We start from the raw sequence: 117,480 nt of genomic DNA, 5'->3' as shown, positions 1-117,480 counted from the left end.
GATGCACTTTGTAACTTTTCTTTCTGTATAACTTGTGGTTGTACAGTCCTGTATTCAACTGTTGGTGGACTTCAGGATGAGCAATGGATCGTCTTTGTTCTCACCCCACTCCAGATGAAAGTATCCAGGTACTCTGCCCTTGTGTCATGAGCCCGCCCCCACCTCTAATTAAACCTGGCGATAAATGTAAATTCTGAAGGCTTTGCCAATTTGATAGCATAAAATAAAAAAATACCATATGGATTTGTAGCTAATATGAGCCCAAAGCTGATGGCCATACAGGCAAGAAATCATGTTATATTGTAGTTGATGATTGCTGTCATTATATAGAAAAATAATGAAAGAAATAGTGGATGATGAGTGTCCTTTCAGTCCCACTCTGTCAAAGTGGACTATCCTGACACAAATAACTACCTTGTTAAATGTCCAGGTAATTGTTCTGCCCTCTTTAATCTCTTCTGTCATTAAGTGACTTTATTTAGCTGTTCAATATCCTGTCCAATGTGATGTTACCATAAACTAATTATATTGCTGTAGTGAAACAGAACCAAAGTCTCTACTAAAACCATTTGTGCCGAGCCGAGAAGACAACAGGTCGGGTTTAGCTCCACTTCCAACGTTACTTTACGTTGTTGCAGGGTTCACTGTGAAAAGGAAGGGCGGCTCAGTTTATGTAAACTACTATCATAAAGTACCCTCTGCTTTCAAGTGGAGAGGCTATTAAACCAATCTCCATTTTAAAAGCAGGTGTTGTAAGGTCGGAACTTATTTTTTCCACAGTAAAAACCGTAGTTACAACTTTAAAAAGGCTCTTTTGGATAAACTCTGATCTGCAGACACAATCGGAACGCGTGTCATTCACTTAGTAACATCATTAAGCGACCTGTGATGAGGTGTTTGCCACAGACGGACACGTATAGACTGGCCGAGTCTCACGGTTTACCATTTCTATCCTCTCTGTTGATGGCCTGAAACCACAGATCTCTTTCCATACTGTCTGTTGGTAGTAAAAGTGAAAAAGAATATCACAACTTCTTTGGGATTTTTGACATGAAACAATGCTATACGGCGGCTTCTAGTCGTCTTGATACTTGGTGTTTTCTGTTTGGTGCTAGCTCTTAGACGCCATTTGTTTTCACTCAAAGAGCGGCATGGTCATTCTAGTGACAGGAAAGTGACGTATGGCTGCTCTCAACTAGAAGTCAGTTGTGTTCTAATGTTTACGAACATAAATGTATTGCTTCCTTCTACCAAGAGCTCTCCCTTTTGTTCATTAGCCTGTTAAAATATGCATAGTATGTCTTTAAAGGCATAAGTTCAAAATATATTAGAATATGTTTCCCTGCCGTAATTATCTACTCTGACGTCTTATCTCCCATCAGATTGCCTAAAATCACATACTGAATGTTGAAGACCATTAAAAAAAATAGTTTTAATCCCACCTTATGTTCACACCAATTTGAATTTGAAGCCCTTGTTGCTCTCATAGCATTGTTTTCAGACTGTATAGTCAAAAATCTCTATAAAACCCACTCTTCAGAAACAACCAGCAGATGGACACAACTGGTGACTAGCTGGTGAAGGTAGTGGAGCGTTGAGCAGCCAAAAGAGCCAGATATTTCCCTCAGGAGATGGCAGAAAACAAAAGAGAGCTTAAAGCAACATTATGTAATAATTGTACATAACACTGACAGTGTCAAATCAGCAGAAGGGTGAATGGTGTCTTTATCAGTCCCACTCTGTTCCTTAATCGCTTGTATTCTATCATCTCTTCTAACTGCTGCCAACTGTAGCTGTCGTTAGCAAGGTAGCTCATCCTTCATCAGATCTGATGATACTGAAACAGAAATCTTTTTTGTAGATTTATATTTTTACAACAGTGGTGTTGAACTCAACTGTGGAGGCGTCAAATTGCACTGAATACCAATTTGTTTGCTTTGAAGGGTGTGACCATAAAGTTGCTCTATAAATGCTGGATGTCAGATAAATGAGCAACTGTTTGTTTATGCAACGTGTTTCCCCTTACTTGGGCAGTCACTGAAGCTTAATCACCATGATTTCAGTTGTTGTGCACAAATACCAATGCCCTAATCTTTTCACTAATACAGTATTTACCTAATGTGGATTTCCTTAAAGAAGTAATCCTAAATATTTACATATATGTCACCTTAAATATATTTACTCCCTACACATTTCTCCATGTTGTGTCCACAGAGCATTGATGATCTCCCCCGAAAGGAAAACATGTAATATGAGCAGATTGCATGTCTCTTAAATCCTTACGTCAGCTGAATTCTAAAGAGCAGTGATGGGTGGCTGAAGAGGCGGAGGTCGAATCCTACCAACAGCCAGTAAAGAGTGACTAAGAAAGTGAATTATGAATGGTCTTGACTCTCAGCCATCATCAACGTGTCCTTGAGCAAAGCTGGCTTGCACAACACTGCATGAATGCGGCTTAAAGGTGTATAACTGTGAGCACAGTAAACATATTATTTACTAAAATCACAAAGCTAGATGCAGGAGAGAGCTCAGAGGTGTGACTTGATATTAAATGTCTCAAAACACATTTACCATGGTAGGTACAAGTGTAGAAAGTTACACCGTTAACCTAGTAAATGTGTTGTTTTTAAAGCAATGTCACTGCACCATACATCTTAATCATTTATAGCTTTAAACGGACTCTACAGATTTGAGTCGACAGTGTTTGATATCCTTTGTCTTTAGATTTAAAACAGTAATCTTGAAACATGTGCTATGACCCCAAATTCCTTTATTTAAACCTACAGAGAGGACATTGTTTCAGGGCCTAATGGATGCAGAACTTCACTAGTTTTACAGAAGAGACGGATCCTAACTGCATGTCTCTCCAATTTAATATTTAAAAGTCTCCTCCTGCATCCAGATGAATGAAGCTTTGTTCAAACTGTGTTCCAGTTTTAATCCAACTATTCATAAAAATTTAGATTTCATGAAGGCCCTAATTTCCATTTTTACAAACTCAACTCTTTTTTTGATGTCTTAATACCAAGACAGCCGCCATGGCTCTAGGTCATACACTTACTTCAGTGTTGGTTAAAAAAAAAGGAGGATGAGATCATGGCAGATGTGAGAAGGAAGTGCTCCTCCGGGCTATGTCTAGAAACAGGCTAAAGGATACTGTGTCATCCGCAGGTGCACAAATATGCAATGTAGGCAACATTATGACGGTATGGTTTCTAGTGATGTGGTTGGAAACAGCCTGTAGGCAGGAACACGATCTGATGAGCACGGTGGAGAGTGTGGGAAGTTCTGGCATTCATTTCAATGATGTGCGAAAGAGGGAGAACTTAAAACTCTGTGGTAATTACAACGACGAGGAAAATGTGTTCTTTTTTATTCTGCATAATTAAAGATACAATATTTAAACATTTTTGCAATAAGAAAAAAACAACTAGACCTTCAGTTTGTTGTGTCGTTCCCTGAGCTGTCCATCCATCCACTGTCTGTAACAGGTTATCCTTTGCAAAGGATTTATTGGGGCGAGCAGCGGGGTACACCCTGGACAGATTCATCACAGGGCTGACATATAGGGATAAACAACCATTCACACTCACACCTACGGGCAATTTAGACAGTCTTCGGATTGTGGGAGGGAGCCGGAGTGCCTGGAGAGAACCCATGTATCACAGGCAGAACATAGAAAAGAAAGGCCCTGCCCCAGCCTTTACATTTCTGTTTGTTGCAACTTTACATTTCTTTAAGTTCAATTTTTTCTTGTGATAATGCTGTGCTGTTGCTCTGGTTGGGTTTAGGCACAAAAAACACCTAGCTATGGTAAGAAATACCTGTTTGCGTCACCAAAAACAAGGCTGGAGATGTCCCGACTTCCTGTCAAAAAATATGTCATTTGTCGCCACAAACACAGCTGAAATTGTCCCAACGTCTCCTTAAACTATCCAGTTTATAAATGTCGTGCTTATAAATGTCGTGGTCCCTCATCAAAACTACTGAGTGGTTTCAAGCTTACAAATGAAACGCAGTCTCAAACTGTCGCTCCACCACCATCCCTTCAACCTGCCAACATGAAGGTCAGGTCATAAACATGTCATGTGGACGTGATATGACACATTTTGTAGATACATTGCCTATGATCTATACAAATGTGAACGTTTAACTGGTTTGCAGAACCATTTACTGCGAACATTCAATCATGGCAACTGTTTTAAGCCGCGACAAAGAACTTGTTCTGTTGATTCGAGAAGCCCGTGTGGACAAAAGCAGTAAAGCACCACTGCTTTTTGAATCCTGATTTTGATCTGAATGGTGCTGAATTTGTTTTGGAAGTAAGTGAAGGAAAGACACAACATATTTTTTGTTGTGTTTTTCTTCAAACACAGCTGTTGGGATTCATGACAATGAGATAATATCTGTAAAATGTTGATGGTAAATGTTGTTTTAGTGCCCTACTTTATCACCAGACAACACAGCGGCTTTGCTCCTCTGGCCATGAGACCCTGAATTCATTCTCAACAGCACAGCATGACAAATAGTTATAATTCTATGACTTAATTAAACCTCAGTAAGCAGGAATATGACCTGGTGACAGGCATTAAGAATAACTAACTTACTGTGCCAGCTAATCTTCTCGCTTATAGTTTCGTTTGCTTACGTAGGTCAAATTCAGGCATCAGTAATAAACTGAGACTGTCTTATAACCAGTTTAAAACTCCTTGCAGTACCTTCAGTAACAATGAAGAAACACTTGTTGTGATCCCATGCTCCTCAAGTCTTATGTTATGTTCAGACTGAAAAAAACGTAATACTGTTTGTTTAAAGTCTTGCAAATAATCAGATTGATGTGACAAAATGAAGAGCAGATTTGACAATGTAACCTATATTGTCACTGTGCATTTTAAATACACACAAAAAAGGGGATGAAATAATCCTTTCACATAACTCACTAATAACTTCCTATCCCAGGACCCCATCAAAGCCCCCGACTGTAACTTCAGAGACGGAGCTATCTGCTGAGTCTCATGTATCAGGTATGATGAGCACCTTCAAACAGCTTTTGATCTTGAAAGTGCACTGAGGAGGGGGAGCAGGTAATGAGATCTGTGCTGGAGCACAATATGGTAGTTTTAACCGCAACAGTGTGGCAACACCAACTATTATTATGAAATTCCTTTGTAACTTTGAAAGTACTGAAAGTTATGAACCAAAAAGGAGCCTGCGTATCAATATTTAAGTATGAATACATTAGCAACTTTGTATAACTTAAGATCCACACTCGAGGAACTGCATAATGAAGCTCTCACATACTTGTTTGTCTTGCAATTATTGAGAGCAAAGGATAAGCATTTTTTTTCCAAAGTCGGGCCTTCATCGGCGCAGATGATTAGCAGTGAAAAAAGCCTGACCTAAAGGATAAAGAATGTTTGTAACTACGCAGCCAACAAAAGGACAAAACAATTACCAAGAGAGACTCAGTTAGAGAGCTGGTTAGCGTGCCAGTTTGTGCCTGTTTCTGCACCCTGGGCTTTAATCATTGAAACCATTGTTTATTCATCAGTTTTTAACCCTTTGAAGATTTTGCTGGGCACATGCTCGGGAGTGCATTGACCTAGAAGCTAACTAGCATAGCCACAATATGCTTCTGCTGGCAATTGTGTCCTTGGGCAAAAGATACTGAACCCCAAACAGCTCTTGATGTGCTGGTCGGCACCTTGCATTGCAGCCACCGCCATCGGTGTATGAATGTAAGTATGAACTACTGTAAATTGCTTTGGACAAAAATGTTAATGCAACATTGTTGTTGGGGAAGCAGATGTAAACAAAATGAAGATTACCATGGTGGATCACCGACTTCCAGTATTGGCGTGTTGCAGTGAGAAAAAAAACACAAGCAGAGAGTTAAAGGTGTCACAGGTTTTCTAATTCTTCAGTGACAACTGAAAGTGAGATATAAATTTTGTCAACAGTAGTATGTTAGCTAACGGGCTACAATGTTGACCGTTGCTTGGCAGCATCTTCAGCTGCTCCAAGATTCCACTCTTTTTGCTTGTTTACATTGTAAATATCAAACATGCTTGATATTATCATGGTGTTCCCTTTGAGTTTGTGAGCAGTTCAGGAGGCTTAAGACTTGATATGAAAAACCTCTCACATTACCAGATAATCTGTGCCAAACTGCATATTATAAACTGGTACTGCACTAATAATTTTTAAAGTCAAGTGTTTGTTAAAGTATTGTTTGCTACTGAGAATCATGATTTTGCAGCTGCACTTGTATCAAATTTTATCAAAACAACACTGGGGGAGTCATCAATTCACTGTATCAATTCAGTTTGCATTCACCCATAATCTAAATACTCAGAATTCTGGTTGAAGTACTACAAATGTGTTTCAGAATGGGCACTGATCATTCATACAAATACAAAAATTATTTGCACCATCACTGCTGCACTGCTCTAAATCTCTGCTTGGTATTACTCTGCAGAGCAAAAAAAAGGAAGCAGCGGTGTCATTTACATCCACAAGAATATAATCAATTCAGGCAGATGAATAGAACAAATACATTATGATTTATATTCCATAGCACACATCTGAGTCCGGGGGGATAAAGGCAAAAAAAAAAAGTTTCTCAAGGTTTTGTTTGTCTGCACATGCCTATACACATTCCAGGAATGTGGAGAATGGCGAGCGGGCGACAACAGAGGCCTTGTATTTGTGGGTCTATCTCCTGCCCACCCTGTAGATTAGCCTCTTATCTGTTAAATGAGACAGTGCCGACAGATTTGGACAACAGGACTTTGGCATCGGCCCCCGGGCTCCCTGCACTGAGAGCTTTGCTGTATCACAGAGAGTCCCTGTGCCAGAGCTAAGCAGCACAGACAGCCTTGGACCAGGCAGTGGGTGGATACGGGGAGCCACATAATAGGCAGCTACAGATGCTGCTATTCCTTCTCCTTGAACACAGCTGATGATTTCTTTTCTCCTGGTCGTCTCTTATCATAGATATGACGATAACATGGGATTATGAGTGATACACCCAAGAATCTCGATTTAATTCACACTTTTCCCCCATATCACCTGGATGGATGTGTGGCTTTGATTTCCGTTGCGGTTGCCTCATTCAATCTCACTCTGCGCTGTTGCCATGTGACCGGCCAGGTAATAAGGCAGGCTGAAATGCATCCTGCAGTTCTGACTCGTGATTTGATCTGGCTTGTAGTCTCCCTCACCCTGGGCCAGAATTGATAGGTAGCATTAAGTATACACCTGGGACCCGAAGTGGGGTCTCTGTGCTTTCTCCCTACTTCCATCGTCCCCGAGCCCAGGGCGACATTAGGCAGGAGCGCTGTTCCACACACTTGGCAGCCCACGCAGACTTATTGAGACAGAGCTGCCTGCATCATTAGGCGTGAGTGCCAGTCACCGTCAGGTTCAATGGACAAACTTGGAGCACATTCCTGAGACCTTACACGTTGTTTGCTAGTTAATAAATCTCAGGCCACCGAGGACGGAAAACACAGGAAGGTGATGATTATCTCGACCGGAGGTAACAGGAGAGGACACGGAGTCAGGTTACACTGAACAGGCTTGTCACTCTGTGCAGAGACATGACTCCCAGGATATCCCAGATATGTAGGCCACACTGAAGGTAAGTCTGACAGGTACAGTTACCTGTTAGGACTGAATTAAGTAAGAAGATTTAAGAAGTAGTGGGAAGTGAGAGATCCTTTACTTACACATAAGTACTAATAACATACCCTGCACGCAAAAACGTCTCTGAGTAAAGTATTATCAGCTAGATTTACGTAAGGTATCAAAAGTAAAAGTATTTATTATGCAGTACAACGAAAGTAGAAACAAAAGTAAGTAATTCTTATTAATATATCATAGGCAACTGGGAGTGTTTCAGTTTTTTGAAGATGTTGAACCCCTCTTAAGTTCTGATGACCCCTTTTGGATGAATTGTAAAGTGATTGAGTAAAGTAAGTATTAACTAAAGCTGTCAGACCAATGTAGTGGAGAGAAAGATAGCTTATTTTCCTCTGAAATGTAGTGAAGTTGAAAGTATACACACTCAAGTATAGTACAAGTACCTTCAATTTGTATTCAAGTACAGGACTTGACAAAATGTACTTGGTTACTTTCCACCCCTGGAGTCTATGCTGGCAGGTCTGTGAGGCTCTAACTGCCTCCAGTGATGTCACTCAGTGGCTAAGCTGTACTGTGGGTAATGTAGGCGCCAGATTTTGAAATGTAAGAAGGAAGCATGGAATAAGTAAGGTGATATCTCTGTTTCGGCTGTATTGATTTTGATCAAACTGCCCATGATGAGTCCAACAATTTTATAGTGCAACACCTCTGGAGACACAAAGGGCTTCATAATACTTTTATGCAGTGATACTCCCCGAGACATGTTAACACACTTCAGTGTGTAAAAGTTATGGCAGTCCATCAAATACTTGTTGAGATACTTTAGTCTGGACCAAATGGTGCTCATGCATGCAGATTCGTTTTGTTCACCCACCATGTCACAGTCCTGTCATTGTTATCCTGCCAACACTCCATTCAAATGATTCCTTTCTCATAGAGGATGAGTCATAACTGAACTTAACTAGGTCATAGCTATTAAACTGATGACTTTGCTCCAAGTAGGGAATTGCGTAGAACTGGTATCATAGTTAATATGTGTAAAGGGTTTCCAAGGACTAAAACTCAGGGCTGTGTAATCACATTACTGCTGATGAATTGGTTTAAGGGTATTTGACACAACTGGTAAAGAGACACAGTACACATTAAGCGGTTATTGAGAAGGTTTTGATTTGATTTCTGCTCTTCATTGGGGTCATCCTGTGGCCAATGCCGATTTGCCAATTTCTATATTTGCTGATGTGTCTGAGAATCATTAGGCCTGTTTGTCTCTGATAACAAAACTATTACCCAAGTCACAGAGGCCATTAGGCGCTTTCCTCAGACTTCCATTTAGCACGAGGAGCTGCATGTTTACCCTATAATGGAGTGGCCTGATTCGCCACTGGTCAAACTTACAGACCTGCTAATGACCAATCCCCTGTAATTGCCTTCTGGGCCTCTGATGGTGGAGTAATTATGCAGTCTCATTTTGCGAATTACCAGCTAACTTGCCTCAGCAGAATGGATTTAATTTAAAGAAATACATGTTAATATGACAAGATGAAACCACAAGCCCCAATTCTTATTGTCAATAAGACATATTTAGTAATTTATCAGGGTTTTTTTTAAACACAAAGAAACTGTTTCACAGAGCACTGTCTAGGCAACGCACCTTATCAATAAAATCCCACAACCGGCAGGTTTGTTTCCTCTGAAGTTTGATTTTTCGCACATGGCATAATGAGTATTGATACTAAAATCAATAATCCTATTGACAAAGAAACCTGAATTTGAAAGATGTGATTTGGAGGGGAATGAAGAAATGTTGTGAAGATAAAATGTAACACCGACATCACTTTTCACCTGCACAAACAGAAAATGAGTCACAGAGTTGTTAACCATTAAAGGGGCTCTGTGGAACTTCTGCGTTGTGCTGGAAGCCAGTCATTAGCTCACATTAGCGGACTCCATTACTACCCTTAAGTTAGCTCCTGTTCCTCTCTGTTCACGGAGCAGAGAGAGGCACTGAGATGAGGCACTTAAGAACGTGAAGATGTGGATCGCTGCGGACAATCTTTCCTGAGTCATTCACAAAGAAAGTTCAGGTTTTTGCAAACCACAGAAACATCCAATGTTGACATTGGTACCAATCATGGCATCTCACATTCACATATGCTTATTAGCTGACTTTCACATTTGGAGGTGGAGGGGAAGGTGGAGGTTTGGAAAGCCAACCAAAGACAATGATTTTACACAGGAAGGAGGACCATCTCCAGCCGTTGTTGTGGCGACAAACCCAGGTTTTTCTAAGGAGACAGTGGGACATTTCCAGCTATTTTTGTGGCAACCAAAACAGATTATAACAGACTATTACAGACTATTTTAAGGCAAACCATGATATTTTCCTAACCCTAACCAAGTGGTTTTTGTGCCTTAACCTAACCAGACCATAAGAAAAGCGTTGTGACAAGAGATAAATAGAAAACTTAACCCAAACAAACCACGCTGGAATTGGTAGCTTCCCCTGGTTGGCCATTACTGGTGTTGTGCCTGAACAGGAGGATCCTGCTCTCATGTCTTCTTCGGGGAGACAGGACTGCCTGTTTATGTAGTTCTCTGTCTGACTGGATAAAGTGAGCAGACATTGGTTAATGACCAAAGACTCTATAACATTGATTACACAATAAAATTATATTACAATAAGAATATGTCACTCACAGCAGCTTGAACACGATGGCAGACACTACAAAGCACAGATAAAGTATTGGAAATTTCTTCAGGGGTGTGTTAAATATTGTCACTTATAGGAGTACAGCCACTACAGGACAATATTGTAGTTGGAAGAACCATCATCACAGAGCAGCGGCGTGCTAATGGTAATGGCTAATTTGAGTGTAAACATGCACAAGTGATGATGGTACCTCTTGGATGATCTTATTTGTGCAGAACAGAATGAACAGATAACTGTGGGCAGGCACAAACAGGAACAGTGCTCTGATAGGAAATCCTCCGTGTTCCCGTTCTATTATGAGCTCCACATAACAAGAGACAGACTGAGCAGACATCCACTGCAGACCGAAAACAAAGGTTTTATCAGGTAAATAATGTGTTCCCGGTACATTCTTTGAAGCTTTTCAATGCTCCTGCAAATGACTGGAGCCCAGTGCCTTTTCATGTGAGGACTATACTTCAGGGCGGCTGAGTTATGACTGTGACAAAAATTGTTTGTGAAAAGGAAAAAGGATCTGTGAGCACAACGTATTAAAAGCAGAAAGGGTCTTTCCATTCCTTATTGAGCAAAGCCGAGGAGGCTTGTCCAAAGTAATCTACCATTGTGAGGAAGGGGAGATTGGCTCCATTGAGGGCCTCACTACTCAGCCAACCCCCCTCAGCGGTCCAACGGTCCGCTCACACTAACCCTTCTAATAAGTCACTTGGAAGAAAATGTGGGGAGTCAGCTGATTCGTAATCCGCTCTCTTTCTCGGTCTGTGCTCACACATCAAGAGTCAGATTGATATGTGCAATCACATGAAAGCCCACTCTGCGGTGGGGCTATCATGGTCTAGCAGAGCTGCAGGTGTTTTTTTTTTTTGTTTTGTTTTGCGTACAGTATGTGTGATTTGGCAAATTGAGAGCTGGGTGATGCATTTGCAAATGAAATCCCTCATCCATAATAAGCCTCAAGTGTTAAAAAACAGGCTGGGAGGACATGGCTAGGAAATGCACGTATTCTCAGCCTGTGTTGATACAATTTTCATATGATGTCCATGTCAGTGGTGTTTCCATTAGATTTGGACACAATTAATTAGAATTATACAATTACAAAGTGCTCCTCATTACTCTCAGTGGTTTTATGATTATTTTATAAATGAAAATTATTATTTGCACGTATCTTGAAACAAATTCTGAAGTAATTTTATCACCTGCGCATGCTCACTTTAAATAAAACATTTATTTGTACTCTATTTCAAATCTACTCCCCGAAGTCTACACGCAGATTCTACATACATGCTCCTTTTTTATCATACAGTCGCCTTGCAGGGGTGAACATAGAGTCACTGCGCTTCAGATGATTGACGGGTCTGTGAACTATTACAGACAGGCTCCATTCCTCTATCTTAAAATCCTAATCATGCTTGCCAAGGGGGTTTATTAGTCCACAAAGGCCCTTTTCTTTGTCACCATGAACAGAGTCAATTTCGCTCCGAGATATTCACGCAGCTTATAGTTTATGATAATGTATGATGATGGGATCGTATAAATGACAACACATATTTCACGCAAATCTTTTCCGCGGAGTAAAAGACATCAAATCGTTTGTAGGAAAAAGCGAATTATATGAATGCCCATTTCCACCGTGTTATTTGGGAGTATAATGACATCATGATTATTGTTTCATTTTAAGTTTTTTTTTATCTTATTTTTTTACTGTGCCTCCTCTTCAATGCTGGCTGTCAGTCTGGGAGATGTTCCTCTTTCACTAAACTTTTCCCTCCTCTTCAATTCCTGTTCCCAGTAGAGCTCATGCCCCATTTAAAACCACAATAATGCAGACGAATATAAGCCGAAGGAGATTTCAGTAAAGAAATGTCACCATCTCTGTATGCATCCGTCCCACCTTAAAAGGGAAAAGGAACTAATCTCAAAAAACCTTTCGCAGATCATTTTCTTGATTGTTTTAACATGAATTAATTAAAGTATAAGTTCACCCAAAAAATGTTGAATAGGTCATTATCTACCAGCCCCATGTCGATGTAAAGTTGGGTGATGTCAACAAAACATTTCTACACAGCAGAACAGCGTTGCACTGGACCAGAAGTATGTCTACATTTTATGTTTTTAATCTGTTAGACCTCATCTACTTCAACCAATTAGGAAAAACCTTCTACACTGTTCTGCTGTGAAGCTCCAGAAATGTTTTGAGAACTACGAAACTTCCATCGCCATAGGGCTGAGTAGAATAATAGCTGGATTTTCATTTTTGAGTCTACGGTTCCTTTGAGTACTAGTTAAGTTTTTTGCAGGGGAGTTCATACGCAGACTCGACCCTGCCTAAACTGAACTAAAATGTAATATATAATCATTTCACCTGACTGACAACAGCCCATCCTTGACCTTCTGACCACTTCAACCACCACATGCTTGCACCTTGTGACTAATATCACAGTTGCCTTCACTCAGCAATCAAGTGTTTCTGTTAGGTTGAATGCACTGATGCAAACGCACACGACTGCAAAGTCTGTGCAACACGGTTGTATGATGATAAGCCTTCTTTGCTAAGGTACCCTACACATCTTGTCAATAAAACCCCACAATATCGGCCTGGCGGTCGCTTACTCTGGAGTTTGATTTTCACACGTGTCGTTATGTGTATTGATCCCCAGAATTGACATTTTTGTATTGACAAAGAAGGCTCTGGATTTACATTTGAGAAAATGTTTTGAAGATGAGATTAAAACCCTGACACCATTTTTTCCCCTGCACAAACAAAATGAGTCACTCTGTTGTTAATCATTTCAGCGCAGAACAAATATAACCTTTAGAACATGACCGGCCTTCATCTCAGCTGTGACTAGAGTTTTTGTTGTTAGAAAACAAGAGCAGCACTTGACCTCTGTTCCTATAAACGCACTTGAAGACGGCATAAAGCACAGACGCAGATCAGAAAGATCTTTTCAAGGGGTGTATTTTAAATGAAATGCAACTTTATTAGAAGACTGTCTTTCCACAACATGTCCACATACACCTACATCAGAGAATATAGCAACCACAGATTCTTTCTTGACTTGTAGTTTTCTTATTTCTGTCCAGACATAATTCTGGATCACTACTTTCTTATTTTCTAAATAATAATAAGCCACCGTACCTTTTACTTCCAAATGGACCCAAATAACCTACGTATGTACTCTTCCAGGCTCTCTTAACGACACAATGACAGTTTCCCTCCACTTTTTTTGGTCTCCGGCCTGCTTCCTGTACACTTAATTGTACAGCCTCAATAGCATCTGGAGTCCTTTTTCACTCAAATTCTTTAACGTTATATAACATACAGCATTTGATCTGTTCCTGCATTCTTTAGCTCCCCCAAGATAAATGGGACATTGTATTTGTCGCTGTGTTATGTTTCCTTTGTAAAGCCTCAGCATTTTGTTCTCTCTCGTCTTCCTTTTTTCTGACAAGAACCATATTTCGGGGACTGCAGTTTGATCTCCATTTGTTAGGATTGGATAGCCCCTGTCCCTTCTATCACCTCCCATCCCCCCTACAGATGGAGTTGCAATACTTCCTCAAATATATTACTTCCCTTCATTACTCTGAATGCACCTTTTTTCTTCACCACTTGGCTTTGGCGATATCCAAAAGGTTATTGTCCCACACCAAACATTGTGATGTTGCCACTTGTTGTGATGGAATCAGGTGAGACTGCAGATTTGCGGAATTGCTCTAGTAAGTTAACAGTTAACATGGGCGGCTGTGGCTCAAGGGTAGAGCAAGCGTCTTGTTATCGGAAGGCAGCTGGTTTGATTCCCCTGGTCTGCATATCGAAGTGTCCTAGGGCAAGACACTGAACCCCAAACAGCTCCTGATGTGCAGGTCGGCACCTTGCATGGCAGCCACCGCCATCAGTGTATGAATGTATGTATGAATTACTGTAAGTCGCTTTGGACAAAAGCGTGTGCTTAATGCCTTAAATGTAAATATTAACACATGCTTATGGCAAATATGACCTTTAGCCTCATTCAAATCCCTGGCTCGCCATTTTCTCACTCTCTAAACCTGAAACACTGCAAAATCGGCAAGCTGGCATTCTTCTTTGAAACTCAGTCTGTATGTTGAAGTTCCGCGTACATTCCGCTTCGTGACGCCAAATAACCTGTAGTTACTACCCAGATATCGCAACGCTCTGCCTCTGCTGCCACTACAGCTCCGCGTGCATCTTGTTTTCAAAACATGAAAGATGCTGTAACAGCTGTTCCATATACTCAGTTTCATTGTACTCTCCTGTACAATGACAATAAAGACTATTCTATATTCGATATTTTGAAATACATTGCATATGATGGAAATTATCACAATATTCGATCATATCTAGTACCTACCTGGACTTTTCAGTCATTCATCTCATTCTCGATGGTTCTCTTTCTTTTAATTTATCCTTACCTGTACTAACATCCACACCAAATTACCTACATTAAATAGCTCCTCTGCTCATTCATTGCAGTCTAACTTTTTTATTTTCCCATCAGGTGTAATTAAGTCCCCACAACAAATAAAATGAGTTTCTCTTTCTAATACACTCTGCTACAACACATTCCTGAACCTCAGTTGTCCCAGTACCCTGCATGGTATTCCTTTTCTTGTCTGAGTGCATCATAATCACATATATAACACAATTAAAATGTGTTTTCTGGACATGTAAGATATCTGGCTTCTCTCTCCTGCTGTCGAAGAATTATTTAAAGTCATCCCCATTGCGTTCCACTGTCACTACCATCATCAGTAGTATTATCCCCACACGTGACGACTCTTGGCTTGACTGGACACTGAGACCATTTCACATTTCTGCCCTGTCATGCCTAAGTGGTTCACTGCTACCTCTCCAATGATTTGAATCCTTTTCCGTGTTGGATTTCACATCCACCTTCCACCACATTTTCTACTCTTGCTGTAAAAGTAAACCTCACCCTCTCCTTTGACCTTTGTTATCTCCTCTGCATCTCATTCCCTCCTGGCGCTCCTTTCCCTCATCAGCTTTTTTTTTTTTTTGGACAAGCTCTCTTTACTGCCTCTGCATATGACACCGTTTCTATCACTCTTTGGATTCCAACTTCACATTTCATTACTTAGTTATGCCACACTGTGCTCCCATCTGCAACTACAGCACTTTGGTCCTACCCTCTCTCAACAATGGCCATCATAATCACCCGCCCCCCCCTCTGCACATTAGCAATATGCCAGCATTTCTGACATTTTTAGCACTTTCTTCTTGTACGCTATACTGCATGAATCCAAAATGGAGCTGAGAAAAAGGGGGGAGTATGTGGGCTTTTGGCACACTCACACAGAGCAAAGAATGTAGTTAAAAGGCCTTGATTAGTTAGGGACATATCTGAGTTAAAAAAAACTAAAAAAACTAAAAGGAAAATACTCTGAAGTGTTTTAACCCATACTGGGTCTTACTCGTGGATTTTCTTCTGTTTTTCTGCACCCTTGGTCATTCTTTTGGCACTCCAAATTCAGTCAAACCTCTTTCTTTGGGGACTTTGAGAAATTTCATAAATGACCCACCTACAGTGAACCCTGCCGTCCCCAGACTTGCTAACCCTCATGATTTTCCCAGGAGACTCTTGTTTTTTCATCCCTTCCCCTCTCCCTGTTTCCTCCCAGGTTCAGATTCACTAATTTCTCCCAATTCTTGGCAATTTTCACACCTTTTTGTCCCTTTGAGTTGTCACAACTTGTTTCTGGCGCTGTCAACTATCTGTGATAGCCTTCCTGGTCTTGTTATATGTGATTACAAAATTCGTTAAAACGATGCTCAGGGAGATTTAAAAACATAACATTTCGAGTTGAGTTTATTTCAGTTCACTGTCACTTAGTAGAATGATGTTGATTGTTAAACTTTAAAATATCATTACATACCTTCGATCATACCTACATGTGTTTGATACCCAAATTTGGCAGATCACTGCAAAAAAAGGTGTGTGTTTATTGGCCGATATATCAATATCAGAATTTTTCAAATTCCGATATATATATAACATTGATATCAGCCCCGAAAACTGCATATTAGGTTGGTTTTATAGTCTATGGTAATGTTGTGTCTTGTTGTCCTCAATAGTTGGAGCCAGACAAAGAAATGGAGAAGAACGAAACGCTCCTGAGAGGAAGAGTTGTTGTTTCTTGCTCACATTTTTTAAAGGAAAGTGGCATGCATGTTGTATGAATGAAAACTGATGAATATTAGTTCAAGCCAGAGATGCTTGCAAGTTTTTTTGCCAGAGGGGCCAATTATTCTGAGCCCTTTCCTGAGAATGGAAAAGCAAAATAAAAATGTACCTCTGATTTTGTTATTTTTCATTCCTAAAAGAGGCAACATGTAATGTTGGAGAAGAAATACAAACATCCTTACATTTTCCAAGTTGTCACTTTTGCCTTTGGACCCTCTGTCTACTCTCCCACCAGCCATAATCTTTTTCTTCTCTCTCAATGAGACACTGCCCGGCCTGGCCCCCTTCTCCCACCACTACTTCTCCCCAAAACCCCAAAAGTTTTATCCATCCCTGTAGCTGACTCCGTTGTAAAAGCAGATACAAGCTAACCTTCACCCACAGCTCCTCCGCCGTTGATCTTTTCACCTGCCTGTCTCCAAAATAAAAGGGAGGCGGAGTCATGCTGGTACACACGATTGGCCTCAACCTGTAGACCTGTCTGCGAGGAGGACAGAGGCAGCCAGGGAGGGGTTGCCATCGACATAATTACAACACAGAGCAGTGAACTATATGCCGACTAACTCAACCACAGCGATACATCTTTTCCCCCCGACTGTGCTCCGATACTCCGCTCACCAAATCCTAGATATGTGTCTGCGGGGCTGAAGGGGAAAGCGCATGTTTAATGGCATTTTGGAAGTCTCCGCGGCGCTCTCCGGGTAGAAGAGGAGACGTTACGGCGCGAGTTAGCTAACGTTAGCTCGCTAACAAGGTCAGTTTGAATTTTGGGTTATGTCGATGTTTAAGCGCTAGCGGCGTGAAAAACGCCAGCCTCGTCATGTTTGCTAACCCGGCTCGTTTGCAGAATTAACCCGGGACTCCTGTGCCGCTGACAGGACAGGTAACGCGCTATTTCTTTTTTTGGTCATCGGCACACTCTCCTGACGTTAGCTTGTTAGTTAGCCTCACTCGGTGGCTATTATCGCTCCGATCCACTTCGCTCTCACTCGACTTTGCTGCTCGACGTTTGCAAAGTGATGGGAGCTGGGTCACGTTAACACGCTCACGGGGGGTTAATGCATAGAAGCAAAAGGTTTTTCATAGTAACAGCAGCCGGACAGAGTTAATGTTAGCTGCATAATTTTGGAGCGAGGCAGGCATTTGTTTTGTGGCTGCCCCAGCGGCGGCGGCTCGTTCCGCCTAGAATAAAACAGGTGCATCTCTGCGCTAGCGACGAGCAGATGTAGGATAGCACTGAACGCAGCCTGTTACCGGATCTGCTGGGTTTTTTTTTTTCGTTTTGTGGCAGGTTTAACGATTAATATTCCCGCAAAGACAGAGTTCACACAGCTTGGGCTGATGCATGATTAATCAAGGTTGAACGTCGTAGGTGGCGTTATCATCTATAAAGGCCTCGTCCGCCGACTCCAGTAAAGCTAAACAGGGGCAGAAACGGGCCCGGTAGCTAACATTTAGTTAGTTAGCTAACGTTAGCGTTAGCTATGAGACAGTCACTGGATACCAATCTGGGCACTGATTTTCTTTAAATCCTGAATAGATTTGATCATGATGTCGGTGTTTTGTTTAATTCCACGTCATTTACGACATCAACCAAAGTGTTTTTAATGGTGTTTATGTTAAATTTGGCAGGGTTGGTTTAGCCTAACTTACTATTGTGTTAGCGTTGATTTCCCAACGTGTCTAACGTTACAGCAGCACCCTGTGGCTTTGATTTAACGTTAACATCACGGTGTCACACAATATATCGACTCGGTACGTTTGTGGTCAGTAACCTCACAATTATAATTAGCGATTTAGCCTGCATATGAGGATACCCGGATTAAGATAATCAACCTTTTAACTACACCGAAACAATTGCTAATTTGGCGAGATTTGGCGTTGCTCTCATTTTTTTAACACCTCAGACTTTACATTTCCTTCATGCTTTTTGCTGCTTCTGAATTCCCAGAAATACACACAAAAAAGTTATTTGTTGACCCCCCCCAACACTTTGGTTTTGTCAGCATACAGTAGTTTTCTTGTAGCGTTAAACGAGTTGCTCTCGGGTCATCATGCCAGGTTAGACTTTCACTCAACCAAGGCCGATTTTTGTGTTTTTTCTCTCTCCTCCACACATTTCATCACTTTGTCGAGCGGTGTAGAGGGCAACACAAGGGAAAAATCCAGTTGCAAAAAGCAAGCTTGTGTTGTTGGATATATTTGTTATTCAGCTCATGCACTATCTAGAGGCTGCTGGATGTGGTACGTCAATTCAATTGGCCCTGAGTGCCACTGTGCATCGGAGCCCTAATTATTTTTGAGTTTTTAGTTTTAACTACTGTTGAACTGCAGACAGCATGGATCACATGCTTGTAAACAGTTTGGTCCCCCCCCAAGTAGTGTAGGCCTCAGTGTGAATTGGGCAGAAATCAGCCTGTGTCATTGCACTCAGCTTGTCACAGAAAAATTAAGTTTTAATAAGTGTTGAGTGGAAAATTAAAGTTTTTTTTATTACATGGGACAAATTTAATTACCTTTTTTTTGTTTTAGCACTTTTGCTTTTCAAACTGCATTTGTTGAATATTTTAACAAGAGTGGCATACAGCTCAGCCCCAACGCTGGTGTAAAGAAATGGGTATGATGATAACAGTGAGGTGTAATTATCCTTTTTATTGGCAATGAGAAACATGATTATTGCACATGATTTGTTTTACCAAAACAAAAAAAAAGAAAGAGAGGCTTTGAGGTGTGCCCAATTCTTAGACTACCCTAAAAGCAGAGTGATTGTTTTGAAGTAAAAGGCTTTTAAGGACAATCCTCTCTACAACAGGCTGTATGGCGTCATGCATGCTCTCTTGTTAAGCCATGTTTTGATTTCCTCAAATGACATTCCCCCCTACCATTGAGGTTTACTCATCTCAAAGAGACTCTGTTATGCAGATGTTTGATTTCAATATTTGTTTTGTTTATCATTCCGACGGCATGTTAGAGCGCCGCAAATCGCCATATTAAAACGTTTCATATTTCTTAATGAGCTGTTGTTTTAATTGGATTCTGAATTACTCGCACTGTGAAATGAGAACGTGATAGAATCTAGGACACGTTGTGGAGAACGTACTTAGATGCTCAGATGTTGCTTTTTTATCTCCGTGTGTGGCAACAGCCTGAGGTAGGGTGTAGCGGCGTAGTGCTCATTCTGAATTAAACTAAGCATATGGGCAAAACCTATTCTCATGTTAATGTTTGGTTTACATATAAACAGAAAACGGATGGATGAGTCAAGCAATATGTTTAGTCTACACTCAGTTGGCAAATTGTCGCTCATTGAAGATTCAACATTAAGTAACTTTGTATAATTGTGTGTCTTGAAGAGATTGCTCAGTATTTGGGGTTTTTATGTCAAAGATTGTCACGCTCACAAGAGGGCTGTAGATTAGGCGCCGGGCATGAGGTAAAAAATTCCCTGGAACTGACTCTGCAGATAAAGATGTGAGATAAGGGGCATGTCTCAGCCTGGTTAATGGGTTAGGTGAGACATGACTCAGTACTCTGTATTTGTTTTAGTCTGCAAAATGTCTGATTAACAGAACAGATAAATGGTGTGTCACTCTTTTTTTCCTGTTTGAGTGACTTGTCGTGTTTTATTGTCTTAAGTTTGAAATCGCTGAACTGAGCGCTGACTACACGCTACTGCCAAAGTTATATCTCTCTCTCTCCAAAGCGCACAGCACAAGACAAATATAGGGTGTTCTTATCTGAAGGAACACATTAAACTCTATCAACAGAGGATGCATAATATTTCTTTCTTGCAGTGTTACAATGTGAACAACATATCTGGTTTGAAGTCGGCAGGTGGCGAGCTGGTTAGCTGTTCACTAGGAGCAGGCAGCCAGCAGAGCCCTGTTTTGTGTTTGGCTAACAAAACTAACAGCTAATTGGGCTAAAACACACAGCAGGACTGAGCAGTTCAACTCAGAGAAACATGAAGCGTTACAACGTGAACCGCAGTTTGATGTGACGACATAACAAGTTGACTTTTTCTGAGTTGTAATGGCGGTTGACAAACCAGCTTCAAGGTGCATGGTGGACTTGAAGTGTAGCCGTAGATTGGAAGAATAAACAAAACTAACTTGTCTTTTTTATTTCGGTTACTCTTAAGTAATTAATAAGATTGCATTCCTTCCTTGATGTCTTTTCTAGCAGATTCTCCAGTGTAATATTGTGTTTTCCATAAACTAGTACTGAAATTAAATCCTTTTTTCTTCACACCCGTCGCAGTCTATAATTACATGTTTTACAGTTTCTGGTTTATTACAGTGTGTGAATAGTCCAGTAGGATGGTTGCCGATTGAGTTTGTTGATTGGAGGTAAAAGTAAATGTTAATGCTTTTAAACAACAATTACAGATTAAGATACCTTCTTTTGGAACTGTTTAACGCTTTTTTTTTTTTTTTTTTGGGACAGTTCAGTGACGGTGATGGAAAAAGTTAGTCCGAAGCCTTGCCATGCATCATTTCAAAGTACGTGTATAATGGGGGAGGGAATAGGAGCCCTGTGCATTTGAATTGATTGTATGTAGTAATTTTCCCAGCTGGCAGTCAAGTCATAAATGCCCACTTCTTTGCCAGAAAAATCCCCTCCATACCTGCAGTAGATAATAATAACTTCCAACATATGTAACATAATAGGGTTTCAGCTGTTTTGTCGTGCATTACATTTGCCTACATGTTTTTATTAGTCTTACATGAGCTACTAATACAATTGTTTTTCCAAACAAATAACTGCAGCTGCCTTTATTTTATTTATTTATTTTTTTTGGTCTAGTGATGAATCATAAATTTTGAAATGAAAAATCAGTGGGCTGGCCTGTCTCAGTAGCGCTGGCTGAGCTGTACACCACTGTAGAGATGCTGGCTCCTTACAATTCTATGACTAGATCAGAACAATGTGGGTAGGTATTGTAAAAGGGAGTGAAGGGGTGGGAGTGTACTTGCATCCACAGAAACCAAAGTTGCAAAAGAATCAGTTGTGTGAATTTAGCAGGTTAACAGCAGGCTAAATATTGATGTGTTAGGTCAGGGATAATGTGAACTAGACAATACTTGATATAGTAAACAAATGAGAAAACGTTAATTTTCACAAATATTGCATTTGCAATATAATTCATCTTATTTTTTTTATCTTACTTTCCTTCAAAGTGCGATTTATCACCACTGGTTCCGTTATCGCAACTGCAGTGTAAATGAATTGAGATAAAAACCAATGTAGCACTGAAGGACATTGCAACAACTAGCTGCTCTTACAAGCTTGTTCCAAGAGGGCATTAGAACAGCAACATTAAATAGGAGAGGTGGCTTCACCATCTGCATTCACAGGAGGGGATGTATTACCAAAGAACATCTCTCTCTGTCGGTGTTCTTCTGCAAAGCATGTGTGAAAGTCCGTAGACGGGATGTGTAGTGCAAGGGCAGATTGTCCACTTGTTAATCAATGTGGGTTGGCCTCGTTCTCTTGGACAAATAACAAAATATGAAGAAGAGAAAAATAAATAAAATTTATACACACGCACACAGTAAGGTCTGTGTGTTAGAAACATGGTCTGTACCACACAAACATGGTTTGTTCTATCTGGAGAAAAACAATTGTAGGCCAGCGCATCTCTGCAGCTCTACACTACCTCATTTTAATATTGTTTTGTCACACATTTTACCTTTATCAAATAATCATAGCTTCTGCAGTTCGGACCAGTTTGCTGACGATTCCCGCAGAGATCTTGATCACGCCAACCTGCAACAATGTTTTCCATTGGCAATCTTTCTGCCCCATTCAGCAGGGAAAATACAGTCACTCAACTATTTGATAAGCTGCCTTTGGAATACATGACTTTCAAACGAGGCTTATTATGTGAGATGTAAAGGTTAAAAAGAAATGGCTTCCGACAGCGGGAACTAAAACTCAATGAAAAGGTTATGGATTTGGCCATTGTATTTTTTTAGATACCTGATGTCATACCTGAGTTAAAAACCAGATGTTTGAACACCAGAGCAGCAATGCAAATGTTATTGCTGGGATTAGAATTGTAGTGGTTATTTTAGTATTGAGTTGGTTTAAAAATTTGATTAAATTGTCTGACTAGGGAGAGGGAGAGACAAAGAAAGTGAGTGGGTGAAGGAGAAAAACAAAGTAATCTTCTGAAACTTGGCTGTATTTGTTGGTGCATTTGGAGTTTATTGGAAGTCCATGCATTTGCCTGCATGGTAGATTTGAATAATGACTGCTGTCAATTTGTTCATTAAATTTTGTAGCTTATCCCCAAAGAATGAAACTGATTTCCCATATATGTATATTTTCTGATTGCAATGTTAATGTTTGGTTCCCTTGAGATCCGTATCCCATTGTATCGCCACCCTCTGTTATTGGCCATTTCTTCCATGAATCATCCAAATATTGCATGGGGCAAGTTCAAGCATTGTATAAAATAGCTGTTTTCATGACACAGATTCTCACCCAAACTGTTTCCCTGTGAGTGACAAGTATTTCACAAGATCCTCTTTAAGAAAAATCTTCCTGCTGGGTTTGGAGCGGTTTAGAGCAGGCGGTATTTTGTTTGGTGTATAAGCTGACGTCAAAGCCTTGTGCCAGTCAGGCATTAGGATTCCAGGCAACTGGATGACCCCCCTCTGCCTGTTTCTGAGTGCTACAGGATTGGGGTTGGCTGGGTCAGCACAACGGAGACTCTTATTCCAACCCCCAGGGCACCTAATTAAAACTTACACCCAAGACAAACAACCTTTGACACTCGTGCGTCCCGTGAGAATCGCTATTACTGAAAATGTCATGACAGAGAAGTGAAGATCAGTGGGAGATCAGCGTGTCCTTTTCCATAATAATGTTTATGACTTTGAAACTACAAGTGTGTAATCTAAATAGAAATATATTTTACACTATTGGCAAAAACAACCCTGTGATTTGGGTATATTTAATTTCAGTAGATTTAGATAATTGTATTCATCCTAACATTTATAAATTACATGTTTTGAGCTTAGTGTTTTTACAAAGTCTTCAAATATTGCCACGGTTATAAATTATACTTTTAAATGATAACATACTAGGGTTGTCAAAATTTCTGCAAAATGACGTTCAAGTATTCCCTCTAAAATAAACACATGGGTTCAAACCATTCAAATATCTATATTTGCCATCATGTCAATAACAGGAGGACAAACTAATACGAGACATAACTACTTGTATAGGTATTTTTATTTCAGTTTTAATATGTCTTTGAAAACATACCTACACATTACAAAATAAGCAAATTAACTTATTGCCTGTACCGTAAAACTTTTAAGACCATAGACCTCTCACTCGCTCGCCTTCTTGCACACCTCTTGTCGTGCTGCAGTCAAAGAGCTTGTGGCGGGCGGTGAAAAATATGATTTGAGACGTGGCTGTTTAGTTGGAGTTCCAGACATCATGGCATGCTCATTTGGTTGCACATTTTCGAGATGTGCCCTAATGTTGCTAGTGGTGGAATGGTAAGCTAACTGTAGCTTACACAGCTTGCATTCAACTTTATCCCGAGGCTCCGCATCTTTGCCGTATGCTGACTAAAGTCTGAAGTATTTCCGAATGGGGCTTTTTAGGTTGCTTGGAGTCCAAACAACTCTCTGTGCTGCTGAGTTGGAATCTGAACTTTCTGCCATTTCGATTTTCTCTCTGCCATCTGCATCTGCCATGGTTTTTGTTACGCTCACTTTCAGCAGTGAGTGACGCAGTGCAAGTGCGCCCAATCGCAAAGCAGCCGCTGATGTGCTTTTTTCCACAGTCGAATATTTTTCACAATGTATGAATGAATGCTTTGTTTCAAACATGTGAATAATATATTACACTTGAAGCACAAGTCGTTAAAGCCCTTTGTATGTTTGAAAAGGAGTAGGAAGAAGCATGAGCTTATTAATTCCTACCCCTTCTCCACTTAGTACCTAGTACTATAAGTTATCTTACTTCCTGTGTATCATGTTTTTTTTGTTTTTTTTTTATACTCTCAACAAAAACAAACGATCACCAACAAACAACAACACCATAACTGCTTGTTTCAAAATAAATAACATAAATCGAATCTCCATTTTTTTTTTTGTTTTATATTTGAATATATATTCAAATTTAGAATATTCGTTGACAGCCCTATAACATACTGTGTCCAAAATCACACCTACTTTATATACTTGAACTGAGACTTCAATCTGAGATTAAGATTGGTATTATCACTGACAAGTATAGTGTTGTACTTAATGTCTGTAGTTCATTGTTTTGTGCAATTGTTGGCAGACAGTGCTGTACATGCCATGGACTAGGCCTGCATCAGTATTCAGTGTTAAAGGCACACAACTATTACATTACTTGCCATTCAGCTAGTCACACAACGCTTCAATTATAAACTAGCACTAGGTAGCAGGAGTCACATTTCACTTATCGCAAGACAGTAAGAGCAGTTGACTGACTAGACGAAGGCAGGCAGTTTGTCAGATTTCATATTTTAAAGTGATCCACTATCAAAAAATTGTTCTAAGATGTCCAATGTCAATAGGCAATGTGATCCCAAATATAGTGCACTAGATGATAAATGGGGATTTTGGACACAGCACAAGTATGTTGCAGTGTTGGTATCAAGTCTTTTAAAATAATGGAACCATATTCTGTGGCACCATACACCATTTTCAAAGTAGAGTGCTTTTCCATTTGTCACTTTGTCACACTAATGTTTGTTTTTGTATTTTTTGTGCTTTCTCACTCAGCTGGCTGACATGGCTGTCTAACAGGCTACCAAAGATCTCTTCATGGATCACAGAGGACAGCAAAGGGAAACAACTGCATCTGTGAGCAACGCCAATAACTAGGGGTTTTTGACCCACAAGCATATCATCAGACTGACTTCAGTGCATGTGGCCTCTTAAGTTGTTCACAGACATCTGTTGGGCAGCCCAAAGGCCTATTGCTATGCACTATAAACGGAGAGACATGAACTGTGGGGATGTTGGGAGGAGCAGGCCTCTTTCGTGCAGGACTATCCCTCTGGTACTAGGGCTTCTGGTGACCATGGCCCACGGCACCATGCCCGAACAGCACGAGACACTGGTGGAGATTTTATCTGTGGAACTCGAGGCTTCTATGCAGTCCTCTGTACTCTCTGAGCTAAAGGCTGCAGCATCTTCGGTTGGTGAAGGGCCGCCTACAGCTATCCCAGATTGCTCTGCAAAGAATGGGGGAGTGCACACTGGCATACCTGATTCCTCTGCAATTGTAGGCCAGGTATTCCAGTTGAAGGTTCCACCAGGACCTGTCAATGCAACCTGTAGTGTCCATGTAAGTACACTGAAGATTAGACATAACGGGAGAAATTCAATGTTGAAATAAATGTGCTGCTGATTTTGTGTTTATAAATATTTGGCTTGCAGTATTGAATCCTCATATTAATGTGTTGGTATTTACAAATAATAGCATGTGAATTATTTAACATGAATTAAATGAGGTCAAATTTAATTGGTGCATAATCAGAACAGCATTTGTGCTGGAAAAAAGACTCGGAATAGCAAAATGGAAAGTATGGGAGGACTTTGTAGTACTGATGGGTTGATTTATTTTAAGTAGATTTTTCGTTTAAATGCATAATGTATAGTATTTATCTCTTCAGTTTTGTTCACTGTATCACTGCTGATTGAAGCAGACTGTGTTGCAATTTGCTCCAGTCAGACCTATGAATTGGATGAGATTATTATTGGCCTGAGTGGTGATGCAGAATGATATCCTGTCACACTGTAATAACTAAAAATGAATAGTGATGACTCACATAGTTATTATGAATAGAAGCTCACTTTGCTTCCTGTTCATATTTGGTGAGATTTGATTAGCTGAATGGAATATGGAAGGCTGGTTGGGAAGATGGTGAAAGCATTTCTTCTCCAGATATTAAGATTTGCATTAATCTTTATTTTGTATATGTTTTCTTTTATCTGGTTGCTATTTCACTGACAACTCAACCATTACCAGAAAGAGAAGTTAATTCAACAAAAGGTCACCACCATTTTAAGACACCACTTGGGTCCTGGTAACTTTTAATAGCAATTAGCAATTTTTGGAAATGAATTATCACTTTAATGAAACAAGTAATGAGTTTTCCTTTTCAGACTTAACTTACATCTCAGAAGTATCCCTATAGTATAAAAAAGTGAAAGTGTTTCTCTTTTCCTCCCATAGCTCACAGAGATGGGAAAGGAGACTTTACCCTCCTGGCTATATTGGGACAAAGAAAGCTGCATTCTGAGAGGCTTAGCCCTGGACCAGGATAAAGGTGTGTATCATATCTTGGTGTCTGGAGAGGAGATAATTGAAAAGACTGGCAACCAAGTGTTCCCCAGTACAGTCTTCTCCATTGAAGTATACCCAGAAGAACGGGCTGACTCGGAGCCAGCCCTGCTCACTCTACAGTCTGATATCAGTGGCATCCAGCCTTTCACCTGTGGCTCCGAAGAGCCCGTCACTGTCCTAACTGTTATCTTGGATGCTGACTTGACGAAGATGGGTGCTGAACAGAGAGTGAACTTACTGGGCATTATGAGAAAATTCTCACATGTGCCCTTGGAGCACATGAGGGTGGTCCCTGTTGTCAACAACCGCTTATTTGACATGTCTGCTTTCATGGCTGGACCAGGGAATGCCAAGAAGGTGGTGGAGAATGGGGCCCTACTGTCATGGAAACTCGGATGTGCCCTTGACCAGGGCAGTATCCCTGACATTAGCAGTGTCCAATCCTCGGCAAAGGATGGGACCATGTCGGCCAGGCTGGGATACCCGGTGGTTGGCTGGCACATTGTCAACAAAAAGCCCCATGGAGTGAAACGGGTCAGACGGCAGTTGTACAATACTCCTACTCCAGTGCCCTCCCTGCTTCCTCCGACTACTCATCCAGAGCCCCCTGTGCGTGTTGTTCCCACACCAACATCGCCCTCTATTGCCCCAGCAACAGACCACTCTGCTCCCCCTGTCCGAGGCCCTTTGCCTCTTCCAGTGAAGCCCACTATGAGGGTCAGAGATCAGATAGCCCACACACCTGTCTTTGGACCTCCCCAACCTACAAGAGTAATAGGAACTACAAGCACGATCCCTATTCAGCCTACCATGACCCGGCCTACATTTGTGGAGGCCACTGCTTTGCCAACACCACCAAGCACTACCAAAAGACCTAAACCGTCTGCCACAAGGAAACCCAAGAAACCGAAAACCTCCACTCCAGCTCCCCGTGAACCCAAGTCCACCACACCCAAACCGCCCAAACGCACCACTGTTAGTACCACACTGTCTGTGGTTCCAGACTTGAATCGAAGCCCAGAGATTCGCAATGCCATTGATCAGGTGAACGCATGGGTCGGTACATACTTTGAGGTTAAGATTCCTCCTGATACATTCTTTGACAGGGAGGATGGTACTACTGATAAGCTGCGTTTGACTTTGAAGAAAACCCCCAAAGAAGCAGTGAGTGAAACTTCGTGGATCCAATTCAACAGCACTATTCAACTGTTGTATGGCCTTCCAGAGGAGCAGCATGAGGGGAAACATGAGTACTTCATGTTGGCCACTGACAAGGGTGGGAAGAGCATCATGGATGCATTTGAGGTCCAAGTCAACCGTTGGTCTGCTAATGACAAACCGTCAGTTGTGTTTGCTGCTCGTTTCCATGGTGACCCCAAAACTTTAAGCAATGATGTCCATAAGAAAATTCTTTTGACCAAAAAGTTGGCATATGCACTCGGTGATCGCAACAGCAGCACAGTAACCCTGAGAAACATCACTAGTGGCTCCATTGTGGTGGAATGGACCAACAACAGTCTCCAGCAGAGTCCTTGTCCAAAAGACCAGATCACAGTTCTCAGCAACAGGATCTCTGATCCCCGAGGAACACCTAAACTGGCCTTCGTCAAAGCCATGGAGCCTGAATTCAAACCCATTAACATTTCTATTCGTGGCACCAATAAATGTCAGAGCTACACTTTCATCCCACCAGGAGAGGTGCCGATGCCAGCTCTTCCTACAGCTACACCTTCTCCTGGGACAGGTCGTAGGAGCACTGATGATGTTTACCTGCACACTGTCATTCCAGCTGTAGTGGTGGCAGCCCTGCTGCTCATAGCCGGGATCATTGCTATGGTGTGCTACCGCAAGAAGCGCAAAGGGAAGATGACCATCGAGGAGCAGGCCACTTTTATCAAGAAAGGAGTCCCTATAATATTTGCAGATGAGTTGGATGATTCCAAGTCGCCCCCCTCTTCCAGCATCCCTCTTATACTTCAGGAGGAAAAGCCCCCACTTCCCCCTCCAGAGTACCCCAACATGGCTGGCCCCCACAGTACCCTGCTAAACCAGGATCTGCTGGAGGAGTATTCTGTTTATCAAGATGATGATCCTAATGCCCCTCCTTACCAGCCCCCACCACCATTCACTGTCCCCATAGAGGGCAAAGGCTCTCGCCCCAAGAACATGACCTCATACAGGTCACCACCCCCCTATGTGCCTCCCTAACGCACACTCAAGCTTTCAGTTTGGAAAGCAGGAGCAATGTAGGGATGCTTGTTGAAAACTACTACAGGAGTAATTTTACATGTGTTGAATGAAATGGCTTTGACTTTGTAGAGGAGCAGGCAACCATACCCATATATTTGACCATCATGGCTAAGAAACGGTATCGTAAAATTCTTCTACTGGCACAGGGCAAACGGACGGGGAACAGTTTGTTATTCCAGCACTTTTTTTTTTTTGTTGTCCTTCAGATCTGCTTTTCACTTCTTGCATATTCTTCTTTGTCTGTTTTTGCCAAGAAGAGTCAATTTTATCTTCAACAATGTTCTATTTCTATTGTATAGAAAATAATAAAGACGCAGGAAAGACTGAAGCCCACGGGGCCTCTGAGCAGATGTCACCATGACAACAGACTTGAGGCTCTTCCTCACAATGTTAATCTTTATGAGTTCAATATCACTCTTATCTGTCCTTCAGCTAGGTTTACTAAGATTTTGCACCTGTTATTTCTAGAGGGGAATGAAATACAAAAAGCCAAACTGAAAGCATGAAACACTTTATTTACACAAAATCTGTTTGTTTCTTAGACTTTGATCTTTCCGTGTTCTCTCCTATGCTTTGCTCCCTCTTGACAATAACATGCAAACCTTGCACTTATGCAAATTCTTGTTAAACCTTGCACTATGTGTCATGCGCAGAATTGAACGCAGTAAGTGGTAGTTCATTAAAGAGGAAAAAAAAAATATTCTTTTGGTATCCTTGAACTCGCCACATGACTGAGATTCCTCTGGTACTTGATCACTAAGGACATTACACTGATCACGCCTGTTGTACATGTAGCCTCATTAAGTTGCAAAACAAATAATGACTTTTTTTTTATTTTGTTTTATTTTTTAAATGTGTGTGCCACTGAACCTGCCTGTGAGATGACAAGGCAAACCTTGTGGGTTTGCTAAAACAATAATGAAGGGGCCAATGGTATGCTGTGGTTCACAGCAGGGTGAGACTGGCATCATAGTTGATGAGGTGGATCCACTCTCTTATATTCAGTTGGTTTTGTTGGTATGAGGGGCAGGCGGGCGGGCTTAGAGTACTGTATTATCACTGCTCTGCCTCTAGGTTTTGCACTTATCGGTGCAGTGCCTGTGTCAGTCCAGACGGGGCATGGGGACGAGGGGGATGTACATAATTGTGTGCCTGTGAAATTAAACAACTCCATAATGTTAGTGTTTTATCAGTAAACCTAGTTGGGATCGGGAGGGCCTGAGTGGGAAATAATTTTATTTTTTAATTGTATGTCTAGATTTATGATCACAATCATTGGAGAGAAAAAAAAGACTTTATAGTTTGTGAGGGTGCAAAAGAAAGTTTTCGTGCCCATCACAAAAAAATAATGCATTCTCAATATGATGGGGAACAAAGAAAAACCACAACATGTGAATTATGTACATTTCATATCTGATATCACCATAAGAAAAAATGGTTACAAATCTAATGTTTTTACTGAGTTTTTGATACAGTCTTAAACTTGTTTTATGAAAATATATTAATAAAATGTAATACTATTTGTAAAGCCTCAAAGATGGTGTAGAGTCCTTTTTTTTATTTGAGAAAATGCAGCTTGATTAAACGGTACGTTTCAGGATATACGTCTGTTTACAGGTGTATGAGGGGCTGACAAACACTACCCTTCCTGTGTGATCAGGATGTACGGCTGCTCAATATGGTCAAACAATCCTATTGCAATTATTTAGACAGCCATTGCGATATGATTGATTGGTGGGAATGATTGTGTGTGTCACAATTTTTACTGAAACGATACCATGATTGTGTGACATTTGCTGGCGTCTGTATTAAACATGTTGGCTTACATCTGTAGAACAAGATCCCCAGACCAGCACTACAGTACTTTTATTGTAATGCTGTTTTGTCACACGTTGTATCTGTATTATCAAACAATTGCTTTGTGGATATTGCACTTGGCCATATTGTGATTTCAATTATATTTGATTAATTGTGCAGCCCTAATAGACAGAAACATATATGAAATTGCAAAAGTAGTAATAGGCTTTGTTATGATTATAATTAATTGCGAACTATGAGAGATGTCCAGTGTTTGTACTTTTTGAAAGTTGAATAAGTTTGAAATATGTCACGCCTCACTTTGCCTTCCAGATTTTCCCTTCTACAGTACATAATGGCAAAGACCTTTTGCCTTTTTGTAGCCTTATTTTAAAATATGTCACCACATTCTTGACAGTTTATAAAAGAAGCCACCGACGGGGTCCAACGCTTGGCTGGATTTGGCTATAACATGAGCTATACGCTCTTTGTTGTAATAAAACAAATACGCAGCAGGCAGTCCCCGTGAGACAGCGTGATATTTTAGGAGAAGAGCTCTCGTTCTGTGGCATTTAGGTGGGCAGTTTTTCTTTCTTTTTTGGGCTCTGTGCTCCTACATCTCTTGAAGAAATATCAATAACGATGAGTAATCTCTGCTCTCAGATTCTTTTTAGTATAGTAGAAAGTGTGTGTGTGTGTGTGTGTGTGTGTGTGTGTGTGTGTGTGTGTGTGTGTGTGTGTGTGTGTGTGTGTGTGTGTGTGTGTGTGTGTGTGTGTGTGTGTGTGTGTGTGTGTGTGTGTGTGTGTGTGTGTGTGTGTGTGTGTAATGATGGCTTATTCAGGAGGGGTCAAAAATTGTTCCATTGGTTGGTGACAAGTTGCCGACCCATGCAGCCTTGACAAATGTACATTTTCACTATGAATTGCAATACATCTGTTCTTGCGTAGGCGTAGAAAGAAATCACTGAACTGCTTAATCTTATTTTATCAGTAATGTGTTTTTTGGTGAAAAGTCAGTCGAGGACTCGGCGAGGGACTAAATATTTTTCTTTTGTACCTTTTTTATAAAGAGCATTCAAGCCCTGAAACTCCAGTGTGGTGAGGTTAAGTTACTCTCTAAGCTCACACAGAATCACTGATGATAATAGACCCTGACTTATTACAAAGAAGGGAAGGTCTGTCTTATTAAGGTGCACGCAGTACGAGTACCGCTGTGACTTTGAATCAGACGGACTAAATGTTTTTTTTCATTCTGTCATCAGTGCTGTAATTATGTCCTCTGCCCTGTTTTCCTTTGCTCAGTCTTGCTTATTATAACACATAATTGGTAATTATGAGTGGTTTTATATTGCAAATTGAATGTATCATTTATCAATTAGCTGACATCCATCCAACTGTGGGCGACTGACTTATTTACCAGCAACGCTGGACTTAAAAGGCTCTGCCTCCCACAAACGCTGACTGTGTGATTAAATCAGCTCACACTGTTTATAAACAGACTGAAATACTGACATTTTCACCGCTCGTTGTATAAATAACAGACATGACTTCAGGATTTTATTGACACGGTTGTGGAGTACAATCGATATATACGGTACATTACAGTAACGGCACCTGAGGAGAATGAAGTGCAGCATAAATCACTTCAAGCTGCATACAACTTTTCAACAATAATTCAATAAAATCATATGTTTACAGATGTATAATCTGCAACTATTTTTTTTTTTTTAAATAATTGATTTATTGTTAAAGCAACATTATGTAGACATCGGCATTTTGTGCCACACGGCGCCACTGTCGTAAATCCAAATCGAAGGTCTGTAACAATTTGTCAGATGTAACGTAGGTGCTAACTAAGAACAAAAGTCATTACGTCATAACAGTGTTACGTGATGAAAACTTACATGTTGAAGTAAATGTGTGTAACGCTGTGATCCAACCCTCTCGCTGAAGTAACATAGTGCAGAGACAAGTGACGGAGACAGAGGCACAATTCACCCTGTTACAAGACACTGAGCTGTCAACACGAGTCTGAAGCTGTTCTTACATAATGTTGCTATAATGGTATTTTCTCAAGCACAGATCACAAACATTTGATGGTTTTAGGCCCTCAAATGCAAGACGTTGCAGTTTTTCTTCATCCCATATTTGTTAATGTCGCCTTAGGTTTTTGGAAATTGGTCAATAAAACATAAAAAAAAAAAAAACAATCAAATAATTGAGACCAAATTCAGCAGAAAAATAAATAGGTTGCAGTCCCAAAACAAAGATGGTGGTAAATTTCCGTTATTCATGACGCTTTGCAGCATTATATAGGCTGTGACTTTGAAAACATGCAGTGTAATATATCAAGTCCTTTACGACTGCAGAAATGATCGCTGCTAATCTTTCTCTGTTCGACGCCTCCGGCACAAAGTGAATATTCAGTTATAGGATGATATTTTAGTCTGGCAACACTTGGAGGAGTTGCTGACCACTGACAGGTGTGAGCCTCATCCTCCGATGTAGCATTTTAGGCGACAGCAGGTACATGAGGTTGAGTCTGAGAGGGGGCACAATAATAAGCACAGCTATTACCAAGTACAGTTGTGATTACAAGCACCATGTGTGCCTGGTTCTTGCAGCGAACTATTGTGAGCTTTGAAAAAAAAGAATTGTTTAAAGAATTGTTCAAACTGGATTCTGTCAGATAAAATGCATCTTATTACGAGTTTTTAATGCACCACAGCAAAGGTTTTATAGCGCTTTAAACCTCCAACCTATTGTAGTTTTTGAAAGCGTTTCGGCTGTATCAATGCATGACTGCGCCTTCTATTAATACTTTCCACAAAGGATGATCTAACTGCTTCAACGGAATCTACAAATGGAGTCGAGCGAATCGATAACGGCTGTATCAGAATGTAGAGTTGTGGCTATTTTATGCCCTGCCAATCTCTCACTTCATCACCCCCCCCCCCCCCCAGCACTCATTAATAATCTATCAGGAATGAAAGTTAATGTATGTAATGAAAAATGTATAACCTCGTGAAAACCTATAGGAAGAACTGACCTTTCAGTTCTTGGTGTGTCTGATGCTCTTGGAAAACCTGCTGCTGTGGAAGCTCTGCATGTAAAATACGCCAGGCTCGTCCGTTTTACATCTTTTAATTTCTGAAATACTGGTAAACTAGATGAACTGCAGATGAACACAAGTGCTTTCCTTTGTAATTGTTTGAAATTGCCTCACAGATTTTTCTGCATATCCACATCCGGTGTTTACGGAACACCTGCTGTACCTTTTTGTAATTTCAGACCCTGGCTGAGCACTAATCAAAACCGGTGTTTTGTAAGCATGTTTATAATTCCTGGGGTCATAACAAATTCTAATTAGGCTTGTAGCCATGCCAGACCGGCTTCTCATTGCAAACGGGAGAGTAATTATTTCCACTGCACAGCATTATTGACGCAAACTTTTTCTTTTGATTAAAAATGGAAAACTAATCAGTCTTTGTGTGTGCTCGAGGAGGCGGTAAGATGATCTCCTACTCAGCTGTGGAAAAAGCAGAAAGGGTCTGATGGTGGGCAGCACCACATGATGTGGACAACCCAGTAATAGGCCTCATTAGATGCCTGGAGCCCAAGAAATGTGGCACTCTGTTTCCCATTAGGCTGAAAGCACAGTGATAAAAAAAACCAACACTTAATGATGAGGGATAATTGTCAAGGAGACTAGGTGGGGTATATATTTCATTTTTTATTATAACAATCCATAAAAATGTTTTGCATATTACACCATTTTAGATTATTCAGAATGTCCTCACAGAGTCCATCCATATTAATACAGAAAGACAGACTTGACTGGTAAGCTGGAGACATATTGATATAGTAGAAAATTAAAGAAAGCTTTACCTTATTAATTTTAAAATATTAATTCAGTTCAAGCCCAAACCAAGCACTAAAATGTGCCAATTTTAGGCAAAAATGTGTGACACTGTTCTGTTCATAACCCACATTAAGCCAACGGGGGAAATGTCTGCTATTTCTAACAAACATCCCCAATTTCAAAGAACACTGCCCAACTTAAATGGCATCTCAGCATTAGCTAATCGATACGCCGCTGTTGCACTTGTAGGGAACGAAAAAAAAAAGAACTGCTCCATTAACTCCGCACTCTTGTGTTTCGTTAAATATTTAGAACAGACAAAACATTATCAACTCTCTAAAACAGGAGCAGGGACGATAAGTAACCGTCTGCATCCTGCTAGCTAACCCACCCACTCAGAAGTTAGCAACAAAGCTAACAGGAGTTTTGATTATGAACCGATTGCCTCGATGTATCTTATTGTGGAACTGTTCCATTAGTTCTGCAGTTTTGGGATAAATTTTAATCAGAGGCGAAAAGAAAAAAGTTATTTGACTGAATTTTTTGATACCTAAACAAACTAAATAAACAAACTCCCTTTTTTATGTCTGAACACACAAACTGATGTTAAAGGACAACACAATTTAATACTTTTTAAAAAATGTGTCCGTATGTGGCGGACCCTGCCACCGTTCTCGCTTTTAACAGCATTCTAATTTCCTCTGAGAAACAGCTTGTTTATTTAGTTATGGAATAAAAAAACCTACATATTGTAGTTCCCCTTTAAATATCATCTTAGTATAAGCTAATCGATTAGCCGTTGTTAAACTTATAAAGAGAAAAAAAAAAAACAACCTGCGCAATTAACTCCACACTCTTGTGTTTCGTTCAATATTTATAACAAACAAAAACATTATCAGTTCTCCAGAACAGGAGCAGGGGCGTTTTTTTAATTTAAATTTTGGAAGCTAAGTTAGCTAACTACAATTTGCCTCTTGCTAGGTACCTGCTAATTAGCAGCTTATTGGCTAGCTACTTAGAAAAACCCTGGTGCTAGATTTTAATTAATCATCAACTGAGCCGCATTCGATGAACCCAGTGCTTCAGTCTTTCTTCAGTGGGGAGGTGAGTAACAACAACACGTTAGCAGATATTAATTAATAGACTAAACTAGGATTACCTCTCTGTTGTAGGTTTTACAAGTGTACACAAGAGGGTTCAGTGGTAAAATGTGCTAGTTAACTACAGTCTGTGTGTAGATCTCTGTTCAACATGCTGTGTGTTTACTTGTGTATGCTTTTACTAATCACACCGTTAGGACAACAATCTGTTTATAAAAGATGACTCCTACAAGGTAATTCAGGTCATAGTAAGATTACAGTTAGTTATGTAGAGTTTATTGGTGAATGTAGGTTCAGTATCTAGTGAATTAATTAATATAATTCACTGTATTGCTCTCCCAGGTGATAAAAACAAGTGTGTGTGTGTGTGTGTGTTTATCTTATTCTCCCGCAGTTCCTGTGAATTCTCATGATGATGAAGTGAAGCCTTCCTCTAATCTCAGGATGAATCTTCTCCCTCCCTCCTCCCACCACCAACCACGACAGCAGCGCCATCTTGTGAACAGACGCAGTAAGTCCATTTGAATTCTTTGTGAGGGCTGACATGATGTGCCAGCTTTGCCCTGAGCGCTGAACAGGAAGTCTTTTCAGAAGTACATATTGTCATCTGTCAGTACCGGTTGTACAGATCTAAAATTTCTTTTTAGAGATGAGGCAGTGAGGATGCAGGGATGTGAGGCAGGAAGGAAAAATGGTAGAGAGAAATATAAGAGGTCGCTGCGGTATCAGCAGATGGCAGTAGCATCACACCATGGGCAACAAAAGGTACTGATTAATATCCTCTGCAAGGGATCACAATATCTTTTGTAGACAAATAACAAGTAGCCTTAAGCTGTGGTAAACAAAACACAAACTGCAATTATCATTTATCAGATGCGCCGTGTATAGGCAACAAGAGCCTATTATAAGATGTTTGAGTTTGTTTAAATTCATTACCTTCCAGGGGGGATATGGCAACGCCTGCATGTGGATCAGGGAGTCTATCACTGATCGCTTTGCTATTTATTATGAAAAGAAGTTAAATCCCTCTCCCGATAATAAAAACGCGTCGTCTCTCTCTCAAGTCACGCTCGTAATTAGAGAGTGAGATAACTTGCAACAACCGCACAGACGCCACAACTCAGTCACAGATTTTCAGAAAGCGTGGACTAAATGCATTTCGCTTCTTATCTCTTAAATCGGATCCGTCTCAGAGGTGGATCTGGAGATCCCCGTCTTCAGTCGTGGAGGGCAAAGCGTTTCCGTGGATGCTGTCGATTTTCAGAAGCCCGACTTTTGGTGTGAGCGGCGTTCGAAAGCTCAGGTGCGGCGTGGCAAGACGCTTAATGTATGAGAGGTTATCAGGAAACATTTACATGACTGATCATTTGAGGGTGGAGGAGAAAGAAACGGCAGCTCCGAGGTCAGGTAAAAAAAAAAAAAAGCCCCTCTCACTGCTCCGTAATGACATGTCGTAGCAACCCTCCTCCCGACGTGCAGAGATCACAGCTGAATCAACATGTTGTGTTTTTTTGTTGTTGCTCTAGATTATACACAACGCAGCAAGTGGCGTGCAACCACACACCGTGTTCCTCTCTGTGCAGCATGTATGCATTAAGCTGGAAAACCCTTTGCCCTCTGACAACACACAACATCTCAAAATAACACAAGGGGTGTTTTTGCTCTGTATGTGGTGGCTGTGCACCATTTCTACCTTTTTTTTTATTTTTTATTTTTTCCAGGCATTTTGTCTGATCTGCCAGTTTCATGTTAGCACAGGATGTTTGTGCAGAGCTTTTGGTCTCTTGCATCATCCTGCGAGCTCCCTGCTGGCCCCCCGATGACCAGATGGGTCAGTGACTGTGTGGTCGCGGGCTTTGGCGGGGACCCCTTCTGTTATCTGTGTGGGTCCACTCATGGGATCAAAACCCCAGAGACCAGAACGATAGGAAGCCGGATCATAAGGTAGATGGGGCTGCAAGCTGAGCTGAGACGTACACACACACACACACACACACATATGCATTCAGCCCACACACACACACATAAACCCCCACCACCACCACCACACTGGTACATTGAGGAATATGTGCATTTCACACCCCTGATCTGTCAGAGGACGTAATGTTCTTTTTTCTTTCTTTTTTTTTTTTTTTTTTTACTGATTAGCGGAGGAATGAATAAAAGGAAAGTGTGATTTTATTTAATAAGCCAGGAGCAGGACCGGATCTTTTATCACGTCTGACAAGCTGTTCAGGAGGGTTACATTACACGAAGTGAGATTTTTCTTGCCGTGTCATGTGGAAATTTAGTCAAGTCATCTTCAACTGTTATTGCAGTCCATTAACTCCATTGTGAAGATACATAATTGATGCAGCCTTTGGGTAGAGTTTAATCAAATGGAGAGTGCTCCACACTCCACCGCTGACTGAAAAATGAGACGCGCGATCCTCGGCGATGTAGTTTGCGTGGCGAGACTATAATTCACGCTCTGAATTGATTTATAATCATTCGACTGCACACTTTCCCCCTGCATGATGCCCAAAAGCAAAAAAAACAAAACAAAACAAAACCCATAGCTTTCTGGTTGAAAGGTGGATTCATGTAAAGGATTTATGTGGCTGTATTATGATCAAAAAGAAAGGCTGAACAAAAAGCAGAACACCAAAACAGCTGTTTTTTTGTTTTTTTTACTAATCTACTCCCAAACAGGCCAACGAGTGTGGTACATCATTTATTTACTGTACCTTTTTTGGGTTTTCATCTTTGATTTGATGTGGATTTCTGTCACTCACCCTCAACTATCCATTTACATTCCTGTTTTTTTTTCTTTCTTCTTTTTAGGCATTTACTTTTTTCATTTTGGAAAAAACAGTAATCTGCGTGGGATATGGAAACGCATTGTTTACGCCGTGCTCCTTGAAAAATCAAGGGCTTAAGCTCTCTAGTTAAATTTCACAGCCAGCCAGCCACTTATCTCTGTCAACTCCTGTTGGAGCCACAGATGATCTGCCGTGGTTTAAATGCTATTGGCTTCTGTGTCGTGCCTTGTACCTGAAGTGTGATTCAATGCTGAGGACGAGAATGCGACTGCTTTCTAAAAAGTGAAGTTGTGTCTTCCGTGCAGCCGAAGCATAACAAACGTGCGACATGTTTTCTTTTGCGAGATGTAACGCCAGCACACTTTTCTTTTTTTTCTCCATGAATGCATTTTTTTTGTTTTTTTTTTTCCTGACAGGGGGAAATTGGGGAGAAAGCAGCAGATTAACGCACCTACTCAGCTGCGAATTCTGAAGAGCATTCGTCTCACTCAGCCGTCTTAATAACAGCAGTCAATTAAAACCCATGAAGTCGAGATATGTAATTTTCAAATAATCATTAACTTGGGGGGGGGGGGGGGGAGATGGAATTAGAAGTTTGGAAAGTGGATAAGATGAGGAGAGGAGGGGAGGACAGAGAGAGGGGGAGAGAGACAGAGAGACAGAGAGAGAGAGAGAGAGGCTTCGCAGTCGTTACAGTGGAGGCTCCACGCCGCCGAATCCCCCAGCCAGAGATGAGTGAAGATAAAGGAGGTGACTGAGCTAATTGTGTACTGTCAGAATCCATATCTCTAACGACTGTCAAATGAGCAAATTTCAAAATGTATTCTCTCCACCCACCCAGCTCTCTAACCCCCCACCCCCACCCCCCAGGAGTAAAAATGGTGAGAGACGGGAGGGAGAGGGAGAGGGAGAGAGAGAGGAATAAATACCAGGAGACACTAATGTGATGAGAATGATGCCTGGTCTCTTCCGCTGATTAAAAATGCAATAACGCTGTGGCAAACACACACACACACACACACACATACATAGACACACTTATTGTGCGAGCCTAAGCAAGGCTAGGTCTGTGGACCCATAGATATCAAACAGCAGCCGGTGACCCCCCCAACCCCCCCAGACTAATTTGTTTCACTCAGAAAAATGAGGCACTGTATCTTTTTTTCCTGGATCGCTGGTAGTAAAACAAACATCTCAGCTCGCAGAGTCTGTTTCATAAAATTTTACTCATGAGCTTCCTTTAGATGATAATTAGTGCCTACAGTATTAGTAGATGTGGATGTTATGATTCATGTCTAACCAGTGGCTATTTTACTGTAACACTAATTATGAGTCCTAGTGTCAGTGCGCGCTGGTAACAGTAAGCCGGCCTGGTTTTTCTGGAGAGCGGGAGCGAACACAAAGGAGAAGAGGAAGGATGCTGGTAAACACAAAGCATCATAAGAGGCTTTTGAGTGCAAGGTGCAGTGGGGAGGGAATAAGAATAGTGAAGAGTGTCTTTATCCAGCCGGCGTTTATATCGGGCCTCAGTTGGTTACTGACGGGAAGCAGATACGGGCTTCACTCCGGCTGGAGTTGGATAATTGGACATTTATGGAGAGATAGGAGAGCCCAGGGCCCAGGAGCCATGAAACAGAGCTAATCTAGACTCAGCATCAGTAAATTGTCTGTGAAAGAGCGCATCAGGAGTTCTGACAAGATAAGGAAGGCTTTCTTCAAAGGCGAAGCCGGACCAAAGTGACAACGAAAACTCTGGTAGAAGAAAAAAAGCTTTTTTTGGGAGGGGTGCTGGGACTTGTGCATGTCACAAAGTGGAAATGTATATGACATGCAGCAGCTGTGTCACCACGTCACCCAAACTGGGTCATGGAGACTTGTGATTCTTCAGTCTTCGGGACAGTTTTGACAACCTTGGCCAGCCCCGCCGCCGTGTTCATTTTCTAAAGAGTCTATAAATTCTATTTATCAGCTTGAAATGTTCCACGCGTAAGAGCCTGCGACTGGAAGAGAGAGAGAGAGAGAGAGTTTGCAACATTTAAGTCCTGGTGGAGTGCGGCGTGCTTTCAGTCCACCATGATTAGTTTCCTCCCTTTGATGTTCTCCCGGTTTGATTCTCACAGGAAACTGCTGCCTACAGAACAGGTGCACACTGAGCAGGTGGGCTCTTACGTAGGAACCCCGAGAGTTTGAAGCTGCGGCAAACCATCCCTCACAGCATCCGAGGCAGGTAGAAACACCGCTTCCGAACACGACACGTTTTCCTTTTTTATTTTTTTCCAGCATCTGATGCATATGAAAGAGCTTGTCCGGATCCAGAATTTGCCGCTTTAATAAATCTTCGCTCTCTTTTGCTGAGCTGCGTATCTAAACTCTGTGCAGCCCCCTACTGATCACTTGCACACAGACACTGACACACGCAATTAATTTGGTGGGGGAGAGGCTAGTCTTAATTGGGCATAAGTGGGATTTTTCTTGGCCGTGCGCAACAGAAAATGACAGACTGTGCGTATGAGAAGTAAAGACCATCTGGTCCCACAGGAGCTGAGTGAGATGCCAGACGAACAGAAAGAGAAACAACAGAAAAACCTGTGTGGGTAAGTTATCTCATCCCCTCTTTTTCCCTCCCTCTCTCTTTGCCTCACACACACACACTCACACACACACAGGCCAGAAAAAAGAGGAATCAGCATCTCTTGGTCATATATCATTTGCCCATGTAACAGCCTAGAGGGAGATGCTTATCGCACGAAGGAACAGAAGTCACTCATGCGTGGCCTATTTATGTTTTTATATAATAATCAATATTGAAAATAGTAACATTATGCTTGCAGGCAGGCGCCGGGAATAAAGAGCGGTTAGCTCGTAAAGGCCCGGTCATCAGCAGGACAAATTGATCTGACATGTTAGATTATTCATGTAGGGGGATCGGTGGGGGAGACTTGGAAGGAGCAGCGGGCGAGAGAGAAACAACGGATGAGACAGAGAGGGCACAAAGGGCGAGTTAAGGAGTCAGCCAGTGGACATCCTCCCCTCTCGCCAGGGTCTCATCTCCTCTGCATGACAGCGCTGCTCAGCGAGCTCGCTAATGTGCCCTGTCACGGGGGGGCGAGACAGTAAACGAGCACATGACATTTCCATCAGTTTACAGAAAAACCCCCAAAACAACAACGACGCGGTGATTAATTGTACTTATTCTGCACTCGCGCTACGAAAGACAAACACACACACACTCACAAACACTGCACAGAAAGAACTTGTGATCTGCTGCCTGGTTTAATTGTAGAAAAGATAACAAAATGATTTTTATTACATGTTCATAATTTGACAGACATCACAACATACTTGCATGATTTGCTCTGATATTAATGCTTCCTACACCATAAGTAGGCAATATAGACCCATTACGAAAACTATATAAAACAAACATGCTTGCGGGAACAGCGGGTGGGGGTCAAGTCAACAACAGATTAAAGCCATATTCTGTCATTCAATGAAGTTCAGTTCTGGTAAAGAAAAACAAACTGCAGAAGGATGCTGAAGCTCATTATCATTTTTCAGAATTTATTTCTCTTTTTTTTTTGTTTGTTTGTTTACATCAAATAGAACAGACATACATTGGCACATGCAAAGTGAACACTTTGTGGTGCTTTTCATTACCATCCAAACCCCAAATCAACAAAGACTGGATATCTATTTTTTTTTTTTTTTTTGTACTCCAAACATGAAAATACTCTCAAATATTTACAAAAAAAATATACTTACAATGCCCATCACTCTAACATAGTAATCATCTGGGACTGATTCGAGTCGGTAAAACAAAAATACTGTGTGTGGCAGAGCTTGCTGTTCAAGGTAATTAAATCAACTGCAAGAGAAAAAGAGGCACAGAAGAAAAAAAATCACTTAAAAACAATACAAAACAGAAAATCAGATAATGGGAACCCCAAGAGAATATGGCTTTAATGACATTTCAAAAGAAAAAATCTTGAAAGCAGATCCACCGTCCCTTTTTTTTTTTTTTTTTGTGTTTGCGGTCGTCCTTGTTCACAGTGACCCCTTTTTAGCAGGCAAGTCGTTCTCTGTTTGGAGAGAAAGGGGGGCCACAACACAAGTTTTGAAAACCTACAGTTCGGTCTGTGAGGCCGACCCAGCCACACTGACCTACAGCTGTGCTAGTCTCTGTCAGGATTCATGTATCATGTCTGGATGAAGGTCGGATGCAATCCACAGTCCTGGAGTGCATAGGTACTGCAGGTGGTGCTGGGATGCCTGTGCTCGCTCGCCTGTCTCTCTCTGTGCCACTCGAGCTTCCCGTTTCAATCACAGATAAAGGACAAGCCACACTCATTTTCAAGCAGATCAGATCCTGAGGTTGTTGTAACTCACGTATGTTTTCTTGGTCGCCTGGCCTGAGAACAGAGCAGAAGAAAGGCGAGATTAAGATTTACTTTGAGGATTACTCAAACAAAACAAAAGAAGGAGGAATCTCGCACAGGAAAATAAAAATCATCCGCTTTTTAAAAATTCATCCTACTGTGCCGTGCATTCTTATCACCAGCTGTGTGCAATCAGTAGCAATATTTTCTGGCGTAGCTTATCATTTCGACTCACTATCCCCCCCCCCCGTGTAAAGCCTTAGTTTCTATTTTCAGATGTTAACTAGAAACACACACACAAAAAAAAAACACAAACACCACACAAGTGAGCACCGAACAAATGCTAGGGCATGCAATGTGATCCCAGTCTGGATTGCCATGGAAACGTATCAGAATGTGGCTGAGTGCCTGGGCGCCGTGTGTGTGTGTGTGTGTGTGTGTGTGTGTGTGTGTGTCCTTGTGTAATATCTGCCGTTATGAGAACCAATTTGAGTTTCAAATCCACAGAGTGACGGCGTCTTTTTGTGAGCGGAGGTCATCCTGGCTCGCCGTGACTTTTAGTTAAAAAAAAAAAAAAGGCTGTTTTTTGTGTCTGGAGATAAAATGAGTCTTTGGTTAAGGTTGATTTTAGCAGAGTAATTAAGTTGAGAGTGCAACATAAAGTGTGATGTGCAGACAGCAGGAGTCTGATGGTACACAAAAGCAACACAAAATAAATCCCTAATGCATTACGGTTAGGTTTCTTTTTTTAAGTGTTTTAGTTTGTTCCGCCTGGTGCTCACCTACATCCAGCTGAGATAGTTGGTACATCCTGTGATGCATTAAGCAGTTAAGCGTGAACTCACTCTCGCATGGGTCATATTTTTTATGAAGGGCTGATGAAAAACAAACGTAAAAAATGTGAATTAAATGCCAGCTGCTTTGGTATTGTCTGGCCCTGACTGTTTTTCACATTTAGAGGCTGCTTAAAAACACAGCGGGGATATAAGTTGTTCGCGTCAACCCCGGTGATTGACTCGTGTGGGGGAAACTTCTAATAGTCATGTTCAACGTGCCACGTGTAACACCATTATTATCTCTTAGCCCACTTAGCCTATGCTTCTAAAGCCTTGAAAGTGCCGCCGATACATCAATTATTATAATATTTTGTTGCTTTCGCTCATTCTGCCGAGAACCGGAAGTATCAGCTGTAATTGTTTCCTCAGCGATCCAGTAGATATTAGATATTGACTGTCATAAGCAATATTATACACACACATATATTTTGATTGATTGATTGATTGATTTCTGGATCAAAAAGACATAAAACAGTAATCCAAAAGGATGACATGCAAAAGTGTACAACTTATTTATACATCATTCTCTGTGATTGGCTTGTTAGATCCTGGCTGATTAGCTGATTGGTTGTTTGAGTAAGACCTCACAGGGACTCAGAAAGCCGTCAAGCAGAATTTATTCAATTTAAACAGGAGCTCTTACATGAAATTCATTTTTTATTTAAACTAAATAAATAATTAATGACTCTTGCCTCCTGCAGCTTCAACATTAGTCTCACGTTTATGGTGCTTTCAGGGCAGGTGTTTGCCGCTGTGGTGGTAAAGACGGGGATGTGTGCGTCTGCAGGTGCGTCGTCCTCTTTGTACGGCGGAGAAAGTCGATGCGTGCTTTTCTTCATCTCAGACATTGCTATAAATTCTCACCCTACTGCTTTAATGTTGCTATGGCGACCAACTCCCATGGGCTACGTAATTAAAGTCGGACCATCTCTTTACAGCTGCATTTTGTAGTCTCGGCCGATGAATAAAACATTAGTAAATGTACAACAGATTCTGCCTGTTAACCGTAAATAGTCTTCAGGAAGCTCTGTCTGTTTTTTGAGGCAGGATGCTGTGTGTGTGTGTGTGTTTCTGACTAAGCCTAGTTTTGAGCACACAATTCATTAAAGACGAGTGAACTGGGGACATCTTCCCCAATCGGGGACAAAAAACTGTGCCTCGGATTGGATAAAGCAGATTTTTGGGTCGGTGGTTGTGTTAAGGGGTTACGCAATTAGTTGTTCTGGTTAGGAGGTCTCAAGGGAAATGTCCCCACATAAACGTTTGTGTGGGTGTGTGTTTGTTTACTTGTGTGGGTTCCAGAGATCGACCTACGCTGTAATCTTAATTTGGAATGTAAACAGCCAATAATTAATCTCACCCCCTAACTTTTCTTATCTTTTCTTCCTTTTTTTTTTTTTAAGGTTGGAATGAAATCGATCTGGAAGGCATTGACTCGTCCACACATGCCTGTTCTGGTGAAAAGACAAAAAACTACTGTGACACAACAGGACAGTGAAGAACTTTTAGCATCTGTGATTTGCAATTCACATCCTCCTGTCTGTTAGGGGCCTAATCATAAAGACATTATACAATATCAATACCAATGCAAATCTGCAGAACTGTTAATAATCCTAATCCTATAAATCACTCCGAGCCATCTCATACAGAGCTGATGGGCCCTGAAAGGGAGGTATTTGGCGCTCTGACGGTTACAGGAATTGACGGACAGTCTCCGGGGATGGTCGAGGCACAGTTCAGGTTTCGGGGCGGTCATGCACATAAATTCGCCATTAATAAATGTCACTTCTCCTGCCGCTAAAAAAGAAGGGCAAGGGGAAGAGAGGGTGTGCGGTGGAGGGGAGACGTGGCGAGAAGACACTTGTGTAGGAGAGACAGAAGGTGAGAGACACACAAAGCAGATGACACGGTGCGTGTTTGGGAGGGCCTCCCGACGACCACGTGCCTACCTTGGGGACTTTTTGATGTGCTGCTGCGACAGATGTTAAGGTTTCACCCTCAATGCAGAGTATTTTGCTCATTGAGCCACACGTGTGACTGGCAAGGATACTGTAGGCTCCTCATCCCCCGATACACTTGCCTCGGCTCACTGACTTATACGTGCGTAGCTCACACGTTCAGTCACACACAGATACACACACTGAAAACGGCACGCACAGTTGCACATTCTCGGTGGCGCGCTCACACACACACATGCGCCAGCTCATTCGGCTCATGACAGATGAGTGTGACAACTGTTCGGGTGTTTGGAGAAATTCCCGGGAAAATCTGTCATTTCACAGGCGTAATTCAAAGAGGGGTTGAGGGGCTGGCGCACCTGTGGGTGCCATGATCGCTCTGTGTGATTAGCAGCATTGCGGGAGAGGAGGCCTTTGGAGCCTGTGATGTGTGATTTGCATGAGCTGTCAATCATCTCTGTCTTCGTACAGACAACTAGAGAGGAGCAAAGAGCTTCCATGGCAACACTGGTCTAAAGCCTCTAAAAACATTTATAGTGCTGGCGTTTTCTCACCCAAAACAAACACTGTATCACCTAACTATGGAAGTACGCAGGCTTCCCCACTCACATACTAATATCCAGCATCATCTTCACTAACAGGATCACGCTTACTGTTTCGGATGAAGGGTGGTATGAGTAACACGCAGCTACAGGGACAGATTATCTCCTACCCTTCCCGGCAACAAAGCCCTTCTTCTTCAAGTCTCCTCACAGAGCAAGTCCCCGATCTTCTTTCATGCTCACCGCCGTGCTCTTAGGGTAAAGGTCTAACCATTTATCAGGAAACGAGATAACTGGGTCCATTCTATGGTACATTATACATACTTTATACCCACTGAGCCGTCCAATTAAACTGCTGGAATAGAACTTTATACTTCAAGAAAGGGAATATGAGAAAGATATGAGAGAGTACAAAAGCCATCATTCATGTTCTTGGGAAAATAATATTTGAAGCCAATTGAAAAGTCCACAGCAGATATATATATTATATGCACATCTGTACATCTTAACTCCTGGTTCTTTGTGGTCGGATTAAAACCTTGATATCTATACGTACAAGCCGTATCACTTCATTGTAGACCAAATGGAAAATCACTGTGCAAAATCTGAATGTTTTACTTACTTGGTGACAAATCCATTTAAGGTAACAAAGAGTCGTTTTGAGCCAAAATACTCAAAGTTAATACATTCAACAACCTAAAATTACCTCCAGCAGGCTGACATAAATATTAAGTTGATTTTAATCGAACCTTTAAACTCGAGATTTTATTTCAACGTGAGCTCTAGTGCTGTCTCTGCCTCTTCGGGTAGCCCACCAAGTGCTGGCACACTTTACAAAAACAACACTCCTCCGTCCACATAAACGTCATCTTTGAATTCATTCGCCCGATCTTTGCAGTTATCCATGTTGACAAATAGCCCCTCCCTTAGTCCCTCAGTAGTAAATCGAATTTTTGACATATTGTCACGCTGCACCGCTAACTTTGATTTTAACGCTAACTGAAAAACAAAGCGCGACTGTCTCTCACAAAGCACAATGGGGGAGGAGATGTATTAATGTTGTTAGTTTTACCAGCAGCGTCTCTATCACAAATCATTGAAAACATATGCAGAGGCGTTGTAAGAATTCTGTGGGCGCAGATTCTGTGTGGGCCAGGTTTGTTGCTAACTACAGACCGATCACAATGTTTGTTTACAATAACTTCCGGGAAGAAACCCCCCGCATCAGGCATTAGCTGACATACAATTCAACTGGCTTTCTTTACAATGTTATTTCAAAATGTATACTAAAAATCACCTAAAGCGGATGTTTGATGCTTTAATATATTGTTTATAACAACACTTTCACTAACACATACTAACATTGGAGACTGTCAGGCCACAGATTAAAGATAATGACAACGTGATTTTACCCCAAACTAGCAGTCTGAGATGTCACTGTTGTGTAGATATCAAAGACGCTAGCAAAGCAACACAGTCCATTAAATATGCAGAAACCTCAGATAGGTCGGACCAACTTGGTTGACTTTATAGTTTTACACGTTACAGTTCTGGCTGAAAATGACAACAGAAATAAGCAAGTCTGCTGTTTCATGTATCTCCACAGTGAAAATCAACAAGTGACTGTCGTTGTTAGCGCAGCATCCAGGCGATTCAGTCTACTGCATTGTGGGCGTTAAACTAGTGGATCACATACTCAGAATGAGCATGAAATGTGGTCCGATGTAAACTTAAACGAGCTGGGTTCTTGGTGTATACGTATGTGGCTCCGAGGCTTTGTGACTCTCTCGCTACGTTACTTACTCATGGGGTCAGCAGCGGGGTTCTCGCACAGCTCAGTCTTGGCCTCTCCGTTGGGCCTCTCATTGGGCTTCTGGGACAGACGCGATGACATTGTGGCAGCTGTGACAACCGCCTTGAAGCTACGCTTCCTCTTCTGTACGTTGAGCTCAGGGTGGAAGATAATGATGTACACCTTGGGCATGTAGAGCATGCCCAGTGCTACTGAGGCACTGAGGTTCATGGAGATGGTCAGGGTTGTTGTCTGAATGTACAGCTGAAAGGAAGCACAGACAGGTGAAAAGTGATTTTAATGCAGACTGAAAAATGTAAATGGACAATTGCTATGTACTTTGATTTGACAGCTTTATGAGGCAGTTATATCAGGAGCAGCATTTAAACCCTTATCGAGAAAAATGAGAGACAAGACAGCTATGATGGCTAAACATCTGTAGCCAATTACAGAACAGTCACACTGTTGTGCACAGTGATGAGGCAAAACCTTATAATATCCATCGCCCGATAACAAAATATGAGCGCAGAGCGAAAAAAGTTCATTGGCTGTGTGGTCCTCCTGGAGTGTAGAATGTAGACGTGTTCTGATCTGCATTATTAGATGATATATTTGTTATATTTGTAGTAATATAATCCAAAAACCTCCTGACAATAACATCTATTTTTCAATAATCTAACATTGTTATCAGATATGTAGGTGGCTCACATATTTGCTATGTGTAGCTGTGGGAAAAGGAGCAGCCATGCGCACAGTAACATAATCCAGCAGCATTTATTAAAGCCTGACCTACAGCTACCCAGTCAAGTCAAAGACAGTTCAAGCGTATTAATGACAATTGCAGACGCATCACCATGACTTTATCAAAATGTCCTCATATGGCCTCCTTTCTACTTCCACCCGGACCCTTGACTAGATTGATGGACCGCGCTGTCGGGCTGAGGCTTCTGTCCGTGACACGCCGCCGTCACCTCTCCTTCCCTTTCACATCAGATGTTTTATCTCACCGCTCAAGCATTCATCAGACCAATCTACAGCCTCTGAGCTACCTCTTCCTTCACTAACAATTTGTGTAGCCGGCTGCATTTTAATGTAAATTTCTCTTCGAGTACAATAAACTCTTCTCCGAGGACTAAGAAGACTGCAGTATACAGCAGGTTTGTTTTCCTGCAGCTCTGCACGCAGTGGAGTGCTGCCTGTGAAAGGCTCTCGGGGTGTCAAGTGGTAAGATCATTCAGAAGATTGCCATTCATGTGAGCCCTACACAGGTAATGTCTCTCAAATGCTCCGTCCGCGACACTCCTTTTCAGGGGGTTACATAACACCTTTCACATTGTCAGGCTGTAATGGCGGGCTTACATAACACAAATTTTATATAGTGACTCAATTTAAAAGGCAGTGATTTCACTCAGAGGTGATGAAGTTAGTTATTCTGACACGCAAGAGTCTCTTGTTTCATTTAAGGGTCTTGGAGGAGAAAGAATCACTCCAAGAGAGGTTTCAAGAGTGGTTCATCGAAGCCTCCTCGCTAATCTTCCGCACTCGAAAGCATCAGATGTCACTTGCACAGCCTTCCCTTCCAGTCAGCCGCTGGTGATGCGGATGGTGGAGAGGAAACGATTGTAAACACATTAGCCACCACAGTGTATCCGCAGAGCAGTGAAATGCTCACTGATTCAGTGAGAGGAGGAAATGTCACCATTTGCATACAGTTTTTCTTGGTAAATAGCACGACTAATGGTAATTTCTTTCATACAAGATTCCTCATTTACATGCCAGCCATGCCTTTTGTCTTCCAATCTCCGCCAATAATTCAGACGCCTGATATCATCAACATGCCAATACACTCAACTGCCTGTTTCTCCCCTCCCGCTCCTCTGTAGAGCAGCATCAGAGGCAGTGATCTGGCTGGCGCACCATGCATTAATAATTATATGAATATCACAATGCTCCTTGTGCACTTTGTGTCGCTCGGGGTGAGAGGAAGTGTTTGCGCTTCCTCCCGCGCTCGAGCTGCGAATTAGCCTGTTTATGATTGGATATCGGTGCGACCGTTCAAAGCATTTTGCGAGGGGTGCGCATAGCGTCAGATATAATCACCAGAGAGTCTCAGCCCGCCGCTGTGTGTTTCCATGTTTGGTAGTTGTTAACCTGTCTGGTATCCATAGCAACACAACAGAGTTTGGTGCGAGCAGCTAAACACGGCTTGGAATAAGCTTTTAATGAGATTCTGATACCAGAGACGCTGCAATGCTGACCCTATCAGAACTGATTTATTGACCATGCAGGGGAGTTGGTTCGGGTGCAGGAGCACAAATAAGCATTAGGTGCTTACTCATACTCATCACACACGAGCAAAAACGCACACACACACGAGAAAATACAACAACATGGAGATGTGAGCATTCAGCTACACATGCATGCGCTCACACACACACACACACACACGAAACCAAATCCTTTTTCTTACTGCCTCTAATCAGCGAGACAGCGTTTTTAAAATTTTTTACTGTCTCTCTATGAGCTTGACCCAAATTCGTAGCCCCTCTCACCCACCACTCGAATGTTTAGCTTGTCACAGAACATTCATAATTAATTCCTGTTGCTTTAACATAAATAAATACATGAAGTCATTTTCCCAACTGCGTGGCAACTCTCTATTTATAGCCGCGGTAATGATTTATTAACGTTCTCATCAGGAATCAAACACTCGCATTTGAATTTTACATCTCATTGACAAGCCAAATGCCAACATCCAGCCACAACAAACGACATGTCTTCCATTTAGACAGAAAGCTGTTGAGAGTAATTCTGATAATTATACCCACCAGGGATATACTTACTGCAAAGGCAATTTAGTTGGGTATGGCTGAGCACCATAAATGCACACAGCCGTAAGGACTTGATTCACTAACTGACAATTGGGATGCTCTCTGCCCCGTTAGAGCATGCCTTCAATAATGGATCCAGGGGATTTGCAGTCTGTTCTCGACTACCTGGATGTCTCTCGTTGTTTTGGGTGGCCTACTTTCTAGCCCGGCTCACATCATGAATAACAGCCTGGCTTTGTGCTGCAAAGCCCAATTCCATATTGGAGACTCTGCTCTCTGTGTGGATGGTCTTCCCTTCGTTTTGGCTCTGCACAGGGGGCCCCCCATTACCACGCTTCACGGCTGATAGATAAAGAGGTTGTGACACATACAATAAAACCAGCTCTGCATGTGTAAGAGCAGGTTATTCATAGTCTGAAAAAATCTGAGGATGTCACTTTAGAAGTTTGTTGACATTTATGTTTATATCTTTGCTGCTGTCTCAAAATTGGAAACCAGCATTGACCAGGAAGATATTAGAAGATACTATTATTGACAAAATACCCTTCTCTGACTGACTTTATGCTGTTGCAGAAACCACTGTCTTTACTAGGGTTGACCTGGTATATTTCATGGTACGATAACTGTCTTAGAAAATATAAAAATTTCATGGCATCACGTACTGAACTATTATCAATATTATATAAATATCAGTAGCAATGGCCCCTAAAGGAATGAGAAGAGAAGGGTTATTTATAAATGATAAATTCACAAAATATTATGTCCAAACGTGGAACTTGATATCAATGTCAAATATATATTGTTTGTTAACAACAATACAGAATAGATTCAATACCTTCATGGTGTACCTTACATCCGGTGTATCACTGCAACACTTATCCTAACAACCTTAGTTTTTTGCAACAAGGAAAATGCAGCTTTACATTTGTGAAAATTCTGTCAGAATCAACAACATACGCAGTAATAAATCTAATTTGATTCCATTATCTTTATATGGTGAGATCATTGCGATAAATGGCAAGATGACAGCACTTGTCTATCAATGCAATTCTCTAGATGGAGAAAAAATTAAAGATTTTTATCGCGGATAGCAAATAAAAAACACAATTTCCATCATCAATATACTGGTAAATTGGGAAAATCCTTAATATCCTTTAAAAAAAAAAGGTGAATTAGTCAACAGCTCCAATTTGCACTCCGATCTCCGTGACCACCATTTGGTTCTGTTCGCCAAATGGTTTGTTTGATTTTCTCGTAAAAAGATGTTGACTAAAAAAGTCTTACTTGTGATGGAATGAAAAACTATTTTGTAAAGGAATAACAGTATGTTTTAGTGCCATCTGAAAAAATACTGTGAAACGCAATTATTCATACCCGGAGTTGTCGTGAGATGAAATTTTACACCGTCCCATGCCTTCACAATTCTGAAGCCACTTAATTGTCTTGAAGGATCTCGATGTAATGACAGCGGGTAAAATCTATCTTGTATTTCAAATTATAGCCGAGCTACAGTAACCAAGAGATGTGTTCATATTGTGACAGTATTTCCTGAGACTGGGTGACATTACAGAAATAGATTTCCTCCCCTCCTACAGGGAACCTGAAGAAGAAGATTTCATGTTCTCCGTGGAGAGGCGTGACACAGCCCACTGCAGCGGGTTACCAACATCATTACAGTGTGTGCAACACTGAACAATACATGCAGAATGTGGCATGTTTTGTCAAACGATGTGGTTGGATTGGGCTGATATGATAATTTCACGCAGCTGAGTCAAATTAACTGCTATTCTAATTTGCATACAGTTTTGTGGGACAGACGAGTGGCTTGTCTGTGTTTACTTAAAGTCTGCACTGTAACTGGCATATTGGTAAATAGTATAAGATTTAAGCTATTTACTGGGTTATTCGTCCACACTCATTAAGAAGTGTATTTTCTGCTTTTTGTTACTCCGAGCTCGAATGATCAGAACAAGAATAAAACATCATCATAGTTTCTACTTTGTGTCTGTGAGTGTTGTAAAACAGCGACGTTAGACTCCCTCAGGCTCAGGTGATCATACCCTCTTCATCCTGAGGGATATTCAACAACTATCTTCAAAATAAAAACTCCAGTCTTCCCTTTCTTTCCACTGCTTGTGACCAGTTTTAGCCTTTTGCCTCCAGTCTGCCTCTGGTGCGATCTGTTCAAGGTTTCAAGGATAAAACAAGTGATAGGCGGGGGAATTTCACACCGAATTTTCAGAAGACTGCACATCTCCGAAATAAGTGTCAAGTCCAACTCACATCAACTATTGTTTTTTTTAACAGAGTGACAGGAGGATTAGAGGCTGCAATTTTCATTGTACCTGCTCAAGGCTGGAATATAAAAGTTCTTGTAAAGAAAAGTTAGAGGTAGTTAGTCACCACTAATGATACTTGGCAGGATGGTCTCTGTTTAAGAGAGCTTGTGGGTGCAGGAGACATCTTACAAGAGCCTAAGTGGTTTCCAGACGTGTATTGAGCAATGTAAGTTTTCATGACATGAAGTTCTCCTTTAAGCGTGACTCAGTCTTGTGGGTGTTCTGCTAGAAGGTCTCCGTGCCTCCAGGACATTTTTCCTGGTATCTTCATTATTTATTCAACATTTATTAACTGCGAAGAAAAGCTCAGTTGTGGTCAAAGATGCTGAAGAATAAGAGAGTCCTCGATTTCAGAGATGGCATCCTTTACATCTATCTGCTAGTTCCTTGTTTTTGTGACTTTATTAACACTGTTCTGCACATCTCTGAGTTGCCTGGCGGGCGTGGGGTCTGTTTCAAAAGTCTCCAGGCCGGAGGACAGCAGGATTTGAATGCTGGTGACTCTCACACTAATTAACTTCAGAGTGTCGAGCAGCTGAACGAGCACATGCAGGTGCACGGGAGGCTGTGTGATCTTTTGTTACTGTTTTTGCATGACTTCCCTTAACATGAGTTTGAATGGGAAAAAAAAACAGAAGGGTGGGGGTGGAGAGTCACAGGTGTGGAAAATAAGGGGGCATCGAAACAGCGTCGAGTTAAAGAAATTTCATTCAGTGCAGTTACAACTTCCGCTACAGTACCACACAGCGAAACAGCGTCGGGGTCAAAGAGCCACTTGAATTGTTTTGGATTATCGCCGGCAGCTGGCATCATATCATCTCAGTGTTTTCATAAATCTTTTGATATTGGACGACTTGGGGGTGAGGGAGATTATTCAAACCTGTGTGGGTGTTTCGCCACATCTGCACTTAGCTTCTGAGGTGCTTTTTAAAGTGTGGATACAGTGGGACTCATTACATTTAGCCCCAAACTGTTTATTCACATGCAGATCCATGCACATTATTGTTGTATTTTTGCATCCGAGTAGGGATCTTGTGAGCCAGTAAATACATCTTAGCGGAAACAGATGGGAAGGGATGTGTGTTTATACTGAAAACTTAAGTATAAGTAGGCTGAAACACTGGATATAATTGCCTCATCTCACCTTAACTAGAGTGCAGAAGCATGTTATCGAGACATGCAAAAGCACTTCTCACCAGCAGCGGCCAGGGAATAGGTCGTAATGCACCCACGGAGGCCATTACGCCAGGATGCTGTGGTTTGAACTTTTAGGTGAGCGTTAGTCAGGAGCTGGTGTGATGAAAGAGTTAACTGCATAAAGGGGAAAGATAAACACATTACTGCCTCGCTAGTCGCCGCGAGTAGCATAATGAACTCCTAATCACTGCTGAGGGTGTAATTCATCTATGAAATCAGCAGCAAATTGAGATGGGGAAAATCAGTTTCTGATCCATCTCATGCCGTAGCTTAGCAGGAAGGATATTGAACGGCGTGCCTCTCAAAAGGTTAGGAGTAACACTTTCCTGTCAGCATCGATATTCTGTCAGTGGAAAACTTCCCCCTCCGCGCCGTCTTGTAACCGCGTCCTGGCCAGCAGCACGCGTGGCTCGTGAGCCCGACAGATGAATGCATCTGTATTCTGCCCGCCGCTGCCCAGATAAGCAATGACTAGCACATCAGGTCAAAATGTCAGATTCTCAATCAACTCCAGTAGCACCCAGTGTCAAATGCTTTGTTGAGTAGAGCGCAGCTGTCAAGAGATGGAATGTGTTGAATCAAACTTCTATTTACCCCCTATTTCTCTCCGCCTTCCTCCTTCTCTAGCTCCTCATCCTCATCTTCCTCCACCTCCTCAACACACTTGTCTCACTCTCCAGAATAAAGCACAATAGTATGTATTGAGCCCAAGGCAGGAAAGCTGAGATAATGGCTTCTGGAGCTGCTGGCACCTCCACCCGTATCACTCTTCAGGCATTCTGGTGCTTAACATCAACCCCTTCCTCTGCCTTTATGTGCCTATTTCTGTCTGTGGTGGTCCTAGTGTGGGTTTCCATGCACATTGAAGCCATGTGAATATAAAATCAAAAGAAAATGAACCCATAACTTATACAGTCTCGAAATGGGTGTGTGTGTGTGTGTGTGTGTGTGCTGCCTTTATGTACGGTTTGTGTTTGTACAAATGTGCATGTGCGCATGTGTTTGGACCAGATAAAAACACGGCCGAAGGAATGAAAGGGACATTTGTGAGAGGAGGGAGAGAGACAGACAAAGAAAGAAGGGTGGTGACGGAGAGAGAGAGAGAGGAATGACTCACCTTCTCTGCCGACTGGGCCGTGCCAAAGAAGATCGGGATGAAGGCCAGCCAGACTATGCAAGTGGTGTACATAGTGAAGCCAATGGGTTTGGCTTCATTGAAGTCTTCTGGTACATCCCGTGTCTTGATGGCGTAGATGGTGCAGGTCACCATCAACAGGATGCTGTAGCCCAGTGAGCAGATTATCTGCAGGTCTGTGATGTCACACTTCAGCACGCCACGGGCCAGCATGGGGTTGATCGTTTTCTGCTCATCGTAGTCGACGATGGTGTTTGGAGGGTCCACTGCGAACCACACCAGCACGCCCAGCAGCTGCACGCAGATCAGACTGGAAGTGATGGCGATCTGGGAGGTGGGGCTGATGAAGCGCGGGGCCGTGACCGTCTGCTTCCCCTGCTCGAAGATCCGATAGATGCGGTTGGTCTTGGTCAGCAGTGCAGCGTAGCTGATGCACATGCCCAGGCCCAGGAAGATCCTCCTGAAGGCACACACGGCTACGTCAGGCTTGGCGATCATGAGGAAGGTGATGATGTAACACAGGAAGATGCCAGTTAGCAGCACGTAGCTCAGCTCTCGGCCGGACGCCCGCACGATGGGCGTGTCGTTGTAGCGTACGAAGGTCGCCATTACGAAGATGGTGGCGATGATGCCAAGCATTGCCAAGAAGACAGGGATAATTGCCCACGGTGAGTGCCACTCCAGCTTGACTATGGGGATGGGCTGGCAGGCGGTCCTGTTGGGGTTGGGCCTCATGTTGTAGGCACACAGTCTACAGGAGGTCTCGTCGTACTGGTATTGGTAGCCATCACACAGCTCGCAGTGCCAGCAGCACGGCATGCCCTTTACCCTCTTCTTCCTCTCTCCTGTTTTGCAGGGCAGGCTGCACACAGAGATAGGCACCTCCTGCTCCCCATCTGGCCACTGAAGCTCCTCCAGCTGGGAAAGAGATGACACACAGCACAGGGAGAGAGGGTTAGCAAACGATAAGCAAGAGCTACCACTGAACATGAGAGATAATACATATGTTCCAATAAAACCCTATTAAACCAGCCACTAATTACTATATTAGTTTGTGATGAAGTTACATCCATAGCAAAAAACAAAGTGCAATGAAATCTTCAAAAAAAAAACCTGATTAACCTAACACACTAAAACAGCTTCCTTACCAATTTCTTACAGGGATTTTCTAATACTTGAAAGTAATTGAAATCACCATGGCAACAGAGCATACCTTTGTTCTGAGAAATAAAAATAAAGGAATGTGAAATGCAGAAGACATTATGTTTTAATACAAGAGCCAGTGAGGTATGAAATATGTGATGATAAGGAGGGAGAATGGGATTTGGGATTGCAAAGTGCCTCTTTTAGACTGTGCAGAGCTTTTTCTATTTATGATCTTGTCATCAGAATGAAAAGTGCAGTATACAGACACACTAAAGTAGTATTGAAAATTTCACTCCAAAGATGGCCCAGAGGTGTTCAATGATTTAAGCCCAAACTATAGTCTTAACATACAAGTCGGCTTTTAAAAGGCCATGAAGAAATGGAATATTTTAGGAATATAACATATTCTGTTAGGCCAGTCAAAAAGCTATGATAATGCTCTGGGCTGCTCTTTTCGATTTAATGTGAAAGTGTACTGATCCATGACTTTAAAGGGCTGCAGAAGATTAAAGATACTCCAACATGGTTTAGGCAGTTAGACAACAAATCAGCCGAGAAACCAAAATAAATCACTTGGAGTCCAACAAACAAAAAGAAACGAGAGAAAGCTACACAATCTATTGCTTTGATTATTAAACTGATTTTATCGTCTTATAAAACTGTGCGGGTGTGACAGATTTAAAGGTGCTTTGAGACAGTGAGTGTATAACAGCCTGCATTAAAGTCAAAATGGCATAGCGTAAAACTAAATTATATTGGAAATGAACAGGAATTCATTTTGGTGATACATTTTTAGTGTGCATTATGCCTTGATGTGGAGTTAATTAGTGACTCGAAGGCACCCTGTGGAGCTTGTGGCGTCTAGTAGCACCATGGAGTATTTTTTTTTGTTTTTTTTTTCTCTCGTGTGTCTGCTTTGTTTGTCTCATGCATGTTCACATGATGTTCACAAGGCTGCACATGCAACATGACACGACACACAGTCCTGGCAAGAGTTTCACACTGTAATATGCGTAGAAGCACAGCAAGGTGCCAGCAAAGCCAGGGAGGAAGAAGACTGCATGCTAGAAGTCACCAATACAAACAAAGCACAATTTAAAAAAACATCTTTGCAAATGAGAAGTGTGATTACGCGTTACACACATTTGTAGGGGGAATGTGGTTTGATGTTGGACATTAGCCATTACCACAGCAACCAGACTGCCGTTATAGCAAGATCGACATCATTAACATGGTTTAGCATGAATATTTGCAGGGATAGCGACAGAGTTCACTTTAACACAAGTTCTTCTTGGGTATTGAGGAGCTGTGGAGTTTATTCATGGGAAGACTCCATGTACATTTACTGCCACTGGACAACTTCGCAGCCAAACTTGAGGGCACAGCCACCATTACTGCCTTGTTCCCTACAGGAACCACTCTACTCGTATAAGCCATACGCTGGAGCCAATGGCTTTGCATTTTGGGAGACACTGCTTCTACGGCTTCTTAAGGTAGGAACACACCGGCCCAACCGTTGGACGTCTGAAGCGTTTGGAGAGGCTTGGACAAGGTCGGGAACACATATGTTTGGTGTGTTCAGCTGCGTCAGAAGCTTTCGGAGCCGTGCGGACGTTGTCGGATCCGACTGGGCATGCGAAGTCTGAGGAGGAGGGCCGTCGGACGTCTGAGCCATTGGATTCTCTGATTGGTTGTGTGCCAGCTGAATGGCCGTTCTGATTGGCGTTGTGCTGGCGAATCAGCGCGGTGTGTGGGAGGGGCGGAATACTGTGTGCGCTTTGTCTTTCTATGTACTCTGTTCCGTCATTCCCCGTTTTCATGTTTTGCAGTAGTGGCACGAGACTAGTTGTTATGTCCGTTCAGCACGAATTAATTCTTTTTCGTCTGGTAATGCCTCGCTGCATGTTTAGTATGCAGCTGTTTTTATCGGAAATAGTTAAGTTTCGTTTTGATCAAAGTAAAGAGAGTTGCGTGCACAAGCCTCTCGTTTACAACTCACAACACAAGCGCCACCCGCTTATTGCATCTCGCGCAAGCGCAGAACGTACACGCTACTGTGGAGTAGGCAGTACGTCGAAGCGGTGTTTTCAATGCAACTTTTCTGCCGAACGGGTCAGACAAGAGGCAACGGAGTGGTCGGAGAGTGGTCGGATAAGGCAGTTGGACGTCTGGGCGGTGTGTGGGGGCCTTTAAACTCTCTTGACGAAGGACTCGCAGATTCTGCTATAGTCAAAAGTCATTTGTCCCAATTTAGCAACAGCGTAACTTATTTTTACGTTTGAGCACATAGTTAAATAATGTGTCCAAAACATTTGGCGAACAGTGTGACTAACCAGCAATGTCAGGAATTACTCATAAGAATTTGAAATATAAAAATACCAAAGTACACTTGAGTTGGGCTTAAAACAGAACTTTGTTAACAATAAATTCCACAGGTTATTAATGGGATAGTTTGACATTATGGAATATCAGTGATTTGTTTTCTTGTGAAGAATTAGATGGTAAGAATGACACTAATTTAATGGTTCTCCATTAAATATTTAAAGCTAGAGTCATCAGCTGGTTAGCTTAGCTAAGCATCGAGACTAGCAGCAGGAGGAAACAGCTAGCTTGGCACCAAAAGCAAACAAATCCCCCTACCAAGGTGTCTCCGCATTACTCACTAATTAGTCTTTGTTGTCTGTTCGGAAACAGCCTGCTGGCTACCTAGTGACGTCACGGTGACTGCTAGGCTCAAGAAATAGTCTGACAGATAAAGCCCAAGTCAGTTATTGTAACAGGATGCTGTGGGTTAAACAAACAAGATATATTTGCTTATCAGTGAACTGTAGAGCAGCTGGTTGGCCTTTTTTTTTGTCGACTTGTTAAGCTATGCTATTTGTGTAACTTCATATTTAGCATTGAAAAAAAACGCAACTCAGTAATAAAGTAAATAAGCATTTTCCCTAAAATGCCAAATTATTCAAAAATGTATTGTTGCTCTTCACTGCTCATCTCAATGTATAAATATCCAGTTGGTAGAAATATCACCATATACAGTGTGAGTGCAGCTACGGACACAAACAGCAGAGCTTCACCTTTGCAGCACATGTGCGCGCGCACACACATCCACACCTACAGTGTGTTGTTTGTGTTGTGTGTACCTGTATGACAAATGTGTTGTTTCTGTGGTGTCTGGACCGATTATCATCTGCCATTTATCTGGGGGCATGAAGGTGCCATTTGTTATTTGGACAATGAATGGTGCTCTCTGGAAAACCTCCCGATTACACACAGTGAGGAAACACTAATGAGACCAACAGCTCTGTTGCCATGGAGACAAGAAGCAAGATTTTTGACACCTTGGACACATACCATAGTTTTCATTTTGTTTTCTGCTTTGGTTGTTAATTTTACACATAATTTGAGCTTTGGTGAGCTGGAACAGCGTTATATTGTACTTCTCTGTCGATGATCGCAATGCACATCCCAATGCTCGGTTTAGGTTAACCTTTAAATGAAACTGCTCTTTATGTGTTACTGAACAAAATAGCAATTGCATTGGAATATAACTGCACTGTAACAGCATTTGGTTTGTAATCACACTAAAACAGAATGAAACACAAATCCCCAGCAACAGACTTTGTTGCACCTGTGCTATCAAATCCACTGGGATGAGTTTAATTCTTGTGATCCAGAGAGCCATTATGCAAATGTTAACTCATCTGTATGTAAATATCATGTTTTGTTTTTTTTTGTAATCTGAGTTACAGAAAAAAACCTAGAAATCTCAGCTCAGGTTTCATGCTATCACGCAGCATGCGCAATTTCAAACTATGTTTGCCTTGAAATGAAATCAGTCTCTTTATTGTCCACATGAATCACCCAAGCCCATTCTTGCGTTGTGACAGCGAGATCTATCACTGTGGCTACAAACCAACACCTTGCTCTTAAAAAAAGCAGCTCGGCAGCTGTCCCCACCTCTACATCAAACACTCACATTAGATGGTATTTTTCTGTATGTGGATTAAAGTTATCTAAATGAAGAATCCATGTTCTCATCCCATGGGTTCTTCTATCTTTTGCATATGCAAAAAAAAAAAAACAACAACATTTTTGCACATTTTAGTTTCCTGCAAATCAACCAGAGCTTTCATATTATTCATCTTGCAACCGTGGGTGCACCTTGAATTACATCTGACAAAAATTGTGATCATAGATTTAGAGTTTCATCGTGTACACTAAAACCCGCAGGAAAGCTACAAAGCACCCAGAGCAACATGGGAGGTGTGTATTTAGGTGTCAGTTTCCGACAACATCAACATCTTCCGCAGCTCTTCGGCTGCCAAATACTGAACATATACGGTCTGACACTTGGGTTAAAAACATGTTCTTCCTCTTCCTCCCACTCTCTTTCACCATCAGCCCTCCAACCTATGCAGTGGGAGGAGAGCCATCTCCAACAACGGAGAAACGTCGTTGTCTTACTTATCTTACTCCTTTTAAGTCTTGAACTCTCAGAGCTCTTGCTGGTGTTTTTAATCCTGCCTCGACATCCTTTTACAGGTGGAAACACTTCAAACTTCTTTTTTAATAGCATATGAATTGTGACAGACTAAAATTATTGCATTTCAGCCCCCCTTTACACGCTGGTTTTTAAAAAATCCTCTGTCAGCTTAATTGCACGTTTTCTTCAAGCAAGCCGTTGGGACATTTGATAACCTTTGATAAACCATGTTTCAATTATGGATAGAAATAATTGTCTTATTAAATGAAATCTAAAAGTCTCTGGGACTTACATTTGTAGGCAACTCATTGACCGACTGCGTGTGTGTGAACGGGTTCCTCGAAGAAAATATTAAACTTGAACAATTGCGAACATTCACCTTCTGAGTGAAAGATTAGCACTTCCTTTTCTTGCTAAATTGCACAAACAGAATCATTTTTTGCATCTAAAGTACATCAATTATACAGAAAGTAAAACACATCTGCACCTGAGCTCTCTCTGTATTTGAGATGCAAATAATGTGCACCCCCGAGTTGCATAAGAGATTTAAATCTTTGAAAACACAAGAAGTATTCATGCTCATAAATGTTAAGCATCCCTCAGTCTAGACACCCTGTTTTGATGCGAGCATTTAAACATTTGACATTCTGTGTCTGTATTCTGTATTGTCATACCCTGAGCTGAAGGGTCTCCACCCACTGTCCTACCGCCTTGTACTCTGGGGTGGAGGAGTTGGTCATCTGGAACTGGAACAGGTCATAGCGTCCTGGAGCATCGCCATTCTTGTTAAACACAACAGAGGTGCCGGCACTGCCTGTACAGAGCGAGACAGAGAGGGAGAGAAAATGTAGCAAAAGGACAGCAGGGTAGAAAAATGTTAGACGCTGCTGTGACAAGGTACAGCATCCCTTCTAACAAGAGAAAAATATGTTCTCCCCTAACCTCTTGCCACGTACTGTGCGGTGGCCCACATGGACAAAAGCACAGCAGCTTGTTTGTAAAAAACCTCCAAACACAATGACCTATATCTTGAACCTTAATGATAATCATGGCAGAGGGGCATGCTCCTAACTGACATGAATAGCACTTCCTCACCTGCTTCCTATGCATCACTGCAGCTGCACACTGGCCCCTGAAGGAATGTATTTTAACATGCAAAACATAATCAGCTATGTGGACTCTGAGCTGTGCTCTAATATTAGAAATTCACAGCGATTCTCGAATGCACGCCTCCTCGGTAGAGCATCTCCGTCATTCAGTGGACAACAACGGGAGATATAGGGAGGAGACACAGGTCAGCCAAATCATCATACGGTCCCCATCTGCTCTCAGTGTGCAGCAGCCTGCCTCAAGCAGAGCCCTGAAGAGTTCACTAATTAGTTCAGAGAGGACTGCAGACACCTGAAACGTTAGGTATGAGAAAAAGAGTTGTTTAAATATGTATTTGTCAGAGCTCTTGAGCCTGTCAATTGTGTTTACACCATTATATGTTGTGGATGTGCGCTCAGTTATCTGGGCCTGATGGCTGCAAAGTGTCTGCAAGGCAGTGTGTTAATGCAGATGTCAGTCAACATCAGATCTCCTGCGCAGCAGTGAATGCTGAATGGCATTAATGGGAGAATCGGTTGTCCTTTATTTTATACATGAGGTCTGCATTGTTGATGAGGTCATTTTTGTCATCCCACAATGCTGGAAGAGAATGAGAAACTGCTGCATTACACGTCCATTCACCTTGGCACCGCATACAGTGGCTCACGAGCACGAGTGGAGATACCATTTTTGAAATGGGACGGGGGGAGTCTGATGACACTTGGCATGGGAATTAAGTACCTTAATAGCTCTGGCTATAAAAAGTGTACGGAAAGGACCAGCAGCATATGTCCAAAACACTTTTGGGAACATGTTGTCTTTTGTATCTAGAACAGAGCTTGTGGCTTTTGGATGGAAGGCCGTTGCACCCTTTCCTTAGTTTTCAGCCAGAAGGGAATTTCATCTCCCTCCAGTTTTTTTTTTTCCAAGGACATTTGTCATTGAACATTCTACAAAAGTTTCAGGCTGAAATACTCTTGTAAAACAAGAAAGGCAGAGGGAGCAGGAGAAAAAGCCCATTTCAGGCGACAGACTAGGGGGCCATTTTCATAAAATACTGTAGACAAGCACCCAAATTTTCCTTTTTGACTTTGCGACACTGCTGTGCAGTACAAATGTCAGCTCATAAGACTTTAAGTAGCAATTTCCATGTTGATGCTGAGCCACAAATCCCTCACTATATGCTGTTATGCAAAGCGATGGCACATATATTCCACATTAACCGTACAGAAATGGCACCACTAGACTCATCTGACCCATCGCTCTGTTCCATTTTAAAAGTGGAACACTAATTCGTAGGTATCCATGTGTGTCGGCAGAGAAAATGAAGCAGGAGGGGTGTTGGGATTCTATTCAAGCGTGCTTGTGAAGCCTGTAGTGAAAACTGTCTTTATATGAAAACCAAACCAGAACTCGGTGGGTGGCAGTTGCCGTCCTGTCACTTCTGCTTCCTCCAAACAGACAGTAGACTTGTTGACACAGTGTATAAAGATGTTGACAAGGTATTGACTCCTGTGAGCGAATGCTGTGACGGGGTTACCATTCTTTCTCCACGCCCCGGCAAAAAACATCCGCAAATAAACAAACACTCAGAGTCATTCAGCAAAGCGACATGACTGATTGGGCACTTGGCGCTCTTCAGCTTTAGAGCAAATAATTAAGTGGCATATCTGTGTGCGCAGATAAAAAGGCATTCGAAATTCCTTTATATTTTCTATTGACTGATATTTTCAGGGGAACAAAATGGTCTGTGTAGACTCCTTAGCGAGAGCACTGTCTAAGATGAAAGATTTATGCATTTGCATGTGGCTCTGAACTAAGACATGACAAAAGTGCACTGCTGCTGAGCTGTGCCGAGCAGTGTGGGTGGACTGGGGATCCACTGCTGTGTTTCTCTCGCATCATTATTCTCTCCTTTTTTATTTTTTTTTTCCCACTGCCTCTCACTCTTCAGCTCTGTGACTCCGGCGCAGTGGGGAGATCAACAAAGGAGGCTTACACTCCTTCGCTCTCAAACATACATTAGCAGTGGCACATACACAGGATAATGTGCGTGGCTGCGGTCTAAATGCAATAAGGGGCAGTGAGATATGCCTGAGCCACAGCACAACATCCTTTGCCTGCCGGTAGTGAGGTTTGAGAGTATAATAGCAAGACAAGGCGAGGTAGAGGAGATGGAGCAGGTAAGGATCGTATTTTTGGCTCAGGTGAAATGAACCTATTTCTCTGCTGCTGCCTCACTGAAGTGAATGTTTTTCGGCAGCTGCGAAAAGCCATCTCAAACCCAGACGGTCATAGAGATTGGACAGCAGATTCTCAATCCCATGAAAGAGTCTACACTCACTTAAGGTCTCCTTCGAATCTCAGAACTGCTCAGGAAATTGCATATATTCTGCTTCTTTAGTTCTACCTTAAAATCCCAGGGCTTCTCGCCTGCTGGAACTCTGCACTGCTGCCATAGCGACAGAGTTATAGAAAGACACGAAGCTCTTTAGCCTTTAGATCACTGACTGAAGTCTGTTTTCACACATTTTTGTATAAGGAATTTGTTTATTCGCCCTGTTGAACATGATTAATGTGTTGCTTGCACCAATCAACAACACACAAAATGTGCATAGGGACTAACTTTGAATGGATCAGTACGATTTTACAGTATTCATCGGTGTAATTTATGGTCTGTTTAAGGATAATCAGCGCATCCCGACAGACCAAAGCCAACACCGACTTTATCATTAATCGTCCATGTTTGATTCATAGCCTAATAACCTCCACTGTTAAAACATATCATCATCGTCAAACTAGTACACTTTTGGCACTGGAATGGCACTCAGTAGAGTGCACGCCTCCACAAGGCCAAGCAGTTTCCTTTAATTCCATCAAGCCTAATCCAATATCAAATCAATCTGCAACAAATTGTACTCACTTATAGATATCAGCCACTTAAATATGCCGGATTTTCCAACACGAATGTTGAAAAGAAAACCTGCACCAAAAATTAATGGAGTCTACTCCGAGCTGAAAAACATGTTCCATCAAAGTTTAGTGGAAATCTGTTCAGTAGATTTTGTGTAATTCTGTGGACAAATGAACAGACGAGTGAAAACATACATTGCAACGGTTGTAAAAACATATTCCCTCAATATTACGACTGTAGTTCATTTTGAACTGATACCGCACAGCCGATGTATTTGTAATCCCCAGTTGAAAATAGTCCCAAACAAATGAGCTATTGGCTCCTGTTTGAGTTAGGTTTGCTGAAAACTATAGTCCTTTACTGTTTTAGAAAATTACTGAGCCTCTTTAAAAGACTGCATTTTGACCTGTTTCAAAACATCCCCCTGTTCAGTGGGAGGTAATGGGCTTAGGGAAGCTACAGATGGTGGTAGGAGAGTCAGAATGTATCGGCAATAACAAAAATATAGATATATCCTCAGCCTTGCTGGAAATTTTAGAGGCCGGTTCCAGACCTCTGAATCACTGCCCACATCTTTGGTTTTTCAAATAGGTCGGTGTCGTTGGCTGGAAACTGACCAAGCCAGTCATAGCTTAGTTGGCAGGATTTCTAATGGGGAATGGAGTCATCTTAGTTTGCTGGAGTCAGACAAACAGCTATGCCCATGAAAAAGTGACTGAAATAATGGCCACAGTACAAGCACGGATGGAATTAATGCGGCTGTACAGCTGTCGTAAGTAGGAGTCAGTAACTCTTAACGTTGTTATTTAACTTCTGCACTGCTCAGAGGGCAAAAAGAAAAACATTTGCAGATTGTTGTTTTGGGTGTGCCGGGTGGAGGACGGAGACATTGCTACTATCGCTGTTCAGTGTTGACCCGAGAGTCGGGTGCAGAGCAATCCCTACAGGAGGAGTAAACACCTGTCGTCAAAAAGGATTCTGTTTCGATCTGGAGGAGAGAGCTCAGAGATTATTTACGACTTCCTCAGTTAAAAAGTAGATTTATCTTCAGTCCTGTTTATCAACCAGACGGCAGCAGAGTTCCATGGAGATGACCTCCATTGCCGGGTCTTTATATCCTGTAGTGTTGACTGCTGACTGGAGCTGGAGGGGAAATGTACTTTTTCTCCATCAACTTTCTTGTGAGTGCTGAATTCACTGAGAATTGACCTAAATTTAAATACAAAGACACACACAGCCTCGATGGGTGCAGTTGCCCGCTTACGTTAGCTTGCGGCTAGTATACAGTAAAGTTATCTTGATGTTTGGGGAGAATAAACAAGAATGATCCTGCAGTCAAACAGGCTTTGCTCGTTGTGAACAGAATATTAAACAACCTCCATCGCTGATGAAAGTCGATCTGACATGTCAGACCTTCTGTCATGAAGCTGACATGACTCTAGAGAGTATATAGGTTATAACATACTATAAAATTGGGTATTTATAGTCCATAGTTTTGAGTTTATTGTAGAACTGAGACCACATCGACAGAAGGGCGGGATTGAAAGATAAAAGCGCAATCACACATCTGTCTAATCTTGTCAGAGCCGTGGTTGAGGCCAAAAACGTCTAACTGCACAAACCTCACTCAGCTCAAGGATCAATGAGTCAGGCCGACTAACTTATATATTCAACTAAACAACCCCTTCCCCCTACACTCTCTCTGCTACAACGCAATGGAGAAGGGGGATTGCATCTCCTTCTCAAGTCACCTACTGCATCTATCCCAGTAAAGTACATTTAAATAAATAAACACACCCAACGGAGAGTTATTTTAATGCATCAGAAAATGACAATGAGCCAGGTCCACCCCTGAAGGTAGGCCACTTTTGTGAGCAGTTTACGCTGATCCTTTACTTTTAACGGCTGAATCTTATCTAGAACATTTTGTGAAGACACACTGTACTTCAGAGGAGCCTGTAATGATCAGAGGCTGACATACATGCCGCCACATTTGTAATGACAAGGGCCTCTCTTGTTCTAAGCTCATCTCCCATTTGGCTCTCTTCCTCCACTCACTTTCCAGGGCAGTTGTCATTAATAGCTATTTCCATTAATTGTTAAGTATCTTCCACATCACTTTTCTGCACGGGACTGAATAATGTAGAGGTTCAAGTATGGGCAGACTCATAATATATCACTTTGGCTTAAAATATTTCACAGATCCAGAAAGTGTTGTGACGCTTTAAGCTACGAATGAAACTGAATGTAGATTTCAAAATTGTAGCCAGTGCACAAACTGCATGTGATGAATAAAACACAGCAGTACCCACAGTATCAGCTTCTTGCCTACTTTTTAGTATGAACCTAAGATGACTCTGGCTCCTACGTCCTACTACAATTGTGTTTATCAGATTAAGTTTTAAATTCTTCACACATATGTTATATACACTCATGTATCACATATGTTGTCATTGTGGTCTTTGGTCCACTCTGTACATGTCGCATCTACTGCACGTCTGTCCGTCCCAGGAGAAAATAAACCCTCGTCTGTGGCTCTCCTTTGTTTTCTTTCTTTACCTGCTACAAGGTTTTTTTTTTTCCTTACTTGAATTTAGGGTCAATCACAGATGCACAATATACACATTGTTAAGCTCACTGAGTCAATGTGATTGTAATTCTGGGCTATACACAAAAGAATGACTTCACTTGAAATTGACTGCAAATTAGACTAAAGTACTTGAGTATAAAGTAGTGGTTCAGTAGTAGTTAGGGTTACACAAAGACTGAATGGTAAATGGCATTTATCTACCGACTGCTGAAAACGCATTACAACACTTGTCACATTTACACACACACTCTTACATTGATGGCAGCCGCTACCATGCAAGGTGCTGACCTGCTAATCAGGAGCGATACAGTGCTTCCTATCCAAAGCACCGCACGACATTTCTCTGCTCAGCCATTCTCTCTCCCTCACACACACAGTCAAACACATACATCAACTGGTGAATAGCCATCGGGAGCAATTTGGGGTTCAGTATCTTGCCCAAGGATACTTTGACGTAAGCCAGGGAATCCAGGGATAAAGTCACTGACTTTCAGATTAGTGGCGACCTGCTCTACATCCTGAGCCACAGTTGCGAGACAGCCCTTATCACTAGCTCTCCTGATGTTTAATGAGCTCACACCAGACACTCAAGCATGTCAGAGTTCGCTATATTTTGAGCTTAATGCCAACATTAATATGCTATAGTTAGCTCGCTAAGATGTGATTATTTGGGGCAATCTTTGCGTAGAGCTTGATGAGAAGATTGATGCCACTCTCTCATGCCTGTGGAGAAAATCATTTACTGGCACCAGGAAACAGTAAGTTTAGCTCACCATACAAGCTACAAACACCTAAACTTACTTGGTCCAATAATTAAAATATCTGCCAGCAACTCTCAAGCTAATTAACACATTGCGTTTTGTTTGTTCAATCTTCACGAAAATGACAATTTACCATTTTACTGTACAGGAGGTTATGTCCTTAACTACGTCTCGAATGCCAAGAATGACCTCAGTACATAACCCTTTTGTAAAAACCACTCCAACTCCTTTTCACACAAAATATAACATGTTACTCAGTGAGCTTTCAAGGTGAGCCACGCTTCTTCAAGTGTTTCCCCCTGTTTTCAGTTTTTATGATAAGCTAAGCTAACCAGCTGCTCGCTGTAGCTTCATATGCAACACACACAAGAGTGGTATCGATCTTCTCATCTAACTCCCAGCAGGAAAACCAATATATTTTCCCAGAATGTAGAATTTTAACTTTAACTAATGTAGTCAGAATCCGAAATTAACTAAATCACTGAGAGAAATTAGATTTTTTTTCCCCCTCATGTTTATAGGTGGTTCCTTCATAAGTTCATGGATGTTGTATTGCTCTTATCGAGAATCTCCACAATACGTTTTGAAACACAGATTTTCAAAACTCTGCCTAAAGTGATAACATAACTCATTTAACTATACTTATCAACAACACATCCTGTCACTTACCGTTGAAGCTGGTGTTGCGTATGTACTTGAGCAGCGTCTTTCCTTCGGCAGTCTCCATTTGTGGACAAACGCCAGGATGATCGGGACATAAGTCCCTCTGCATGTTGTGGAGAGCATGGGCCATGGCGTACACGGCGTCAATCACAAACTGCACTTTCCCTTCCTGCTCGTACTTGGAGTCGATCCCGATGCGCTCCTGGCCTGAGGGGAAGAGAAGGAAGAGGAAGAGATTTACGGCCAAATGCACCATAAACTATAAGACATTACATCCTCTCAGTGCTGCCTATCATCCCCGGCTTCATTTTTATTCCTCCGTTTACTATTCGCTGCCAGTTAGTTTAGTTTGGATTTTGAGGGAATTACACCCAAAGGTACAATGTGGCACAGGAAATAAGAAGACACATTTAGTTCCCACGTGGAAAATATCAAGCTGAGCTGTGAGACAACGTGTTTGTGTCAAATAGAGCAGACTCAGATTGAATTACTGCGGTGCATTTTAGAGTAATAGGCTGCAAAGAAAGGACCTCACTTGTCCCATCTTTAAGGTGATGAAGATTACCGTGAACTTTAGTAACATACTCTTCTACCGTGGCTTTCTGCTCTTTTATATCCTCTTCCCACTATACTGCCCTTTCACTGCTTTCACTGGGCTGCAGTAAAGGTTTTGCCTCACGCTGTTGATGACACTGCCTGAATGCGTAATGTACAACCTCTGCCGGGTTTTTTGTTTTTGTTCAAATTTGAATGAGCTATTTTCCGAAATGTGGCACTTCCCGGAGTGAATGGAAATTAAAACAGCAAAAATCCTAGTATTATTTTAATAATAATCATCATCATCATCGTGATCACCATAATTATCATTGTGATTTTAATATTTCAAGCTACCAGTAAACAAAGAAGCATCAGTGAGGAAATAACAGAGAATCCAAGAAGACAATTTTCCCCTCAGTGATGGCTATTCATGGTTCACGTGGAGGTCTCAGCGGAGGAGCGCATGGTGTTAATAGGAAACATACAGAATGTGGGAGACTTGCATAAACTGAAGGAGGTCAAAAGCAATCTGCGCTGGCATTTCAGCCCATTTCTCAGAACTTAACATACATTTACAGCACACATGTAACCTTTTTACCTGCCTTTCAGTGCTCACCATATGGTGCTAAACGGACAGTCTTTGAATTCAAAAGCCTCCCGTTTGTATTTAACATTCATAAATATCAGCTCAGCTTGTGTTATAAAAGACAGAAAAAAAAAAGAACATAAAGGCAGTGGTGCAGCCTTTGCCAGTTGAATCGCCGAGAGGATAAAAGACATTTACAGTCGTTTTATAGAGTGTTTGTGGGGCTCACGGAGTGGACGAGCATCTTCTGTCTTTGATACACGATAAAAGACGGCAAACAGGAGATTATAAAGGAAAAGAAATCCTTTAGCAAACAGTAATTTGTGTCACGCTGCCATTACCTTCATTACGTATGCAAGCAAGATTAATACAGCATCCCACATCAGAGGCATCATCCTTGCAGATAATACATGCAGTGCAATGCCTGTCACACCGTTGGCAGTCAAGAGTTTAGGTAATACGAACATGCATCACTGTTAGCAACCACGCTATCATCAGTGTTACCGCAGAAATGCAAATAAGGAACGGGGGCATAAGCAGTATTCACTTAGCTGTCTGTCATTTTCCCAACCTAAATAAAGTCTACTCTGCCTCTGCTCAGTTAGTACACACTGCACGACTGTGCTGAGCTGTCAAGGTGACTGGGTTAAGGGGGAAAAGAGGGAATATGGGATTGAAGAGTTACAGGACATTAGCCACAGGAGCAGACAGTCTGTAACTGTAGCATGACTAAGAACGTGGTGCATTATTATTCTAATAATAAACTCTGCCTGTCCTGCACCCGCTGGGTAGAAACACCTGGTGTTAGACTTTCTGGCTGTGCTGCAGACATGAGGGCTTGAATTAAATCCCCAATAGCCTATCTGCAGCTTCTAATGTGAGCAAAGGGTTCAGTTCACATTGATTTGAAAATATGCACCGTCTATTAGTGTAAAACAAAAGGGTCCCCACTTTGTTCTGGTCTGAAATTGTGTACCTGTGCATTTGCGGCTGGTGTCCTCTCTCTTCGAGGCACTGAGGAGCCTGCAGTCAAAGTTTTCCTCCCAGAACTCTGCAAACCACACGTTCCTGCGATTGTTCTCCAGGGTGAGCGCAGTAAAGTATTCATCAAACCCTGGGAATAGAGGAAAGAGGAGAATGGCTCAGTTCCGGACCAATTACCAACCAATTCAAACCTGGAGGAAATGAAGCGAAACTTCTGTAGCAGTGATGTGGTGGAGGTGGAGGTGGTGTGGCGGAGGTGGCCGCTAGGTGTTGGAAGCGCACCAGCAAGCACTACTTCATCAAAATTTGACCACGGTGGTTCCTCTTCCTCTCAAACCCCGTGGTACTTTAATCACTTCTTTCATCCAGGAAATTACATTAATTAAAAAACAGGATGCATAATAAATAACGATGGGATGTAAGTGGTGCCGCAGCTTGGCGCCTGAGGCTGCGAGGTCTGGTAGGTGCTGAACAGGTTTTCTTCACTTCATAAAATCCATTACAATAGAGATGATTGAAAGCATGATGTATTAGCTCGACGTTAATTTCGACAGGGGCTTAGGTGTCTGTGTGAAGCAGTGGTTCTAGGAGAGTGGCAACAAACGGAAAAAGAAAAAGCCTGCGTGCCGAATTTGTTCTTTTGTTTGTGCAACTTTCCCACCCAATGTGGGTCAGGAAACTGAGCTGGGACAAAACTCCACTGCAAAATTCATTACGCAGTGTTTTTTTTTTTTTTTTTTTACCATTTGTTACAGAAAGACACTTTTAAAAAAGTCTGCGTCCGTCTGTGTCTCCACACTCTCTGTTATCCAGTCATATCAGCTGAGCCGTGGGTAGAGGTGATAATGGCTAATCAGAGCTGTGTGACTCAGCTGCTTTTTCTTTTCAAAAGACCATCAATGATGCATGGAGGATTAATGATATTCTCACAGTCTCCGGAGTGTACATTCGTCCTGGCCAAACCCTCCCTAATTAAGGAAAGCTTCATAAAACTCCGACTCTCAGATTTCCTCGATTGTGATGATGAGCGGCTATTAGGATTGTGACACTGGATGGAACGTAATAGATGGTATACGCAGAGAATATTCTATTTCTGCTGTGAATTTGTAAATGTCTTTCCGGGCACTAGAAATCCCTCGTTAGCCTCCCTTTTGTGTTGTGGGTGGATTTATTTAAACTCGAGTTTTCGAGAGAAATCCACCCCTAAGCACTTAAAAAACAACTCAAAATGGTATTTCTTTTTGGAGTGTAATTACAGAAAATGTTAAAACGATGAAAAAAACTCCAATGCTTAATAATAAAAATTTAATTAAAGCGTTCTCTCAGACATATAATTCTGTGTCCCTTTCAACAATGGTACAGCAGAGACCAGAAATAACAATTTCTCCACAGACAGCAGGCAGAGAATTGGTATTCTCAGCCTAAACAAGGAAAGACACTCTGATGACTATATCTGCGCTGAGTGCAAAAGGTGACACAGTTTACATCTAAAGCAGCCAATTTGTCCACACTGACTCTAGTCTGGTCATGTGTAACCCAAGGCCAAACGCGACAAGGTCACACTTGTTCTCTGAGGAGTAAAGTCATTCTGAGAAAGGTAGAAAATTGCCGGCTGGAGTAGAAATAGATGAGGCAGGTGGAAATGTGGGTACATGAAAAAGTAAGATGGGAATATGCCATCATAAAATATCACATTAAATGCATTCATTGTCACTGATGTTTGTTCATTACCTCGACCAAGGAGGTCAGATTCATCCTTGTCCATTTGTTGGTTGAATTGTCAGCTGGGTTACATAAAAACTACTGAACAGATTTCCACTAAACTTGGATGGAAGATGGGTCGCAGCGCAGGACAGACCCCATTAACCTTTGGTGTGGATCAGGATAAAGAGACACATCCAGGATTTTTTCTCATTTTCTTTAACACTAAAAGACAGGGTTTTTTCCCTCAGGGAATAATGCATGGTCTTGATGAAAAGAATCTATGACGTATGAGTGAGTACAATTTGAAGCAGATGGAAATAAAAATCCAGATCTGGCCACCACTCAGAATGTCTTAATTGAAACTGGATTAAGCTTGACTGAATTAAAGGGGACTGTTGGCCTTGGTGAAGGTATGTGCTCTAATTCTAATTTGTTTGTTGGTTTGTTGGCAGGATTTCACAAAAGCCATGGAACAGATTTTCATGTAACTTGGATGGAGGTTGCGCCTCAGCCCAGAATAGACCTGCTTAACGTTTGGCGCTGATCCAGATACAGGGAGGAATCCATACAGTTTTGTTTCAATTCCTTAACATTGCAAGTTTTTCAACATTTTCATTAAGTTCTCAGGGAATAATGCCTGATGAAAAGAATCAGGTGGAGGTGGAGGTGGAAAGTATTTACAAATACTTTGTTACTGTACTTCAGTTATCTGTATTTATCCTACTTTTACTCCCTACATTTTAACACAATATCTGTACTCCTTAGATCAGAGGAGTAACAGGCATTTTTATTCAATGCATTAGAGGGGAATCTTCAATTATTTTCAACGCTTTACCTACCACAAATGTCAGTATTCGACATCCTGGGAATGAGACTCAACAATCAACTATCCTCCCAGTGCGTTTATTAACAGCTCGGACAAATCCCACTGATTTTACTGTTTAATAGTCTTTGAATCATATTGATATGACTTCAGGTTCAGTTATTAGCACAGAAATGGCTTGTAGAAATGTCCTTCAGAGGGATATTTATTACTTTTATACTTTGAGTACATTTTAGAGCCTATGCAACTAGAAATTGAATCAGTACTTCTACTTTTACAAGTCTTTTTTTTTTTTACACAAGTATCTGTACTTCTACTTCAGGAAAGAATGTGCGACTTCTGCTGGTATCTATGAGTGAGTACAGAAGGGGACAGTTTGCCGTTTGCAGAGGTTTCATAATATATAAATATATTTTCAATATTTTAGGCTTCTGTACATTGTACAGACAGTGCACGTTTGAGTCAATTATGTATGTTAATACTAAAAAGAAAGAGAAAAGTTTTACCAGTTTTGAATTATTAAATACTGCTAAATCACTTATTTATATGATTTAATCTTAATGCTTCAGATAAATGAATCTTTATATCATCATTCTCTTTAAGGTACTTAACTGTTTTCTAAGGTGTCAATTGTGACCAAAAAATTGTCTATTTATTTATTGATGTTTCGGGTTTTTTTGTAGTCTGCAATGATCACACACACAAACACGCAAACACACTTTTAGTAAAAAAAACAAAAAACTTATAAAAAGCAATTACACCAAAAAAAAAAACAGCAGAGTAGAATACAATACGGTAACACAGCATGTGGTGAAGCGTGCAGAGTGCATCTGTTTGTGTGTACCGGTGTGTGCGTACCTTCAATGGAGGAGCGTTTGGGCAGTATGGTGACTGCCCCCACTGCTACATCTTCGAGCTGGTGGATCGGGCTGCTCTTGGCCCCCCAGCTGTCAGATCCAATCCACAGGAAATGGCCTACCTGATTGGCCCTCTTGGTTGCATTGAGAACTCCCCTGCAAGGACATTCATGTGTGAATTTGGAGAGAACACGGGAGGTGTGTGCAATCTAATATCTATTACACAGAGGCACAGCTAGCTTTAAGCGTTTCTTTTGGACATTACAGCTCATGGTCAAGTATTGTTCTCCGGTTTATCTCATTAAAGGTGAGAGGCAACCGCAGAGAAACTATAGATATTGTGTTTCAACTGGTACATGTTTTGTGTTATTTTTATCTTTTGTTCGACGATAACAGCCCCGTTTTCTCACTCATATACTTTTTTTTCCTTTACATTTCACTCATATACTTTTTTTTCCTTTACATTTCACTCATACGTCCACCTTTGTATTATTCATTCTGAATTTACAGGCACTAAATGTTTTATTCTGTGTTTCTTCGCAACAGTTCCCTAGGGCCACTGTAAATGAAACAATACCTCTGTTGTTTTTGTTCTGATCTGTATCCCCGCTTCTCCTCTGAGGCCTGCTTGTATTTGTGTTTTTTGGAGGTATGTTTGTGTAGTACACATGGTAAATCTGTGCCTCGAGCTTGTCTTCAGGAGCTGCTACTCAGAGATTAAAGACCTCAACATGGCATGCCATCAGCGTGCTTGAGCAACATGGTTGAAACCAGAATGCGAAGCGCTCCTCACCGTATGTCTTCCTCACTGGCGAAGATGATGACTGCCCGTGAGTGCTGCGTTTCCAGCAGCTGTTGGATGGCTTTGTCATAATCCTCCAGCTTGGGGTTGTGGGGAATCTTCAAAGACTGGGCGATGCAGATTCCACCTTTTTAATGGGAAAGGAGTAAGAAACGATCAGGCCTCTGGGTTGATCTGACACGTTCACTCACGCGTATACAAAGATATATGCACGTACACAAAAGCCTCGGGTCACAATAGCTGCTTTTCTTCCAATGGAAATGGAAAACACATGTACACAATAGCAGGTCTTTGATGATGCTGTCATGTGCGCTACAGTGTCTAAATGATAGTCTTACAGTGTATACATTTACATTTTGGCAATGATCTGAAAACCACAGCAGCGTGCAATATAACACTCAGACTGCGCCCTCCGACTGAACACCAGAATCATTCCGCAGAGTGGGAGAGTTATGAACAGATCGGCAGTAACAGATTCAATGGTCCACTTCAACAGGGACATAAAGCTACAGATTTCACATTATGGATTCCAGAAAATCCAACAGCGTGCCATCGACTTTTCATTTAAAGTCATTATCAAACATCTCTTGTTGGACCCAGAACCAATCAGATAGTACAGCCGGCGATAACAAACAAAGAGGATATTAATACTGACAATAAATCATTCTCAGACAGGTCACTGCTAATGAGTTTGTACACGATGAAGGGGACTGATTGCTTCCGTGCTTTACTAAATACTTGCTAGACATTTGGCACAGTATATTATTACAATTGGCTTTTAGCAGTTTCCCAGGTATTGTTGTGTTCAGGGTTACATTCAACAGCTCATTATCGGGTAGAGGAGCTAAATTATATCTTGCAAAAAAGAATAATAGAGTTTTGCTTCACTCTGGTGTGGTAATGATAGGTGTGGAGGACAAGCTAACCTCTGAGCCACTTTGGATAAACAGATGATATGATCACCTGTGCAATAGAACATCTTCACTACTGTAGGCCTAGACTTGAGGCAGTAGCCCGTGTCAACAGCAAAGCTCTACCCAAACCAATTAAAATTTCTCCCACTCAAGCGTTTTAATAGCCTACCCAATAACCTTTCAGTTCAAGTTTCCCTGAGTAGACGGAGAAATGGAGGGAAAAAGAATCTCCTAATTGCCAGTCTCCTCAGGCTCATTACTTTGATATAAACAGCTTTTAGCTGGCAGATCACACATCTCCAGTCGCGGTTTACTGTGGCATTTCTAAAGGCAGAAGATAGCGAAATGACAACTGCTGAACCTCCTCTAAACCATCCATTTTTCAAGTATCAGCAGGCAGAATTAGAAATGTTTCATAATGCTAGAAAACATCCTGGATGAGCCAAAAAGACCTCTGGGATGGCTGCTGTTATCCTCCCTAAGTGGACTAAACATAAAAATGGAGATCCCACAAATGGCCTATCTGTTGCTTAAGGGTTTGTGGTATCCTGTTAAAATGAAACGTGCTCGCTGTCATTTGTGCAGAACAGCCAGCATTGTAGGTCTCCTAGGGACGACACTAAAGCTTCAGTTTCAGCACAGATTTTGGTTGATTTCATCCAGAAAGCCTCTGGTACGACACACTTTAAGGTTTCTGTTTCTAGGAAACACTAGCACTGTATAATATATGATTCTGGCGTATTAGCAGCATGTTTCAGTTCCAGGTATCACACAGATTAATTCTAGAAAGGGAAAAAAAAAAGGGAAAAACTTTTTTTGTTGAGAATTTAAATCTCATGAAAATGCATTAACTCAACTATGGAAAAAAACAAAAACTGCAGGCTTGTGTGAAGAGTTATATTATGGACAGAGATATATTATAGGTCACAACAGTCGATAATACAGAGACCACAGGAACCACTGATGAAGATAAGAAGCATTTGGAGCAGATCCCATCTTAAGAGAGAGAGAAAGAGCACCAGAACTGAGCACGCTGCAGTTTTAAGACTGCTCTACAGGCTGTGGACCAGCAGCTAAATTATTGAATGCCCGCAGAATACCTCATCTGTCTTCAGTCAGGTGGTCAGTCAGTCAGTTTGTCAGGGAGGCAGGTATGATGGAAATGTAAGTATTGTATCTGTGCTTCCAGAGTGCTGCGTTGTGGGTTGGACCGCCCTCACCTGTCACTAGAAGGCACCGTGTGGACTTGAAAGAGTCCTTGACTCAGACAGTGGGTTTATAGAAGAGCTGCATGTCTGTCTTGGCTATAGATATTTGATGTGAAGAAGATGAATGTCAGGCTCTGAGAAAAGAGAGTGTTTCACTCCAGTTCATTGAAGTCTTATCCAAGAAATGGGATTGTATAGAACTACAGCTCTGGCTGCCACTTAAGTCACCATTATGCTTGATCACAACTGCTTTGTCAAATGGTGGAACAGCACTGAAAACCCACCACCACCTATCTGATAGAGGCAATTTAAATGGGAACAACTAAGTGCAACACTGTGAAAGCCTTTCGGGAGAGGCTATCAGAAAATGTGCTCCATTATCCTCATGTTTAAACGATTCTGAATAGCAAGACACTCTTCTTGCCTTCCAATGTGGTCGGTAGGGTTGGGCTTATGACAAATGTTTCAAACCAGGATGTTATTAAGCCATATACCGAACCAGTAGTACCACACATCACCACTTGGTGTTGTATGTGACTCGCTCTGGAGCCTGTCTACAATCCATCAGGACAACTGTGACACATTGTGTTTTTTAATCCTCACAACCATTCAAATAACTTTTCTTTTTGTAGTTTAAGATCAACAACATAAAACAAGACTTTAGCCTAGATCACATTAAGAAAAGATGGCAAAGCTATATTTCAAGCGTTAATGTTACCCTTGCAACTCAATGAGTAGAGAGCCTTCTCAAGAAATTAAGAGTTTCTGTACAGTTGATTGGCATAGAACATATTCACACAGTGGCCACTTTCCCATGTTGTCAAGCTAAACAAACAAATTGTTGTCATTTTACAGCATCCAGATTGATCAGTAACTGAAAAGATGATGGACAGTGAAAATCTGGAGGGGCATCGTGCCACATTTCAGGGTAAAAGAACATTTTTGATAACCCACTTGTTCCTGCTGGAGCTAAAATTGGCGTATAACCACTTCCAAATGAGCATGACCATTTGACAGCATTGCACAATATGACAGCAGAGGCAAATTAATTCTGAAGTATCAATGCTCATCCTTAGCAGGCATCTCTTGCCAGTCTCCTCATGCCACACAAAACACTCACTGTTGAAGCGCTCAGAACACTCTTTTGTGTTGGATGTAATCTGTATGAGCGTTACACAGAAAGATGTGATCCGCTGAATGTCACTTAACTCTACTGACTAAAGCAGAACATTTCTGAGGTCTGGTGAAGAAATGGCAAGACAGCTAACACATATAGGTTATCAAATATGTTGTTTTACCTTGAAATATGGCCCTACATGCTTACAGAATTTCACTATATTATGTCTTGACAGATGGTGATCAATCAGAAGGCACTGAAATGGTAACGGTTTTTCAGATTCCTTATATTTATGACTTTTAACCTAGAACACTGCAGTAAGACTTTATATCCCCTGAATAACTGCATTTGAGCTTTCGACCTTGAGTGTGACCAGAGGAAGATGGGCACTGTTTGGATATGTTCTATAGGGCTTGTGTTTGCATTAACAGCGTTAAAGTAAAGTAACTGGAACGGATCAAAATGAGCTTTCATGCTTAAGTATTGTAGTGTGTAACATTTAATCACTCAGGATCAATTCATTACTGAGGTTGTTAGCAGCCTTGTGTGCACAATTTCAACTCTGTTACATTACATCATAAAACAAGGTTAGCATTAGGCTAATCCGCTACCTCCTGCTAAGCATCAAATTAACACTGGACCTGACTGGGAAAACCATGTCGTACAAAAAAGGTGTTTTGACTCCTGACAGTCAGGAGCGTGAAAAGGAAACGTCTTGAATATAAATACTAAAAGTGGAAATATTTGCTCACATTGGAAAATGTGCCAGTGTGTGACACTGAAAGTTTAAGCTGCACTTAATTCATTTAACCTCTAATCCTACAACATAATATCAAACCTATATGCACCGTGAACCCCCTACCCCCTGCCCCACATTTGATTAATATATCAAAGACAGCTTAATGATCATGATGGCCAAATTCATCAGGCTCTTGGAAGTTCCCTGCTTATCTGTCTGAGTGCCATAGGTCATGCACTGCATTAACTGCTTCAATTATTCATCTTCTATGCCCTCGATTCTGAAAATGCACTCCAGGGTGAGGAATCCTACTTCCCCATCTTGCTTAGTAAAATACAAATCCTTTTAAATTAGAGGCTCTTGATGGATTCGACCCCCAAACCGAAACCTCCAGGGGATCCATAATGCTGCAATTATATTTATCACCTCAGCAGTCACAAGGCAGACCTGCTCTCCCTAGAGTCTCCACACATGAACATGTGGGCGCACATCAAAATGGGCTGACATGCAGCTGACATTTATATTGTACTTTTGTGTGCCCTTCCTTATACTCTGTGTCTTTCAATGTCAAAATGCCATGAGCAAGTAACATGGAAGATTTTACAGTGTTTGCAGATATATCAGGCTTCCTCCCCCAATCCTCTCCTACTGCTGAATATGAGTGCTATGTTTTACTGGTACATTTATTTCCCCCCCTCACAGTGTCAGACTGAATCCAAGAACGCATTGTGTTGGCAACTCGCTGCAATCAATTCCACAGTGATACTTTGTGGGTGGTTTTCCTCAAATGCGAGCCTTTTTATCAAATGGGAAAACTGAACTCCATCGCTCTGGCCTGAGTCCAGACAGACACAGAAAAATACAAACAAGATTAATCTCTGCCAGCTTCACCTGGAGCCAGGATGAAGGTGCACAATGGAGCAGTGCCTAAACAGGCGAGAGAGAAAGCAGAGCAACAAATTGCAATATATCTGTGTGTGTGTGTGTATATATATATATATATATATATATATATATATATATATATATATATATATATATAGATAGATATAGATATAGATATAGATATGGATATAGAGATAGATATAGATCTATGTATGTATATATAGATATAGATGTATGTATGTATGTATATATGTGTGTGTGTGTGTGTGTGAGTGTGTGTAGAAGAAAAAGAGAAGAGATCAATACAGGCTGGCCATCACTCCAGTCTCAGCTTGGGGTAATGGGCAGCCATATTGCATTAGTCCGCTAGATGGTTCTCCTTGAAGTGGTGAAGTGAGAATCCTCGTAATGCATCTGACATTTCACTGCAACCAAACAGAGCAGCCATAGAAAAAAAAACAAAAAAAAAACAAGTCATGGCCTCGAGGATCAACTTGCATCGAGACTAAAACATCCACCAAACAATGTAGTTGTCGTTCCACAGCTTAGCAATTTCTTAAAAAGGATGTGTGTTTAATACATCTTACGGTATTTTCCAAATATTCTCTATTTCTATATTCAGTAAGATGTTTGCTTTTTATGCCGTGTTCAAATGTATTCCAGGCAGTTCTGCTGCAGAACTACTGCCTTTGAATGAGACCTGTGAATATACAGTTATGCTATTACATAAATAATGTGTTTATTAAAGATAAGATGCCTTGGGTACGGGAGGCTTTCCTTCAGAGGAAATAATTCCCATTTGTATACAAATACAGAATATTGCGAAGTGACTGCAGCTCGGTAGCAGCAAGATGAGTCAACAACAATAATGGCTTATAATTTCATACTCTTCGTGTAGCCGTTCAAAAGTCATAATAATATCAGTGTTTACTGCTCTTTGCATAAGAAAAAAAAAAAGATATATCGGAGTAAAAAAATGCATCTGAGAAAAACCAGCTGGAAGACACTGTGTTAATCACAGGAGAGAAGATGAATTAAAACTTTCAAAATAAGCCTTAAATCAGGATTTTTCCGTATTCGCTCCTGCACAGGCTACTTTCTCTTCCTCTCTCTGTCGAGAGAAATTTCACAGCTACAAACAGCCTCTTAAAGTTTTAATGAGTGATTACACTGGACACAAATGCACACGGATCAAATATTAATGCTTGCTGGACTTATGATCGGTGCCTGTGGGATATCATTAGCCTTCTTCATTTTCAAGGTTTCCGCACATTAGTCTGTTAGAAGAGACAGCGATCACTCCCTGCAGATTCTTGGGAAATGGACTGGGATCCAATGAGGTTCAGGTGAAAGTCGCAAAAGACTTGTCGAGAGTTTCATGGATGTGCTGTCATGAATCATGGAGTGGGTAGTTTTTGCATCCCAGCCCAACATTCCGCTGAAAGTGATTCTTTCACAAAGGTGCAAAAGTGATTGGGGTCCTGAACACACAGCTACTGTCACCTCTTGTGCATGGAAAAGGTTCTTGTATTCATAGTCAGTCATTTCAAACTGATTGCAATAAACTGTAGAAATGTATACCTTTCCTCATCTTGCAGACAAACTGGAAAGTCTCAGCTCAAAAGCAGCGCACAACAAACCACATGATGTGACAAAGATGGTCGACACAGTGTGTCGGATAGCAACTGAGTGTCTCCAGGTGACAGTGATGGCTGCTGATACTCATGTACCACCAAATGCCATCAGCATGCAAGTGGAAAATACAGGTGAGTCAAGCAAGTGCCCAATTTTCAGCCCAGTTAGAGGCAAAACCACAACAACTTGTCTGAATGCAAATTTTGGTTGTAAGCACTCTTCAAAATCCTTATTCTAACCTCTCAAAGCCCAAATGTAAACTTAATAATGTAGCTGTTAAGCCTGAGAAAAGGATCATTGCCACTTTAAACAATCACCATTATTGTTACATTACAGGACCAAACAGGCAAACAGGACTGGTTCTAATAGCTTGTCTTCTAGACCATTCAGCGGTTCGTCTCTCTCTGTTTAATCATTTGGTGTCTGAGAGAAATGTCTGGAGACATTCACTGAAGAAGGCCAGCTCCTTTTCAAAAAAGGCTAAATATTTAAAAACCCTGCTGTCTCTTGCACACCATCAGACCAGAGCAGTTTGAACTGACTGACCACAAAACTGACTGACCATCATTATCAGCCCTGTACTTTCACTATCGGGGATAAAAAAAAATGAGGCAGACTGAAACTGAAAAGGCAGAGTGTAAAACAAAACTCGTGTCTCCCAAATGACCAGTTGGCAGACCGATCTCCCTCCTCTCTGTTGACTAAAGAGAAGACATCAGACATTTCCAAACAATCCTCATTTTAAGTGTGCATGCAGCAAAAGAATCTAAAATGGTTACATTTAAATAGAGTGGGTATATGCAACGCTCATTATTGTGACATGGAATCCTCTCTACAAGCTGTTTCTCTACATTTCCAGTAACACTCAACAACTCACAGGGGGACTGAGGCTGAAGTTGCCAAACAGATCAATAATTCATTCACCCAAAACAGATTTGCAAATACAAATGCAAAACTGATCTTCCTCTGGTGAAAAAAATGCCAGTATATGTTTACATCAGACAAACAAATACAAGATTAAGATCTTGCTCTGTGCCCATCACTGGTCACCTTTCTTTACCTGCTTCTTTGGAGAGTTGTGTGAAGGCCTCCACTCCCTTTTCTCCATAACTGCCCTCCGAGGCGATGGTGGAGACATAAGACCAGCCAAGGGCTCGAATAATGTCCACCATGGCCTGGGCCTGGAAGGAGTCTGGAGGAACCACCCGTGAGAAGAAGTCGTAGCGCCTGTCGTCACTCAACTCTGGGGCTGTGGACGCGTAGCTGATCTGCGGGATCTGGAAGAGAAGAAGGGAAGGGAATGTTTAACTCAGTTGTTGGTAACTATCCTGGTGCAGCATCGTAGGCGGTTGCCCAAGTAAGTGCTCTAAAAACATTGTGCAGATGTGTCAGAAATCAGGTCCACAATATGCCCTTATTTTAGTGCAAACAATGGAATAAAAAAAGTGGTGTCAACTTTTGTATGCTACATTTTTGCTAGCGATCCAAGAATATTTGTCTCAGGTGACAGATGTAAAAATTTCCGCACCTGCCAGGGTCAGCTGTATGTTCAGCTCAGAGGAAAGACATATGCTTATTCACTTTCCTGCTGCGAGGTTGAAGAGACGAATGAAAACACTTCTCATTTCTGCTCCTGGCGAAGAAACGGTCCAGAATATGACCCGATTTTAAACTGCTACTTAGCGTTTTTACACTTAAACAAACGAGATACCAAGTGTTAATTAATGAGCTCTAGTGCTGCTGACAGGCAGATTATTTTACCTTTGGGCAGTCCCAGGCTAGCTGTTATTTCCAGGCTTTGTGTTAAGCTAAGCTAATTGCTGCAGGCTGTAACTTTATATTGAACGAACAGACGGTAGTATCAAACTTTTAGCTCTTGGCAAGAAAGCTACTGTATGTCCCAAAATATCACACTACTCCTTTAATACCAACATTAATTTTACTTCACAGCTTTGCTATTTTTTTTTTTTACCGAACAACTTTCCCATGGTTCTCACTCATATAAACAAAGCAACAAATGAGGGATACACTGTTCATATGTTTCACATTATCTCTTCAATTATTCATCTAAGAATTTATTCATATTATGTAACGCCATATTTCACATATCCTTTATTAGGTCTGTTACCCGAGCAACCTGCTCTGCTGTCACTTTCTTCTTTCTTAACATATCACTGAAGACTTATTACAGAAATGTCTTTGCAATACTTTTTGAACTAGCAGCACAGCCTTGTATAAGCACTCTCTCAGACGTCCCTCCTGGTGAGACCCACTCTGTTTTCATCGCCACACAGCATATCCAAATATAAAAGAATTCAGTGTCTGCGCTACTTTTTGTCTCTTCCATTTCATCCTGTAAGATCTACAGAGGTAAAGAGCAAAGCTAAGCTCACATGAAACTGACTCTGTAGTCTGTGTAGCTCTGGCCTTTTATGAAACTTTCAACCACATCTCAAGGTTGTTTTTAGGAGTGCTCAAAAGACTAAAGTCACATGGCCACATTTGCAAGTTGTATAAACATATGAACACTGACAAATGTTTTGACATTTCACTACTTGATTGATCGACATCTGAAAAGACAATAGTGAAGATTAGGAGCATCAGTAAGATCGAGAAGGTGGTTAAATGCTAACATTTGCTAAAGGGTGATCAAATATGTTGTTTTAACTCAAAATATATTTACATTTAGGCGCTTTTATCCAAAGTGACTTACAATAGGTGCATTTGTCACAAGAGAGAAACCACAACATAACACAGCCAATAGAGTAAAAAGAAAAATAGAAATAACTGTCAAGCCCTCGTCTGAGGATCGTAGCTGCTATTTATCAAATATGGACCAATGTCCTTCCAGATTATCATTATCCATTCTCTTTTAAATTGCTGATCAATCACGTAGAATTAAAATAATCAAGATTTGTCAGATTCCTCACGTTTTCCACGACTACTAACCTGGTACACAGCAACATAAGATTTCAGTGAATTCCCAAGCTGTAGCATGACCTCGTAGGTAAATGCTGCGTGTGAACCTATGTGAGACCCAAGTATGAAATTTCTTGTCACAAATATAATCTATTAAAAAAAATTTAACTTATGATCCATTTACAAGCCTTTCGAGATTTTTTTTGTCAAACTTCTGTTGCCAAGCTCAAGAATGAACCTTCATGCTCAATGAATTGATATTTTTGTGGGAAATTTGTGAACTTAAGTTGCATGTGTTGACTAATTTCTGCAGCATAACCAGACTTAATTATCGCTACAATCTCACAACTTACACATACTCTACTATCAACTTAACGGTGGACAGGTAGATAACAGAGTACTTCATATGGACAAACAACAGACTACATCCATCAGACTCTTCAGAAAGATGCAACATAGTCACTCTTTTTAATATTCAGGAAACTCCTTAATAGCCTGCAGGTGTTCTTCTTGCCCCCGAACACCTCTTTAAATTGCTCAGGATTCTTGGGCAAAGTAAGCGGTATTTGTGATGGAAACGCTAATCAGTGAGTTGGCTGTCTGTTCCCTAATGTTACTAGGGGGTTAACATTTACGCCTCTGAACAAACTTTGGTGACTCTTCTAGAGGCCTCATCAGTTTGTTTTTATGTGCTAATTAGAAAAGGTTAGCATGCTAAGACACCTCATACCTGCTTTGCATTAGTATATTGTTACTGTGAGCATTTTAGCAAAGCACCACTTTAACCAAATGATTACTGCATCTTCAGACAGAACTCTAAGCAAACTTTAGAGGGTTGACTGCTTACAAAGTTAGTGGAAAAATCACACAGGATGGTGCGAGTTGTGAGTTAGTAGTAAATGTTGAATATGTTTCTACAAGAGTCAAATGAATCTGTTTTATACAGACATGGGATGACAAAGGAGGCAGACTGGAGAGAAATAGAACAAAGAACCAAAGTCTCTGGTGAGAGGCTAGCCTGAACGAAAACAGTAATGTTCCACTCCCACAGACACAATCGGTATGCCAGTTGTTAGCTAACTAGCTTACTAGTTAACGTCTGAACAACTGGTACGACACATTGGCCATTTAGGGCAGGAAAATAAATGGTTCAGTGGTCACTGGCCACTTTTAGGCCCAATTGCAATACACCACTTGCCCCTACTACTAATCTCTAGTTGTATCAATGTATACAAGCATAAAGCAATGCTTAGCCTATAAATCATCGCTAATGGCCAGTAGTCAATGAAGTAGAGTTCTTTTTTGACTGAAAGTGTGAAGTTGTGAACACATTGCAGTGTCCACCTCCATCAGATAAATGGCAAATGGCACTGTGATAATATCAGGATTGAACCACAGACGAAACCGCTGCTGAAGTTTAATAAATGGCATCAGTGACAACTGATGGAGTAAGAGGGTCTTGAAGGGTTGCCCCATTTGATAGTTGGAGATTTTAACTGTTAAAATTTGAAATGGGATTGAGCCTTATTTTTGTTTCATACAAGCTAAAAGAAAAGTAGGAGGCAGGATCAATCTGACTGATTGCATTCAGGAGCACTAAAACTAATAAATCAAACACACAGTATAAACTAAATCAGTTGATAAAGGGATTCAGTTTTAGTTTGTTCACAAGGCTGCATGATAAAGGCCTTAACATCCCAGCAAAGTGTATTTAAGGCTTTGTAACTGCAATCCCAAATGGTTGCGTGTCTGGGATCAAAATGGCTACCTCCCAGACAGGTGGATGCGCAAGCAAGGTCAGACATCATTTGCTCTTGAACCCTGTGCAGAACCTCATCACGCAGTCTAATCTAAGCACTGTATGAGTGCCATCCATTTCTGTTAGAGTGATCAAAAGGAGCCGGACACTGGGGAAACACAGGAATGAGGACACAGCAGCTCGCTGATGGGATTGCTTCAACTCACGGAGTGTGAGTTATAGCTTTGACCCACAACTCAAAGGGAGTCAACCGCACAAAGCAGACAAATTGAGGAGCAGAGGAAGAGGTCAAGCTCAAGATGACTCAATATGTTTCAAGTTACCAAAAAAGAAACCAACTACAAAAAAAAAACAAACAAAAGAAAAATCACAAAATCGTTGATGCAATTAAACAAATTCACAGGCAGAAACGGTGCTGCGACGTCACAGGTAAATATCTTCAGGGCTGCCTAAATTGAGTGTACTGGGTCAAAGAGAGAATACAGCACAGTGATGGAAAAGCAAAAGCAAGAGGGAATTGCATTTAAAAAGACTCCACTTTCCAAAAAGTGAAGCCTCTATTTTTGAACATTTCAAATGGGATGTATCTTAACAGAGCTGCTGTAGTAATACTACAGAGTCAAAAGGTGTTATAGGTTTGTTCAATCGCGTTCTATCTTCGCCCCAGCTGGGAACCAAAAGCTGCCTGAACATTTGTCTCTCTGGAGCTCATTGCTGCAGGGAACCATTTACGATGGCGGTGTCTTTTGACTTTATACCAGGCTTGTACCCTGTTGATATAATTTCTCCACTTCTTATTCCCCAGGAATCTACACCTCCTTGAAGTACACACATTAACGTTTTCAGCCGGTGCTTTTTTAATTACCATTTTGACCTCCAGGTAACAAACGTGCTAAATCTTGATTGAGAAAACGCTGAGGTGTGAGGATTAAACTAGCTGGAGCTGCGATACAAGGAGATGCTGACTAACTTATGATTAGAATCTAAGACACCTTTGTAATTTTCCTCTTTGGTCGCTCATGGGCTTTAAAAATAAAGTGAAACGCAAGTTAGAAATGTAACCATCTCTATGAAATAATTGACTTGAAATCTTTTGAACTTGATGTCTTCCTCTGTAAAAGTACAAGTGACAAAGTTTAGCTTTTCCACTTGACTTGCATGATTGATTCCCAAAATGATTTCAGCCAAATAATCTCTTGTTGCAACAAATTGCAGCAGAGTTGATAGTGCAGAGATAATAAGGTGGGGAGAATGGGTATTTCATCAACATTTTTTAATCATTTTTCTGTAAATAATTAGTTTGGAATGAGTGGAGGATTAATTTGTCATAATCCTTCATCTATATTTGGAAATTGCACGTCTCACAGTTGCACTTGACACTGCTTGTAAAAATCCATCAATTTTCTTTCACCTATCCGGGGGTGGGGTCGTGTCGGTATTCCAGATCTTCCAGCAATGTTTTTCTAGCTTCTCCTAGGGATTCCTGAGGCATTCCAAGGCCATATAAGATGTAAAACTTGAAATACATAACATGTCATGGCATTGCAAATGACAAGATGCTCCATGCTCCAGTGGCAAAAAAGTTAAAAGGTGATGGGGACGCCTGCAAGCAGTAAACATCCACTACAGTGGTCATGAACCGATTATGAGCAACAGAATTTCAGCCAAGTAAGAATGATTAATGATGCCCCCTTTCAGTATCACAATTACCCAGAGCTGATGTCTGGCACCTGTCATCTGTAGTATAGATCAAAGTTAGGATTGCTGAGGGTAATCGCCTCGCTTGCTCTTGAATGTATCTGAGCTGACAGGATCGATGGAAGGAAAACACAGAGGTCTGTTATAGGGGACACTGTTTTATTGATTTACCACCACAAAGTGCTACGGCCGCCCTGAATAAAAATCTGTTGCTGAAGTCTAAAGAAGGTTAAGAAAAAAGAAAGGATGGGGTGGGAGGTGGCTGGTACAGGGAGGAGGGTGGCAATCTGCTTATTGACATTAAATGAGACTTTCAACCTGGGTGTTTAAGAGGAAAGTTGACTTAGCGAGGTTGTGCAAAGGTTAGACACGTTCACAGTAAGCGAGAATGCCAGGTGAAGTTAATTAGAGCGCCCTGGCCTTTCCGTTGTTTTCACATACAGCAGCAGCCCACAAGCACCATGGGCAGCTCTAAAGGAAGGTGAGAGACTGTAATGTCGGTGCTTTAACCGTCCTGCTCCGCTAATGTGGAGGTGATGGTTCTGACTAGCTGAGAGCAATACTTGTGATACAGCTTGCTGTGCCGCTCTGCCCTGTATTTTCTCTCATACGCTTGATGCAAAAAGAAATGTTATTTGAAGAGAAAAAGGCAGCATATGGCGCACCGCGACTCTCAGTTGGGGTAATGGCGACCATCTATCCTTGCCATCTGAGAGGAGGAGAATCCGCAGATATGACACGACAGGTTGTCTCCACAGAAAACAGAGAGCTATGACAGTCGCTGGGTTTTTTTTAAACAGAAACGAAGGCCATCTTTCAAACACAGGGCAGGCAGCACTGAGTCCACACCATCAGTGTCAAAAAATTAGGCACAGAAAACTAGAGTGTGGTCCGGACTGGGTTTGGTACCCATTAATCCAAAAGGCGACACTCAAAAACATTGCTGCAAATGAACTGTGAGTGGCAGAGCTGAAATGTTTCCCATGAATGGCTTTAACTGTAGCGCGGGGAACCAGCCAGTTTCTGTTGCAGGGATCCCTGTGCCTCGATTTGCTGCATGATTGGCTTCTAAGTATATCTTGACATCAGTCAGCTCCACTCGGCTGTTTGCAACAATCTCCACAGTGATGGCGGAAATGACAGCGGGTTCTGACAGACCAGAATCAAACCCCACGCAGTCTGTGGCCGGACGCCAATGCACAGATTGTCCTGGTGACACCAGCACAATGACATGCACACACAAACTCTATGTATGTTCCTGTGAACTAGCCAAGAGGCCATTTTGAGCACAATTCAGAAACTACACACCCCCACCCATAATGGGATAAATATTTGCTCACAAAAAATATCCCCAGTCAGAAGATTTATTTGTGGCTCCACTGCTCAGCGTTGTAAACCAGCAACGGTCGATATCCTATAAACAAAATAATACAGTACGATAAACGGGCCTATAAAGATATTGAGCAGTTATCAAATTTTACATCTTCCCTGCTAAATCAAGGCTCAGAAGCTCCTCGATGAGAGGCGGATCAGACAGCCATTGGTTTGTATTCAGACAGCAGTGCCATTTGTTAGCAGGGCAGAGGTAATGACTGTGTCCATACATGCAACCCCGGGCTGGGCTTTGGTAATCTCTCTTCACCAGAGCATGGCGCTGCCAACACAGCCGAGGAGGCAGGGAGGGAAGGTGGGGGAAAGCCGACAGCTTTCCCTCCCTCGCTCTGTCACTCTCTCCCCCTTTCTTCCTGCCCATCTGTGTCTCTCACTCATTCAAACTCTCCCCTTTGTGGAGGCTGCGTTTCCTCATTGTGCCCTTGCACAACCTGTGACTTTCCGCCTCGCTCCATTGTTCTCCGCCCCTCTGTGAGTTCCATCGGATTGGAGGGAGACAAGTGAGTCTCATCTTCATGTACGTCTCCCCCTCCCTTCCTCATCTGTCTGCATTCAGACACACCCACGCAGATGATCAGCAGACACTTCCTGCCCAGAGAGGTCCTCTGGCTGCCAGTTTCCCCCCAAACCGAGACAATCTGCCCTCAGTCATTTTGGTCACATGCCACCAAAATTTCCTCTACCTGCTGGTCTGACTTTCTCTTGTCTCCGGCAATTTCGGAATTTGTTTCATTTAAATCCTTACTCCTAAAGAGTACGCACGGATATGACTAATTTGCATCAGCATATACTTTTCTTCCGAAATGTAATGCCGGCGAGATTATGTTAAAAGTTTTTTCAATCAGTGTTTTATCTGCAAACTGTTTACTGCCAACGCGAAATCACATCTGTTGAAGGTTTAGTGTCAGCGCATTTAATAGATTTCCCTACAATATCCGCTTGGGCAACTCAAGCCTTATTATCAATTTTATTATAGTCATGTTTAAGAAACTCAAAGCGTGTGATCTAACCAGCGTTAATAGATTTTTTTTTTGCCGACATGGGAGGAGCACAACAACCAGTAAACGCAACACTCGTGCTATCACCTCATTAAGTTTATTTTCAAAAAATGTGTCAGGAACGACTTGCTTATTTACAGACACAGAGCAACGCTTACATTATTTTCCAGCAATATTGGATCATGGGGATGTAATTTGCAGACGTGCTGCTCCCTCCGCACTCCTTAGATTGTGTTTATCACTCAGCCCTGAGTTGATTACCGGTGATAGCTACGATACACAAAACTGTTTCTTCCATAATAAGGTCAAGAGACATAATAATCACTGGTATCTGTTTGTGTTTAAAACCCTGAGGGGAAAATCATCATCGTATATTATATCTATGTTGCACTGGTCCACTTTAAACTCACTCCAGTAACTGGCTGGTTCCTCAGGTGCCTTGTAGCAGGCTTGATTCTTGATGGGGCTGCTTATAGTGAGACTGCCTATCGGAATTTCTAACTTTCGTAGGGGAGGGTAAGATGAGGGGTGTTCAGTTGTGCTCACCAATCTGCAACCAAACCCACTAGATCATCCACACTACAGATGTAATAATCATCCACTATTGGCTGGTAACTGTTTTAGCTAATACTCTTGGTTGTTTTCTAGGCTTGTATCTCGACTTTGACTGGTTTGCTTTGATTGTTTTGTTCATGCTTGGTATCCTTGCAAACAAGGGTCTCCCCTCAATTGATTGTCTTAGATGTTTGAACAAGTTATTTAATGCATTTGGAGTCTTGTTTCAGTTTTGGTCCCAAACAGCCAACTAAGAAAAAAATATCTTGCTCTTGATAAATAGTTCACTTTGCTCACAAGCCCTTCATTAACTGTGTCTGTCTGCTGTTTGGTGTTGGTCTATAAAGGGAGGGGACACATTTGTTCTTGTCTTAGTCCAAGATAATAGCAACTGAGCCCAAAAGGAACTCGCCAGGCCAGCTGGCTTATGACATCTGAACCGGACTTGAGCCTGACACAATTAATGCAAGCTGAAGCACTGATTTTGGGCTACCTTTTCACGAGGGGTGCCACAAGTAATAGTCTCTGTGCTGCAATTAACATGACATTTAGCCCCAACACAGTCACTAGAACCATCACTTATCAATATCACTTGATATCACATATTACTTACATATTACAATATATTTTCACCCGCAGAACTTAAAAGCACCTTGTCATAATTGTCTTTTGGTTGGGTATTGATGCTTTTGATGCAGGGAAAAAACAAGGGTCATGGTTAAATATTAAGAAAGCCTTTACTTAGTCACTTACCAACATCATCTCTAAGACTTGCAGTATAGGAATGTCACACTCCCTGGATTGGAAAAGCATTACCAATGAAAATGTGTGTCACAATTTCCCAAATCCTTTTTTTTCCTGTACCAGACTTAGGCCATATGGGAAAATGTAATTTATTCAAAATGTAATCCTATTTCACAAGTCAACTGGAAACCAACTGTTAAAAACAAACAAAAACTAAAATTAGAGTCCTAAGAAAGCTACTTTAAAACAACAGCTTGGATTTCCACCCCTGCAAAACCCATGTTTTACACAGTATGTGCTGTTGTAGTTTTCTTCAGACACATGCCGGACACATGCAAGTGGGCGAGCAAGGTGAGAAAAAGATGCTCGTGGGAGAATTGCTGATCCTGCTCCGGATTTAGAAAACTGAAACCCAGGTCTTATTTGGATTGATTTTCCATTTAGAATTAAAATCGTGACGCCCCAACTAATAAATACGTAACCCGGACTGTAATTCTGTCTCTCCAGTCGTAATTGGTAAACAGAATAAGGCATAAATAGATGTTTGTGCAGTAGAAACTTCCTTTTTCACTCCCTCTCCTTGAAGCTCTTTTCCAAGACCAGCCTCTCATATCACACTCCTACTCCATCGCTCCTCCATTTAACTGCGAGTTATTCTACAAGACCTTACCTGATAGTGTTGAACCAGCCTGAATGTTTACCACATTTTGCAGCTTTTTGCTACAGGAAACACAAACACCACCCTTTCAGAGTTGCCCACACCACTGAACTAGCCTCCGTGTTACATGACAGAAAGTTAGGCTTTCATAATCCTTTATCTAACACGACCTTCCACCGTCTCCTTCTTTCCGCCCACTTCTCCTCTCCCAGTCGATTCCCTCACCCTCCGTCTCTCCCCCTCGCTCCATGCCAGTCCCCTGGGCAACTGTGGTGCTTGGTGCCGGGCCTGAGCTCTTGCATGGCTGCCCTGCCAGAGTGTATTTTAAGACAACCAGCATGTTCCTCCATGGGTATAGAGGCTAGGTATGACTCACAAATCCGATATTTGACCAGGAGAGCCACACAGTAGAGTAGAGCCGGAGCGTGGGAGGAAAGTGTGGATAGCTCATAAAGGGAACCTGACCGACCTCCATCTTTCCATCTGGTAAACAGACTGCTATTTCAACTCTATTGGTGTTTCAAAGAAATAATGGTTTCCAAACACCAAAAAGCTCTCAGAGCCTCATCTAAGAAGAGTCTGTAGACTAGGAGAGGCTCAACATCTGCCCGGTTCAGTGTAAAGGAAGATGTTGCTGTTACAACACGTGTCATAAACCAAACCTACTGACTTCAAGATCTCGCCTTTGGAGGTGGCATGACAGTTGAGCTTTTATGCTGTCGCTCACAAGGGTTATTTTGTACAAATACAGAATACCTTCAAGTCATTTTGGAAGAGTCCTTTTGACTTAATCTTCACACAAAGCGAGGCCCTGCAGAGAACAACGGCGTACAGCAGCACAGCCTTGATCATCGCGGCTGTGCTGTGTGCTCTCTCCAGGTGCGACGGAAACTCACGGAGTCACGGCAAGAATAAAACATAGCCTGCAGGGTTATGACTAAGTGTTATCAAATGTATTCCTTTGTATCCACAGGGTCTCACATTACAGATGGCTGTATTGATTTTTCCTGACTGCAAAGTGCACTGGACTCAGCTCTGTTATCTCGACTGTGTTCTTCACAGCCTGCATTATAACTTTCTCTCTCGAAAAAATATGAGATATCAATAAACCAATACAAGCCATCATGCCTTAAGTAAGAGAAATACAAGAACGCTCTTTCAGGAGAGGCATACAAAAAACAAACACCCGCGTTTTGGGAATTGTTGGTGTGTGCAACATCTCTGCCTCACTGCTCTATCCAGTCCGAATGTGGTTCTGACATATTATTCACCACAAAGCGACGGTCTGTGCCTCTTCCCTCCCCCCCCTCCACCTACACCTGGAGCATGCAGGGTCTGACACATTTCATTGTCAGTCGAGCACCTGCAACACTCTGACCTGCATCCCAATGAATCCCTCTGTACCACCCCCCCCATCTCTCCCTGTATAGCTCTCTCTTCAGACTCGACGGAGCGTCATCACCGGGCCCATTTCTCTCCTAATAGTGCAGACAATGCGGGTGAGCCTCCTCGATCTTATCTTTCCTCTCCGTCTGCTCCTCACAAAGAATTCTTGAGCAGGGCCATGTAATTACGCACTGATCACAGCAGTGGAAAATATCACAGAGATTCCTATTCCTTCTGTTAGGGCGACTGAGCCCCTTCTCGATACTATGCACTTGAGATATACAGTATATGCGCTGGTTTAGAACAGAACATTTTATCAGCCAGTTATCTGCTCATTTGGCGTTGCCCGCAGTGCTGCCTTGAACCTCTCCCACGGCTGAGATTTCAGTATTTCATCAGCAACACCTGCATTCACAACACACCAAATCCACTGTCGGTCCAGATTCATCCACGTGTCAGAGAGGTTGCAAATGTGAACAAGAATGCACAGATGAATTCAGTCTTTTTTAATAGTCTAAAAGGCACATTTGAATAGCTAAATCTGATGTAATGCATGCTGTGTTGTTAAATCCAAAATACTATGCCTCATCACGGGAGGTGTTTGGAGATGAACAGAGGCGGCCATAGTGTAATTTACACAGAGCTGCGATTCTCGTGTTGAGGGAGATATGCAGAATTAGCTGCTGAAGATATTCACACTCATCGACCTGGGCTTCACAAAACAAAGAGCATTAAACTCTATAAAAAGGCAATAAAAGAAAAAAAAGAGTAGTAGTTAATATGAAATGAATAAACAGATAAAAATATAGTAGCATAAAACTGCGAGTGGGCGAAAACAAAAACAGTTTAAAGCCAGTGATAAAAGTGATTTGAAACAAAAACCTTGAGTGTGCTTTAAAAAAAACAAAATAAAATTCAAGGTAGGGCACATCACAGTCTCAAGCTGCACAGGAAAGACCTTCCTCCAAGGCTTTGTACAAATCTCGCCTCCTTCACCGGGATTGGAAAAGTCTAACTGGCCCTCACATTAACCATCGATAACCCGAAGCACCTGATTGTAAAGTACACAGACACAGCCTGGGAGGCTTAGGTCAGGGAATTAAATCCCCCCCTTAGTGTTCGGATCCTAACGGCAAAAGCACTGTCACTTTTCCTTTTCTGTCGAGATGGGGCACTGTCAGGTCGAGGGTGAGTAATGAGGAAATAAAAGCACTGCGTGGAGTTGATGTGATCTGAAATTCAAAAGAAGATTAACTTTAAAACTTGTAGCCACTGAGCTGATGATAAAATAAAGGATGTATGGCCTCTTAATGGTTAAAACTCTGACTGTTGTATTTTAATGACTTGGATGCTTGAGGCTAGAGCAGAATGAAAAAGTTCTATAAATGTAGAAGCTAACTGTCTGTGAAGATATGGTCCTGGTTATTCTGGCTAATTATAGTTTTACTTTTAGCCACTTTTGTAGTCGTGCTCAGTCCATCACTTTGGTCCTCGCAGAAATATCTCAACTGCCCGATTAAATGCCGTGAAATTTTGTACAGACATCCTCAAGATACCAAGATAATAAATCCCACTGATTTAGTGATAACCTGACATTTCCTCTGGTGCTATCAGCAGGTCAGAGTTATCACTTATCCAGTGAAATATCCCAAAACCCTACTTGATGGCTTGCCAGGAAATTTTGTGCAGGCATTCATGGTCCACAGAGAATGAATCCAAATCATTTATTTTGGTCCCCTGACATTTGCTATGACGTTGACATATGAGATTTAGGATCAACAAACTCTCTGGTAGAAATTGCTATGAAATTTGCTATATTCATGTTCCAATCAGGATTATTTGTAACCAACTGTCCCCTGACTTCTCATCTGCAGCCACCTTAGGTGAAACCTTTGCTGAAGTATGTCTGATTAATTAGTGGATATTAGCATGCTAACATGCTAAACCAAGATGGGGAACTTGGTAAATTACGTTCATTCTTGGGAGATACGCATCTGCCTTTTGAGTAGGGATGGGAAGCCTACCCAAACCCAGTTTTAAAAAGGACCTGGGGATAAATTATTTAATACCATGGTATTGATAAGCTGGTTCATCTATCAGGACTTTTCTCATTTCCTATCACGCTGTTGTGACCTCTTATCTGCTGAGCTCCGTAGCATATGCATGGATCGATGTCAGCAGATAAAATCTTAACGATACCCATCCCTATTTTTGAGACTTGATTTCAAGCTTAATTTAACAACTCCAGTAGTTGACTGAAGGGATTTAGACTTCTCATTTTGTTTATTTACTGCACTTTGAAGGAGCATACCAATTATTTTGCAAGCACATTCACTAAAAAATATGTGTATTTTTTAATCACAGCTAACCATCAGGCAAACCCAAATTTAGCTGCTGTGTTTCTTTTTCAAAACAGAAACAAAACAGAAAAACAGTTTTTACAAAAATGCCTGATGAAGGTCTCGTACCAAATCCTGGTAAATAAATGCATTTTTTGCAAGTTACTGTGCAGGAGTTTGCTCGAAACTCAAAGTATTTATTTTTTTTTTTTTACCATTACCGACATCCATCTCTTCTATCTATTTCAATCAGAAAGTTTCTTGAGTTGTGTAATCCATCACAGTGAACATCAGGTCTGCACTGATTCTCGTCAAAGTCATATTATGGTTATGTGCTAACACACTGCAGACTCTACAAACTAATCTGCACTAAACCTTTGAAGGATTTTGTTAGACCTTTACTACTTTACAACAGCAGTGAGGTATAAAGTACACCAAAGTAGCTGTTTTCTCACTTGAAGTAAAGCTTATTAAAGTCTCTGTATGTCTGGTTTCTTCCCACCCCGCGGCTCATGCTGACTAATAAAAAATGATCCTTTGTCCTGCCGTGACCTGGCCACCCATGGACTCTCCGTTCCTCTCTGTGCTGCTGGTCTGGTGCATCACATAGGTCATCTGACCTGGTATTCCTCTCAGCAACACACTGCTTCTGCTGCAGAGCCAGAACAATGGACAATTGTCCACTGAGCAAAAGAAGCTTTTTCCAGTGATGCACTGAATAATGTGCCAAGTCTGAAAGAACTGGACACAATCCTTCAGATAGAGCTATTTCCTGTAAACAGACTCTCATTCTCAGATCATGATCATGATTCATCAGAGCGAGTGTCTCGACTAATGGATCGGGGAGATTTATGTGGAATGTGTTTTTGTGACACGCACATTTCACATAACTTCCACTCACAGTGAGACAAAGTGTCAGAAGGCTGCACGCTGACATGTATTTCAGAGCCAGAACCAGAGATGCACAACAGACGCCAGATCAGACAATTACCCTCAGACAAGTTAACCAGCCGAAACAGGAACGGGCCCGGTCGAATACAATGTAACTGTCACACACGGCTGCTGAAGGGTTATTTTTATTTTCAACCTGAGCATGCATCTTTCTCAAATCAACTCATGTGTATCTCAAGCATGCCAAAGACACAATCTGTCAAACGAGCTGAAATAAGACAAATACCGTGGAGACTTTTAAATTTGTTGGTTCATCGATCATCCACAATATAGAATATAAGAAATGTTCTCATCTATTTAATATAAGTATTTCATAGTTGAGTTATACTGAGTGGATATTTTCTATAGGCATTGTGTCTTTCAAGAACTACAGCATCAGCAATGTGATTCAAGTGCCAATATAAATAAATGATTGCGCGGTTCATAGAAACAAAACCCTTTAACGGTGGTATTATTGAAGCTAGACCTCTGAGCACAATAGCAAGAGCGCATTATGTGAACCGCATACAGCCTGAATAGATAAAAGTTGAACATCATCATCGTAGTGTGTGTTGGTACCTCAAAGTCTGAGGCTGCTCCAAGCCACAGAGTGAGTGCATTTAAGTGCCTCGTGTTTATTTATTTCTTTATTTCATTTCCAGAGAGCATTCAAAATCATCACCTCTGTGTGGATGAAATAAAAAAGGTGCGATGACTTTCCAACCGTGCACGGGGACCGGGAAATTGCTCGAGCACTGAGAGTGTAGGATTATTGCCACCCTAAAACACACATATACCAGTACACACGTTGTTGTTTTTTTTATCCCTTAGGAGAAATTGCGCGCATGTTCATTCATACCCTGGAGGCTCCAGCCTCACTTCAACCTTTACCCCAACCGTAACCTGATCCAAGGAGGACCCATAACCAAATATTAAACCTAGTGGTTAACCCCTGTGGGGACCAGCTTTTCTTCCTACAGCAGGCATCTTTAGCTTTAGCTGATAGATAAATGGATCCGGGACCCCCGACTACATATACAATATGAAATTCTGTTACATATTAAACTAGGCCGACACAAACGTGAGAGCGGCCTATAGTGCCATGTATAAACAAGTTGTCAGCAGCTGCAATGTAGCTGATGTTTACTCGAAGAAACACATGTATTTTTGTATCTATTTCATTCTTTAGTAACTATTTATTATATATTGTTTGACTACTTTTTTCTATATTCTGTAGTACGCAGCTCAGGTAGATGCTTTGCTTTTGCTTTGTTAATTTCATAATGTCAAAGACTTTTAGACTTTTAGTCTTGAATCTAAACTTAGGTGTGTTGGCCTCCGGTGGTTTTTGAGCTAAAGGGTCTCTTGCTTCATAAGGTATAAACCAAGAATTTGCGCACACTTGGGATAAAAGATAACCAGCCAATATGTTTCAATAGCAGCTATTAATATGTAAGCTAAAAAATCACTATTGGAAAGGTGCTGCACAGTGATTTAGTGTATGGTTAACTTACGTTGCTCACATGATTGCACAAGGAATTATAGGTCGACATGTAATAAAGAAATGTGCTAATTATATGCAGAGGTTGGTACAGATACTTTGTTATTGTACTTAAGTAGATTTTCCAGATACCTATTAGCTATTCTGTTTACTTTACTCCTTTTTATTTTCACTCCCTAAATTTTAGCATAATTATCTGTACATTTTCAAAACAGGCTCAATACTTCAGTTTCAATTATTTTTTTGCCTTTTTTTTGCATCTTTCCTTTCCAACGTCACAAGTCTGATTTCTCCCCATCAATGCATATCACGCATGGCTGACGTAGCGAGATGAAATGACGAAAAAGATGTTACGAGGCAAAAACAGACAGAGACAGGGAGCGACGGCGTGTTAGTGTGTTGTATCTGCAGAGACCCTGCAGCCCACTGCCTGGATTTTCTTATTTTCTCCTTTCTTTGCACTGCTCGGGACACTTAACCAACCAAAAATGTCAGTAATTTGACATGCATACTCTACCTTGAAGTTTAATCCTATACAATGATATTAATGTGACATGAGATTCTATCCGTCCTATCCAAGTATCTGTACTTCGACTAGTAAAGACTGGCTTTACTTTTGCCACCTCTGATAATATGTTGGATTCTTGTTCATGTGCGTTTTTAGAAACATTTGAATTGAAAGCAAAAGAAACACTGTCAAAATACGATCAAATAATAATTTGGTGTCCCCCCTTGCAGTTACTCAGAGAACAACCCAGGGGTCGGGTACCCCCTGTTGAAGACCCAGGACCTGAACAAATAATGCCTGTAGTGATCAATACGAGTATGTACTGTATATAAGCACACACACGGACACACACACTTGGTTTTCTTACATGCCCTTCTCTGATCTTGATTTATAGTTTTACATTAAGGGGTTAACAGCATGTAGCCGCAGAAGCTCTGCTGTAGGCGATGCCAAAGGCTATCTGATGCGTGCCTCTTCCACAACGGTGGGACTATAGAGATATCATGTGGGGACTGCAAGAACAGCAGTGTGTCGATTCGAGGTGCTTTTGTTTTTTTTATGCTAACGGAGATAGTGAAGGCAGAGTTAAGCAAGTTAAAGACTCTGTAGCGTTCCTCAGTAACAAACATCTAGCTGAAGACATCTCCGATACAGACCCATTCACCTCGACCCTGCTGTGTATCACACTGAATAAATAAATGTAAACGTGGAGCAGCAAGGAGTCTGCTGTACAGTAATGAGACAAGACAAAATAGGCATTTAATCCCAATGTAACCCCACCTCCACTGTACAAGTATTTGCTTAGCCCACCGTCGCTCTATACCACAGTGAGATTGGAGGAATGCGAACAGCAGTTACTGAAGGGAATACAAATAAATCAATGTGCAGCCTGAACTAATACAGTACCATCCATGTTCTGTTGCCGTGGGGACATAAACAAATGAATCTGACACTGATATATAAATAAAAAACCTTCACCACAGGTATCTACAGCAGGTCGTTAACCCCTTGTGTCAACCATTAATCTGGCTTGCCAACAATTCTCCTGAGACTTGTCCTAACCCTAACCATAACCACTCCAAGGCCAAACCCGACCCTAACTGTCACCTGAACCAGAAACCGGATCGCAGCTCTAAAATTTACTGGTTAATCTTGTGAGGTGCAAATTTATGTCCATATAATGTGAATATTTTAACAGCTTTTGGTCCATGACCACCAACCTTCAGTATGAAAAAAGAGAGTATTTGATCAGAACTGTACAATCTGTACAGTTAAAACTATAGAACTGTACAATCTGTACACACACACACAATCTGTACAATCTGTACAGTTCTGTACAAAAATATCAAAATAAAGCTTGTGTTCTCCTTCACCCTCCTTCTTAAACTGAAGCTGCAACTAACAACTATTTTTTTCACCCTCGCTTCATCTGCCAATTAATTTGCATTATTTATCGATTAATTCAGTGTATAAAATGTCATAAAAATGTCAAATAAAAGCTCATCACAATTTCCCACAGCCTGAAGTGATGCCTGAAGACTTTTCATTCATCATAAATCACAAAGAAAGCAGAAAATCCTTACATTCAAGTGTTTTCTGCTTGAAAAATGACTGAAATGATCTTGTTTATATCCCACTGCTGTATGTAGCATTTATGTAGCATTAATTTCTTCTATTTACAAAATTGCATATTACTCAGTATTGCAGTGGTCAGGGCTTATATCATTGCATCTCTATTTGTAGTACTATTTCTATATGTATTTATATACATAAACACAAAGTCATCACATTTTATAGTTTTAACACTCATATGTTGACAGTTATTTTTATATTTTAATACTTAGTTATTATTACTAGAGTTATTATACTCGATTAATCGATTAGTCCTGTGCCAAGGAGATTATGTTTTCACCCAAGTTCGTTTGTTGGTTTGTTTGTCAGCAGGATTACACAAAAATGACTAAACGGTTTACAACAAAACTAGGAAAGAGGACGGGGAAATAGAACCATACAACTTATGGTGCGGATCAGAATAAAGGCACTGATCCGGTAACATTTTTCTCACTTTCTTTAACATTGCGAGATGGTAAGGTGTCAAAATTTTGGTAATTTCTCGGAGAGTAATGTATGGAGTGGTGGTAGTGCAAGGACAATGATATTTGACTGGCTGATGCAACACACACACAAATGTTTTTTTAATGTCTCAGTACCTTAGCAAATATCACATTTGATTGGCCTTCGACCTCCAGGTAGAGAGCACATGACAGCTCAATGCATTATCCATTGATAAATGACACGCTATTGATCCTCCTAGCCTCAGTGTCGACCGCACGTGACTGCTCGAACTCAGATAAGGCAGTTAAAAAACACTCTTGTCATCGATAGCTCCTGTCCGACAGTCAATTGTAGTTTAAGCAACCCCATCTGAAGGAAAGGAGCTTCCCTAATTTGGAGAATGTCAATGGTGATTGAGGTCTTCCACAAAATCAATGTAACTGTCAGATGCAGGCGTTTCAGAGAGCACTTGAAATCCTACGGGATTTGCATCTGAAAACAGTTATCCCCGTCAACTGATTTTTTATGTATGCTCCCACTGCTGCAGCACAGTATACATTTCAAGCTCAAAAGAGCAGAGACACACAAAACTTGTTCAAACAGCATTCACACACCACTACACAGCCAGTCAGAGAAAAGAGAAGAAAAAAAAAACACACATACACACTCGGCGAAGATTATCTCGAGGGAAATACCCACAAAATGAAATTCAAGCTAATGAAACTGCACTGAAGTCCCACTTTTTCATTTTCACATGTAAAATCAACACGTATTTCTACATAACTACCCGAGGCTCATGCTGCACTCTAATAATTTAGTCTTCATGTAAAGGTCCAGACTGTGTTGGCTGATATAATGGTTATATATTACTATCTGTTGTTAGCAACCGATGCACCCCGAGGCCCTGCTGTAATAACACGACCGAAGGACAAGGAATGAATCCCGATGACAGCTTATTATGTATACTGTGAGAGAGCCCACGGGGCCCTGACATCTAAGACACAAACAACACAAACATACAAACACCACACAAACACACATAGTGAAACACACAAGAAAAAGCAAACACAAATGTTGAATTCTACATATTTTACATGGATCAGTTCACTGACTTCGAGCCATGAGGATGATATTCTACTAAGATTTATCATTACTATGACTACTGTATGCGGGTTCGAGCTTCTCCTTCCGTCCATGCTACTTATTAGTCCAACTTCACTACATTTCAAATTGAAATATCGTACTTAACTACATTTGTTCAATAATTGTATTCTCCAGTTGCGAAGGTTTTCACACTTTCCCAACTCCGATAGGCCCTCCAAGTTCATGTCGTGGCTTTTCTTGAAGGAAATCGTATAAAAACTTCTATTAAATCCACTGGACCTTGCAAAATCCCGAAGCAGTACAATTACTTTTGAAGTCATGAATTTTTCAAACTCGACCCTCTGAGCTAAATTTAATAATTTTTGTGATTCTTTGTGTGTGTTTTCTAAGCCTCACCAGCCACTTACTTTTCACTGGACTGGGTTGGAATTTGCCTTGAATATCCAAGAGACCCTCAGGATATTTGGGAAGAACAAACAATGGTTACAATAATGAAATTAATAAACAAGAAATAATTTTTTACCCAAATGAAGAATCTTTTATGTTCATGTCTCCTCCAGTTTTCACTTCTTTGCAAACAAACTGTGATTCTATGTAGTCATGTCTAATTTATTTACTTAAAGGATTCATCACCTGGTTTTTTACATATCCAGTCCCTCTTGGATCGCTTTGGATCAATTCTTAAAACTTATTATAAAAAAAAAATAATAACAAAAAATCAAACATAGAGCTTGTTCTGACACTTTTTCATACCGCGACTTTCTCACGCGAGATTATGCGCGAGGTTTTGACTGGTCCGGATGTGCATTGGATTAATATGTAATGAGGCACGCGTTGATTGGCCGCAGGAAGGACAGAGCCGGAATCGGAGGCTAGTCTGCATGCACACAGACTCCAAAACATAAACAGCCCCCTGTCATGGCGCACACACTAAATGACGAACCTTACGGAATTCAGGCATTTATGTACGAGGGGGAGTGAAGAGGCAGAGATGGTGGAGAGACACGTTTACAGCAGGATGTCTCTGAATGATAAATTCTTTTTTTTTTCCTTCTTAGTTTTCACACTCGTGTTTTACATGTAAGAACTGAGTTTTAATGCTGGCGGTCACGATGTATGGCGTGAAAATGACAGAGAAATAGGCAGAAAAGTCTGGCTGAGGATGGCTGTGAGCCGATGCTTATGCGAGCTTATGCAAGTAGCCTCCTGTGGTAACGTCACCACAGGAGCAGAGTCAAAATCTCGTGCTTTAGGAATGCGCACTATTGTGCGCTATTCTTGTTCGGAAAAAGAGCCAAAGCAAAAAAAATGAGCCACTTTCAAACTCCAGCTTTTCAGGCAAGTTTCAACTGAGGTCCAACACCAATATGCATGATTTAACAAGAGAAATTGAGATTTCCGGGTGATGACTCCTTTAAACATGTTACATCAGTCCATTCACTCAGTGGTTTAATTTCATAGGTAAATATTTGTATTGTACAGCTATACGACTTTGCATGGTCCTATTAACCTAATAGCACTTTCTGCATATTCATTTTTCATCATATATATCATTTGAACTTGGTAATATTCTGAATTCATGACTCGTAAAACATACAATCAGCTTATTATTCATATTATTCTCTTTCTCATAGATTAAACTACCAAGCAAAACACAAAGTAGCTAGAAACTAGAAGTTTGTTAATGCAGTATTTCAACTTATCAACTATTTTCTGCATTGCGGTATTGCTCCTTTTTCTTTAAATGCTGCTTAGACAATGCTTGTGCACACTTCTTCTGCCACTAACATTTCTGCCCCCACCCCAAAACAATGGATGTGAACAGGATTTTCGATTGTGGTGCTGACTGAATTAAACAATCACTTACTTTAAAAACAAACAACAAATACCTGTTACCAGAACAGTGGAGAAGCTGGAGCACATAAAAGGGAAACGACCCTACCTGCATCGCTCAATACTACTCGAGGTAACTGAGAAAATAACAAACACTGCAGAAGAAGGACCGTTGTGGTTTCTCTTCCCTCTCATGCAGCTCGAGCTGCCGTGTGGTGACTCCCTGTCTATTTCTTGCTGCTCTTCAGTGGCATGCCTATCTACATTAGAGACCTCACATGGACATGCAGTCCAAACACAGCCTCGTGCCACCAGCCTCGAGGGACAGCGGGGAAGCCATGTGAGCAGTGCTCCTCCTGTCCCTTTAAAGTTGGCAGCGCACAACAAAAAGTTGACTGTGCCTTTAAGTTCATTGTTGCATAAGTCTTCTTTTTTGCATATATCTGGCTGGTACCCTGAACTGTGACGCTACTAATGTGCGGAGCTTGAATATGAATTTGCTGTTTATTAGTCTGTTAGGGATGAGACTAACTGTCAATCACTGACATATATGTCAGTGATTGACCACTGACATATATGTCAGCAACAATCAGATTTTCATTAAATTGTTTACAAATATCTGTGATCCCCATTTGACTGAATCCTCCTGATGTTTTATCTGGTGCCATCATGGAGTTGACATTTGTGGTTTTCAGTGAAATTTCTCAACAGCAATTGGGCAAATGGTAAATAGATGATGATGGATGATTTGCATTTCTATAGTGCCTTTCCAGTATACTGACTGCTCAAGCGATTAACAACTTACAACACATTCACACACTGATTGCAGAGACAGGCCATAACCTGCTCATCAGGAGCAATTTGAGGTTTCAGTATCTTCCTTGAGGATACTTTGACCTACGATTACTGGACAACCCACTCTACCCCTACCTCCTGAGCTACAGGTTGATTATCAGGACATTTGTAACACACACTGGTGTCCACCAGTGATTGGTGGATGATTAATAACCTTGGTGATCTCCTCTAACACCATCATCCAGTCAGCACTGTTAATTTGTCCAATTTGCGTTGTAATCAAATTCCTGCAATGCTGATGACATTCCCATCAACATCTGCTGTAGATTATACTCCCATGGCAGCCATTTCCCTCTGATGTCGCGCTCTGGGTGGGAAGCTCAAAGGCTCGGATAATATAATGCGGCTGTGCACCAACCTTTAAGTCATTTCAAGGTAAAGAATCTGACAAATAGTTATCATTTTACCACTTCCTGAATGTGAAAATAAATATGTCAAACACGTGCGCTGATATTTTCGAAAAAATTTGAACCTCACTTATGGTATAATGTAATATCATCAAATGTTAATGTCAGCTAGGAAGTGGTTGAATGCTAACTTTAGCTAACATGTTATCAAATACGTTGTTTTACCTTAAAATATGTCCCGATGTCCATCCTGATTTGCACTAATCCCTATCTTTTCTGTTGCTAATCAATCAGGAAGCGATGAAATTTGTCAGATTCCCCATGTTTATAAGACCTGTAACCTAAAACACAGCAGTACGACATGAGCTTCCCACCCTGAGCAGGGTGTCAGAGGAAAATGGCTGCAAACATTAGCATGCTCACATGCTAAACTAAGATGACGCATTAACATTATACCCTCTAAATATTGCATGACAATGCACGACATGGGCATTTAGCTATAAATAACACTGTGCTTAAGCACAGCTTCACAGAGCCACTAGCATGGCTGTGGATTGTGTTAATGTGTCTAACTGCCACATGTTGTAGGCTAACTGTGGTCACTGATTCTTGTCTTTTGTGCCAATTAGAAAATGTTAGCATAAGAACCCAACTGACAGCTGCTGTTATTGGCTGATGTTGGCCTATCACAGATACAGGTATATTGCATGGGTGTATATGTCCAATTTGCACCCCACTCCCTATTATCGGTAATACTAGGTATTGGTTTGGCTCTAGTTAGCATGCTAATATGCTAAACTATGTTGATGAATGTGAAATAAAATCACATCATATATCCAATTAGCATTTTTGACGTGAAACCCTTTAATGCCCACACTAACAGCCAACCCTACACTTCCTTGGATCCCAACTATTCTAGCACATGGCTGTAGAATCAGTTTGCTCCCATTTTCCTTAAAATACAACACCGTTTATCTGCTGAGAGGGGATTCTCCCTGACAAGTAGATCCACAGGATTAGTCTTAAGTGCAACATAATTTCTAAGGTGCCATGTGATTTCAGAGCCAGATGGGGAAACTGTTGAGAAAGCGATAAAACCGAGGAGAAGAAAAAAAAAAAAAAAGCACAGGATCCAGGTCTGAGAGGAACCACAACACATGCCTCCTTTTGAAGCAGCAGGCACTCTCACTGGCAGGCTCAAAGCAGCCTTTTAACAAATTCACTTAACTCATTTAGCAGGATTTGAGGAACTGTGAGAAGAGAGGGAGTTTGCCTGATGAAAAAAACAGATCATATTTAAAAGGCAAATTTTCTTATTGATCTATGCAGACATTTCGTGCGAGGGTTTCTACTGCAGAAAACAGACTTAGATGTTATTTAATCATATAGCGCAGAGGTCTACTAAGGCTGAGTGACTTTGTAATTCAATCTTTGTCCAGAACGTTGCATGGATCACAGATCGCTGCATTGAAACAAAGAACAATGAGCCCTGTGATAATGCTTTTCAGCCGACACTAGAGCGTTTTTCTGCTGAAGCAATGGGGACATTTTTTCCTTTTGGAGGGATGAGTGAGAGGAGACCAGCAGCCAGCACAGACCTTCTCATGCTTCTGCACTCATCCCCATAAGAGGATCGGACATAATGGGGTTTCCTCTTCTCTGGCTCCTTCTGCTCGCCAGATCAACTGCAGAAAACTTCCAACAAAGTCTCAGAGTGCTATTCTGGTCACATTTTATAGTCATACCAATGACCAGATTTTGAAGGAACACTGGTGTGACCTCATGTGAGCACAGCTAAGCTTTTAAGCAGGTGCCCTCTTCCCTCCTCTGATGCCCTGTGAGGAAATGGGCCTGACTCGGGAGTGTCAAGTCGAATCTTCTTCGCTTGACGACTGCAGCAGGGATGACACCTCATTTAGGAGACCGTATCAATATTTACAAGCTGTAAGTGGACTTAAAACAAGCTAGGAAAATGTCTGAGAGCAAATAAAGAACGGAATAAGAATGTGCTAGCTGCATTTTCATTGAGAACATTTAGTTGCATGACATGCTACCATGATAGGGAATAATAAAGTGCACCACGCCCCCCAGGCCTGTGGGAATAGCCGAGACATTATTATCAGGCGTGCACGGTTTCTCATATTCTCCCCCGTGGCAGGCTGCTGACCCAATGACCTCGTGTCAGCAGCAATGACAACGTGTCTAACACGGGGATATTTTATTCATTCTATTAATTTTGCATTAGTTGCCCACACTGAAGTGTGTTGGTATACCTGCTCCACTGAACATAAGCTCTCTCACAAACACAGCCTCTGCCGAAACGACCAAAAGGATGAACATTTTAAAAAATCAAGCTCACAGTCAACGTTTCTCTGCGGGATTATTTAATTTTCGCCTCTGCAGGTCTGAATTTTACTCTTAAAACAGTTCACAGTTTCTTTATCTCATACAATGCCAACATCAAATCTATGCGCCTTATCGCTCAATCCTGGTGTTCAGACTTGCACCACTGGCGCCATTCTGTCTGACTAGATAACTTCAGTTAAACGCATCAGTATGCATCTCCAGGTCCTCACTGCCACGTTCGCACCCAAAAATAACTCCCCCCTAATTTTACCAACACATGTGAAATTCATTTGCCTCTTGTCACGAATTGATCTTCCTTGTTCAAAGTTCAATCTGACTGAACTCTGACCTTCGAAATGGCGAGACTCACTGGTGTCCATCTGATTGGAAAGGGCAGCTGGGATTGACCTCTTCTTGAGTAGATATTGATTGTTTGCATCCTTGTTTGCATAACTGCATGCTTAAAAGAACCCGAGCAGCAGCAGGAGGTTCATGTGGAGAGGTTCGCCGTGAGGGTAAGGAGAGCGGAAAAAACAAATTATAAAGCAACTTGCGGAATGCTATTCTGAGCCCGCTAGTCGTGCTAACACCTGCAGCGTACACTTGTAACCCTGCCCGCATTATTTCCTGTCCCACCTGCTTCTTGCCACAGCGTGTGAGTAAACTTCACCTCGCCAGTTATGGTCGGAGCACGCCATAAGTCAGCATCAGATTAAATGGCTGGAATGAAAAACTAGCGGGGCGCTCTGACTCAAGGACCAGAAGTGAGAATCACTGAACTATGAATAATATATTCAGTATTTCCACACAGGAGTAAGAAAAGGCAAAACATGTTTGTTTTTAAAGGCCCTTAATCCTCTCAGCCTCCATTTATCTTATTATCTTTTTTTCTGGAAGCAGTAAAACGTTTATTGGCACAACAACACTTTGCAAGTATTGTTTTAAAAAAGCAAAAGTTTTACAGGTTTGGGTAGTTATTCCTTAAATTAACTTTTAATGTGTGTGCAAAAAGGCAGAAATGCTCATGATCAAGATCAATTGTACTATCAGTTGATGTTGTTGTTGTATCAGTTGTTCTTCAAAACCAGTACAAATATGTGTAACTGGTGACTCATCAACCCTTTAAAGCCTGTCGGCCATTTCTGTTATTTGTGGGTGTTAGTAGAGTGTATTATTGTTCATTTTGAAGATAAGTGTTTCTTATGCACAGTGCTAGCATGTTTTTTTCCCAAGGACATGGCAACATTTCAACCACATCTGTCTCCTTCAAGGACAGAGTTGCTGCTACTAATTGGACACATGGTCCGCACTTGTATTTTTTTCAAGGACCAAATTCAAAGATAAATGTGTGACATGTCATCAGAGCTCATCTATAGACGCCAGTGGGTTTAACAGCTTGAATTCAATCACGTGGAAGACCACTGGTTGTCATAATAATAGCGCGTGTGTTCTTCTTTCGTCGTGTGAGCAGGTTATTGTTACACAGGCACCGCCAAAAAAAATAAATAGTAGGAAATTGTACATTTGAGTATAAGTGCAAAATCAAACTCAAAACCCATTTGGAAAACCAGACAGGTAGAACATTTTGATTCATATGGTAATTTTCACTAAATCTTTTGTTCTATTGTGAATATTTCAATAGCGCAGGTTGGAGATCTGTCCTTTTTTGTTAATTAACATTCAGTTAAGTCTTGAATTTCAGTCCATAAGGTGAGTCCCACTGAGCTTCTCTCAATATGTGAACATTTGAAAAACGCTGCTTTTTCTTGTATGCTGCATATTGTACTAGGTGATGCTGACAGAAACCTTTTGTCCAACTTCTGCCCTTGCTGATTTTCCTCCTAACTACATACAGTAAGATCTGAATACCTAGATTGTCGTAGCTTTAGAGCCCCCCCATGACTTATTGCTCACTTCTGTTTGACAATCTTCTTATATCCGTACTTTTTTCAATCAAAATCTGCATCAATTCTGACATTTCCTCTGCTAATTATCATGTGTGGCTTGTCCTGTTTCAGGTCACCATGTTGGTGGGGACATTGTGCGGTCCATCACCACTTAGGACCTCTGAGGGTGTACTCTGAGGCCTCCATGGATCAGACCTGCACAGCACGTCTTACAGATGCTCGATCACCTGTCAGTGGTTTTAATGTTGTGGCTGATCGGTGTATAATCCACTTGTAATCCAATATTTGGACATTAAAATCTGTATACTCTGATTTCGTTGGTCTGTTTTGAACACGCAACTTCTATTATACGTCTGTCTGTCCTGGGAGAGGGATCCCTCCTCTGTGGCTCTTCCTGAGATTTCTTCCATTTTAAGTCTTTCCTTAATCGAATCGAGGTTCTAAGGACAGAGGATGCTGTTCACTCTACATATCTTGAAGCCAACTGAGGCGATGTGATTGTGATTTTTTTCTGGCTATATAAATAATTATAACTTTACGTCTCCATGTCTCGCCTATCAGCTTAGCTTCCTCAGTGTAGCTAGCTGGCCAACTTCATTTCAACTTTCTGAGCCTTCTGAGAACACTGTTAAAGGAGTCATCACCCGGAAATCGCAATTTCTCTCGTTAAATCATGCATATTGGTGTTGGACCTCTGTTGAAACTTGCCTGAAAAGCTGGAGTTTGAAAGTGGCTTATTTTTTTCGCTTTGGCTCTTTTTCCGAACAGGAATAGCGCACAGTAGTGCGCGTTCCTAAAGCACGAGATTTTGACTCTGCTCCTGTGGTGACGTTACCACAGGAGGCTACTTGCATACGCATCGGCTCACAGCCGTCCTCAGCCAGAGTGAGCACGCCGAATCTGCTTATTTCTCTGTCATTTTCACGCCATACATCGTGACCGCCAGCATTAAAACTCAGGTCTTACATGTAAAACACGAGTGTGAAAAGTAAGATGGAAAAAAAAAGAATTTACCATTCAGAGACATCCTGCTGTAAACGTGTCTCTTCCACCGTCTCTGCCTCTTCACTCTCCCGTTCGGTTTCCGACTCCGGCTCGTACATAAATGCCTGAATTCCGTAAGGTTCGTCATTTAGTGTGTGCGCCATGACAGGGGGCTGTTTATGTTTTGGAGTCTGTGCGTGCATGCAGGCTCGCCCCCCATTCCGGCTCTGTCCTTCCTGCAGCCAATCAACGCGTGCCTCATTACATATTAATACAATGCACATCCGGACCGGTCAAAACCTCGCGCATAATCTCGCGTTGAAAAAGTGTCAGAACAAGCTCTATGTTTGATTTTTTTTAATTATTTTTTTTCTAATACGTTTTGAGAATTGATCCAAAGCGATCTAAGAGGGACTGGATATGTAAAAAACCAGGTGATGACTCCTTTAAGTTACGGACATCAGACATCTCTCAGTCTTATCATATAATACACATGTGCAAACACAAGTTTCAAGTGTGAACACAATGTGTGACGTCAACATAGTCAGTTATATATCCACATAAAGTAGGATGCGCAACAGTAGCCTGGAGAGAAGTGTCATGTGGGTTGAGGAAGTGGAATCCATGTTTCAGATACTTGTTATTTATAATTCACCGACTGGGGTCTCTGTGTCACACTGAATACAAGCCAATTAGCAAATCATGGAGACAAAATGCAAGAGCTGAAAGTGGTGTGGATCATGAAATATCCTCAAGATAGCTGCGTCTTTCCCTCCTTCAAGAATAAATGGTAATGAACCTCTCGGTGCATACAGTATGCAAGTGTGCATGTTTTCATATGCTGCACACTTAACATACCAGCCGTGCCTCCTACGGCTGAAGGCAAAACTCTACTGTGACTAATTGACCTGCGCTGTTGCCTGCATCAATGTACCAAATGACAGCCGTGTTTGGGAAAAAAGAAAAGGGCATACTTAACCTCTGCCATTTTGTGTCACTTTGAGAGCTTGTTATGTAACACGCAAATGCACACAGCCCTCATATTCCTCTGGTGTCCGTCTTTCCTACCGTCAGCTGAATAGATCACACTGCGAGGCTTCAATCTCCTTCAAATCAATCACAGTGATGATTCTGTGAAAAGGGAGAGATAAAAAGCCGACCGGAGCCTGTCAGGGCTCTGAGAGCAGAGGACGTCAATGCCTCACTTAGACAGCTAGTCTGAAGGGGCTGCTTCCCCCGACAGGAGGACAAGACGGAGTTCACCTGCATTCAATACAAAGTTTTGACCCGGTCTTTGGGAGAGGAGGTGCGACAGAGAATGGGGACCTGCTCTCCCTGATGTAAATGTCATCTGGAGAGAAAAATCAATTTCATGATTCATTCAACAGGCCAGGACTTACAAATGGACAAAGTCCCCCCCGTCTTTTACAACCCCAGCGTCATCCTGCTGGCTTAAGGACTGGATGATTTTTCTTCAAAAAGGTGCACAACATCGCAGCTCCCGGCAACGACTCAAAACTTTAGCTAATTGATTTTTTCTTTCTTCTTCTGGCATTGTTGCCTTTCATTTTCCGACACAGCATGGAAGGCAGCGGAATAAAAACATCTTAGCAGCAAATCGGCCTCACCATGGCAACAGTATCGATCAACCCTCCTGGGTCCTCAGAAAAATCCATCCTTCATGTCAATTTCCCTGCATTAACAGTTCAGCAGCTACTCATGTCCTGCATAGACAGCCATGATATTTTGCGTGTGGCAATAAAAATCTACAATCACTATTTCGCTGCCTTGATGATTCATTTATCACAGGGGTGAGACGCGAAATGACCTGATGATATTTACCCAGAACAAGGCGGGAAGTTGGCTAGGAGGACAGGCTGGGAGAGGTCATTTTCCCCCAGCTTGAAGAGTAAAGATTTAACTTCAAAGTGCATTAGACTGTTTAGTTACCGAGCGTATACTGTAATTGACTAAGACAAGTAACTGAACACAAAATCACTCGTCTTTCTCTTTGATTTCTTTGAAGAAAAATCTGTTTTGCTTCCTCAATTACATCCGAACAGGTGTTCCATCCAAGTTTCACTGCTTTCGACTGAAAATCATTTGATAGTTGATGGATTGCAGTTGAAAACACTCTCAGAAACTTGCCGACGCACACTCGTCAAACTGAGTAAAACTAATGAGAGCGAATGGGCCTGGAGTTCTCACTTCTGGCATGTATTGATTATGCAGCATCATGTGGCCTCACGTTTAATTTATCATCGTTTATTAAAAGTGCTATCATCTCTGTGGTGATGGGGAAAAAAGAGGTATGCTGAAGGGTTCAGAGGAGGACTGAGTTTATTTATTTATTCAACTGCGGTGATTAGAATCCACCTTTCTGGGAACCATTCTGGGGATGATATGAGACAGCTGATATGCAGCGTGATGGACGGAGCTGCGTGACAACTGCCGTCACTCCACAGACTCCTCAAGCTTGATTACAGCATCACACATGCACCGCACCTACACTCCCACGGCTTTACACTTAGAGACATGCTGTTACACCTGGTGTGAGGAGGAAAGAGAAGAGGGACTTAAGAAATCCTCTCACTCCCCTTAAACCCCCTCGAAATTTCACAAATGCATACATATTAATGTTACACAGCTGGCACAAGGAAAAACTAAGAAAAAAGGGATCTCACAACCTCCTTGCATTCTGCAACAAATAACAAGTGTATTGAGGGTGCTTCAAAGTATAACTTCGGGGTTTTACCAACTTGAAATGATAAAAAAAAATTAATTGGTGAACTCGGCCTAAAAAAAAATGAATAGGAACCAAAGCCAGGCTGAAGGTTGTGGTGGGGAACATCCGTCTAATTGTCCAACGCTAAAGGAGAAAAAAGAATCCCAGAGGATGACTTGCTGTATATAAAACAAGATTGTTGCATGTCTAAGTGTGTGTGTGTGTGTGTTTGTGTGTGCGTGTGTGAAAACAAAAGGAGGAAGGAGGGTGGGGACTAAAAGCATGTTAAGCACTTTGACGCAGTTAAACAGCTACTTAAAGCCAGTGCCACAGTTCGACTAATTGAACTGGAAGACAACCCAACATGACAAGACTGTGACTTACAATCTGCAACCGCAAATCATTAGCGGCAGCAGGAGCGGCAACACTGCAGCACTGATGAGCCTCCATGGTTTTAACACTGCTGTACTCTCAGGGGAGGAGGGGAGGCAAAAAATAAACAAAAAAGTCTGCACATTTGCAAAAGCATCCAGTTGGTATTCCAAGTAATTAGGTATTTTGCTATGGCGATGTGTTTTAAATAATTAATCTGCTGTATTGGTGCCCATGCTGTGTTTCTCATTCCACTGCAGCACCAGCAGTGGGTCAACACTATCAGTTGACACTCAGCCAACAGGAATGGAGACGTGTTCTCCTTGTAAACCCGAGCTTACCCACTCTGAAATGTTGGCCCTGTGCAGATTTGTTTAATTTACTTGCAGCCATCGAGCTCAATTAGGGTGCAAGGAGTTTGGAGCAGGCTCGTTTTCTAAAAGCCACCCCTGCACACACACTCACACACCCCCGCAGATAAGAGCATGCCAACTCAACCATAAATCCAGGCTTTCAGGTTCAAAACAATTCATAAAAAATAAAAAAAAAACACAACCAAAAAAAACGCCTGCAGTCTCTCCGTGTAAGAGGCTCATATAATCATGTGCAATCACATGAAGCGGGGCCTGTTATTCTCAGGAGGGGGTTGCTGAGTTTGGGTGTGATTGTGTCAGGCTGTCAGTGCCCACTCATCCAGACTCCGGAGTGAGACTGGAACAGACGGGAGCTGTTCTTTCAGCACCACCGGGGACATGCAACAGCACGCTCAGCTGTCTCATCCCCACAGTGTAGTGGAGGGGAAACTCAGTCCACCTTGCTCTCATGATTATTATTATTATTTTTTTTTTTTTTACAGATTTTGAAAGTCTAGATGTCAATAACCTCCACATGGCACACATAGAAACACAGATATCTTGTGAATAACATCAGATTATACTTTTTTTTTTCTCTTTATGAGATAGGGTGCATTTGTTGTATACTACTTATCTGCTCTCATCATGTGTAAGGATTTTTTTACCACAAGCTTTGCACCCACTGTGGGGGGGGGGGACACACTATACTGAAGCCACAAAACTATTGCAACACGCTCAAAGACTTGCCTGAAAGAGGCGTAGGATGTTGGCAACCATGATCGATACTGAACTCGCCGAGGCGCCGATGACTCCCACCACTTTTTCGGGCTTGACAAACACCGGCGGCTCCCCGTTCGTGCACCTCACGTCGGAGGTGTCCTTCGTGATCAGGGCTTGGACGAAAGTTAAAGACTGCTCCAGCGCGTAGGTATCCCTCGAGCAAGTGTCCAGCACCCGGGCGCCTAAGGTGATGTTGGGCAAGAGCGTCTCGTCCTGGTTGATCTGATCCAAAGCGTACATCATGGCCTCGAGCCGCTGGATGCCGTTCTCCTTCTTCAAGTCCCCGCACGCCGTGCCGTCGGCCCCTCTGGCGTGCACCGGGAAGAGTCCGCCGAGGGTCAGCAGCCCCTCAGTCCGTATAGAATGCGGCGCGTAAGTCTCCTGTGGCAGCGCCAAATCCACCACAGTCCTCATGAGCCAAACCAGCCTCCATAGAGAGCTCAGCCTCACGCGCGGACCGGGACGAGCCATGATCAACTTTTAAAGGTCGAAGGATGGGAAGGGGGGGAGAGGGGAGGGGGTGTCTGGAATCCGCCGAATGTAGAGCCAGAGAGGGTGGAGAAGTTTTGTTTGTTTATGTGTTAAAACGAACCCATTTCTCGTCACCACGGAGGAGATTCAACAAGCTCGGGCGGAGAACCAAGACGCGGTGGATGGCTCAGGCGAACTGCGCCCATCGCTCTGCTGCCGGGGAGTGAAGCGGTGCAGCTTGTTGAATGGCGATTAATTCGGCTCCCTCTGGAAAACGGGAGGCTACATCCAGTAAGTCAGAGAAGAAAAAAATACATATATCTGCGAGAGAAAAGATCAGCATCCACCGCGAGGATGAAGTGGCCTAATTTTGTCCATTTACGCCGAATCCAAAGCGCGGAGCGAAAGAAAAAACAGGGAATCCGCTGCTGGGAACTGACATATCTTCACGTTAAAATCAATAGGTAACATACGCTGAGATTAGTGAGGAATCGCCACGGGAATCAATCAATACTTAGATGTTAGGACCGGCAGAAGTGGGTGACATTTCTTCTTCTTCTTCTTCTTCTTGCTCAAACCAACTCCACGGGAGCGCAGCGACGGCACGGTCGGCTGTGCTGGTCTGTGTCCCAGGGGTGCACATCATCTCCACACACACAAAAGAGAGAGAGAGAGAGAGAGAGAGAAAGAAACAAAGAAAGAAAGAAAGAGAGAAAGACAACGACCGAGCTTGGAAGAACAGGAAGAAAAAAATGCAGGGAGGACTAAGAGGAAATCCGGCTAATTAAAGCCCCGGCTTCTTTTTCTCCAGTCTCCGCAACCGGTCGCATTTATACAAAATGAATGAGTCACAGCGAGGGATTCACTGTGCAACGAGTTTTTCAGCCCCCCTTTTTTTTCACCGAGCGAGACGTCATTCAGAGAGAGAGACAGAGAGAGAGAGAGAGAGAGAGAGAGAGAGAGAGAGAGAGAGAGAGAGTAGCATCACTTCAGGGTAAGGTTTTCAGGAAGTTGGCGTTCAGCGTCTTCAGACATCAAGAGATATCGAGTAGGTAAACAAGACGCGCAAATGCACTTACAGACTTTAATAGTACGACAATTGTTCCTCTGAGTGCCTCTTCAGCGAGCGTCTCGGCATTCATAATCTCTTCTTCTTCTTCTTCTGCGTGCTTCCCCCTCCCTCCTTCATCCACAGACACACAGAGACACACACAAACAAGCACGCAAAAAAAGAAAAAGTGTCTCTTCCCTCTGTTTGATGTTGACGCTGGCTGGCACGAAACACGAGATCCGTGGCTTTTATGAGAAGAAAAAAAAACACGGCGGAGCTGCAGGTTTTATGGAGGGGCTTCCACCCCGCCCGACTCCAACTATTTTTTCCTGAAATAGTTCTGGATACATTACTGATGCACCTTTAAAAAAAACGAGGGAGAGAGAGGAAGAGGAGGAGGAGGGAGAAGGCACACGTTTGGAGGGGTCCAGGCTGGTCTCCCAGGCAACCCTTCTTCTGAAGTCACTCCTGATTCATCCTGTGCACCCCCCCACCACACACACACACACATCATCCTGGCACACAGACTAGTGAGAATTAACCACACCTTCAGGAGCAAAGGATCCCTCACATCTTGCTAACAAAACACTATCATCACCAAACTATTTAATTGCACAGATGGTGCATTTACAAACAGGCAGATTATGATAATTTGCTTTTGTGGGCATGCATTAGCTAGGGACTGGGCTTGGCAATTTGTAGCAATAATTAAAAACAAGGTATTTTGTGTGT

At 41.7% G+C, this 117,480-nt stretch overlaps 2 protein-coding genes across 4 annotated transcripts; one reads left to right on the top strand and one right to left on the bottom strand.

Annotated features, from left to right (window-relative positions):
- Positions 1 to 16,942: 16,942 nt before the first annotated feature.
- On the top strand, positions 16,943 to 30,708 carry LOC115585233 (dystroglycan-like). Of its 3 annotated transcripts, XM_030423462.1 has the most exons (4): positions 16,943 to 17,329; positions 21,022 to 21,077; positions 25,353 to 25,920; positions 26,812 to 30,708. In XM_030423462.1, exons 3-4 carry the CDS (start codon positions 25,498 to 25,500, stop codon positions 29,128 to 29,130), a joined length of 2,742 nt encoding a protein of 913 aa, XP_030279322.1. In that variant the 5' UTR covers positions 16,943 to 17,329; positions 21,022 to 21,077; positions 25,353 to 25,497; the 3' UTR covers positions 29,131 to 30,708. The 3 variants fall into 3 exon arrangements, with proteins under 3 accessions (XP_030279322.1, XP_030279321.1, XP_030279323.1); XM_030423461.1 differs by lacking the exon at positions 21,022 to 21,077; XM_030423463.1 differs by lacking the exons at positions 16,943 to 17,329; positions 21,022 to 21,077 and adding an exon at positions 17,330 to 17,458.
- An 11,281-nt stretch (positions 30,709 to 41,989) lies between these two features.
- On the bottom strand, positions 41,990 to 117,170 carry LOC115585039 (metabotropic glutamate receptor 7-like). The gene is made up of 10 exons (XM_030423066.1): positions 115,194 to 117,170; positions 83,239 to 83,455; positions 75,672 to 75,807; positions 74,880 to 75,034; positions 71,487 to 71,624; positions 69,394 to 69,594; positions 62,045 to 62,184; positions 55,721 to 56,656; positions 48,248 to 48,500; positions 41,990 to 43,141 (listed from the first exon to the last, which is right to left on the bottom strand). Exons 1-10 carry the CDS (start codon positions 115,695 to 115,697, stop codon positions 43,092 to 43,094), a joined length of 2,730 nt encoding a protein of 909 aa, XP_030278926.1. The 5' UTR covers positions 115,698 to 117,170; the 3' UTR covers positions 41,990 to 43,091.
- Between the last annotated feature and the right edge of the window lie 310 nt (positions 117,171 to 117,480).

The sequence above is a fragment of the Sparus aurata genome, chromosome 7 (assembly GCF_900880675.1).
Source record: "Sparus aurata chromosome 7, fSpaAur1.1, whole genome shotgun sequence".
NCBI lineage: Eukaryota > Metazoa > Chordata > Actinopteri > Spariformes > Sparidae > Sparus > Sparus aurata.
This window is presented reverse-complemented; position numbering and strand designations above follow the sequence as displayed.

Coding starts and splice junctions, on each gene's coding strand:
- LOC115585233 (XM_030423461.1), top strand. CDS start 25,498: ATGTGGCCTCTTAAGTTGTTCACAGACATCTGTTGGGCAGCCCAAAGG. Junction 25,921..26,811: donor ATGCAACCTGTAGTGTCCAT/GTAAGTACACTG, acceptor TTCCTCCCATAG/CTCACAGAGATGGGAAAGGA.
- LOC115585039 (XM_030423066.1), bottom strand. CDS start 115,697: ATGGCTCGTCCCGGTCCGCGCGTGAGGCTGAGCTCTCTATGGAGGCTG. Junction 75,808..83,238: donor ACAACTCTCCAAAGAAGCAG/GTAAAGAAAGGT, acceptor CCCATTAAAAAG/GTGGAATCTGCATCGCCCAG. Junction 48,501..55,720: donor CGGCCCAGTCGGCAGAGAAG/GTGAGTCATTCC, acceptor GCTTCCTTTCAG/CTGTACATTCAGACAACAAC.